The sequence below is a fragment of the Sceloporus occidentalis genome, unplaced genomic scaffold, assembly GCF_023333645.1.
Source record: "Sceloporus occidentalis isolate IW3139 unplaced genomic scaffold, rSceOcc1.0.p SCAF_5, whole genome shotgun sequence".
Classification (NCBI taxonomy): domain Eukaryota; kingdom Metazoa; phylum Chordata; class Lepidosauria; order Squamata; family Phrynosomatidae; genus Sceloporus; species Sceloporus occidentalis.
Genome location: NW_028316985.1, coordinates 35,676,616 through 35,800,790, shown reverse-complemented (window position 1 = coordinate 35,800,790; position 124,175 = coordinate 35,676,616). Strand labels below are relative to the sequence as shown.

The following is a 124,175-nucleotide window of genomic DNA, read 5'->3' as shown; positions in this document are numbered from 1 at the left end:
ATGGAATTCTGGGAGTTGGAGTTTGTTGTGGGGCCCAGAACTCAAGGCTTGACTCTTTTTCTGGCTCAAGGCTATGGAATTCTGGGAGTTACATTTTTTTGTAAGATGGCCAGATGTCCTCCTTTTCTAGGAAGTGTCCTATGTTTCAACCTTCTGGCCAGGAGGAATGTCAAAATGTCTTCCATTTTACCAGGGTGACCACCTGCCCTCCTTTATCCAGGACACATCCTACATTTCTGCCCAGGAGTTTCAAAACGTCCTGGTTTGTTCAGAGAGTGCCTTTGCCAGCCTTTCCTTGAGGCTGAGAGTGTGTGACTTACTTGCCTAGTGGGTTTCTTGCTTTGTTCAGAGAGTTTGCCTTTGGTGACTTGGGTGTGTGCGAGTGTGCGCCTTCAAGAGGTTTTCGTGGGAGGTTTGTTCAGAGAGGGTTTGACTTTGCCTTAAAATCTGAGGCTGAGAGAGTGTGACTAGGCTAGTGGGGTTTTTATGCATTTTGCCCCAAGGTGACCAGATGTCATAACCAGAAAAGAGGACAAGGCACCATAAAATGCAGGACATTTGAGACAAATGTAGGGTATTCCAAAAGAAAAACTAAAAACATTAATATTAGTATAAAGTCATGCTTCTTAGCCATGCTCAAAATGGAGGACATTTTGAAATTCCTCCTGGACAGAAGGTTGAAATGTAGGACATGTCCTGGAAAAGGAGGATGTCTGGTCATCCTGATCTTGCTTCCAAGAGAAAGAATGGCATTATTGTTATACAGAGGCAGCTGCTGATGTCTTCCTCCCTCTGCCCAACAGTTTTGGGGACCATAACCATCTGGGAGTATTTTGTACACTGATCTGAATATCTCCCTCTGCCTCCTTATTCCTATACCCTGCTTCCAAATGCTGATACAAGGCAGAAGTAGATTGCTTTTACTATTTTATTACATCTGCTTATAGCAGAAGCTGCTGCTTTCAGTTCAGATGAAAGTGGCATTGTTGTTATTACTACTTCTCAGAAGTGTTTATTTGTTAAGCACAATTAAGAACACGGTTAACATTGCTCCCTTTAATCCATCTCCCTCCTGGCAGTGCCTCTGGGAGAGTCTGTGGATGTATTTTCCACCATGATGAGATGCCTTTTAGTAGACATCCCTTCTGCTGGGAAATCAACATGAATCCTTTTGTTGTTCTGACTACAAATACATATGAATCCACAGTTGTTTGTAACAACAAGAGAAAAGAAAATGAAAGTCCTATTTTTTTTAATTTGTTGTTTTTGGATTCCACTATGCAGTTACCTTTAACTCATCCATGTGCGAAGGTGTTCAGGATGCAAGAATCTATGTTGATCAGAAATTTGATTACTATTGATTGATGAAATTTAAAATGTATAATAGTAATTTATGCAAAAGAACACAGTAATTTTAAGAGAGAAAGGATACTTATAAGATAGTTAAATGAGATATAATTAACATAAGGAAAAGATGAAAATAAAGGGTTACAAAAGAAAAAGAAAAGCTCACCTGTGAGATAGGAAGGATTTTTGTATATAGATGAGAAGAATGAATGAATGTTAAAAGGGGATGAAATTAGATAGTAGGATTAAGTAAAGGGTAGATAAAGAAAGGGAATAAAACTACTACCTTTGGATTCAAATGTAGAGTGGGAGAAATAGAAGTGAGAATCTAGTAAGTGAAAGAGGTTAGAGTAAGTGGAAAAGTAAAGAAGAGAAGAAGAGGAGGAGGAAGAGAAGAGAAATTAATAAAATGACAGGAAGATAGAGAAAGAAAGAAGGAAGGAAATAAGGAAAAGAAAGTAAGGAGAAAGAATGAAAGAATAGGGAAGATGTCAGAGATTGGAAGGAGGAAAAGTTTAGAGTAGGTAATTTTTTCCTTTTATATGTTTTGCACGTAGATTTGTTGAATTTTTGTTTTTCATGTGTAGCGAGTAGTTTGTGTTATGTTTATATGTATTGCTATGTATATGTGTATTAAATTTTAAAAAATTAAAAATCTAAAAAAAAGAATTTTAACTTTTATCTTTCCACTTGTACTTTTGTCACTGACAGACTACAGAGATCTTGATTGCAATTCAAGCCTCCTCTTTTTGCAGTCCAACTGTTTACTATCTTGTACCTTGTTCATAATATTTTAGCTTCTCTTTCCCCATACCCTAAGAAGCTTAAGGCAATGACTATGGAATTAATCCATTTCATTTTCAAAATAATCCTGTGAAATAAACTAGCTTCAGGATCATCCAGTAAAGCTCAAGGTTATATAGAACAAAAGTGGGCACATTTTAGGTTTGCACAATCAACTTACTTTTTACTATAACCAAGCCTAGATGCAAAATACTGCTGGAACCTGTATGCTAAGAATTAAGGAATAAGATCCTCTATTGACATCCCTGTGCAGGAATTGGTTATCAGAACTAGAATTAAATTTATATATTATTTCACATAATAAACTATTCCTTGATTTTCCCTAAGCATTCTTTTCAGCAACCTAATGCAGGTGAAGAAATCTGTTGTTGTTGTTGTTGTGTGCCTTCAAGTCATTTCTGACTTATGGCGATGCTAAGTCCTCTGAGGCTGAGAGAGTGTGACTTGCTCATGGTTAAGATAGAAGTGGGTTATCATGGCCAAGCCACAATTTGAACCCTGTTCTCCAGAGTCATACTCCAGTGCTCAAACCACTACACCATGCTGGTTAACAAGAAATCTTCTAGTCACTCCTTTTTTAAAACAACAGTACTGAGGTTGCATCCACACTACATAAATAATCGAGTTTGATACCACTTTAACTGCCATGGCTCAATGCTATGGGATCCTGGGATTTGTAGGTTGTTGTGGCTCCAGAGCTCTCTGGCAGAGAAGGCTAAATGTCTCACAAAACTACAGTTCCCAGAATTCCATAGCATTGAGACATGGCAGTTAAAGTGGTATTAAACTGGATTATTCTGCACTGTGGATGCAGCATGAGGTGCTTATCACATTTTTAAATAAGTGGACTTACCCTTACTGCATTGAAGTCTATTTCAGGATGCAGTCGGGTATTATCGTAGGTAAAATGCTGCCGATGCCACCACCCAACTGCATCCGCCTAAAACACAGCTACAAGCCATGCTGAGATGGCTGATTTGCAAAGGCAGTAGCTTTGTGACTTTGCAAATCAGCCAGCTGAGGACAGAAATAGGCCGTCTGAGGGCATATTCTAGCCAGGTTTGAGGTGGGATGCAGTCTGGCGGTGGCATCAACAGCATTTTCCCTGTGATAATACTTGACTGCATCCCGAAATAGACTTCAATGTGGCAAGGGTAAGTTGGCTTATTTAAAAATGTGATAAGCTCCTGAATGGAAAAAGCCTTTCCTGGCCTATTGCAAGTTGCCCATAGATGTTCTAGATGAGAATCTACCTTCTGCCCTCCCTGCTATAGGAAACAGGGCCTAATTTTCCCAATGCAATACATGTCCACATCATTGCTGTCTTTTACAACATTCCATCTGTCTCTTTAAGAATAAAAGAATACTGCTCCTGACAATCTTATCATGCTTGTTTTGGAATTGTAGCTATGATACATTTAGCAAGTCAGAGAATGTCAAGGTCATATAGTACCTGTGACAGTTACTGCCAGATATGATCACTTAATAGTAATTCACTTCTCACTCAGAATCTCTTTATGGATATTTGGACGAAGCCTCCTTGAATGGGCTAGTTATCATTACTCAACAGCAATTTCATCACCTGTTTCATGCTGGCAGCTGTGATATTGTTTATGCAATTATTTTAGAAGGCAGAGTCATGTTTTCCCCAAGGTGTACACCACACCTGCTTTCAAGCTTTCTAATCTTGTCATGCTATTAATAGCTTGAGTTAGAGACATGTAAGTCCTAAAAGCTTTAATGTTTCAAAATTCACAAGCTCATAAATCTTCAAAATCCTTTCCTGTCCTGCTCTAACAAACTGAGCTATTGCCTGGAGTGCAGCCCATGCAGCTGCATTACTAGGTAGAAATATTAAACCAATATATAAGGCGCCTATGTTTCCTTTCCTGTAATTCCTGCTCAGCTTCTGTTTCAAATGAACAAGATACAGTTTTACAAGGGTAGAGAAAGAGCAACTTCAAGAGGATGTTGAAAGAGGAACTTTCAGTGAGGGGGAAAATAAGCACTGGGTGAACACGTCAGCAGCACCTGTGCTTTTCGTTGACAGACTAGCAATTCCTTTCGCTTAAAAGGTCAAACCAGATTGTAATGACTGATACCAGTTAATAATTTTGAAACACACTCTGCAGAATACAATTGTGTTACAATTATGTAACAGGTCATATGGTTTACCAGAACATCAAATTAATGCATTTTGCCGAGAAACACATTCTTTCCTATTGTCATTTCTACAAATCTGAGTACATGAAGAGATTTGATAGTTCTGATACTATATTTGATAATCCTGATGCATAATCTATACACAAGACAAAAGACTGCCATCAGAACTGAGTACAGAGAAACAGAATGATTTCCAATTGGCAAAAGGGTCAGACAACGATGCATACTATCACCATATTTATTTAACCTATATGCAGAAAACATTGTATGCAAAGCAGGCTTAGACTCAGAGGCAGGAGGAGTGAAGATCAGAGGAAGGAACATTACCAACCGAAGATATGCAGACGACATAATACTACTAGCAGAAACCAGCAAAGACTTGGAGCAATTACTGAAGAGGGTCAAGGAGGAAAGTGCCAAGATAGGCACTTGAACAGCAAGGAAACAAAAATAATGACCATGGAGAATCTACAACAATTCATCTGAGATAAGGAGAAAAATGAAATAGTCAAGGAGACCCTCTACCTTGGATCAAACACTGAGCGGAATGGAGAATGCAGTCAAGAAATCAGAAGAAGATTAGGAATGAGAAGGGCAGCCATGAAAGAACTAGACAATATCCTTAAATGTGAAGACATAACTATAAACACTAAAGTTAGTATTGTCAAAGATACTGCATTCCCCATCACCATGTACAAATGTGAGAGCTGTGGGACGGTGAAAAAAGCCAACAGAAAGAAAATCAATTCATTTGAGATGTGTTGCTGGAGAAGAGTGCTGAGGGCCAAGAAAACAAACAAATGGTTTCTACAACTGGTCAAGCCCAAACTCCCCTTGGAAGCCAGAATGACTAAACTGAAATTAAAAAATATATATTGTGTATTTTGTTTGGTCGATTAAAGGTATTGCTGTTCTGTGGATTTTGGATGTTATTCTATTTTCCTATATGGCCAACATGGCTACCCGTGGATATGTTTTCTGGATGTGAAGATGCTGCATTTCAGGGAATCCTAAAGAGAGAGCTAATGGACTGGGACTTTACTGTTTGAGGATTCTATTTCCAACAAAGGTAAAACATTTTTTAAAAAGTAAAATTGGGACTGCATTGGCATGTTTTACCTTAACAACACCGAAACGTTTTCCTGATGCAAGTATGGAGGCTTCCTAAGAAACTCAATGTCCTCTGTCTAACAAAGGGGCTTGTAGCCTCACAAAGGATTCAAACCAAACCAAAGGCAGTAGCTTTTTGTCTCACTAATAGAATTTAAAGTTTATTTCCTGGACTTTAAAAATCTCCAAATAACCACATGGCCAAAAGGAGAAGGGGCTTGCCTGCATTAATAAATACCATCTGAACTAAGGACAAGACCCACAACATCTTGATAAAATACAGGCCTATGATTAACATTGTCATTTTTTTCTTTCTCTTTTATGATTTTTAACGCCTTTGCCTGATGAAGAAGCCAATGACGCTGCCCTTTCTTTAAGTAAAAATACAGAATTGACTGTAAAAGCTTAACCAATAGAAATCAGATGTAGCTCTTACATTCTGCCTGCAAAAGATAATAAATCTTCATGAAAGAGCTCATTGTTAACTTGAACAAAAGACACAAGTGAGATAATATGAACTGGCCTGTTCTTTGTTATAAGGCACTTGTCTGGTGAAAGATTTCTGCTAGAAAATCCAATCTCTGTGCTAAAATTATTATACCTTAGCTATCTTTTTAGTGTTATACCTTAGTTATCTTCTGTTTTAATAGGTGTGCAATGACATTATTTTCACTGTTCTCCTGCAAAGGAAACTACTGTCCTTCTTAATCAGTGTAGGTAACAATATGTCTCCAACCTATTCATCATCACAAAACCCCTCTGGGTTTAGATTTACTGCAGTTCTATAGATAGAAGACAGTGGCTTCTCTCAGGCAAATGAGGAATTTGAACACAAGACCAGCCCAGCAAATCAGTGCTGAATGTTAGCAGATCTATTTTATTTGAAAGGCAAAGAACAATGGCATAGATGCATGGTTCACTCTCACAAATGCTGTGCAACAACCTCAGAATTCATCAGTTGTCCCCAACCTGCTGCCTTCCAGAGCTGTTGTATACAACTGTTCTTACCACTGCAACTGTCATACCTAATGAGCATGCTGGCCAGGGATGTTGGGAATTGTAGTCTGACACAGCTGGGGAGAAGCCAGCAGGATGCTGAAGGCTGTTCTAATGTCACAAACCAAGTACCACATTGCTCCAGGCCAAAGCTGACATAAAGGAAACCCACGGGCAACCAAGCAGTAAGTGGCAAAGCCATTGTGACATGAGAAGAGAGAAACAGTCCAACAGTGGCACAGAGATAAAGAGCAGTCAAATACAGAGATTACAAGAGCACAGCGGAGGTTAAATGACCTATTATGGGTTGTTCTTGGCAAGAGTTGTTCAAGGGAGTTTTGCCATTGCCTTTGCCTGGGGCTGAGAGCATGTGACTTGCCCAAGGTCTCCCAGTGAGTTTAATGGCTGAGCTGGGAATCAAACCCTGGTCTCCAGAGTCACAGTCCAATGCTCAAATCACAACGCTACTAAGTTATATATTTAACTCCACTCCAGGCAACATTCACTGCAGCCTTAAAAGATGCACCTAGGTATCATATAGGTTTTTTAAAAAAATAAAATAACATTGACAATTCTAAGAGGTGTTATTTTACAAGACTCTTATTTCAAGAAAAGAACATTCTTCACTCTGCCAAAAAAACAACAACAACCTTCCTTCAGTCTTCAAACAGCTTTTCAAGTTATGAAAAATTCATAGCCACTTTATTTGAGCAGTATAAGTTGGCTCAAGAGGAATGTTTTCTTGCTCCTACTGTCAAACAATTAGAAATCAGAATTTCTGTCAATCTACTTTAAATCACCCAGAGACCTATCCAAAAATTCAAAACTACATTCTGCTCACCCCAACATAAATTTTGGCTAGGAGAAAGAGCAGCTTCTTCCTCTGACTGGTTTTTCTACCCATGCATCCAGTCAGACAGCTTAAAAGAAAGGAGAGAGAGAGGAAAACCTTTATTGGATAATAACCTAAATGTGTACAAGTTTCTGAGTTCTTCAGAACTCCTCATTAGGCTAAGTGCTACCAAGAAATTAAGGCCTAGTGTTGTACTTGGACCCAGTCTTGAGGACTGCTGGTTGACTTAATTGCCATTAGGTGTTCAAGTGGTGGGTTATACCTAATAAAGCATGTTTTTAATGCAGAAGCAGGGACATATCTCAGTTTCCAATAGCAAAATCCTAGTGATCTGTCTGTTACTCAGAGATCTCTCTCTCACCTTGGGTGAAGCACGTAACTGCGTTGGCACAAAGCAAAAGTACAGAGGAACATGTGTAAACAAAACTGGAGCTTAAGTTCTGGATGACACACTAGGTTTTTTGGGTTTTTTAAACAGTTGAAGCCAAATTGTGTGTATTATCTATTGGCTGGACCTCAGTGCAGCCCTCTTCAAATAATGGAGATTTTTTTTTCCTTGGGTGTTATGGTCTACCATAAATAGCAATAGCAGTAGGCTTTACATTTCTATATCACTTATCAGTGAATTCAGCACTCTCTAAGTGGTTTACAATCTGTAAGCCAATTGCCCCCAATAGGCTAGTTATTCATTTTACCAACCTACAAAAGGATGGAAAGCTGAGTCAACCTTGGAGCCCCTCAAACTCACAACCTTGTGGCTGCAGTACTGGCATTTAACTACTGCGCCACCAGGGCTCATTAAATGTAGTATTTACCAAGGATGTTAGAGAAATGAAAAATATCTTTTTAAATTAATTTTAATTATGAAGTCGAAGGCTTTTATGGCCGGCATCCATAGTTTTTTTTTTGTGGGTTTTTCAGGCTATGTGGCCATGTTCTAGAAGAGTTTCTTCCTGACTTTTCGCCAGCATTTGCCCAAGCATTTTTAGAAGAGTTAATATTGCTTCCTTTGAAAACAGTTGTAAGGCACCAGGGAGCACTTGTGGTGCCATGGTTAAATGCAGGTACTGCAGCCATTCACAGCCAGTCACAAAGTTGTGAGTTCGATCCCAGGGACTCCAAGGTCCACTCAGCCTTGCATCCTTCCATAGGTCGCTAAAAGGAGTACCCAGCTTGTGGGGGGCAATTAGCTTACACATTGTAAACCACTTAGGGAGTGCTGAAGTTTACTGATAAACAGTATAGAAATGTACTTGCCATTGCGATATTGCTTCTCCTAAGTTCAATGAGGCTCTTGATTCTCTTAAGTGTTGTTCTAGGGCAACCTACCCTGATAGTCCTGCTAACTGGAATCTGATATGAAACATAGCAATATAGAATCCAGTTCTTCTTAGTTCTGTCCCCAAACGTAACTGGGGTATATCAGCCCCTGCGGGAGGCAAAGAACAAAATAAAGAATAATATGCCAATACTTATAACCAGTGTGGTGTAGTAGTTTGAGTTCTGGGCTATGACTCTGGAGACCAGGGTTCAATTCCCTGCTCAGCCATGAAACCCACTGGGTGTGATCTTGGGCAAGTCACTTGCTCTCAGCCTCAGGGGAAGGCAATGGCAAGCCTCCTCTAAACAAATCTTGACAAGAAAATTGCATGATAGGTTTGCCTTAGGGCTGCCTGTAGCTATCGTCTACCCCCACCTATCAAACTGGAGGCTAACTTGGGCTCTAGGGCAGAAAGGAAGTATTACTACATCTGGGGAATTATACCAACATTTAGTGTTCTTCCCCCTTGATCTAAATAAGGGAACTATACAAATCCTGGTTGCATCTGGTTGTCACAATCTATTCTGCTTCTTATGTTAATTTCCTCTTGTCACGGCATAACAACTATAAAGCAAAAGTGAGTGCAAGAGGCAACAAAAGAATAGTTACTAGATCAATACATAAAGAGGCCAAGAAAAAAATTTCAGGCAAGGATGGTATGGCTAGGATTAATTCTGATGGGTTGCGATGGAACCCCTTCTACTCCTTCGACAGATAAAGATTGAGTAAGAATTCTACACGACGAAACAGGATTCCTAAAATATTGTACAACATTTCACTTCCCACTTGTTTGTGCTTCGTTTTTTATGTGAATCACCATGTAAGTACCATAATTATAGTGGTAGGCACAGTCTGGTGCTTCCTCATGTGAACTCAGTGGACGTACAGGCACCAAACACATGGGTATCCATTATTAGACTGAAATTAGTATATTGCTAGGTGGCCAACTCATCATCTTTTAGTGAGGACTACAGTGGGTTTTACAAACATACAATCCCTTGAAGTGATCAGTCGCATCCTTCATGAACAGCATAATTAAGAAGACCTCTAGAGTATTCTAATTGCTAGAAGGCCCATCAAGTATGGCCAATGGTGAGGTACTCTGGAACAGTAGTTCAACAACTGGTGACCTACAGTTGGGAACCACTGCTCTGAAGCCTTGTTAAGCTTCACAGATTCTCTGTTTAATGATCTGCTCTAGAATCTTTCCTGACATCAATACCAGGAAAGATTCTAGAGCAGATCATTAAACAGAGAATCTGTGAACATCTAGAAGGCAATGCCATAATCACAAAAAGTCAACATGGGTTTCAGAGAAACAAGTCATGCCAGACAAATCTAATCTCTTTCTTTGATAAAATTACCAGTTTGGTAGATGAAGGGAATGCTGTGGATATAGTATACCTTGATTTCAGTAAGGCCTTTGACAAGGTTTCCCATGACATTCTTGCAAACAAGCTTGTAAAATGTGGGCTAGACAAGGCAACTGTTACGTGGATTTGTAATTGGTTGACTGAACGAACCCAAAGGGTGCTCAACAATGGCACCTTTTCATCCTGGAGAGAAGTGACCAGTGGAGTCCCACAGGGCTCTGTCCTGGGCCCAGTACTGTTCAACATCTTTATCAATGACTTGGAGGAAAAAATTGGGGGAATACTTATCAAATTTGCAGATGACACCAAATTAGGAGGAATAGCTAATACTCCAGAGGACAGGATCAAAATTCAAAATGACCTGAATAGACTAGAAAGCTGGGCCACAGCTAAAAGAATGAACTTCAACAGGGAGAAATGTAAGGTACTGCCCTTAGGGCAAAAAAATGAAATGCACAGATATAGGATGGGTGACACCTGGCTTAAGGAGACAACATGTGAAAGGGATCTAGGAGTCCAAGTAGACCACAAGTTGAACATGAGTCAACAGTGCGATGCGGCAGCTAACAAGACCAATGCGATTTTAGGCTGCATCAATAGAAGTATAGTGTCTAGATCAAGGGAAGTAATAGTGCCACTCTATTCTGCTCTGGTCAGGCCCCACCTGGAATATTGTGTCCAGTTCGGGGCGCCACAATTCAAAAAAGACATTGAGAAACTGGAGCGTGTCCAAAGGAGGGCGACTAAAATGGTGAAAGGTCTGGAAACCATGCCCTATGAGGAACGCCTTAGGGAGCTGGGTATGTTTAGCCTGGAGAAAAGAAGGTTAAGAGGTGATATGATAGCCCTGTTTAAATATTTGAAGGGATGTCATATTGAGGAGGGAGCAAGCTTGTTTTCTGCTGCTCCAGAGATTAGGACTCGGAGCAATGGATGCAAGCTGCAGGAAAAGAGATTTCACCTCAACATTAGGAGGAATTTCCTGACAGTAAGGGCTGTTCGACAGTGGAACACACTCCTTCCTTGGAGTGTGGTGAAGTTTCCCTCCTTGGAGGTCTTCAAACGGAGGCTGGATGGCCATCTGTCGGGGATGCTTTGATCTGGATTTCCTGCATGGCAGGGGGTTGGTCTGGATGGCCCTTGCGGTCTCTTCCAACTCTATGATTCTATGATTTTAGCTGTACTGATAGTTTAATTTAAAAACAAAACGTCTGCAGTGATAGTTTTATTTTTAATTTGGGTAAGCCACCGAGTCCAAGGATTGGGGAAAGGGCAGGATACAAATAAAATAATAAATTTCTCTTTACTTTTTAAGACTAAAATTCCCAGAATTTCACAAATAGCATGACCCCGTGGCTAGACCAACCTTTTTTCTTCATCCCAGAAGTCCTAGGTGCTATCTCAAACTTGTTCATCACCTGGCAAAACATGTCACTACTATTTCAACTCATATTCTTTCTAAATGCAGACTCCATGGCTTTATTAGCCAAGTTTTTTCCCCCACCCTTTCCTCACTGAAGTATCTGTGCAAACAGTTGTCTTTCGTATTCCTTTACCTAAAAATGCAGGGGACATGGGTTGTGGTCAACTAGCTGCAAATTTGTAAGAGTTGGCACGAAATTCACATAGCTCTCAACATATGGTAAAGAGCAACTTGAACGTGTTCCAAAAGAATTCACCACCCTTACATTTTTAGCCCAGGGGAAAGTTTACCTCCAAACCCACTGATGTTGCCTACTCCTGGTCTAGTTAAAAAAATCTGTGTGGAAATCCGTGGCCATCCACTGTTGTCCACAGCAGGCATGATGGAGCTGTTTACTTTTTGATGAGCCTTAGCAATTGAAGACATCTACCTATCATTCCTGGGAGTAGAGACAGGTGTCTACATTCTAGCAAGTTACAGCAGGAACACTCTGCTTTGAGATCTTTGTATTACCATGCCATGTCCCCCTTTTTTCCTTATTCATTAGGTTCATCGGCAGTTGGCTCCTCTCTTAGAGGTGCTAAAAGGTATTTGCAAATCTTGCACCTTATATTGTGAAGCTGATTTTTTATTATTATTATTTTCCCCCTACTACAGCACCTAACATCTCTCCAGGGCCTTTTAGCCTCAGATCTTTTAACCAGAGCATGAACAGGTTTCAATGAGTTGAGTATGCCACAAGCTGTAACCAGGAAAGGAAGGAAAGCAGAGATATAGTATATACAACAGACATGAAAAACCCTCAGGCTAACCAGAAAACATGCAGAGAGAAATCCTTGATATCTGTGAAACCACACTTTGTATATATCTGAAAGAGGGTGGGCTCACGTTGGGGGTGGGGATAGATGCTATGTTCTAGCAAGGCACAATAGACTATCTGCATGAGGCAGTAGTGTTACTTGGTTAGGCCCCTCCTCGTTACTCATCAGGATAATTTTCAGTTGCTTGCTCCCCACCGCCTAAAAATGAAGTCCATTTGCAAAAAAGTTGAGATTAGATTTCTAGGAAAATACAAATTCAGTACTTAGGAATTCATTATGCATCATTCTTGTAACAACATTTGGTAAGTAGAACAGGAAGAAAGCACAGAATAAGGAGGTAGGAAGAGATTTTTATGGACCAGAAGGGCAGGAACACAGGAATCCATGGTAAGCATAAAAGAGTCCTGAAATCTCTTGTTCCATCAACCACACACCCAATCAGCTGTGCAAATACAACTATTAGGCTTCGGGTATCGAAAGTCACCAGGGTTAGGCAATGATGAGAGGCCCTGTGATATCAGGAGGTCATTGACAAAAGCTCCCTAAAACTTGCTCTTCTTGTTCACCATAGATTATTTGTTTGTTTCTCTACCTCTGGCTCTTGACCAGAGGAAATTAGCAAACAGCATTGCTATGCAGTAAGAGTTGCCACTGCCTGCTTGTCAGCTATGCAGATGATGATGATAGTGGCAGTGAGGGGCAGGCTAACTGAGGGTGACATTGAGGATACCATGCCAAGCCTTTCTCCTGAAACACCTGGGAATCAGCAGTTATAATACCTTTCAAATTAAGCAATGCAACCCACAAGAAGTATTTTCTGTGCCAGATTCTGCAGAAACTTAAAACTACAGTCTAAAGTAACATGGAAGCTCTACAAAGGACAAGTGCCATGGAGGGGGGGGGGGGGAGATCAACTTTGATCAGGCACAGGATGAAATGCTGACATACAGCTACAGCATAGCTTTCAAGCAAATAACCATACGAGGCAGCATGTTGAGTGAAGGGTACCAATTCCCTCTCACAAGATGAGAATTTTTTATTCACAAAGTAGCCAGTGCTATTTTAGAGTTGTACACCATTGCACATGGACCACAGCACTATCTAATTTCCAAGAGCAAGCCAATAAGGCACAGAAATTACAAGATGTTAATTTAACCGGCTCACAAGGCAATTGCCCCTTCACCCAACACAGAGGATGTGGAAAAACATGTAGCGTATTTTGCAAACATTTAAAAATTGCCACACAGTTGTGGAAAATTACTTTATTTCACAATTTCCACACACTGTTACAAGCCATGCACACCTTCTTTCAACCTCTTTACACAACCCCTTAAGAGTCTCTGGTATCACATTCCTTTTTCCTTCAATATCATGGACATACAAACATTGGAAGAGGTCTATTATCATTTACATAATTCTCAAGTGAAGAATTTCATTGGACTTGGAAGATCAATAGTCAAGTTTGACAGTAACAAAAATATGCTGTTGAGCTACCTGGTCCCCATTCTGTAGTTCAGGGGGAACGTCACATTGGTTGGCATGGCCCAAAGCTTTCTCAAGGCTCAAGTGGACAAGAGGAGACTTGGGCTTTTGATAAACATTTGATGCCAAGGGCTCCTCTTCCCTCACAATTTGGGAAAGCAGTTATGAGCTGCACTTCACACTACTTTCTGATTTTTGATGGAGGGGTTCACAAACGTTTAAGACTGAGCTTTCCTAACAATAACTACTAAACATACTCACATGCATTTTTTTGTGTGTGTGAATACTGACAGGTTTCAGCTTTAACAGTTTTTCAGAGTGAGTTTTCTAGTCACAAGTAGCATTAGTGCAACACAGTGCACAATGCATCATCCTAAAGACTAAGTAAGATGCATCACCCTTCACAGAAATGAGGAATAACCTAAGGCATTCTTCTCATTCACTACATCGCCAGACATTGTAAGGAGTGCCAAAGGCAAGACCTCTAAGTTGCTGCTTCCGGAATTATAATGCACCTGCCTCATTACATGTAGGTTCAAATATGTCTTCTTTTTAGGTACTTCAAGAAAAGAATGCTTAGTTTTTGGACAGGAACACCTAAGGCAATGGAAGTGACAAAAACAAAAGTGTCTGGCCTTATCCTACATGGCCTAAGCCTACATTCATTACACATGCAGATTCATGGCAACAAGAAATGGTTGAAATGTTTATTATGGTTCTAATAAATGAAAGACTTTTTAAAAAATGAACATATAATGATATGTATCTGACAAGCTAGAAGGCAGGAGACTTTAGATTCCTTCCCTTCTCCCCTACATAATTTTAGGATCTCTTGACCATGGTGAAACTCTGAAGCAAGCAGTATCATGACAGGAAAAATGAAGTATGTGAAGTGAATGGGCAATTTTATGTAACTCCTTAATTATATATTCATAGCAATGTTTCCGTCTTCCCCAGATCTGCATACTTGTTCATCAGCACAGATGACAGGAAGACTCATACTTGAAGGAGGCCTAAGAAGGGAGAGAGAGGGATTCAAAAGTACTGGGGGAAAACAGCACCAGTATTGCATTTTTAAAAAATCTGGTGTTTTTCCAGGCTACTGCCAGACACCCACGCACAGTTTTCCCAAGTCTTTGGCGAGAAGTCTGATGAGGCTTAAATAACTGCAACACTGTTCCATTGCTGTCTAACAGTAATGTGTAAATTGTGTAAATACCATCTCCTAGCAGATAAACTGATTTGAACAGACAAATGGGGAGGAGGGATACCCTACATGACTGGAGTATACAAATTAAAACTCCTCTCTAGAACTATAACAAAGCACAACCTTCAAAAGAAACAGGAAAGGGTGCTTGTTATTGACTCCCTATACTAACAAATTATCTCATTATATATGTTAGCTTTTAATGGGAAGGGTGGATATTTAGGATATAAAAACAGAGGAACCATATCTGCAGAATTAAATTTGTTGCCAGAGCAGTTCTTGTCATGCTTACTAGACAGTGTCATCACTTATAGTACACTCTCTTACTCTTTTGGTGATAGTTGTGGTAATAGAACCAAATTTACTCCTGAGAGATAACACATTCATAGTCAATGCTAATTTCTTGCTTTTAAAACAGGAAATCAAAGTGAACGCCTCCCAAGAGCAGTATCAACATCTTCAGAGTGGGAAAATATATAAAGAGAGATTGCATGACCTAATGACAGAAAGAATAGGAAGTGATTTCATTTTTTTAAAATTGCCTTCTCCCATAACTTTATCTTCCTATAGCTAGTAATTTTAGCTAACTTTCAGAAGGCACATAATAGTACCCATCAATCCTGTTTACCAATATACTGAAGATCAAGTCCTGATATTCTATCATCCTGTCAGATTCACTAACCCAATGTATTTTCATCAAGAGTTGGTGGAATCACACATGAATTATTAAAAAAGACAGTGCCTTAGTTTCAGACATCCTTGCTCTGCTTCACAATATTGATTAGTGGAAGGACTAGCAGGTTCTACTTCTTCAGGCAATTACCCATGGAAAAGAGATCTCAGTAGCAACAAACAGGAAATTACTTTCCCTATCTCCACCATATCAGAACCTATTACCTCTTTGTGAAATATAGGTTGTAATGAGAGCCATGTGTGTTACATGTGTGTAAGTTTGATAAATTATGCCAGGATGGCAAAATAATGTACCTTGGATAATATACACTAAACTTCCCAAATAGAAATTAAGTTAAGTCCATAATGGTGAAAAACAATGCAATGTGCAAACTCTCTTTCTAGAAATCTCTTCTCACATATGTTATAAATACAATCAAAGCACAGAGCTCCCACAAATACATTCCCTCTTATAAATACTTCAATTCAAATACTTATTTTAGGCTTATCATGTGTGAAGGGGACAAAAAGTAATATGCACACACAAACAGAACACAAAAACAGCAAGGGACAAACCTCTTGAAAACCACATCACCTCAATTAGGTCCTTTTAAAAATTGCCAGTGATTTACTGGCTCAATTCCACACTTTCCAAGGTGAGAATTAAAGAGATCACACTGTAGCAAGGTACAGAAGATTGAAAAGGAAGTGCATAGCATTGGCATAGGCAGCCGGGACATGAGAAACCAGCAAGGACTATATGACAGAATGGCAGTAGTTCCATGACACCTATTTCCCCATCAGACAGCAACTATGAATGTAGTGGAACTGGACCAGTAGCACCAAGAAATCTAATCCCACTCCTCTGCATAATACAAAAGAAAAACAGGAGGACTTGCCAAAACAATGGGGCAAGGTGTGCATATTTCATTCAGGAGGTATCAGAGAACCTATAGTGGGGTGGTTGCTCTAACAATATTCTCATGCATAAGGCCACTGTTATGTTTGAAGAAGCACTTCTGGTTCTGAAAGGGAAGAATACAGGGTATAGCCCAACTCATCCACTTCTTCAGGAGTAAGCTCTGAAAACAAGTTCACCTTGGGATTCAAAGCACTGAGAAGAATGCCTGCTTCCAAATAACCAATCAGTTCTCTCAGTGCCTGAAGAAAACGGTCAGCTAGCACATCTTGTGACCAGTCAGTCTCCTCCTGGGTCTGGTGTAGTATGACATTGGTAAGCTGGCTAGCAGAAAGATGACCCAATGCTGGGTTCAGCTTGCATATGGCCTTAAGGATCTTGAGGCACAAGGAACGGCAGCCAGAATCAGCCTGGTCTAAAGCCCGTAGGCGAGCTGTCTCTGCTGGACGAAGGCTGAGTCGCCACAGATTATCATATTGGGCCAGTCGATGTGGTTTGGCCACCAAGAAAGTGTCACCTATTGTGACAGATGGCAAGAAGTCTATTATAAGGCGGCGGTCTCTTTCATATTGGACCTCCAACATTAGAGATTCCAAAGGTGCTGCTGGACGGATCACATAGTCCAGAAGGGTCCCAATCGCTGGCCAGTTGATGGAGCCTGAAACTACTTTCTCAAAGGTGTCAGACACAGCCCTGGGTGAGAGGTAACCCCCCACCACACAGCGGTCCCAATAACTACTACCACGAGGAAAATATTCTGGGTTTTCCCGACGTACCAAGCAGAAGCCAGGGACATTCATGATGGTGTCTTCACCTGGAATGCACGACCACAAGTTCTGTTCCAGCACCAAAGGAACTATGAGCTGGATATGATCAGCTGTCACAACCTGCCATGAGGGGGAAAATGGAAGAGCTTAAACATCCAAGACCTCTAAAGGTCACACCAATCATCTGGCTAGAGAGAAGTCTAGATACAAAGAATCAGATGTGATTTCCATGATGATTAGTGCCCCATCCGTACATGCTGATACATTAGAGAGTATACTAAAACAGTTCTCCATGAATTGATGAAGAAATAAAAGTAGTGTTTATGCTTTAAAAGCCCAAGAGCATCTTCACTGTTCTATCCATTCCTTTACTCTGCATTCATAAGCACTCCTGTGGATATGTTTCTACCCTGCAATACACTGGAATTCTGATCAGGGTCAGAAAAATACCTCAGAATTAAAGCACTCAATGGGAAGTTTATGTTAGTTGCTTGATTGAGGACTAGCTGGAAAGCTGGAAAGAGCACCTCTGCATAGCTTCAGATACAGGGCTTTTCCTGTTGTACCTCAGGACAGCAGGAACTGAAACTGCAACCTTCTACACACAAGGACATCAGCTATGGTCCTTCCTCAAATTTTGCCTAGCGACAAAGACAATTGAAATTAATTCAAGAGGGAATTTGGCAGAAGTTATTACTCCATTTTTCTGAGGAAATCATCATTACAATTAAAAACTATACTAGTATTCTAAGATTATCTGAAATATATATTTTATCCAAGGGGGTGATATGCTGACAACACAAGAGTAATGCACCCATTCTGAACTGTTCAGTTAAGTGCAGTGCATTCATCAAATTAACATGCAGGGAAGCTTCCATTTCCATACTATAATGAAAAGAGCAGAAAAGACTAACTATTGATTTGGACTATGGAACAATGTTGAAGTGATAAGATGCAGGAAATTAAACTATGGATGTTAGTCAGAAAGCGAAAGCATGACAAAATTTGCAGAAAGGCAAGCAAGCAAAAAGGTGATTTTTAGACAGAACATGATGATGAGATACAAGTGCTGGAAAAGCTGAATTTCCCCATTATTTTTACAGGTGTTAAACATTTCCTCTTCCATCCATGTTACCTGCAAATCGTCACACAGACTACCACTCAAATACATTTCACGCAGAGGCATGTCCGGGAGCTTGGCACGGAGAAATCCACGCAGTTCAGCACAGATATCCACAGCAGCCTGCTTGGCTTTGGCCTGCTCTTCTGCTGGAATGGCCACTTTTCTCCGATAATAGGCAAACAACTTCTCTTGCAAGGACATTCTTAGCCGGGACTTCTTCAGCTCCACCTGGCTTTTCTTAGCAGGTGACTTATGCCTCATTGGTTTCATCGAGTCTGCCAAGGTACAGCGAATGACAGATAAAGAGAAAGCAACTGGCCCCAATATTTCATTGCAAATGAAAGTTATAAATCATCAGCTTTTAATTGCATTTGTTTTGAGTAGTGTATTTTGATGGATGTTTGCTACACTATGTGAGCACTAGACTTTATCAACTATACAAGTAATGAAAAATGTACTAAGCCTCAAAAACAACAATTTAATCAGGACATCTTACTTCCAGTGTCTAGAAACCAACAGCCTGGTAACACTTAGTCCTGAACATACTGATTAAGAAGCAAGTCTTCCTGGTTTTTCTTGAACCTGCTGTGCAATGCATAATCTCAGTCTTCCAAAAACCCATTTTGATTAAACAAACAATTTGTTTGTCCTCTAAAAGCAAAGTAAGTATCACCTGGGAATTACAGTCGCCCCTCCTAACTCGCAGATCTCAGATCCGTGACCTTGGAAATCTGCGGAGGGGCAACCTCCACTATTTTTAATGGGGCATGTGACCCATTCAAGTCTATGAGGCTTGAATATGTGCTACCCTCCATTTTCACCGGGGGGGGGGGGGGGAGGGGGTCTGGAATATATCCCCTGCGAAAATGGAGGGCCAACTGAAATCTCATTTTCAAATCAGACTAAGGATAAAATCTATATACAAAGATAGAACATGGCCACATAGCCTGAAAAACCCACAAAAAACTATAAATATAAATATAGTTTTCTGATAGTATTTGTGTTTGTCTGTTTTTCTTTAAAAACAGCATCAACTTTATGACTGTTCTCATTAGCAATATGAGGTTAACCCTCTTTCTCATCTCATTTTCTTAATAAAAAAATGCATCACCAATGCAACTGTTATTTTGGAATGAAAATACAGGTATTCAAGCATTTTCTTCCCAAGACTAAAAGCAGCTTCAGGGTCCAGTTCACCATAAAAAGAAAAATGTAACTCCCCATGAAGCAAGTCTGATCAAAGGCCTACTGAGATCACCAGTAGGTAAAAATCTTACAATTCTGCAGTCAGTTCAGAACAAGATGCTGTTCCTTACTAGAAATATTTTCTGAAAAGGCAAGAGAAATGCACTTGTCAGAAATAGTTTGGACAGATACTGCTTTTCTGCAGGCAACTGTACTCCACTACACCATCATTAAAATCTCCTCCCAAGTTAAAATCTTATTATCAACTAAATGCTTTTAGTCATCAACACCAAAAAAAAAACTCCTGGATTGTGTAAACAAACTGTACACACACACAAAAAAATTAAACAGAAATTACAGACAACCCTGACCTGTTTCAAAAGCTGAAGGATCAGTGGGAAGAGTCTGAAGAGAACGACTAAGATTAGTCTTCATATCTTGGTTTAGTAACCGCGACGATGATCCAAGCCAACTTGGTTCCTCCCAGCTTCTCTTTCCTGAGTGGCTCAAGCGAGTGGGGCTGGCAGGAGCGCCGATTGCCCGGTCATACATCTAAAGTGTATCCAGAAAACTAAATATGTAATCAATTCAAAAATTTCCATCCTGTCACTGCACCTTTGGAGCACCCATACATTTTGGCACCCCTTCACTCACTGTATTAACTCTTACCCGTTTGACAGCCAAGGTGGCAATCCCCAGCATGGCAGCACCTCCAACACCCAGTACGAGTCGGGCATTGGATAATACAAAATCAATGGCAGTGCCAATGCCATTATCATCCTTCTTTCCTTTGCGCTCTCCAGCGCCTGCCATTGTTCCTTCATAGAGAGAGAAAACCATCAATTGTTAATGCCTTTCATTTTGATAGTCTGCCACTCAGTACTTCCTGATCTGAGTTTGAACCTTACTCAGTCACAGAGGCTATAACTAAGACATTTATTAGTATTACGAATTATCTGTACTTCTACACGTCATAGCATGATATGTTTTATAATCCTCATGTCATTTGTTAGAACAACACTGGCATATCTTCAGCAGATGTTTCCCCAAGACAATTCACTGAATGCCATGGCCGAATGAAATGTCTGAATATAATTTCTCAACATCCATAGCCAAGGTTATGTCTTTTATGCTGTACTGCCATATCTACAAAATTCAACTAAATTCTCAAGACATACATACATAATTAATGAGATTAATAGCTAACTATTTGCTCTTTAAAAGGCAAATAGTATACAAATGACTCAATGGGAAGATATTTGTACTAAAGAGTTAAAATTTACTTGCTCATACAATTTAAAAGAAAACTTTTATAAAATGATGTTTAAGTGTATCTGACTCCAGACAAATTAGCAAATATGTATAAAGGTGTAAAGAATATCTTCTGGAATTGTAAAAAACCAACTGGATCCTTCTATCATATATGTTGGAAATGCAAAACGGCAAAGAGATATTGGCTTAAAAGAAGTAAATAGATGACTAAAATTTTGGGATGCAAATTAGCACTGAGACCAGAGTTATATCTATTAAATATGATAAATTTAAAGGATAAAAGAGTGTGCATACAGATTTAATACGTTATATGGTTACTGCAGCTAGATTAGTCTATACAAGATATTTGAAAGTTAAGAAAAAACCAAATTATATGGGATGGATAGAGAAGGTAATGGATTTGGCAGAACTGGATAAATTATGTAATTATATAAGAAGAAACTGCTGTCTTTTTAGAAAGACAGAAAACTTTTACAAAGTGAGGGACATTACTATTGCGAAATTTGGTATTAAGGGAGTAAAGTTAAAATTATGAGATTTAGGAATGATATATGATAATTAGTAGAGTAGATAATGAAGGAAGGAGAAACTAAACTATATGGTTAAGTGGTAGTTAGACAAAAGAGGTATGTCATTTTTACATGGGGGAGGAGGGGAGGAGATGTAGATGTAGTATATGACATTTGGGTTAACAGTTTTTTTTCTTTGTTTACATTTATGTCATAGTACAGTATATGTATGTATTCTGAAAACTATTAATATATACATATTTAAAAACACTAAAGGCAAAAATAACTGACATTTTTATTGGCACAAATTCATGTAGGTGAGTTCCAGGGAGTTATAAGAACAATTGAATAGTAAAAAGAATACCACATCATTGTAAATAACCTACCTGCTACTTAATGCATCTGTGAAGAAGGAAGGAGAATACTCCCAAGGATCTAGGTAAGACACTTTCAGGATTGTTTTCAGGCTTGTATCAGTCTGGCAAAATTAACCATCTAGTTCAGATGGCCAGAAGGTTTGAGGAAAAGAAAAAGTCAGAAAACTGAAAGGGGAAAAGAAAGAGGCCTCTACACCAACCCCCCAAGTTTGCTTTGCAAGAAAGCCTGGCCTTTCTCCAGTTGTCTCTCCTTATCTTCAAGACGGTCAAGCTTCTGGTTCTTGCGGAACTCTTGTCGGATTGAGTTGAAGTAAAAATCACGGTCGGTGTAGCGCAGGCCACGTCCCTGACGCAGCAGAGCACGATAAAGGGCCAACACTGCTTCGCGGGTCCACTTTGCCATGGAGGATGAATAACAGGGTGGTACTCTGAAGGTACACAGAAAAATCAAACAATTTCCTGATAAAGAATTGATTTTCTTAGCCAGATCCTGGCTTACCACTAATAAGGATCGATGGAGGAAGAATGAGTAGAAATTAGCAAATTACTAGATGAATGAGTTGATGGGACAAGAGTTTATGTGCATACTTTGTGTCTGTGGTGTGTATTTTAGGGTATGTCTACATGTGCATGCTGGCACTGTATAGTTATGCACAGATGTGCTGGCAGTGGAGATGATGAGTGCCTTGGGGGAGGTAGCGGTCTTACTAACTGGAGGAGAGGCATTTTGAGATTTTTTTAAAAAAGATGGCCATACATAGAGAGTGGTTTGAGTGTTGGACTAGGACTCTGGAGACCAGGTTTCAAATCCCTTGCCAGCCATGTCACACTCTCTCAGCCCCAGGGGAAGGCAATGGTAAACCTTCTGTGAACAAATCTTGCAAAGAAAACCCCACAATATGTTCATTTAGGGTCGCCATAAATTGGAAACAACTTGAAGGCACATGACAACAGCAATACCAAGTACATTTCTATACTGCTTATCAGTGCACTTAAGCACTCCCTAAGTGGTTTACAATTTGTAAGCTAATTGCCCTCAACAAGCTGGGTACTTATTTTAGTGACCTACAGAAGGAAGCATGGCTGAATGGACTTTACAATAACAACAACAAATTTAAAATTAATCTGGAGAAACTGGCTCGCATTTCTGTGAAAGGGGTGTTTTTGGAGTATAACACTGGGGTTCAATGCAGCACAGACTCACAGAGCTGGAAAAGACCACAAGGCCGTTCACTCCATGCAGGAACACTCAATCAAAGCATCCTCGACAGACAGCCATCTGGCATCTGTTTAAAAACCTCCAAGGAGGGAGACTCCACTACACTCCGAGGAAGGAGTGTGTTCCTCTGTCGAACAGCCCTTACTCTCAGGAGGTTCCTCCTAATGTTGAGCTGGAATCTCTTTTCTTGGTGCTTGCATCCATTGTTCTGGGTCCTGTTCTCTGGAGCAGCAGAAAACAAGCTTGCTCCCTCCTCAGTATGACACCCCTTCAAATATTTGAACAGGGCTATCATATCACCTCTGAACCTTCTCTTCTCCAGGCTAAACATCCCCAGCTCCCTAAGTCTTTCCCCATAAGGCACGGTTTCCAGGCCCTTCGTATTCCTCTTCTCCAACCCCCAGCCTGCTCTTCTGCCAAATGCGTGTGCTGATACAGCAGCACATGCTGGGGTTGCCCCCGTACCTCTCCAGGCTCTTTCTTTTCCACCTCACATCCCAACTCAAGGTAGCTATTATGTTACAATGCCCACAACACCATGCAAAACCAACCCACGGCTATGGGCTCAAAAAGTCTACCTATTGGAACTATAGAGGGGAGAAACTGACATTGTTGTTGTTGCTGTGTGTCTTCAAGTCATTCAACCCTATCCTGGGAATTTCGTGGCAAGATCTGCTCAGAGGAGGTTTGCCATTGCCTTCCCCTGAGGCTGAGAGAGTGTGACTTCTTGCCCAAGGGCAGCCAGTGGGTTTCATGGCTAAAAGGGGAATCAAACCCTGGTCTCCAGAGTCGCAGTCCAACGGTCAACCATATCGCCCCACTGGCTCTCTGCTGCTGGTCAAGAGATCTGAATCCTGATGCAAACACTGCTCTCAGTTGACATTTTATGATCTGCTCCAGTTACCAGCGGTGTCTTGGGGCTGACTTGGAGACATGGAGGGCATTTGGGGATCCCTCCTAGACAGAAAGCAAGGAAGGAAGGAGGGAGGGAGGACCCGGGGGTCCCGGGGGAAGCAGCAGGGTCCCTGGGGAGGACTGCGGCTCCAGGGCGGAAGGGAAGCCCGGCGGCCGCTTCCGTACCTTCAAGGAACGAAGAGGAAACCGTGCCTCCGTCGCCTTCAGGGGCTCCTAGCCGCCTCTTCCCGCCCGGGGTCACTCAGGAACATGGCCGCTCCACTTCCGGAGCATGACCTCTCTCGCTATGGAAACGCCGCCTCACTTCCGGCCCCGCCCACCCGCGAGCCCCGAGGGAGGCGGAGAGGGGGCGGGGCTAACGGAGCGCTCCGGTTGGAAGCCCCTCCCTCTCTCCTTGCCTGGTTTTTAAGCGGGAGTTCTTTCTGTGTCCTTTTGTCCGGCGAAGAAGGAGCTGCGCGGTCGGAGGGGGGACTGGAGAGAAGAGAAGGGGGCTTCGTCTAAGAAGGGAAAGGGACCCAGGAGTCCTAGAAGACCCCAAGTGGAACATGAGCCCACAGTGTGGTGCTGCAGCTAAAAGGACCAAGGCGATTCTAGAGGTATAGCGTCTAGATTGGACGTACTAAGACAAATGACAGCACTTGCCAATAGGGAAACATAGGGAATACTTGCCTATGGACAGGCATTCTCCTATGTTTCCCTATGGGCAAGTATTCCTCTATGTTTCCCTTTGGGCAATTGTCCCCCAATCTTTCCCTATGAGAAAGTATTCTCCTATGTTTCCCTATGGACAAGTGTTCCCCAATGATTCCCTATGGGTGAGTATGTTTCCCTATGGCAATTATCCTCCAGTCTTTCCCTATAAGCAAGTATTTCCCCATAGGCACGTACAGTCCATGGACTTGAAATCTGCAGATTTGGAAATCCAAGGCGGGGTGACTGCATTAACCTTAATGGGGCACACAGCCGTGGCACGCCCCCCGCATCTACATGCCCCATTCAAACCTATGGGCCTTGAATATGCGCAAGAGTTGGGACTTGCATGGGGTGGTGGTCCAGAACAGATCCCCCTCGTGTTCCAAGGGGCAACTGTAGTCCCCTATGTTTACCTATGTATGGGCAAGTATGGTTTTCCCTATTGGCAAGTACTGTCATTTGTTTTAGTGCATCCCATCTAGATTGAGGGAAGGAATAGTACCACTCTAAATGACTGGGTGGCCCTTGTGATTTCTTTCAACTGTAGGATTCTGTGAAAACTCCCTCACCTACACATATGTCAAGTGCTATTCAACATCTTTATCAATGACTTGGGTGAAGGATTAGGGACATGCAAATTTGCAGATGACACCAAATTAGGAGGAGCAGCTAATACCCCAGAGGACAGGATCAAAATTCAAAATGACCTGGATAGATTAGAAAGCTGGGCCAAAGCTAACAAAATGAGTTTCAACAGGGAGAAATGTAAGGCACTGCTCTTAGGGTGAAAAAATGAAATGCACAGATATAGGACGGGGGACACCTGGCTGAATGAAACTACGTGTGAAAGGGATCTAGGAGTCCAAGTAGAACTCAAGTTGAACATGAGTCAACAGTGTGATGCAGCAGCTAAAAAGGCCAATGCAATTCTAGGCTGCATCAATAGAAGTATAGTGTCTAGAGATCAAGGGAAGTAATAGTGCCACGCTAGGATATCTTGCAATCCAATATATATATATATATATATATATATATATTGGATTGCAAAATAGAGGTCCCTGTTGAGATGCAAATGGACTTTAAATTTTCCTCCTGTTTGGATTGTGACACCTTGCCTGGTGAAGAAGCCCATGGAGTTTTGAAACCTTGTAACAAGTATATTGTGCACTTCGGTTGGCCAATAAAGGTATCACTAATGGATTTTTGTTTGTATTTGTTAAATGGCCAACATGGTTACCCCAGCATGTTTTGAAGGAAAATAGTCATTCTTAAATAGTTTATTTTGTAAGCATAATTATTTTGAAGCATCAACGGAAGAGAGCCTCTAATTTTCTTTTATACCTTAGGTCTTTTCACTGGTTGTGCTCCAGATTTTAAGGACTGTCTAGCAGCAAGTGAAGCAAACCATTGTTTCAACGTAGAGAACTTCCATCATCTTTAGAGGACAGCTCTGTGAGCATAGAGATAGGAAAGCACAGGCTAAAAAGCCACTGGAAGGTCTTCTGGTACAGAGTACAAAGGAGCTTCATGCCCTCCTTAGCAATAACTGATCATGCTTGCTTTTGAGTTATATCAATGGCACCCTCTAGTGGACAATTTATGGAACGCTTACAATTGCCACATTATTAGCTTTCTGAACTAAAATTTTAGGAAAGGCAGAGGAACAATGTTTGGGAGTGTGTGCCTTAATGTCACCTGTTGACTTACTGCAACCTCATGAATGTAATAGGTTTTTCTTAGTCAAGAAATACTCAGAGGTAGTTTAGCAAGTTCCTTCCTCTCTTAAGCAAGGGATACTTGCAGGTAGTTTTTCAAGTTCCTTCTTCTAAAATATAGCTTACAGCACTTGGTATTTGGTGGTTTCCCCCTCCATGAACTAGCCAGGACTAGCTTTCAAGATCAGACAGGATCTGGGGCCACTAGGGTACAACTGAGATCAATAAATAGTCCTAACCCCCTCCCAAAAAATTCCTCTGTGTGTGTGTGTTTATATCTCTGGTCCAAAACATGCTGCAGAAATAATCCAGGACTTTATTAACTGCCCTAGCTCAGTGCTGAGGAATCCTGGGAATTGTATTGTGGCACCCAACCTCTCTAACCTTGGCGGGATACAGACCGCCGCTTTGCGACGGTCTCCCGCCGGCGCCATTTGCTCTGCGTGGGAGCTGCAGCAGCCAAACCGCGCGGCTCCCGCGCGGAGCAAAAAAGAAGCTCCATTTCGGAGCTTCTTTTTGCGGCGCGTTTATGACGTTGCGAGGCGCCGCTGGCGCATTCGCAACGTCATAGGCGCCGCGACACGTCTGGATGCTATGCGTCCAGTACGTAAACATGGCGGCCCCCATGTGGAAGGGGCGCCGCCATGTTGTACGTATTCTATACGTACTAGGGTTAGGGGGTGCGGAAGCACCGCCCCTTCCTAACCCTAGTACGTATAGAATACGTACTATATGGCAGTTTGTATCCCGCCAGAGAAGGCTAAATGTCTCACAAAATTACAGGTCCCAAAATTCCTTAGCATTGAGCCAGGGCAGTTAAAGTGGTCTCAAACTGGATTATTTCTACACTCTGTTTTGGACCTCTGTCTCAGGATAACACTTCATGCATATGAGGAAGCAAGCTATAGTCCACAAAAACATAGGGCATATTAAATTTCAGTATTTGAAGGTGCTTCATGACTTCTTGTGCTTCCTGCAACAGGCTAGCCAAATTACCCATAGATCTGTGAATGGGGAGGAAGGCAGAGGGGCTTGAGTCTTTCTGACTAGGCTGGGGGCACTGACAAAATTGGGCCACCAAGACTCCTATGTAGTTGAACCTCCTCTAGAAATATCAATCACATATGTACAAATCAAGGACTAATACTAAGACAGCGATTTTCATTGAACCTTCCCAGGAATAATAGCAGCTGCATGCAATTTATCCTATGCATACTTACCTGGGAATAAGCTACATGGAGGGGACTTTTAAGTACCCATCAATAACCTCTTTCCTAATAAATATTTAGAGAATTTAGATTTAGCAGAAACTTTCCTGTTACAGGAAAGCAGAAGATGCTGAGGAGAAATTCACATCCAGAGTAATTAAAATGAGCCAAAAGCTGGAGTCTTCACCTTCTGAAATGCCAGTTTCTCCCTGGAACTGACATTATAGCTTTCATTGGCTGTTACGTTGCTTCAGATTAAAGAGATGGTGGTTATTAGAGATAATCTGGAATTCAGTACTAAATAATTCCTGGACATACATGGGGCTTCCTTGGCAAGCTCTAATTGGGACCAAAATGCAGACACAACGGGATTCATGGATTTCACTATGTTAAGAGGAATTTATTTCCCATCCTATTCCTGATTCTTTCTTTCTCTTTTTTTTTCCTTCTTCTCCTTCTTCTTTGTTCTTCTTCTTTTTTGTTCTTATGAGTTTCTTCAGTGCATGGGAATGATTACTTTCTCTCTATAGAATAGGCCTGTGGAAATATCTGGAATCACCTGTCACATCTGTACATTCCACAAGGAGAACCTGAGATATCATAATATCACTGGGGAAAAAAATAGGGAATGTGTTATTGTATGCAGAGGGTGTACAGACATTGCTGAATGCACTTCGGCAAAAATAACAACGTTGTCTGTTTGTTTAAACACATACCATCCTCATAATCGTGCCCACCTGGGAAGCATTTTTTCTGAGTTTTTTCTAATTAGTTTGTTTAGGATTGAGGCATCAAACCCTTAACATTATTTCTGAATTTGCTAAGATAATTGCTATGTTTGACGAAATGATAGATGACAGGAGAGGAAATTTCCTATTTCTAATCTTTTTCTATATGGATTCATTTGCAAGGAAAACTTTGTATCAGCCTTCCCCAAGTGGGTGCCCTCCAGATGAGTTAGATTTTAAATACCATCATCCCCAACTGGGAATGCCTGCCTTATAAGAATTCTGGCATGTGTTCTGTGGTCGACTCAACTCCACAGAGGGCGATGGCAAAGTCATTTTTGCCAGTTGGTAGAAGCTTATTCTTTAATAAACAATTTATAACGGTTTCCCAAACACTTGAGTTCTATGAAACACCATTTGAAAACAAATAGGAAGGTAGACTGCTCTTTTGTTAGAAATGGGACTGAAATGTGTTGACTTCCCATGTTCTCCCAGCCACACATTCATCCATCCCTTTATTTACATCTTGCCTTTCTCCTGAAGACAGTGTTCAAAAGGCAGAAATGATAATAAAACGCATATAGTTAAAATTAAAATTAAGATTAAAACAGTATTAAATAACAACAGAGTTAAAACCATTTAAAGCCTTCCTTTAAAAACAAAGATTAAAAACTGTACAGCACCATAAAAAGCCATTTTCCAGTTAAACATCAGATTTCAATGGCTTGATGGAAAAGAATGTGCCACTGAAAGGCCAACAAAGGAATCATCCTAGTTCCTAAGGAAGCAGTTCCAAAGTTTAAGAGTAGCCACAGAGAAAGTCTTCTCCCGTGTTCCAACCAGCTGTGACTATTGGGCTAGTAGAATAAATAGAAGTACAGATATTAAAACTTACGCAGGCCCTTATAGGAAGATACAGTCCTTCAGATAACCAGGCCGTGAGCTGTATATGTCTTAATAGGTCATGACCAGCACTTTGAGTTGTGTCTAGAAACAGACTAGCAGCCATTGGGGCAATGGAAACAAGGGAGTTGCATGCTCCCTGTAACCAGCACCCGTTAGCAATCTGGCTGCACCTCTTTGGACCTGTTGAAGATTCCAAACATTCTTAAAGGTAGCACAAGTATAATGCATTACAGTAATCCAGTTGAGATGTAACTAAAGCGTAGAGTCATAGAATTGGAAGAGACCACAAGGGCCATCCAGACAACCCCCAGCCATGCAGGAATACACAATCGAAGCTTCTCCGACAGATGGCATGTGTCACTGTGGCCAAGCCAGATGTCCCAAGGAACAGAAGCTGACACATGTATACACCTCCCTTGAAAACAGACCATCTTAAAAAGAATTCTAAAGACTGAAAACTTAAACGTTAAAACATTTTTAAAATGACTTCCTGTCATTGTCATAGCTTTGGGAATTAAATGCCTCTTAATTACATGAAGTAGCAACATTTTGCTCTTGGCATTCTTTTCCTTAGGTATTTGCACAAACAAGACACTGAGTTACCTCAATACCAAGGTCTATACTCAGCAATAAGATGGATTTTCTTCATCACACGTTCCTGTGAGTCATAGATCATTTTTAGAATTTAGTATGGTATTTTTGTATCATTGGGGCTGGGTTGTCTGTCTGCTCCTTTGGCTGGCAGTAATGTTATTAAAGCCTTGGGTGCGATGACATGCTGGGATGCGTTATGTTTACATTTGGATTTACAGACTAGTTCTGCGGATTAGTGCCAACCAGGGTTTTTGACTGAAGCAGTTCTTCTAGCAGCTATGTAGTTAAAGAGGTGTTTGCTCCTTTGGTTTGGGTGCCTGCGTTCTCTTTTGGTATGTTGATTAGGAGACAAAAATGTACTAACTCTGTTTTTCAGCTTCTGTTGGAAGTGGTTTTAATGTGCTCATAACATTTGCTTGCTGTACTGGGAGCTTAAGGTTTCTATTGAAGATTTGTTTTGATTTGTATGCCTTGGCTGCTCAATTGCTGTTTGAAAGATGACCTGACAAATGGCAAGGTGTCATGTTTACTGCCTCCTACTGATCTGAGCATACAGTTTGGAAATTTACACACACACACACACATATATATATGAAACTTTCCTTCAGCTAATTGCATTGCAGCTACTCATTGATGCCACTCAAGCTTGCTTGGGGAGAATGGAAAGGGCCACATCAATTGTTAAAGTAGACTGACTTCCTCCAAGTTTTCAGTAATCTGGAAAGTGCTGCAGAATGAGTGCTTCTGAAAAGACAGATCCTACTGCTCACAAACAAAAGGCACTGTGAAGCTAGTCTGTCCTTTAGAAAAAAAGATGAAGGAAGCTGAAGGTTACCCTGTCATCTGGGTTCCCCATCATGTTGTGTGGCTAAAGTGAAGAAGTTGCATAATAAAAGCCTTGTCTGGAAGCATCCTTTATGCCTATTCAGAGAGACCACTGGCGAAGATAGAAAAGATGAGATAAAGATGAAATAGTAGACTGAATGGGATGAGAGAATTCAAGGTCGATTGATGCTTTCTCCCCCAAAAGAGAACTCCTATGCCAAGTGGCCAGTTTGGGAATAAGGCAGCTTCAAAAGCAGCCTGTGTTACTGAACATGGACTGCTAACTGAATGAATAAAATCAAAAAGTTTTACTACATTTTCGGGATCTGAGGAAGTCAACTTAAGTCTACAAAAGTTTATGCTACAAACATCTTTCTTTATCTCAGTTAGTCTCAAAGTCACTACAATATCCCTTTGCATACTGATCCAGACCAATATGGCTATGTCTGTGAATTCATTTTTAGGAATCATTATAAATTCTGAGTCTGAAGATGGATTTTCAGTTGTAGATTTTTACAGAACATAGAAATAAGTTAAACACAGAATTAAAGAGAATGTATACTACTTGAGAGAGGAAGCATGGCATAGTGGCTTGAGTGTTGGACTCTTGGATATCCAGGTTCGAATTTCCACTCAGCCATGGAAACCTGCTAGGTGACCTTGGGCGAGCTACACTCTCCCAGCCTTAGAGGAGGGCAATGGCAAACCTCTGAATAAATTTTGTCAAGAAAAACCCATGATAAGGTTGCCATAAGTTGGAGTCAACTTTAAGGCACATAACATTTTAAAAAGGGGTTACTTATGTCAGGGATAATGGGAGTTGTAGCTCTTCACCTCCGGCTCTAACTCACCACCTTGTTATGCAGCAGAGCTGACCAGCTTTGGTCAGTGGTTAATGCTTTTCTTCAAAGCAGCAGAGTTTCAGAGAATAGGCTGAAGACCCTGACAAACTCTCCAAGCCTTCTCACTCTTCTTCCTCAGATGTCTCCAAACTTCTCCAGGATTCTGCTGGCTCTTGCATCTTCACTCAAGACACCAGACAACTCAGTAGTCTTATAAAAAAGATCTACTTTATTCTACTATATACAAATACTATATGCCCTACAAATCACAATCTCTACAATCTCCAATACTCCACAATATCTCCAAACTACTCCAACTACCCAACAAAAAAACATTGGCGAACATTGCAATTATTATAGCCATTGTTAATCACCACCCACTAGTCAGTTTCCACCCAGTGGGTGTGTACACTCATTTTGATTGGTTCACATAGTTCAACCCACACTTAAGACCAACCCAAGTAGTTCATCATTTTACCTTGTACACTTAATGAATCTCAGGTGTTTCCAATTGTACATTCTATAATTCTGTCCTTGACTTTCAAGACTTCTAAATTACATTAGCTTTTTCACCTGTGTAGCTTCTTAATTGCTCTTGCTTAGTCATTGTGACTTTCACATACATATTTTATTTCTATTACTGTATGTCCCATGTTGCATTTTCCTTAACAACTTAGGGCCTGAACAGACAGGCCAAAATAAAGCTGCTTCGGGTCACTTTGGAGGCAAGCTGTTTAAATGACACACACATCTTAAGAGGCCAGAAGCTGCACCAAAGCTGCACCCCAGTCTAGGACTAGAGTGTGGCTTTGGCATGGCTTCTGGCCTCTTAGGGCACATGCATCATTTAAACAGCATATCTCCAAAGTGACCCAAAGCAGCTTTAACTGAAGAAATGTCCCACTGATTTCAGTAGTTATAGTATGAATCTGCTCAGGATATTATTTTTTCTTTCTATGATGTTACGCAAAATTATAATAAAATACAGTCGGCCCTTCTTATACACGGATTTTTTATACACGGATTTAAGCATACACAGTTTGAAAATGTTCCAAAAAAGTATAAATTTACTTTGATGTTCCATTTTTTATTAGGGACACCATTTTGCTATGTCATTATACTTAATGGGACTTGAGCATACACGGATTTTGTTATACACGGGGGATCTTGGAACCAAACCCCAGCGTATAACAAGGATCCACTGTACTTCCTTTCCTAATATAAAGCCTGCTTTTTTGGATATGTGGGGGGGCACAAGATGGAGTCAAATAACCTCTTTTATTCTTGTTTGGCTTCCAGGTCAACATCATTATGAGCCCTGTGTGGCTGTATAGTCATGCATGGATGGATGTTTATCATGTAGACATTTCCTCACATATATTTTGGTTTTGAAAATCCTAGCAGCAGCACTAGTTCCCATGTACAAGCACAAACTGTACAAGCACAAACTTTCTGTTCTAGAGAATGGAATAGGCCAACAATGCACTATTTGGAATGTTGCTTGCACCACTTCTGACTCAATCCAGCAAATATTGCAATATATGAACAATAGCAATAAAAGTTTCTATAAGTAGGGCATATAACCAAGCATGTCCTATAATTTAACTTCAGTTTTGTTTTCCCTTCATAGGAGTGGGATTGTGACTGGATACAGTTACATGATCTCTCATTGAAAAGACTCCCTGAATTCTCCAGCCACTATGCCCCCCAATAAGGGTGTCTTCTCCACCCCTCGCTTTTTTTTTCTACAGCAGCCATATCATTGTGTGTGTATGTGACTTTAAGTCACCTGCTGACTTTATGGTTATCCCATGAATTTCATAGGGTTTTCTTAGGCCAGGAATACTCAGAGGATTTTGTTCTATCTCAAGGCAAAACAGAAGTGTTTCTCATCCTTGGCTTATGTTCAGTTTGACTCCTGATTGCACGTTGCTCTTTGTGTATTGATGAATGGAAAGGGGGGACAACATGCTTTGCAACATTGAGAATTAAGAATGGCAAGACTCATTTCCAGGCTGCTTTTTCCTCCTCACTTCTGCAAAAGGCCCTGTATTGCCACTACTGTTCCATCCCCCAGAAATTCGAGCATATATAATTCATCCCTTTATCCTGCCCCAACAATCTTTCACCTGAGCTGCTGCTGTGTCACCTTTCACTAATCAGACAGACCACCTTTCCTTTTCTTCACTAGCCAAAATTATTATCTCCTTCTTGCATGGCTAGGAGAGGGAAGTGGAAGACAGAAGAGCTAAAATGCCCCTAATGCATATGTGCTCTTAATTATATCACATACCATGCTGTCCTATTTGGCAGTCTCATGACATTTCATTCCTACTATGTGTGCATACAATTTCATCTATGATTGTGTCTCAACCATCTGGGATCAACACTTAAGACTAGCTCAATAACCACCTGTTACTGATGAGCTGTGGTTTCATTTCTTAGAGTGAATTGCTTACACAAAAATATAGTGGTTAAGTAAAACAAACAATTGGAAAATTGCTTTCACCAGTAGTCCAATCTTGAACTCTTTTGCTGGGTTTTAAATTTTTAAGTAGTTGTTGCTGTTAATGGAAAGGGATGGGTGGAACGCCTAAACATAATTTCATGACCCAGGATTTTACTAAGAACATGGAAATCCCATAAATGTGGAGGTCTTTTCCTTATTGACACAATCTTTCCAGCTCTCTACATTCCTACATAAAGTTATATTTAGTGCTGTAGATCATAATGTTCCCGACAGTGTGTACAGCCCAAATTCAGCAAAGCCTTTTGGGCATGTGCTTAACTTGAAGCACTTGAGTGATCCCATTACTGGGCTACAAAATCCTTAAGCATGCCAGTGCATGGGTTTGTTTTCATTTTGCACTTTATTGACTGGCTCAGAGGTGAATCTTAATACTGCTTTGTGTATCTTTACAAGATTCTCTTTTGGCTTGCAGAATTACAAAGTATTTTTTAGCAAAAGTGCTGGGTTATTTTTATGGTGTTTAGTTCTATCTGAACACATCTCATCAATAGCACATATAATATTAGACCAATTTTTGGCAGAATGTATGTGGTGGGATATGGTAAGAGCTTTTAGTAACCAACCAGATGAAAACCAGACTCCCTCTGATTATTTGGAATCCAGAAGGAGGGAGCAAGTTCTTTCTCTCATCGGCTCTCCAATTTCTTTTTGTGTATGGTGTTGGAAATTTGTGCACATACTAATGGTACTTCCAGACTGCAGGCTTTGTCTGCAGAAGTGAGACCCTTCTGATAAACATCTGAAATTGTTCATTTCCAAAAAGGTTTGAATAAATAGAAGCCTGGGATAGAGGTCATAATCATCTAAATTCAGACTTATTAGAGATAGAGAGTTTAGAGGGAATTCATGTTTTCAAAATGGAGAATTCTTTTTGGAGGGGGGGACTTTGTTTTCTTGTCTTCATCAAGCTTAGTGGCTGCTCTAGAGCAGCGCTGCTTAGGCTATCTTTTGTGGAGCACTGATACTAATTTTTCCTAGTCTACCAGGGGCCAGCACTACATTTGTGTCCACTGGGTACATTTGTTTCTTTCCCTCCAGAAACTTGCTTGGGCCTGGCAGCCAATGGCTCAGGGCCACCACTTTTAAGTAATGCCACTCTAAGAGACACTAAATAACAACACCTTGTCTAATGAGCCCAGTGTCAGATTCTTTTCTTTCTTGATCCATTCAGAGCCAACATGACCTCTTAATGTCTTCTTCACACCCTTCTAATTTCCTTTTCACCCTTCTTCATTCTTGAAACATCCTGCCTGACCCAAAAAAAAAAAAAGTCTAATGATTTTGAAAGCTGGGACAGGTTTTTGTGCCTTTTGGTTTTAGACGTATAAAAGATCTATCTCAACATGGTTTTCTAATTTTTGTATGGGCGAAACATGCCTACTGGTTTATTTTTTTAACTAAACAGTACGAATACCTCTTGGCAGATATTTGTGAGACTCAGATGGATTAACTCTGCACAGCAGATGCCTGCAAATCATAAGACTATATGTCTATACATTTGTCCCTCCACATTTGCAGCTTTGGCTTTTGTGGCTTTGATTATACACAGATTTTATTAATATGTTCTCTCTAGGAATATCTAGGTCCTCCAGAACAACTCTGTGGTCAACTTTAACCAAAAGTTGCAATAAAAGACTTAGAGATTCTTAGAGAGAACACTCCACTAGGCATTTGCAGCTCCTCCAGCACAATTCTGCGGTTGCTGTCTGGCAGATGTTGACCACAGAGTTGCACTGGAAGACTTAGAGAGGTGTTCTCTCAGGTTTAAAACATAGTGTTTTTGTTATGTGTTTCTTCCACATTCACGGGGGTCCTATGCCCCTAACCCCAGCGAATGTGGAGGGACAAGTTAGTTGCACTAGCTGGTTCAGCAAGTTTAATGCAGGTGGGCACATCAATGTCTACTCTAAAATAGCAGACAGTAGCTCTAGATGCCCATGTCAGTTGGTTATTTTTGCCTGGGAGTACTTTCCCCCTTTGAGTTACACATGATAGACTATTGGGAAGCTCAGCAGGACACAGTGCTGCCACTCCTTGTGGAAAAGGCTTTAGGGGTGAGGTGGTTTCTTCTTTCTGCTTCTTAGATATAGTGGAGCTCAGTAGAGTTTCTATAATCAAGAGGCTATTTTCTTCGCATACCTTTTGGGTGTTTCCTCCACTTCATGCAGGACAACGCAATCAATAAATTCTAGTCACTATGAATACATAGTCCCTCCTGTACCAGAAGTCATATCCTTTTTCTATCAGTTACTAGAGCATGTGAGAAGGAGGCTGCAGGTGGACTCACATCTTGCTGGTGGACTTCTCATAAGCAACTGGTCGGCCACTCATGAGACAGAATGCTGGGCCAACAGGTCTGATCCCACAGGATTTTATGTTCTCCATAATCCCTCTCCCTAGAATGAATTCTAAACTGGCAAAATTGTAGTCATACCCCAGTGAACAAAACAGAATGTTGCAGGCAGTTCAGAAACCATCATATTCTATACATAACCTTTCAGTGTTCTCTACTGATCTCTCCATCTTTTTAAAAGTACGTGTAGATGACGATAATCTGTTAAATAGGGGGATATGGATCAGCTATACAGTGCTTTCTTATTGGCAGCACTCAGTGCAATTCACATGGTGCTATCTATATATAGTTTGGAGGTGGAGGAGTCCTCCCTCCCTTACATACATTCTGCTCTGAGAACTCTTTGTTGTTTCGTCTGGGAAGGCTCAAACTAAACTAAAGGCATTGGTGACTTCAATAGTAATCCAGTTCAAGATGTACTTGCTGTATCAGCTTCTAGAGTATTATCTTAAGTGAGGTAGTAATAATCACTTTGGCTGTTATCCAGCATAGACTGGAAACCTATGATTTCTTTAATAATTTCTCTAAATACTGAGCAATACTGAAATCCCCACCACCTTTTTATTGAGTAAAAAGCTTGATCTTATTTTATTTCACAAAGGAATAATTGCATAGCAAAATGTTTTAAATGCAATTAAATCCCCATCTTTCAAAGCTGCACCAGAGAAGGAGGCCCACCGGTATCAAAGGGAATATTTAGATGTTTAAGAATGCTATAGCAAATCCTTTTCGCTTTATTTTAAAGAGTGGTTATCTGCAGAGTGCAGACCTACAGCCAGACAGCAAGCCTATAATCCAAAGCTTTGCAAAGAAAGAAGAAAAAGAGAGGGGGTAATAAGAGAACATTTGAACAAGGGCTGATATCAGTCCAAACATCTGACTTCAGCTTGGGTTAAAGAAATGGTAAAAATAAACTGTAGCCAGTCCACATTTCCCTGTACTTTGAGTCCCCCCCTCCCCCCCAGCCGCTTTATTATTATTAACCTTTATTTTTAAAGCGCTGTAAATTTACCCAGCGCTGTTTGTCTCATTCTGGTTTGACAAAGCAGGCCATTAGCCCCAGGCTGGGATCAGGCTCAGATCCAGCAGACCAAATGTGGATCTATCCCAGTGATTCCCAAACTATGGTCCGCCAGCTGTTTTGGACTTCAGTTCCCAGAAGGTCCAGCCAGCTTGGCCAACAGTCAAGAGGTCTGGGACCTGGAGTCCAAAACCTCTGGAATACCAGAGTTTGGGAACCACTGATCTATCCTGATACCAGCGCAAAGGGTCCTTAACGCAGGTCAAAATGACCTGCCGTTTGCAGTGGAGTTTCTTTCAAACTCTATGGCAAACCCCAGAGACCAAATGGCCCATGTGCCGCTTACCTTACTCCTCGGTTGCCGCTAATGAGAAGCCTGTCACCACGTCTGACATGGAAATTGGGATCCTGGCCATCAGGTTGCAGCCCGGGGCCCCATTTCAACATCAGACACGTCAACAGTAGGCTTCTCACTAGTGGCAATGGAGGAATAAGGTAGGGGGTGTGCAGTGGTAGCAGGTCTGTAGCACAAGGATGGGCAGGTGTCGACATTGCCCAGGGAGCAATCCAGGTTGGGACATGGGGCATGATACAGTCCATCTGCTCAGGGCCTTAGATAAATCTTTTCCACAGCTGGGCTCTGTATAGATGGACCAGAGCTGTCCAGTTAATTGAAAAGTACTGTAATAACCTGCTTTCAGTATTTAGTATTCATTTCAATTTATGCCCTTTCTTTTTGTGGTTTTATACATCAAAGGTCATGCACAACATGTAATGAAATATTAATGAAATATTAGGGTAGAAAGGTGGGTTAACATATTTTAATCAGAGCTTGGAAAAGTTCCTTTTTTGACTCATACTCCTCAACTCCCAGAGCCATTGTCATTGTTAACTGTCATATATGGGTGTCCAAGTGCATGTATACTTCAGGTAATAGAGTAAGTGTGTTCCTGGGCATGACCTCTTCAATAGAAAATTTTGTACCAGAGGCAGAAATAACATGAAAAAATGGGAATAGGTTTTTACACCATGAAAAAAAAGTTTAGTATGTTTCAGCAAACTTTTTAACCAAAACTAATAATAAAAAGATGAGAAACAAAATAATCAGGTCAGGTAAGCATTGTGTAAGTAAACAGAGTTGTCTAGAGATTCACTGAACCACTTTTCAGTTCTGTATTACTGTGTTGTTCATTAGATAACTGTGTGCAATATCCCAGCATGAAGAAATATGGCTCCAGATGGCAATAATATGAATGATACAAAAGTCAATGTCATGTATTAGTCCCCCACTTATTTGACAGCTTAGGGACTAGAGCACTGTCCAAAAGTGGAAATCATTGAAATGCAAAACCCATATTACAGTATTGTATTACTGTATAAGCATACATATGAATACCTGTACAGTGCAATATTATAAGCACACAATTACCATCACAAATGATTTCTACAATGTACAGTACACAAACTGAATGAAAAGATGGCACTAAAATGGAGGGGAGCAGCATATAGTTGCAAAAGTGTTGTGTAAAGTGCCATCTTCTAGTTCACTCTGTATACTGTAGGAGTCATTTATAGTGTCATCATGTGCTTATAATACAGCACTGGATGGGTATTCATACTCCTATTTGTGCTTATATTTGTTGAAAGAGTGGACCATGTGTTGAATAAATGGGTTCTGGTAATAATTTAATAGTAGTGAACAAGCAGATTGTTGAAAAGCACTCTGTCAAAAAGTGAGGGATGTGTCTATTCTATTTTTCTATTATGGAAGGAACACAAACATTTCTTGACTGTGCATACGGTCCTTCAGTTGACTGGGCATTGCTCTGCCAGGCAAAAGTGAACGGGTCTACAAATGTACTCAGTTCCAAGCTAAAAGAGAGAAGGGAGCTTTCCCCAGCTCCATTCCAATGAATGCCATTCCATTTAGTCGGAAATAAAGAACGCCACAAGTGCCAGTTTCCCTTTCACGGTTTGTAATTTGTTTTATTTCTTCCTTTAAACATCCCTTTAAGGGTGAAATGAAATCCAACCATTTACAGAGAAAATGATTTCAGTATGTACATTTTGATTTATCCTTACAAAAGTTATTTATAAATTAGACTTTAAAGGGCTTCTTCTACTTATTTGGCAAGTCCCATATATTCCTTAGCCAACAGGGGGCACAAAAGCTATTACGGTTTGCTAGTACGAGAAAGCCCCTATCTAGCTTTTCCTTGAGAAATGGCGCTTTCATTTTTAAGACTCTTCCCTGCAGAATACTGCTCAGTTTTTGCCTCAGGAATTGCACTGGACAGTGGTTGTACACCCTTGTGGATCATTTTTCTTCATATCCCTTTTAGGTAGATAGACCAGCCCTGGTATTTTCAGTTAATGTGTAATACAGCCTCTCCCTTTCCATTGCCATTCATAAATGCAGAACTACATTTCCATCATCCCTACCAGTATTGGGTATGATGGGAAATACAGGATGATGCAGGCTAACACATGTGAAGGGCACCATGTTGGTGGAGGCTTGGTGTATCATTTTTTTTCATACTGTGCTTAAGGTCCTCAAATTTCCCTCTCAATTTCTGTCCCCACACCATCATTTGCTACCTCTGTATTTCCGCTTATTAAAGTTCATTCAGAAGGACACTAAAGCACTTTGAAGGCTGATATGAATACAAGTTTGTCGAGTCCCATTCTCTCTTTTCAAATGGCTTAGTTTAAGATCTGTATAGCATCTGGTTCCTTTGAAATCTAAAGAGTGTCCACTTCAGGTCTGATCTTCATTAGTAAAAGACAGAGAAGGTACACAAGACAAACAGAGAAACATGGTGGGATAGGAGCTGGCAGAAACCAAGAGCAAATGTTAGTTCCAATCTACGCTCTACCCAGTCATGATTTAAAAATAAAAATAAAAACCATGGTTTCCACTTAAATGACCCAGAGCATTTGTCTGTGCCTGCTACAGAAAATAAGTTATGAATCTCCCAGTTTTCTTGTTAAGCCACTGAACACCCAGGCTTAAGGCAGATATTGAGGAAGACAATACAGAGGAAAGGGAGAAGGAATAACAATGCCCCTAAAAGAACAGCCCTCAGTTCTGTACCAAATTCAGCTTTCAGTGCAGGACCAACTTTGTCTCATCAAACTAGATAAGGTGGCAAAGAGCTTCCAAGATCATAGAGTACCTATGAGCTTAAGTGAGAATTCATACAAATAGATTACTACCAGAGAATTGCTGGTGCCAGAAGTTATACATTTTGCTACCTTATATTGTTATAAGAAACTGAAAGTGAAAAAGTAGTCAAGAGAAGGTCAAAGGTGCTGTTCTCTAACGCCTAGTTCATATAAAGAAGGAAGAACTCTTACTATCCTGGACTACTTTCCTGTGCTGAAAAGAGACCACATGGACAATGTTTACATATATAAAATTACCATATCCTAGAATATCCTAGGCTAGTTCTTTGCCCAATGCAGGTGGAATTTTCTTCATCTTATGTTTCTATCTGGGGGGGGGGGGGGGGAGGTGGAATTGTTCTAAAATATAGAAGAGCAGTCTACTCTGCACCTGCAACTGAAAAGAGAGACAGTCCAGGAACAATTCTGCAACCTCCGTTTGCATCCATTTCAAAAAAGGGCAAACAAGTGGAACATGGCATTGTAAAGGAGAGGGCTTTTCTCAACAAATGAGAAGACAGCCTTTAGATGTTGGCTACAAGGCAAAGCTTCTAAACATACATTTTTGGACCACAACTCCCAGGATAAACTAGCCAGCATGGATAGTGGCTATGCTGGTGGATGGAGTCTGGAGCTGCAGTCAAAAAATAACTTTTCCAAGCTCTTCTACAAAGTAAGCTTTTAAGTGTCAGTTACTGGACATAGCTGATGTCCCCTGGCCATGATTCAAAGCTTAAACTGTCCTGGAGGTTTGCTAAGAAAGAGTGGGGTAGAAGTGGAAGGCAAAAAGAAAGACAAACTAGGTCTGTTATTGCTAGGCAACCACAAGAGGTACTTCTCACCCTCCTTCAGCTACTCATGGGGATGAGAAGGAAAGAGAAGAGAGCCAAGCCAGAAGTCTCCAGGTGGCAAGCCAGCACTGGAAAGAGTTAAAGGTAATGTCCATGACTGTAGGACTGTGGATACAGTACCACTGGTACTCTTATAAGTAGTCAGACACAACACGATAGTGAAACTTCTTCTGCTGAGTAGGGAAGGACCTCTACTAAATACTTCAGCCGACCTACTATTTTCCCATTAAAGTGACCAAAGAGGTTCTAAAAACAGTTTCCTTTCAAAAACCTATTGATGTGTTTCAAACCACAGGCCTGCATCAATCGATTAGTCTCAACACAGGCACTGAATCCATTGCTGAATTGTGGGTCAACATAAAAGTATATCCCGTTGATTCAGTGCATCAACTCTACTCAGGACTAACCATACAACTCAGGCTATCATTCACTGCAGCTTCAGTGAATGCCACCTGCATACCTTTACACTGCTAGTGAATGAAAACCAAGAACCAATAGTGTAGAGGCAGTAGCAAATATTTTTAAAATTACTTCAAGCATCAGCAAGAACTTGTATGTTGTGGGAAACCACTGCTCCACACCAAATAGGGGGCCACTTTGCTCATCACCGCCAGCCCACAGTGAGTCTGATCAGCAGTGATGGCCAGGAGATCAGAATCTCTGTATGGAACGAACATGGATACAACTGACTCACTATGAGGTGTCAGCCATGTGCCCTCTGAAGTTTACAGTATCTGCATCAATCCCTACTTGTGTAAGCCTCTTCAATTTGTGTGTGTGTGTGTGTGTGTGCATAGATGTGCCTTCAGGCTCTCAAATCATCAGAAGACTCTACTGTTTGCCTCTTCTACCTGTCACACACATACAAGATGACGTGACTCACTCATTTTCAGTACCTCCCCTTCAGGCTGAACGCTGTATTTATGATGCATACACAGCAAGTCAGCTCTATTTTCTTACTAAAAGTCAGGGGTCAGATTCCCAACTACAAAGGCATGACACTTTCCCAAAGTAGTTCCTCTTTTTCACTACCTGCTGCTACCCACCCACCCACCCAAAGTGTTGTTTTTTTAAAAAAAATAGTGCAAAGTTCCTCAATGTCAGTTCTGTGGGTCTATGTTCTAGCTACATAATAAATAATTAAATAGACAATCCTTAAATGGGAAGGGGTTCTTTTTAAAAAGAAGCCACCATATGCAAATAGTGACTTTAAAAGAAAAAAGAAGAAGCAAAGCCTTTACTGTAAAATTTTCCTTTTCCTCCCCAACAGAGGGTCAGTTTCAAGTTTCACTTTGGTGCAGCCAAAGAAGGAGAGCAGAACAAAGAGTCCTTTCAGAGTCCCAAAGGAATTCAGTGTTAACTTATCCAGTTACAATGGGATCTGTTCCTTGCACACAAGTGGAGGAGGGGAGAAAACGAAGGAAGTGGGGGGGAAAGAGAACGGGGAGGGGAGGGGAGGGGGGCTACAGAGTTGTAGAAAGAAGAAAGGCGAGGCTAGGAATTGCCTGTGTTGTGCTTCAGAGACAGATGGAGCCTAGAGACTGCACTGATGGAAGTATTAAGAATTCATGAGTGATAATTGTGAAAGCCAGTCCTAGAGGCACACACAAAGCACACCCTGTCAAGCAAGTGCAGGGACCAAAATGAACAGTCAGCTGAGCTGGTGCAAGGAAGAACGGAGTGCATTCTGGCAAAGAAACAGCCTAGTATGAGAGCATGGTGAAGCTGTGTCATTCCTTGACTGGGCACTTTTCTATGATTTGAATTCAGAGCCTCAAAAGTCTCAGCTCATGACTTAAGTTTGAGTTTGAGTGCTGCTTACACCTCTCTACATGCATACTAGAAATAAAGGAGCATACTCTAATCAAAGAAAGGGAATCAAGTGCAATTCCCAGCATCTCTAGCCAACATAGCCATTAATGAGGAATACTGGGGGTTCTAGACCAGTAATCTCTGGAGGATGGTACGAGTCCTATCTCTGTTACAACCAGCATGATAATAGTGGTAGAATGGTCCCCAAACTGGATGTTGGAGTTTTAGCTCTCATTTCCTCCCAAGAATGAAAGAAAATGCTTTCTCCCTATCCCATGTAGTAGTCTTGGGGACCATAATGTTTCACTAATGCCAGTTCATTCCCATTTACTTCTTTGCTAATACTAGGTAGTCACTTTAGCCCAGCAACTTGATGGCTGCTCTATAAGGCACCATCATTTTCTCAAACAATCTTTTCCAGGGCATGCTGTGTGCAAGTCACAATCCTTATCCCCTAACGGTGAAGCACAATCTGCAGGTCAGTTTGACATTTTGATAGAGCAAGGGGATAATGTATACAGAGTTGAAAGTATAGCACTGACCAAAAGTGCTTCATGTTGGAGGTACACAAGGCAAAAGGCAGCAAAGCAAGCGTAACGATTCACCATCTCAGCTAAGAAGGCAGAGCCTTCAAGCTGAATGCTGCTTTAAGCTGTGTGTTGTCAAAAAAAGAGCTTACTCCACTTTAAAGGTGTATAGATCAATCTACACATGCTGTTTTTACATAACAGAATGCTTGGATGGTAGAAGGAGCCATCCTGCAAGTTGGCTGAAGCATGAATGCTAACAGTACAACCCACCACCTTATGGTTCAAACTTCTATTCTAGAAAGCTTGTTGCTAGAAAAGAAGCTCTTACTTTACGTAAAAGATTGTCCACAAGACCAACTGGGGCACCAAAACTGAGTGTTAGGTCTTAATGTTCTGTCATATGGAAATGGCAGAGTGCCAACGTGCTACATGGAACCTATAGGTCAGGTAAGCTACAGTATGTCTGGGGACAATTGCAACTACAATACAAGACAGTGGGCTGGAGCATTCATGCTCCAGCAAATCTGCAGGATGGCTTTTTACACCATCCAAGCACATCTGGATGGCACTGGGTTGGGAAAAGCAGACATACATGCAGCACTTTCTGTGTCTTTTAGAAGAGTCAAGGGGCATATATGAGGGCAGAAAAGAATGTGAAAACTAAAGGAAGCTAGAATGGGGAAGAATTAAAAAGTTAACACATTGTTCCACTGGCAAAGAGCACTTTTTGGAATGATGGGTTCCTACTCTAACTGCACGTATTTCACCATTTCTTGCACTTAATGCAGTGGCTCACTGTTTCATATATTTCTTTAGCAGCAAACTCGACATGGAGTTTACAGTACCTTTCACCCTGATTGAAAAGACACTGACTCCACAAAGTGATGTGGGGGGTCACCCTGGAGCAATTTCACTGAAGGGGAAAGGATGCAAATATCCACTGAATATTAAGTGCTTGGCACCTGGGTGTAACCATAGGTTTTTAAATCAATCCCATTAAACATACAACCTCCTTCCTCAGTGGGTATGCAAAAGCTAGACTAACAATACAGCATTATCCTCAAAATGGCGGCATCATAGAGCCAAGTACCTTTACACTTCTCCTGTTCCAGAAGTAGTAGGATGGACATGAGAGCATTAGCATCCCAATGTCTCCTTTCCTTAGAAGCAATATGAAGCATTACATGCACCCCATTTCAGAAGAAAATGTAAACATCACATTTTGTTGTGGTGGTGGAAGAGGGAAATGTCTCTAAAATTAATCTGTCCCTTGTAAATTGCAGCCCTCTTACTTCCACATCAGAGGCTGGCAACCCAAAACTTCCATTTACTGAGCAAAATCACACCACTTTTCAGTGTTCATACCCTGCCAGTTTGTAGAATTTCCCTGAATGTCCATAAACATGAGAAGGAAAGCAGAGTTCTTTGGTGCTACCATGCTACCATTTTTTTTGTGCGCACCCATACTACACCAGTGGGTAATAAAACACACATGGCAAAAATATACATATCCGAGACGAGCACAACTCCTGTTGTCAACTACAAAAGTTCTCGCACACACACCCTTTTATTGAAATTGCCAATCCTCTGTTCCCAGCTACAAATAAGAACATTGTAACCTAGGTCAGTGTGCTCTTTGGCCAAGCTTCATCATTTGCTGTGAAACCACCAAGGCAAGAAGAGTTTACACCTGTATCCTTTCTGCAGTTTCTATGTTAAAGGACAACAGAGCCCATGGAAGAGTCACTGATTTCAAATGACTCAGAACCAAATTGGCTTTTAAAAGGGGGATTCAGTACCATCCTTATCTCAAGTGCCAAGACTTTATAGAGGCTCTGACACATTCACACCCTCATTCATTCAGCTGCATGTTCCTATCTATTCTCCTCTCACATAGAGAGGTGCTTTCTGCATAAGATTCTTTCTTCCAACCTACATGAGAGGCGAAGGAGCCATACCTCCTGCTAGTTCTTGGGCCTGGTTCCTACTTCCTCTGGTCCTCATTCACATGACTAGGAATTGCCCTTGCACATCCACACCCAAGTCTCTTTTCAGGAATGGGGAAGACAGAGACTGGAGAGGACATACACTTCCCCAGCAGGAATGGGTGGGGGAGGAAGGAAAAACAAAAGAAACATCTCGCTGTCCTGTTTTTCCATAAGGTCTCATTTGCTCATGCAAGCCCCGCTCCCTTCACCCAGCCCCCTCTGTTTTCTGGTAGGGGTTCTCCAATAGGTAACTAAACCGCTCATAGTTCTTCAATAGATATTTTGGGGCATACATTTGTTCTTTGGGGTCTGCAGGAGGGTACTCCTGGGTGGTGCCATCAAACCATCCCCCAGTCCGGATTAGCTCCCGGATGTAGTTAAGGTCACGCTTATCCTCATAGTCACCCCAGCGGGGGAAATCACCATTCTGGGCTGATACCAGTTTGAAGTAGATTCCTTCAGGAGTAAAACACCAAGAACAGTGCCAGCCAGCAAAGTGCAGCGGACTGCCCAGTGACCACTGCACCAGGATGTGACCAGTGCTATTTTCATACTGCCGAAAGCCTGGCATGGTATAGTACTCTCTCCGGCGTAGGCGAATTCCATCTGTGGCATAAACTGTTTGGAGCATGCCCACTGTGCAACCAGAAACTACCTCCAAGGTGCCAGGTTGCTTCCAAAAGAATCCGTAAAGAGACTTGCGCATGTGGAAAGCAAAAGGCTCTGTCCAACCATCGTAGAGTTTGAGAAAGAGCACGCCATCACGAGCTGGGATCTCATCTGCATCATCAATGATGAAGACATCATCAGGTCGCAAATTGCGGAGGCGAGAGATGCCATCTCGAGTAAGAAAAGTGCGCAGGTAGTCATCAGCAATCCAACCGTCTTGGCGCCCACCAGGGGGGAAGTGGTCCAGAAAGACGTAGAGCACCTTGTGGCGTATATAGTCATAGGAGCCATTGAGCAGCATCTCACGGAACTTGAGTGGCCGTGGCTCACCATATGCAGTGAAATTTGACTCACAGACCACAAAGGCATCCACCACATCACCCAGCTCATGGAAACGGACATCCAGGAGATCAAATTCATGATTTACATTGATGGCATTAATGACTCTCCGGGGTATTTCCCGTGGGGTCAGACGATCTTTAGTGGGGAGGTTTGAGTACTGCACCACAGTGGGCACACCACAGCTGGGCCCATGCCAACCCGGCAGACACACGCATTCCACCCATTTACGCCGCTTTGTCCCATTGGTGCTTAGAGGTTTCCGGCTTATGCGCCCTGAAGCAGCTCCCTCTATTTTCTCATCTGGCCTGCCCGCCATTGGCTTTTCCAACACTTTGGTGCCTGGCTTGAAGCAGACACCGCCGGCTTTAGTGTGTACAAAGTATTCTGCCGTATCTTCAGGCAGTACAAATTCAACTTTATGGAGCTCCTCACTGGCTCTGCTTGGAGACAGAGGCTGGAGTAGCGGGGAATGGGAATACAGTGGTGTTCGAAGGAACTCTGGACCCCCAGGTTCGGGGCTGACCTGAGGAGTGACCGGCGCATTGTTCCAGAAAAAGTTAGAGACCAGGTTGGGGCTAAGCGATGCCAGTTCCCTGGGGAATGTGACATAGGAGAGGGCCTTCAGGAAGTGAAGAAAGGAGATGAGGCAAAGACCAGCCATGCACAGAGTCAAAAAGAGCTTGTGGCGTCTCATCTTCATCCTATGATTGGGATAATGGAGGAGGGAATGGGTAAGGAGGAGAGAGAGGAAGAAAGAAAGGTTAAAACACTTACTAGCCTATAGGAATGGTTTAACTATTGGTTTAAAGGGGTTTGGGGGCGAGGTAATGAGGAAAACTAACTGGTGTTAGAAACCTGACTGAATTTGGATCCTAACTTTGGGGGAAAGGCAGGGTGTAAATCAAGCAATAAATATAAAATATAAAGCAATATGATTTTTATTTTATTTTTTGCCTCTCTTTCTCGCCACCAACTCTAGTGGTTTCCCAGATAAATCACAATCCAGGGAGCCTAATGTGATTCAGTGTCACCGTGTAAGTATTAGTGGTACATACTATTTCAAGGGCTCCAAACAAGTAGCAGCAATAATACATAAACTGTGCCCTTTCACAGATATGACTCCATCTGAGTGGTGCAGCTGGATAAATTCAGACTTGAGCCATAGAATGTGGGAAAGTTACCTTTTTAAGATTACAACTCCCAGAGTCTCCCAACCAGTATGGCCAGTGGCCATGCATGGCCAAGCTCATATGCATTCCCCACTCCTCTTTTGAGAGTCATATACAGTATATTACATTACTTACCAAATTCACTTACCACATTTTGATGTATGGCAGCCCTGCTGTGTTTGGGGGCCCTCCTGCTCATTCTGCTGAGTGGGACCCTGGACTTCTGCCCCAAAGACTTGCCTTGATGGCATCTCTGATCCATCTAAAGGCAGAAGGATACACTACCTCAGCAAATAGGTGCTCCCAAGGTTTGACTTCTTGAGGTAAAACAAATGAGGAGGCGGCACTCACAGGGGAGGTCCTCAAACCTTCTCAGACTTAATTACTCCTGCAAACATACCAAGGACACCCCAACCCCCTTTTATTGTGATGAAGGAAAGGGGCAATAGTCTAAAAATTGACAGGTAGTGGGAGATTTTCAAGAGAAGACCAGTGAATGAGAGAGTCTACGTTTCTGCTTATTGGATTTTTCACTGCAAATTCCCCCCCCCCCCTCAAGTCAACCTCATATTGGTGGTATGGGGTAAATATGGAATTAGAAATCCAATATCTGCCTCATGAGAGGACATGTAGACTATAGTCTATGAGGCTAAATCCTAAATTCCCTTCCTTTGCAGTATGTTCAGTGGAAACCAGTGGTATTCGCTTCATGAGTATTACATCATACATTCCTTCAGGAATAGACCTGAGCACCTTTGGACTCATTTGGCTTAGCACCAAGGCACTTCATACTGATCCTTATGCTTTCCTTTCACTATCTGTACAGAAAATCCGAGATATCATGGTAGATTGACAGAGGTATAACAATAGCCTTGGAGCTCTGAAGTAAAGCTAGCAGTAATTGGGTAACAGGAGTGTAAAAGAGGAACAGAAAGCGAAGACTGAGAATCAAACTACATGCTACATCAATTCCTTGGCAAGCAGCTCCTTCTTGTTTTCGTTTACTCAAAAGTTAATGCATTTGCCCCTAATCCAAATTGGGACTAGTGTGCATGGGGAAAGGAGGTTTAAACTTTTGCTCAAAAAAATCTCCCCCCTAATGTAGCAGGGTTTTAAAAATTAACCCTTTCCTCTTGTATGCAAAGAGATCTTTATGCTACCAACTTTTATCTTTCAGTTACCAGTAGTTTCAAAGGTGCTGCAAGATCCTATTGTGTATTGTGTCTTTGAATTCCTTTCCTCCTGAAATTTGTTTCCCCACTCCCCATAAGAGTTACCTGCTGAAGCTGGGGTAGGGGAGAAAGTTTAAACAGCACCTCTGTACACATGGTAGACCTGAACCATGGCAAAGGCCATATGTTTAATTTCCAGATAGTGAAACACAAGCATGTGAGTTACGCTATGGCCGTGTCAGGCAACAATCAAGTCCTTATACCTTGTTTTTACAGCCCTATGGCTCCCCTGCCGGTGCCACTACCAACTCATGGTGTTACCTCCTTTCTTCTCCTGTCACGTCTAGAAGGGAAAAAGACACTGCTTTGTTCTAGTTTTGCCCTGCACAACAGCTGTCACAACTGCCACCAAATATCAGCTGTAATTGAGGCAGCAAATTTGCTCGCAGTGGCAAAGGACAATTTAGTGTGCTCCTCTTTGACTGCAAGAGGTTTCCCACCTCTGCACTGTATTAAATGTAGTTTGAATAAGAGGTAGGCTTGCTAAGTTAGTACCATCCCAGGCCCTAAGATTTCAAAGCCAAAATCAGAGATCAAGAAGTGGCCTCTAGTGAGATCATTAAGTGTGATATATTAAGCATCAATCACAGCTGGTGAGAATATATAACTCTTTTTTTTTGTTTGTAAAAAAAGTCTAATAAAGGAGAATGTATATACCCATATTTTTCAAGGCATTGCTATCATCCTGAGATACTGTATGTTCCCTTCACCCTGAGAAACTATCTTAATGAAACCAGGGTTCTCCAACATGGTGGTACACAGAGGTGTTGAATTAAATTCCAACCACCCCAGTTAACATTGCTGGAAGATACTATGTTGGGATACGGGAAATAAACTATTTATGTTAAGTTCAGAATTACTTTATTTGGATATTATTAGTCCCACCCAGAACAGACCCATTGAATCAAAGGGATTCACAGAATTGTTGACCTAACATTCAACAACTGATTTTGTGAGTCAACGGATTTTGGGTTTGATTATCAGAAGAGTGTCAAAATGAAAGAAAGAAGGCCCGAGGCTATAAAGGGCATGTTTTTCACCAAACAGAATTATATACTTATATGCATAGATCAATAGAACAATAGGTGAGAATCTCAAATATCTGAAGTAGTCATAGCCATGTGGAGAGTGGCCAACATATAACAAGAACAGGTTAACAAAGTTAATATGTAGGCTAATCTAGACAGTTATTTAGAAAATACAGTTGTCCCTCCATATTCGCTAGGGTTAGGGGAAGAAGACCCCCGTGAATATGGAAAAAACACAAATAACAAAAACACTGTTTTTACCTGAGAGGACACCTCTCTAAGAATCTCTAGGTCCTCCAGTGCAACTCTGTGGTCAATGTCCAACATACACTGACCATAGAATGGCACTGGAGTAGCTACAAATGGTCTTTCAGTGCAACTTTTAGTTAAAGTTGACCACAGAGTTGCACTGGAGGACCTAGACAGTCCTAGAGAGAACATATTAATGAAATCCGTGAATAATCAAATCCACAAATATCAAAGCCGCAAATATGGAGGGATGACTGTATATCAAATGATGGGCATTCTTTACATGTTTAAATGGCTTTAGACTTTCTGCAGCAGGTGTGCATTGTTATGCCTGTATTCTTGTATTTGTTCTAATGGGCCAACAGAACAGTGCTATCAAAACTCAAGCTAAACATTACACCGGGCACATATACGTCCCATTTGTGATATGGTCAATTCACAGCACTGGGTTGCTAGCTCTTACTGATGCCATTTGAAGGGTTTCTCTATGCAGTCTCCTCCAGTGACAAGTTCCTTAGAGAGGGATCTGTCCTAACTGGGTTTCAAAAGTGCAGCAGTAGTAATCCATTGATATTTCACTAAAAGACAGCATGGATCAGATTTTTAAGATTAAAAGGGATTTTATAGCTCAAGATTAAAAAAAATAATCCTAAAATTAATCTTAAAAAAGATTTTAATGGAATGTGCTATATTTTATTATGCCTCGAAACTGTTTTAAATTGATGTTTTAACTGAATTGTGAAGTTGAAGGCTTTCATGGCCGGCATCCATGGTTTTTTGTGGGTTTTTTTGGGCTATGTGGCCATGTTCTAGAAAATTTTCTTCTGGTGATGCTGGCGAAAAGTCAGGAAGAAAAATTTCTAGAAAATGGCCACATAGCCCAAAAAACCCACAAGAAACACTTTTAATTGGATTGTTTATGTATTTTTATTTTAAAAAACCATATTATTGTTTTAGCTATGTTTTGTTTTTTGACATATTGTAAGCCACCTTGCATCTCATACTGAAAGAAAGACAGGATATGAAACAAACAGACAGACAAACAAATAGGTTTGCATACTGCATTTTGCACTTTCAAAAAAAGAGCAACATGATACAGCAAAATAGCAGCAAATTCTAGAATGATTAGTATATTCCCCCAACATTTGAAAACATGAGAACACATAACTCAGAGGCATACAGAGTTGTATTTCTTGTTGTTAGAAGGAATTTTAATTCTGCTGTACATGATGGTTGTTAAAGGGGATTTTCATCCTGCTGCACATAGATTAATCCTGCTGTACATGATTCTTTTCTAAATAGCATAATCGCCTGTGGTTGCCTTGCACCAAGAAGTGGCCTACAAGTACATATATTTACAAACAGCTGTATCTAGGAATAGTGTTGCTACCATGCTCATTAGCACAAGACTTGACTATTGTAACATGCTCAAAATGGAAATGCACTGAAAAGCATTTGGAAACCATAACCAGTTTGTTTGGCTGCTAGTTTATGGACTAGCACTAATGAAACAAAGCCTGTGACTCTAACTTTACACACTTTGTCTATCTGTTACTGGATTCCATCCAAGGTGCTGTTTCTTTCCTTCAAACCGCTGGACAACTTGGGGCCTAATACTGCAAGATCTACTCCTCCCCTGTGTGCTCTATTCAACATATGAGACCTTGTACCATGTGTCTGTGATGACTGAAGCTCAGCAAGAATCCATTATGAGCAGGACTTCTTCTGTTGTGCTGCCAGTTCTGTGAAAAGCTCCCCTAAGGAATCCCACAAGGCCCAAGCACTCTATCCCTTTACATAGCTAAATAAAAACATGATCTTCAGGAAGGCCTTTGGACCTAAGTGACCTACTACTAGCTTTTGCTTTTCTATAAGTGAATGTTTGGTTTTTCTGCTCAATTCAAGTCTAGGACAGACTCCCTGGATTGGCCCCTTCAGCATCATTCCCTAGCACCACTCACCAATGGTGCTGCAATAGTTATCTGCCTCTCCTTCTTCCTCTTGCTTAGCCAGGGATGGCAGTAATGGTAGAAAGAAGTTGGCAGCATGAACTTCCGTAATCTTCTGTCTACTTCCTCCGATGCTTTTACATGCTGCCAAATTCTTTCTTTCAGTTAAACTCAAAGGTGCTACAAGATCTCTCTACATACAGATTCACAGCTATACCTTTGAGTGCTGTAATGGCTCAGAGTGCCAAGTGAACAATAATTTTTCTAACTCATTACAGTATCATGGCCGCCATTTGGTAAACCAAATCAGTCAAGGCAGCTGCCAGCCTCTTCTGTGGGAAACAGACTTCCCTGGTAGTGGAGTCAAGTAGCCACTAGATTCTTGCCTTGACTCACTGCAGCATAGCTGCACAAGCCCACTCATGGGACACAGGACTGCCAGCTGCATTGGGTGACACAGGTAAGAGATCAGTCCCGGTGAGTACAGTGATAAGAAGCCTGCTTGACTACTAGCCATTATACAATGCCTGTTTTGACAACGCAGTGGGCCCTAGATATGCCAGGCCAATTGTACTTGGAATTTTGTTTTAGTTGCTGCGGTTGACCCATGTTTAATTGAATTTGAGTGCTGTTCAATTGTTTAATCTTTTACTGCTCTCCCCCCCACCCCCCGGCTGTGAAGTCCTTCGTTTTAGTTGGAGGAAATCAAGGGGGAAAACGGTATTGGGTTGATGATGGGAGCTTTTTGCTATTAATGACTAAGGAGTTTATCTGACAAGGGAAATTGGAAGTATAATCCAATGGCAATCCGAACGCAATCAGGGGTTTAATGTTATTGCATGATATACTACCACATGCAATTTCGGGCAATGGGAAGTCAGTCCAAATGCAATCATGGGGTTTCGCATTATTGCGTGATAGACTACCACACGCAATTTCGGGCAATGGCAAGCTATTTTCGGACAATGGGAAGTCAGTTCAAACACAATTTGAATTCACGTAAATTTGCTGAACTAGCGAATTCACATGAATGCGTTCTTCTTTTCATTTAAAATTAAGAGAAATTCCTCCTGTGTGATAAACTTCTAAGAGGCTGTCTACACTATAGTGGCCCTTTGTATCCACTGAGGTTTGGTTCCAGGATCCACCGTGGATACCAAAATACATGGATGCTGAAGTGCTATTAAATATGCCATAGTAAAATATTGTACCTTATATAAAATGGCAAAATCAAGGTTCACTTTTTGAAATTTATATATCTTTTAAATATTTCAAGCTATGGATGCTTGAATCTGTGAATTAAAAAAAATCCATGGATATGGAGGGCTGGCTGTATATTTTTTTAAAAAACTCATTTTGAACAGGTGGTGACTTGCCCACATGGTGTTTTGTCCTATTTACAGTGGGTTCAAGGTTTTAAGGCACCTGAGACCTTTAATCTGCAGAAAAAAATAATCTTTGTTTTCTCCAGATTTGCTAGGAAAAGTCAGATGAGTGGATTCACATTGGCAGAAGAGGGAGGAACTTGTGGAAGCTGGGGCAGAACAGACAGAGAATAGCAGTAACATGATAGTTCCTGCCAAGAAATAATAATTCTCAAGAGGTGGGAAGTTCGAGTGGCTCTGTTTGCCATTTTTTAAAGGGTGCTACATTTGGGTGCATAACTGGGTATCAGTATATCTGCTTGGTAGATATTTATACCTGTATCTGCACACCTCCAATTAACTGCTTGGCTTAGCTTTAGTGATATCTGAAGGCTAGTCTTCCCATGGTAAAAAAGGAGGCAGAGAAGTGACCTGGACCAGGGCAGAAATGCATATGTTCATATGTTTGATGGACAGATGGAAAAATAAATAAAGTGGAGCAGCCACAGGCATATGGCCAAAAATGATTCAGGGAAACTGAAAATTTGTTCATTTTACTATGAAGAAACCTCAGAATGGGGGACAGTGTGGTGGCACAAGCCAAATGTGCCATGATTTGCCTTGATGCCCTTAGTAATAGTGTAGGCAAGCCCAGAGTTAGGAGTTTATCAGACATGAGTTTTTGGCGATTTTTCCTGCCTATCGCTCAATGTTAGCGTCACCAACGTTGCGCAATAACGTGATAGCGCGATGTTCTTCCAGACGCCATTCATTTCTATGGGAGCCTGTTGCACAATGCTCCTGTAGTTTAAGCGTCATTCCTCCCCTTTTGGGGCATTGCGGGCAAAAGTGGAAGCCAGGCCATGGTCTCCCGTTATCTTGCGAAATGTGTTGCGAAATGGTTTGGTGTGGTAGGCAGCAGCACGACGCAACGCTAAAGTTACTGATTGCAAAGTTCCCATGATGCTGGGCTGCTTTTTGACCCCATTCCCTTCCGGTGGCCTTCCTTTCAGGACAACCCCCGGGGAGGGGGGGTGGCTCTGTCTTGCATGAACACCTAGGAGGCTTCCAATGTAAGGAACCCCCAGGGGTCATCCATTCCAGCCCCATTCCTCTTTCCAGCATGGACACCAAGGAGGCTGCCCCATTCCTCTGTCCTGCATGCACACCTAGTAGGCTGTAAATGAAAGGGACCCCTGGGGTCATCCATCCCAGCCCCATTCCTCTGTCCTGCATGGACACCTAGGAGGCTGCAAATGATAGGGGCCCCTAGGGGTCATCCATCCCAGCCCCATTCCTCTGACCTGCAAGGACACCTAGGAGGCTGCAAATGATAGGGTCCCCTAGGGGTCATCCATCCCAGCCCCATTCCTCTGTCCTGCATGGACTCCTAGAGGCTGCAAATGATAGGGGCCCCTGGGGGTCATCCATCCCAGCCCCATTCCTCTGTCCTGCATAGACTCACATGCACACACTGCAGGCGAAAACAGGAAACAGGAAACTGGAAGGGGCTTCTCCCCTTTCCCCTCTCCCCCCCGGGAAGCAAAAAGGTCAGGATGCCACCAAAACCTCCAAGGCGCATGCGCAAATATGTTGTTGCGAAATGCGAAAGACAAAAGGAAGGCACGGGTGTAGTAAATAGTTCCGCAATGCGTGATTTCGCATCACGGAAATCGCAACTATCGCGCAACTTTCACGCAATTGTAGCGCTAACATAACGTTATGGGGGAATGACGGAAAGGCAAGCAATGTGGTAAGACATCGCGCGAAACAGTCATTTCGCAACGTTCTTTACACTTCCTTAGCGCAACTGCAGGGTCCAAAACTTGAGTCTGATAAACTCCTTACAGTGAATCTAGAAAATCAGGAGCCCACTCGGATTTTATGGGGTAGACTTGCCCAGAGTCAGACTTTGAATCTTTAACTTCAAAAGAACAAGAACCAATCAAATGAAGGCAAGACAGTCTCGAAAGATGCCAAGTTTACAGAAGTAGATATTTACATGAATTGCAAGCCAGGTGCAAAGCAGCAAAGATGATTAATAATTTATCAAGGGGGATGTAAAGACATGAACTGGAGTTGGGGGACCTTTACCTTTCTTATGTGGATAAGGAGTGCAAATACAGCTGGCAATGGTATAAAACCCACAGAATTGTTTTGAGCCACTTGTGGACACTCCCAAATTCAAACCAGCTGAAGCCACACCTGAAATATTGGATTCTGACAATGTGGTTAAACTACAGTTTTATTCCTTAAAAGGGTGACATAGGTAGTCATCACTTCGGAACTTACCAGTGGAGTGATCATCTCATGATTGGGGTTAGAATTAAGGCTCATAGTTTTCAACGAGATTTACTAGTATGTGTTTTGAATACTGCAGCCTAAAACACACTTTACAGTAAGCTCCATGGAACACAGTGAGACTTATTTCTTTATAGACATAGCATCATAGAGAACCATAGAGTTGGAAGAGACCCCAAGGACCATCCAGTCTACCCACCTGCCATGCAGGAACTCACAATCAAAGCACCTCCCAACAGATGGTCATCCAGCCTCTGTTTAAAGACCTCCAAAGAAGGACACTCTGCTACACTCCGAGGGAGTGTGTCCTACTGTCAAACAGCTCTTATTGTCAGGAGGTTCCTAATAATGTTGAGGTGGAATCTCATTTCCTGTAGCTTGCATCCGTTGTTCTGGGTCCTATTCTCTGGAGCAGTAGAAAACAAGCTTGCTCCATCCTCAACATGACATCCCTTCAAATATTTAAACAGGGCTATCATATAACCTCTTAACCATCTCTTCTCCAGGCTAAACATACCCAGCTCCCTAAGTCTCTCCTCATAAGGCATGGTTTCCAGACCCTTCACCATTTTGGTTGCCTACCTGTGGACATGCTCCAGGTTCAAAATCCTTTTTGGCTGCCCAGAACTGGACATATACAGGTTGGGTCTCCCTTATCTGACATGCTTGGGACCAGAAGTGTTTTAGATATTTACTACATATATTTTTTGTATTTTGAAATATTTGAATATACATAAGATATCCTGGAGATGGGACCCAAGTCAAAACATAAAATTCATGTATGTTTCATATATACCTTATTCACATAGCATGAAGATAATTTTATATGCCATATTTTTATTCATTTTGTGAATGAAACCAAGTTTGTCTACACTGCACCATAAGAAATCCAAGGTATCACTATTTCAGCCACCCATGAACTAAGTTTTGGTTTTTGGCATCCCAGCTTTCAAAATTCCAGATAAGGGAGGCTCACCCTGTACAGGATTGGGCAACTGGTCTATAAATAATCTAGTTGGGCATCTATTGAGCATCACATTCTTCTTTGTTCTAGGTCCCAAATCATCATCCTAATGTCACTTAATTTTTTGGGGGGGGAGGGACTTCAGAGTGTGTGTGTGTGTGTGTGAGAGAGAGAGAGAGAGAGATTTAAAAAGTAACTTTTGTGTTCTGTCTAAGTGCAGAATCTTAACAAAGCTCTCTGTTGTTGAGTTCGAGTTTGTTTGCTAGAGAACAGTATTCTAGCCATGTCAAGGACAGTTTTAATTTCATCCCTTTGTCCCAAGGAGAGGAATGACATTGACAAGATCTTCCCTTCCCATCCTAGGAGCCCCACATATGGCTCTGTGAGCTTCCAAAAGGAAGGGCAGGCTATAAAAATATATAACATAGGAATCATTCATCTTGTTGTGTCTTCTTGGAATTTTCCCCACAATATCAGTCTGCTGACCGTACTAGATGAAACACTGCAGCAATGGTGTGACTGTCTTCTGGACAGTTCTTTTCCGTAATGCAATCTAAATTGGTACTTTTATTTGGCAACAGCTTCACATTACTGCTGACTCATGCTGAGATATTCATGCACCAGGGTCCCCCCCTTCTTGATTTAAACTGAAGGCACACTTCAAACTCTAAGACATATTTTCATATTTTCTAGATTAGCCCCCAGAACCATGGGGAAGAGTCCTCTTTGAAAATGCAGGATAATTCAGCATCCCCACTCCAACCAAAATGTTTGCCCAGTCCATGAGGATGAAGCCATCTTTTTCAGTTAAGTTTCTGAAATTCTCTCCTGCCTTTTAGTTGCAGAATCAGCATGAGTTTATATGGGGTATGCCTGCATGTCCTTACTTCTTCCTTCCAATTAAGGCCAAATAATGGCAAACAGGATGCAGGACATCAATGCTCCATAGAGTAGGTGAGGTTTCTCAGTATACATCCTTCTATCATGGTTGTACTGCAGTGGTGCCATAATACCCTCATCTAGCAACAGCAAGTGCATTTCTATACCGCTTATCAATGCACTTAAGCACTCCTTAAGCGGTTTACAATGTGTAAGATAACTGGCCCTAACAAGCTGGGTACTTATTTTAGCGACCTTGTTCACCTCTGTCTGGGAATCATGGTCCTGTGTCTCTTCTGGCACAGTCATAGTAGCACAGGTCTATTGCCACTTCTTTTCTCTTTCCCTTCATAATTTACAGTTCAGGATATAACATCATCATGTTGTGCTTTTCCATGTCTGAATCACTGTATGTCAGGGGCAGAAAAATGCACACCATTGCAACATAACAAGTTATCATCTGCATATTACCTGGAAGACAGAGAGGTTTGGTGGGACATGCAGTAACTGCAGCTACTGTCCCTTGTAAAACGAGTAGTTCTGTCCTGACTGAGGAATGCTTGTACCAACCTGCTGTGCTTATTTTTTCCATTTTGTAGTATGGTATTTTAATGTCAGTCTTTGTTAACCTTTGCTTATGTCATAATGGTATAACTCAGTGTTTCCTAAACTTTGGTCCTCCAGATGTTTTGGTCTTCAGCTCCCCAAATTCCTAATTGTTGGCTAAACTGGCTAGGGCTTCTGGGAGCTGAAGTGCAAAACACCTGGAAGACCAAATTTGTGAAACAATGGACCAACTGATCAAGGACATTTCAAATTTCAACCCTGCCCTCTGCCAAATCTGTAGTTCCTCTCATTTTGCTACCAGTGCCAAATTTGATAAGTATATCCTCTGCTGAGAAGCTTGCATTTTTCCTGTCCTTTTCTTCTTGAATGTTAGTGTCGGATGTGACCTTTGCAGAATCACAGAATTATACAGTAGGAAGGAATCTTAGATGTCACTTAATCCAATTCCCCTGCTCAATGCAGGATGCAGCTACAGCACCCGCAACAGATGGCTGTCCAGCCTCTGTTTTAAATACTTGATACTTCCCGCCATGGTTTGTGAATATTCCATTGCATTACTAATTCTTGGAAAAGTGCAGGTTGCACATAAAACTTATTGTTTTCATTTAATTTATATCCTCCCTTTCTGCTAAGATTAAGTCTGAACGTGATGTACAGCATGACTGGAAATGGAATATGACTAAAAGTGCAATAATATCATATTAAAATGTAGTTAATACAATTAAACATCATACTAAAACAACAACCAGGTTAAAAACATTTTAAAAGAACATCAACAGAAAAAGTAGCCTTGTTAAAAACTTCTTCAGCAATAAGTCAGTGATCAAAATTATGAGCGAAAAAGACTCTTTTTTTGCTTCTGGGAAGGAGAATGGCTAGAGGTCCATTCTCAGGCTAGCTGAAGGAGCAATCCACAACTAGCAGGTTATTCTCTCATGCCACCATATTGAGGCAGACCTGCTAACCTTCCAAAACCATTTAGTCCATTTACTTTTGCCTCTCCTTCAATTTTTAACTTCCTGCCTTGCCACCAGTCAGTTTCCTGCTCTCTTCGTTTTCACTAAAATCTTTCCAAAATTTTCTAAAGCTTCTTTTGGAAGAAAAATGTTCACTATGAGCATAAATTTATTAAAGAAAAAGCAAAAAATGCAGGAAATTGATAGTGAGAGAGAGGTGTCCCACTATCCTACAGTAGTAGTAAGTTAGAGGGCCATGATGCAGCTCAGCTGTGGAGCATGGAAAGACCCAAGGAGAACAACATAGATGAGGACAGTAAACATCATCAACATCATCATCATCATCATCATCATCATCATCATCATCATCATCTTCTAAACATCAATCAAAGCAGCTTTAATACAATGACTTTGAGTAATTTGGTTACTCAGCAGCCCTGGTGATGCAGGTTTGTGAGTTCAATACCAGCCAAAGGCTCAGGGTGCTGAACTAAGGCTGTGAAATCCTTGCTCAGCAATGGTAACCACTCATGTGACCATGGGCAAGTCACACTCTCTCAGCCTAAGAGGAAGGCAATGGTAACCCCCCCGCCCCCAAACAAATCTTGTCAAGAAAACCCCATGATAGAGTGACCCTAGGCAAAGAGATCTTGTATGGGATCTTGTTTGGCTTTTGCAATGCATATGGCTGTGCCTCTGCCTATGTTCAGCATGTCTGTTTATAGTGAACAAAAGCAAACGCTACAAAAGGCCAACAAGCCAACAACAACTTCTTTCCAAAGGAAAGCAAGGCAAACATTTATATACCCACAGGAGGAGAACAATCATATCACCTTTTCAGTCACATAGGACTTTATCACATGAGGGAAATAGGGCAAAATTGGGATTTAAACAGCCGATTATCCCATGCAAAATGTGATATTGCATTTAAGATTTTCACACAATGTCACTATTAAAGAGGCAATATATAGGCAATAAACAGCAACAAATCATTCACAGGGAAATCCCAAAAATGATTTGTTGCTGTTTATTGCCTATTTATTGCCTCTTTAATAGCAACGTATCTGAAAATCTTAAATGCGATATCGCATTTTGCATGGGATAATAAGCTGTTTAAACCCCCGATTTCCCCCCTGTGATAAAGTCCATACATTAGAACCAATACATTATTGGACAATTATCTGTACTCTGCCTTGGGCCCCTTTTTGGGATAAAGGCAGCATAGAAATGAAATGAAATGAAAATAAAAGGGAGAGGAGATAAACACCAGAAAGATGAAGTAGATGGAGTCTATGAAAACTTATGCTACAAACCTTTCTCTCAGTCTCAAAGATGCTACAAGATCCCTTTGTAACCAGAATGATAGAGAGTGATGACATCTTATTAGAGCTGCTATTTTATACGAGCAGGAAAAGTATTTTCATCTACTATTGAATACATATATGCAAAGATTGCAAAAGTTCATTTTTTTGAACTATTATTCTCAGAACCCCTTCCACCAGCTAGCATGGCTGTAAACTTGTTCTGCAACTGAAATATAAGTATGTGCCACTATGTCCGGAGAGCCAGTGTGGTTTAATGGTTTGAGCCTTGGACTATGAATCCCTGCTCAACCATGGAAACTCACTGGGTAATCCTGGGCAAATCACAATCTCTCAGCCTCAGTGGATGGCAATGGCAAACCCACTCTGAAGAAACTTGCCAAGGAAAAAAACCCATGATAGGTTCAGCTTAGGGTATCCATAGGTCAGAAACGGCTTGAAGCAACGCAACAACAACAACAATAAGCCATCATGTGTATTTACTCTTTACTGTGTTGTTATCCTTGACATAGGGAGATGATCAAGTCTTGCCTTCAAAATGATGAAACTTGTTCTGAAATGTTATGAACATTACTAACAGAAAACAACTCTTGTCCTTCAGAAACTACAATTAGGGGCAGAATAATGGAAAAGACAGTAACTCATCAATGAAGGATTTGTCGATATAGAAAGTAATTAGATCCAGAGAAGTTCAGATTACAAGGGGGAGAATCGAGTGATAATCATAGAAGCAACCACCTTCAGTAGTACACCACAGATTCAGATTTTACCATCTCAGCAAAAGCCTAAAGGTGAAATGTTTTTTGGACTACCTAACTTTATCAGCAGTAAATCATCTGCAAATCCACACACATCTAACACACTTTCCTTCCTTCCTTTTTCTTTCTTTCTCTGTCTTTTCTTCCTTCTTTCCATCTGTTATTCATTCATTCATTCATTAACGTGGGAGTGGCTCAGAACTATGGTGATTAAGCCTGTTAAAAACCAAAGGCCACTGATAAGAAGAAAAGTTATTTGATCTTGGTATGGATCATGACAACCATTCCATTTTGCATGTGCAAATTTTACAACAAATCTTGTGAGGCCCTCACATCCAACTTTACACACTAAAATAACACACACCACTTTTAAGTTACCAAGGACTTTATCACGCAAGCTGCCGTTGTGTTAGTAATAGGAAGCAGATACTAACCGGTTTAGGAGCTTTCCTTATTCCATGTCCCTTCACTAGTATGGTGGGGCTGTTTCTGCCATCCACGGTCTCTTGCATTCTCTTCTGCATTCCCCTTTAAACCCTCCTCCCTGCCCTATGCCCTATCTAGCATGCCTTTCTGGGTTTTTTACATTTTTATTTGTAATTCAATTTAGCAATTACGGTAATGCAGTTTAGTGAAATAAAGATGAAATAAAAGAAAGTGAGTGGCTGGGGGAGTGAGAGAGAAGAAGAGACTTACACCATGCGATTGTCCAATGCTGAAATTGCTGTGGGAGGAATTTATCACATCCGATGACTAATGGCACAACAGCATAATTGGGAGCTTATTGATGGGTTTTCCCAGTCAATGAAACAGTGCATTCTAACCACAATTCAGAGGTATAGGAGAAACAGGTAGGGGGTGACATTGTGCAATAGGTCTCGTTAAAGGCACTATTTTCAAACTTTAAAGTGTGGTTTAAAACCCATGTGTCTTAAGCTGGTGTTTGGTCTTGGAACTATAGGAAGTGCTACAACTTCATCTTACTTATTGTAGTAGTTTCATTCCTTTTTAACTGTCACTTTTGTAAGTTTGTAATTGTACTGTGTTTTTAAACTGTAAGCCGCTTTGAATCCCAATTTTGAAAAAAAAGTGGGATGCAAATAATAATAATAATAATAATAATAATAATAATCCTTACAGCTATCCTGGTTCACTGCCCAACAGCTTGTTTTAATTTGTGACCATCTTTGCATTCATACAATGCAGGCCAGTTCTTGTGCATGCTTTGTTTTAGGTGAACTGGAGAACTTTTGGAACACTTAGGCAGCATAGTTCCCTGAAAGACATTCAAAGGGCCAGATCAGAGCATTAGTTCCTGTGTGGCTGCTGTTTACTTTAATAAGATAGTGCCTACTGGCTCCAACTGAAGCTTTCCTCCTAGGGCAAACAGTAGGAAGGAATTGGGTTCAGTTTGATACTGGGAGTTGAAGGCTTAAACCCTTCCCATACCATGGTCCTGATCCAGTGCACACATATAATTTAAAAATTATATTACACAGCAGCCATGCAAGGGCTAATGACATGACTAACATGGCATCACTCACCCACAATAAGGTTTATTGTTGGAACAGACCCTCCAGCTAGAAGGAAGGCCTGAACTTTCATCCTAAAAGAGAGCGGAGGTTGTGCTGAAGGGACTATGAACAATTTAAAAGCCAGTATTTCTTGATATTTTTCTTCCAAAGGAAGCTCATCAATAATGGTTCACAATGGAGACACTCTACTTCAATTGAGAGCTTCCCACATTACCTTCTGATGGAAATGTCCCAACTTATACTGAAATTTCTAGGCTGCCAGGAATCTAACACTCCCATAAGATACTGATGGGATTTCACCACCATTATTAAAATGAGCAATAAACTCAATTGTAAACTCCAAGTTTGGAATAGATGTTTTAGGATGTGCTGACAAAGTTAAGTAATTTAGCAAAAATAAAAATAAAAATTAAGAAGCTAATATATAAGGTAGTTATATAGCTTGTTGTATACCTTAAAGTAATTTCCAACATACAGTGACCCTTAAGTATATTTATAATGGGGTTTTCTTGGCAAGATTTGTTCAGTGGATATTTGCCTTCCTCTAAGGCTAGGAGAATGCTACTGCTCCAAGGTCACTCAGTGGTTTTCCATGGCTAAATGTTGTGATGGTTGTTTTTTAAGATGTGAAATTTTTTAATGACTCTGTGAACCGCTTTGATCATTTCGGAAGAGCGGTATATAAATAAAGCATATTATTATTATTATTATTATTATTATTATTATTATTAAATAGGGATTCAAACCATGCTCTCTAGAGCTGTAGTCCAACGAACAAACCACTACATCACACAGTCTCTCAGATATGTAACTAGGGATATTTTAAATATATATATTTGTGTGCATTTCTTTTGAACTGCATTCCTCCCCCCCCCCCCCCTTACTAAGAAAAATTAAACTGGCAAATTATAGAATGTTTAGAATCAAGAGTGCAGCCAATCTTGAAGTCGGAGACAGGGATACAGAGATTTCAGTTGTAACTTGCACTCAATTAGTTTGACTAGCAGTTTTTTCAGAAGTCTCATTGAGTTCACTGTAGTTTACTACTATGTATGTGTGCACAGAATTGCAGCTTTATTCCTAAAACCAGAGGATTATCACCTTTATCACCAAGTCTTTTAGAGTGTTGAGATAATTGCTAATACAATAAAACATTTGGTGTGCACAACACCCAAATGGCTCTGAAATGCAATGGGTTAATACAACTATAATCAGTTGTAGCTCAGTATAGAATGATGCGATTAATTAAAGAGCCTCCTCACAATTATCTAATAACTACTCAACAAAATGCTGATACTCAAGAGACCGTTTAACCTGCTATCATGAACAAACAAAATTTATTTTAAATTGTATGTGGCAACTTTACTTGGTTCGAGATTTAAAATTCTTTCTCCTCTCTTATGTTAAAAGTTAAATCAATTAAAGATACATTTCTTTCTTCTAGGGGGAAAAAAAGATCCAAGACAGGTAAGTCACAAATGATATTAGGATTTAGAAAAATATAAGAAGTATTACTGGTAGATGTACTGTCTTATGATGATTGGAAAACATTATTGTGGTCTAGAAGTGAAGCTGGATAAAAATAACTAAAGGGAACCTGTTTCCAAATTGTTTTACTTATTTGGAAGGTGACCATTTTAAATGATTGCAACAGCATATAACAACAGGAAGCATCCATGGACAGTCGTATACATAGTCAGGAAACATAAATTCCCTTTGCAAACAACACTGCAGCCCATAACAACTTAATCAAATGAAAGACTATGAAAAACTACATAGAGGTTTGTCCTTTGAAAAGGAGAGAAATGATTATTTCTCCTTAAAACATTTGGATAATGAAGAGAACTTTGCATGACTGCTAATCAAATGTCAAACTACAGTATATGTGTAGTATTCTGTAGGGATATTAGTTGAGGCACAGTAAATTAGAAACAGATTAAATTCAGGAAGAGGAAACTTCCTACAATTAGTGGAACAGGAGATGAGTATTAAGTTATCCAAAAGTTTCTGTGGTTGTATTTTTATAGAGGAAAGTATTCTGAAACCTTTTTATCTAAGAATTTTTATTTTATAAAGCCCAAGAATAACTAAACTGGAAAAGTTTAGGCATGTCCCTACCTTTGGAGTCTGCTATTGACCATTTGCAGCCAACTACAATCCTTATCACACTACACTGTTATAGTGCTGTATTTCAATTTTAACAGCGATGGCAACACTCTGAGGAATTCTAGGGTTTTTCAGTTTAGTGAGGTGCAAGAACGATCTGGACAGAAATCTGAATGCCCTTCCCTAAACTGCGAATCTCAGGATTTCATAGGATGGTGTCATGGCATTTAAAGCATTAAAACAGTGTGGTGTGATAAGGATATAGTCTATTTGTGACTCAAACGACACTCCCACTGCCTTTTACCCAGATGTAAACCTCACAGAACTCAAATGGAAACAACTTCAGTATAAGCCTTGAAAGCACTGAAAATTAGCTACAACAAAATTGTTCCATTGAGTTCACTGAAACTTAAATTACAGTTAATTTCTGCTGGGTGAAACCTGATATGAGAAGGTGTTGTGGAAGAATGAGATGGACCAAGGAAAAGATGTTAAATATATTAGTGGGTCAATTTCATTTAGAATTCCAAAAATTTGACTTTGTTTTTCATTGAGACATGTACATGTCCTTTGAAGGTTTACAAAAAGATGAAGGAATTTCTTCCTAACCAGACATGGCCAATTACTTGTGCTTAAAGAAAACAAAAATAATCCTGTAAATTTGCAAGATACAAAACTATGAGGAACATTAAAAGGCATTCTGCTTCAAAACTTTCATCCAATAATTTGCCATTAAGAATTAAAGCAGTGGTTTGAGATATAGTTAGAAGTTATCAGATGAAGAATAAATTCTATTTGTTAACATGAAGGAGCCATCTAAAGACCTTTACAAAAGAATATTCACAAGTATCCTAGCATTACACACCTGGGCTAGAATGACTTTCCAAGCAAAGAACTGGGAAGGGGTGCAAATAAGGATAAGGCTCTTGCACTTCCAATTGCTCTGCAAGTAGGGTTGCCATAATTCTCTACTAAAAAACGGGACAAAATGTGGGACAAAATTTAGACCAAAATATAGGACAATTGTAGGATAAAATTTAGCCCAAAATGTCAGACATTTAAGGTCCTCCATTTAATAGGAATTTCTTAGGAGATTTAATGACACAAGCCCATAGTCTGATGCTACTGAAACTCAAATGTGAGATCCAAAAGCAGTTGAGCCAGGAAATTCAAGGAGCGGCAGAATGAACAGACCCCTTGCTGGGACACAGGCCTTAGTAAATGCCAGTGTTGGCCCTCCATCAGAAAATTAGGTCTACCTGCCTGAACAAAATGTATCCCCTCCACAGCTCCTCATGCCTTGTCTCCTGCTAGTTATGTGCCAACAGCATCACATAATCTCTACCAGTCTGACAGTCCCTAACTTCCATTATGATTACATACCACCGGTGCATTTTGTTCATTCATACAACCCAGCTTCAACAGGCCAGTGTTGAAGCTGGGTTGTATGAGTCAACAGTGTAATGTGGCAGCTAAAAAGGCCAACAGATCAAAGGAAGTAATAGTGCCACTCTATTCTGCTTTGGACAGGCCTCATCTAGAATACTGCGTCGTTCTGGGCACTACAATTCAAAAAGAATGTTGAGAAACAAGTGTGTCCAGAGCAGGGCGACCAAAATGGTGAAGGGTCTGGAAACCATGCCTTATGAGGAAAGATTCAGGAAGTATGTTTAGCCTGGAGAAGAGATGGTTAAGAGGTGACATGATAGCCCTGTTTAAGTATTTGAAGGGGTGTCATATTGAAGATGGAGCAAACTTGTTTTTGCAGCTCCAGAGAATAGGACCCAGAACAATGGATGCAAACTACAGGAAAAGAGATTCCGCCTAAACATTAGCAAGAACTTCCTGACAGTAAGAGCTGTTTAGCAGTGGAAGATGCTCCCTTGGAGAGTAGTGGAATCTCCTTCTTCGAAGGTTTTTTGGATGGCCATCTGTTGGAGGTGCTTTGATTGTGAGTTCCTGCATGGCAGAATGGGATTGCATTGGATGGCCCTAGTGGTCTCTTCCAACTCAATGATTCTATGATTCTAAGTCTTTTCAGAAGCAAAGACACATGGCTTCCAACAAAGCAACTCTTTGCTCAGCAAGTTGTTGGTGGTGCATGTGTGTGATTAAAGGTTAATCACTGGATAACTCACTGAAGAGGATGAAAGCTCACCTTGCTGAATCTCTCTCCCCTTGCCAATGATGGACAGCCATAAGAGAAAAGGTCCTGGTGGATCACACAAAGAGCAAATTGCAATTCACACCACGCTGAGAGGTTCTGGTGCAGGAAGTGAGCCTCTATTGGACTGGTAGTATCTAGGCCTCACTGTGTTGCCCCAGTTTCCTACTAGGTACTACTCTGTCTAGGCCAATATCTGCAAAATTGTGAAGCCTATCTAATACTTCTCTGCTTGCTGTCAGGCAAAGATCTTTTCATTTACCCAGGACTTTTGACAGTTAACTGGCCATTACAGAAAGACCTTTTAACTAGTGTGTGCTGCTTTGTCACAATTTAAGGTGAAGAGCACTCCTCCTCACCAACACGTGATGTATATCTAGGCTTGCCATATCCCGCCTGAGGGCGGGACTTTCCCGGGTTGGGGCGGGTCTGCACGGTCCCGCCCCAATTTGGCCCCGCCCCTGGGATTCCCCCCCCCAGCAAAGCCCTGGAAGGCTTCGCCTGGGGCTTGGGAGACACTTATGTTTATCACACTATACTCTTATAGTGCTACTATTCCACTTTGACTGCTCTAGCTGCCTCCTGTTGCATTCTGAGATTTGCAGTTTTAAGGAGGGGTATTTAGAATTCTCAGGCAGAGAAGTTCTCTGCCTGAGAATTCTAAATACCCCTCCTTAAAACTGCCAATCCCACAATGCAACAGGAGGCAGCTAGAGCAGTCAAAGTGGAATAGTAACACTATAAGAGTATAGTGTGATAAACATCACTGTCTCCCAGGCCCCAGCGAGGCCTCACTTTTTACTTTTAATTTAAAGCCCTCAAGGCTTTGAAATCTAGCTCTTCTCTCAACTCCCAGATGCACATGCAAGATGGCTGCAGTTACTCACTGCTAAGGGGAATAATTTGCACATCTTCAGATGCTGCCTTGTAAGTACTTCTGATGTTCTTACACACACAAAGGTTCTGGGCCAAGCCTTCACATGGACAAAGAGAAGTGTGGCCATTTCTATGTCTCTGTTCCACTCAAGCTTAGCTGGTGTGCTAACAGCTGTTCTTGGGCCCATTCACACTATACAGTAATAATATTATTATTCCACTTAAACTGTCATGGCTCCATCCTGGGATTTGTAGCACTAGAGCGCTCTGGATGAGAATTCTAAATGCTACTCCCTAAACTGCAGATCCCAGGATTCCATTAGATGCTGCCATGGCAGTTCAAGTGGAATAATGGCACTATAATTGTATCATTGAACTAGTCCGAGAGGGAATTTTGATGTAACACATGAACTTATGCTGAATGAATGAGGCTAGGCTTCAAATTGTCGATAAAAATCTGGTGCAAATTGGTTCATAAATGATGGACAACAGGGATGGACAATCTCCTAATCGTTGTTGTCCCTGTTCTCAGCCCCACCCCTGGGTTCCTGCTGCAATGACCAAATTTACAGTGGCAATAAGAAAAACTGCTGCTTTTCCTTTTAATTTGCCACTGTAATAGTATAATTTGGTTACACAGTGCCAAATGTTGCCCCCAGCCTTTAAAACAACCATTTCTGCTTTAAAGCAAGACAGTGCCACTATATTCTGGTCAGGTCCCATCTGGAATATTGTGTCCAGTTCTGGGCGCCACAATTCAAAAAGGACATTGAGAAACTGGAGCGTGTCCAAAGGAGGGTGACTAAAATGGTGAAGGGTCTGGAAACCATGCCCTATGAGGAACGACTCAGGGAACTGGGGATGTTTAGCCTGGAGAAGAGAAAGTTAAGAGGTGATATGATAGTCCTGTTTAAATATTTGAAGGGATGTCATATTGAGGAGGGAGCAAGCTTGTTTTCTGCTGCTCCAGAGACTAGGACCCACAGCAATGGATGCAAGCTCCAGGAAAAGAGATTCCACCTCAACATTAGGAGGAACTTCCTGACAGTAAGGGCTGTTCGACAGTGGAACAAACTCCCTTGGAGTGTAGTGGAGTCTCCTTCCTTGGAGGTCTTCAAATGGAGGCTGGATGGCCATCTGTCGGGGATACTTTGATTTGGATTTCCTGCATGGCAGGAGGTTGGACTGGATGGCCCTTGCGGTCTCTTCCAACTCTATTATTCTATGATTCTAGATGCATATCCCTTGTTTTGAAGCTGTGCCATTATGCTGCTGAAATATGATGGCAATTCTTGGGAGCTGGGTGAGACTCTGGACCACAGTGGGTAGGAAGGTGGCAAAGCAGCCCAGAAGTTGTTTACCTTGGAAAGGCAGATGTGGTGAGGAGGAAGAAAAAGTAGTAAGAACTAGATCACACACTGCTAATTGTGGCTCTCCCTTCAGGATGTCAAGACTCCCAAGTGGAAACTGGAGGAAACTAGAATTCTGACCAGGATGAGGCAAGAAAGGGGAATCAAGCAGCTAAGGCTGGGAACTGATTGTGCTACAGATGAAACTGGCAATATGAAAGAGCAAAGGTCAGTTTTGTTGTTGTTGTTGTTGTGTGCCTTCAAATTGTTTCCAACTTAAGGCAACCCTATTATTATTTGTTCACAGGAGGTTTGCCACTCCCATCCTCTGAGGTTGAGAGCATGAGACCTGCTGAAGTCACAGTGGGTTCCATGGCCGAGTGGGGAATCAAATCCTGGTCTCCAGAGTTGTAGTCCAAGACCACTATGCCATGCCTGGTGAGCTTACTTAAGGTGATTTCATTTGCTGTAAGTACTGTACTGCTTTTCAGAGACTGGAAAAGTGCAACCCCTAAAGTCCTAATTCGCACCATTTTTTTTTTAATTTATTGGTGATTTAGGACAAAATGTTTGCCCTCAAAATCCCATCCCACCTATCACATACCCCAAAGTCTTGTAAAAAAAAATTTTTTAAAGCAGCCAATAATAGGTCAAAAACAAAATCAGAAGTGACATGACATCATGTCCTGTTGTGCCAGGTATGCCGGTGTGACCCACTGAAAAGATATGGAGTTTAACATGCCCACCACTGATTGAACACATTTCATTTCAAAGCATTTTAATCATCCTTACAAAAATTCTGTAGTACAAACAAATATATTTCTCTGATACACACACATACATGTAACACACATGCTTTGCAAATGTTAGCTGAAGTTGAGAGACAGGAGCCTATGTAGGACCATTCAGGAGGTTCATGACTGAGATCTGAACCAAGAATTTTTAAGACCATAATGCAGGTTCTCACACAGATCTTGAATGGAGACAACGGATGGAGGGCAACTGTCCTGTTAGCATACCAGGAATGCCTTTTCTTAGAGAGGCACTCCACTTCTGGGTGGCCTTACATTCCAAAACTTTCTTATCCATTTTTCCATTCCCATTTCCTCACAACAAGATTGCAATGGAGTTTATCAGACAAGGGAAATTGGAAGTATAATCCAATGGCAATCCGAATGCAATCATGGGGTTTAACGTTACTGCGTGATAGACTACCACACACAATTTTGGAAATCAGTCCAAACGCAATCATGGGGTTTCACATTATTGCGTCAGACCACCACACACAATTGTGGGCAATGGCAAGCTATTTTCAGGCAATGGGGAGCCAGTTCGAACGCAATTCAAATTCACATAAATTCGATGAACTAGTGAATTCACGTGTTCTGGCCCCACTTTCTTTTCATTTGAAATTAAGAGAAAATCCTCCCATGTGATAAACTTCAACACAAGAAACACTGCTGAAGCACAGGTGCTTGAGGCCAGGGTTCATAAATTTTTTTGCTCCCTTTTCAATTAATAAACAGCCAAACAGACTCAATACACAGATGCAAACGGGAAAGGAAGGCAACACTTTCTGTGAAGATCAGAGACCTCCAAAAATCAATCTGAAAAGAAAATGACTAAAGAAATGAGAGGCAGTGAGACCCCATATAGCATATACACTCACACAGCTGAAGATTAATAGTGCAGAGGAAAGCTTCCCAAATCTTTTCTGATATTGACGTCAGCTTGAGGCCCTGGAAAAGGCACTGCAGTGCAAATAAAATCTTGGACCACCCTCAGAGCAGATGCAAACAAAGTTAAGGTTAATTGTTGTGTTGAAGTGGGAAATTCAGCTGGTGGAATTGGCATGGAAAGTTGAAGGGAACCCTTTCATTCTTTTGCATCTCTACACTCTAAGGAAACACTCCCTTCCTATGGATCAGCACAGCTGCCTTTGCTTTTCATTAACACTCCTCTCCTACATCTGTTGAGTTCAGCATTTCATAATGAATGGAGGCAATGTAGAGATGACAACTCAGTGGCATCTCTTAATACATACCTTGATGTTCTCTTCTTTATAAATGAATGATTTCTATTTCTTAGGGGAAGTGGCAACTTCTTTAGGTCTGGATCCTTCATCGCTATATCTTGTAGAAGGATGCTCTTTCTTTGCTTATACCTGGGCTTTCAAGTTTGCAAGGGCAGGTCTTATGCAGTAGTCAGATTAATATCTGTGTTCACTTTATGCAATTTTTAAGCACTGGATTACTAAGAAATTATTCAGAAGAATAAGTTGCATCTTTATACTATTGTCTGTTTCTCTTTAATAGCTTTGGTATACTTAGGTACACTTTCCTTAGATGTGCCTCTTACATAGCATCTAGGTACATTAGACATGCATATTTCAAGATACTGCAATGTATACAATGATTTCCACCTCTTTTAGTTATAAAAATCTAACAGAGAGCTACAACCCACATCCTAGAGTGTGTATCTAATTCTGGCTAGTGTTTGAGCATCAATTACAAAAATACATCAAGAAATTAAATACTGCTTATCATTCTGGTTCTGTGGGTTTCAGCTACTGCTTTGGGCAACTCCAGTGGTTGGACCAGCTTGCTAGAGAACAAATATGGTACCTGAGTGGCAGGCTAACATCCAGCCTACAACACTGGGTGCCACATTGCTGTGGGCCACACTTGACTACTGCTGAACTCATCATGATGGCAGAACCACCTTTATCTCCATTTCTTTTTCTCCAAAACAAAGCATTTTTGTAACTTGTTTTCCAGATGCCTAGGAGTCTCCTGGAAGCATGATCACCTTGTAAACACAATGTTCACAACCTGCATGCTTTGCTTCCGAAATGGTATCATCACTTGATGAAGGTTTTATGAATTGGCTGTAAGATTCTGTGACATAAATGTCCCACTAAGAACTGCTCTTGTAATATATGGGTTCTCTTTCTACTCAGAAAGACAAGTTTGCTGCTAGTTTCTATTCCCTAAGAACTATCCAATAGATAATATGTTCAAATTATCAGCTGGGTTGGACACATGCACATTAGTAATCTGTTATCATTCTTCACATTCTGCAATTGGGAACATTTATTTAATTGACATCTCTAATTGTTTAGAATATCAAGTGCTTTATATCATCTTGAATTCACATCCTGAACATAAAGAAACTTAAACAAATAGGTCCAGCAATTACTGGTTCTACCATTTTGCTATACTTTGGATAACCAGGGTATACAAAGCATAAAAAAGATTTAATGTTATTCTTTATTTTAGCACTGGTAACTGCTCTAATGTTACACCTTCCCAGTTACTATTTTATGCTTAGGGAAACCCTCAAGGACAAGATCAAAATTCAAAATTACCTCGATAGATTCGACAAACAGGGATAGATTTAAGATAATACAGGTAAGCAAGGAATGAAATCCACAAATATAGGATGGGTGACACCAGTCTTGGAAGACTTGAGGTATGTAAGGAGTCAGGATGTTTGGTTAGGAAAATGAAAGCTGAAATATAAAAAGAATGTGAGGTCTTAGCGAAGCACAAGCTAAATATAGGTCAATAGTACACGATGGTCAAAAAAGTCAATGTAATTCTAGGTTGCATCCACTGCAGTACAATGTCCAGACTGAGGGCAGTAGCACTGCCTCTGTATTCTGCGTTGGTCACATCTGATCTGGAATACTGTGTCCAGTTCTGGACATCATAGTTCAAGAAGGTTTTGGCAAAGTGCAGTGTGTCCAGAGAAGGATATCCAAGATGATGATAGGTCTGGAAACCAAGCCTTAATAGGGACAACTTATGAAGCTGAGTTTGTTGAGCTTGATGAAGAGAAAATTAAAAGGTGAGGTGATGTAGTCATCCTTAAATATCCAAAGGAATATTATGCAGAAGATGGTGCAAGCTTGTTTTCTCATTCTCCAGAGACTAGTTCATTAACAAATGGATTAAAATTAGAACAAAAGAGACTCCATCTAAATATTAGAAAGAACTTTATTGTAAGAACTGTTTGACAGTAGAATAGACTGTCCCAGAGAGTGGTAAAATCTCCTTTGGAGATCTTTAAACAAGGGTTGGATTATTAACTCAATAATTATTTTGCTATGGAAGAAGAAACCAAGGTGAAATGAGCACTAATGTGTGGAGGGATGCTCCGAGAGAAAAGAGAAACAAATCCTGAGAAGTGAGCTCCTAGATCTTTTAAAATTCTGTAATGTATTCATGAACTGTACTAAAAAGGCAGCCGTGCTCTCTTCTGAATTTAATTTAATACTGGACCAACTTGGGATACTCATATAAAAACATTTGCCAGCTAAATGTAAAGCTTTCGGCTCCTCACTTTAATGGTGATTATTGCCACTAATGGAAGTACAGAAAGCAGAAGGTGGGATGATGTGACCAACTTTATTTCATGATGCAGTCCTAGGATATGATACTTCTTCCTCCTTGCTCGGCTACATGGCAATATTGTACTATGGACAGGATGTAAGTTAAGTGATGCTTTGAGAAGACCCACTGAAATCAATTTAGTTCTGACTAAATTAAGGATGTGTCTAGACAAGGGGAGGGAACCCTTGGCCATGCAGATCTTCTGGAGTACAACTTCTGTGTCTCTTATCATGGGCCATGTTGAAAGGCACTGATGAGAATTGCAAGCCAAAACACCTGCAGTGTGAAAGACTTCCTATCTCTGTCCTAGATAAACAGCTCTTAGTACAGTACTACTGATCAGAAGACAAGCAGTTGTTTCATCTTTTCCTCTTTAATAGATGCCTCTTGTGCCAAGATAAAAAAAGATGGAAGCAGGAACAAAACAAAGTTACAAGTGGAGGATAACATCATCCAAACACCTTATAAAATTCAACAAGACAGGACAACTGCACAATACAAGCCTCACCTTGAAAGCACTGTAAGACTCACTGACTTCAATCTGTTTACTCTAAACATGACTAAACCTGGAATCAATCCTTGGTTTCTTCTTTCATAGCAAAAAATCATTTTTCCAGTTATACATGGGAGCCATGTTTGGTAGTGGTTTGAGCATTGGACTACAACTCTGGAAACCATGGTTTGAATCCCCACTCAGCCATGGAAACCCACTGGGTAACTTTGGGCAAGTCACACACTCTCAGCTTCAAAGGAAGGCAAGGCAAACCCTTTCTGAACAAATCTTACCAATAGGCTTGCCTTGGAGTTGCCATAAATTGGAAATGACTTTAAGGCACGCAACAACAACACAACATGGAAGAACAAGTGTTACTCCTTAGTCACTCCTGGATAAGGCAAGTTCCTTAATATAAGCTCTCTGAGTGCTAAACTACTCATTAGATGCCTAACAATCTGGTTATTCAAGCCCCTGGTGACTGCTTCATACAAAGAAAAATAGTTTTGGGAAGGAGCAGTTTGGTATGGTAGATAATGCTTAACCCTCCTACCATCAACCCCTTTTTTGGTAAAGTTCTCTCTACTCCACTTTTTTCTTCATGGATATTTCTGCAGACACATTTTTGGCATGGGACCAGGGGATGGAAAGAATATTTATTTGCTACTTGATTCCCAAATAAGCAAGGGAAGAAGTATAAGCAGCCCCAAGGCTGTTGTCAGGGTCTTTGCACTTCAGGAAGTATTGTGTACATGAGGTTTCTCTGTGCAGAAAGGTGTTTTGTGAATAGAAAAATATGTATTTTTGCAAAGTAAAAAAATAAATATGTATTTTCACACACAAACAAAATGTTTTCAGGAACAAATATTTCCTTACTTGAACAGGATCAAGAAATGCACAGAAACCTTCTCCTGTTCTCATCCAGTCATGAGAATACTGCAGGAATTATTCATTCTAGCCTGCATAGATGAAGAATACAAAGATTTGCCTCCCTAGTGGGGCTTCGTTTTGATCAAAGAGGAATTGCAGTCATTTCTATCACCCATCCATACACTTCCCTTTGTGTGACACATTACCGTTTAAACCAGTTCTCTCTTGCAAATTTCTCCTTTTCTCCATCTCCGGCTACACTAGACTGTATAGGCCTGACAGGTCAATTCAGGACAAGAACACCCCTTATTTTACTGCCTCTTTCTTTTCCAAAGAACTCCATGTATGCACTGTTTATTTTTACCCAGCATTTGATGGACTAGTCTATGGACTTAATGAGGCCATATATCTCTCAGTTGGTACAGAATGTTTAGTTGTGTTTTAAACACTGGCCCTCAGTGCCAGATTCAAAATAATAATTTAAAAAGGCTTTTCTTAAGACAAAGCAGTGAGCTAGCTGTCCTTGCTTTTTAAAGCCCTACTTATTAATGAATGCTCATACAGATACATTAGTACTTGTTTTTCAAAGGAGATCAAGTTGGCTTTAATGGATTATGTTGTGTATAACCACAAAAGGCCATTTCAGTTTTGCTGCAGGAGCAACTCTCTTCTGTATATAGCTGCCCAAAGGTCACATAGTAGGATTCTGACTGGGAGAAAAAGATATAAAGATATTTCTGTTCGACCAAATGAGTTCCTAACTCAGGCTTTTCCAACTAAGGGTTTATTCACACTGTGAAAATAACCCAGGATGAATCTGGGTTAAATTTCCATTGATTACATGCATCCCGAATGCACCCAATTAAATTTGGGTAGGGGCTGTGAAAAACCCACTTAATCCTGGATAATTTATATCTGTTTCCTCCCCGAGTTTTTTTTAAAGAGATTCACATCATTGGTAGTGTGAATAACCAATGTGAATTGACTGAAATAGACCCAGGATAAAACATTGCATGCCTTTACTGTGTTATTCACTATTCCATAGTGAGAATAACAAACCCGGAATGCATGAGTGAGATGATTTGCATCATCACCCCAAAAAACCCCAATGTCTGATCAGCTATATACTGGATTACAACTCCCATCACCCCAGCATAAATTGGATGGTGGGAAAAGTTGTTGTTGTTGTTGTGTGCCTTCATTTCTCATTTATGGTGACCTAAAGATGAACCTATCACAGGGTTTTCTTGGCAAGACTGGTTCAGAGAAGGCTTGCCTTTTTTCTTCCGCTGAGGCCAAGAGAGTGCGATTTGCCCAAGATTACCCAGTGGATTTCCATGACTGAGTAGGGGTTCAAATCCTGGTCTCCAGAGTCATAGTCCAGTGCTTAAACATATGAGATTTGTAACCCAACACAACTGGACAGCAGTGCTAGATCATGCAAAAGAAAAAAAAAGCAGTTTTCCTAATTGTTTTCTTTTCCTTCACTTATCTCTCTCTCTCAATTTGATCTGGATCATGTTTCTGGAAGCAGGGCTCAGAAAGAGGAAGGCAGTGGATATACAAAACATGAAGGGCAGGATTACTGCTAAAAAAAATAAGGTAGTAGAAGCTAAGTGGATGGCGAGACTGGAAGCACACAAACATACACACACACCCTGATCATCTCTTCATTTGAGATTTGGCAGCAGGCTCACTTTCCCACAGTAGCGGCTCTATTACCGTCTTGGAAGAGATCACTACCCCCCTCTTCTTATTCCTCCCTTTGGGTCTACAGGAGTCCCTATTTGGCAGCAGACTTCTCTTCCAATTCTTTAGTGGATGTTTGGTGATATGCCAATCCTACGCAAAAAAGCATTCCCTCTGTCTCCTGCTCCCCCATTTGTTACACAGAAAAAAGGAAAACTGACTCCACACTTTCATGTTTGTGTGTGTGTCTTATTTCCTTCGTTTTCCTCCAATCATTATCCAAATTCAGCAGGAGAGCAGAAGGCCCCTCTAGAAAGCTTAACTTTTGCTCAAGGGAGTTTCACTTGATCCAAGAAGTGCCTTATTTATTTTTCCAGGCTTCTTTTGTTCTCTATTTCCTCCCTCTTCAGCTCTGGTGAGACTGAGCAATCACCTCAGGCCCAACATTATATATAAGATTCTTTTGCACCACACCCAAATTTTAAAGAATCCTGCCAAGGTGCAGAAGAATGAAAGACCTCAGGCTGTTCCCTTATGTGATTAAGATGACTTGGACTTCTGTTGGCAAGAGGATGCTCAGCCGCTTAGTATTTCTGCTTGCGCACTGGGTTTACAGCTAGAGGCTGAGAGGTTTGTCTAGGAAAACTGATCCAGAGCTTGGAAAAGTGACCTTTCTTGGACTACAATCCTCAACTGACCACCCAGCATGAGGGATTAGAGGAGTTGTCACTAAAGCATCTGGAGGGACAAAGATTCCCTGATGCAAAAAGATTTGATCACGATGCATATTTGCCAATGATTATGCCAGATCTACATTCTCAACAGACCAAGTTTGGTCACAGCAGGGAGATGTGCTAGCTTGACTCCTGATATAACTCTTTAGTAATATGCAGTGAAAAGATAAAGAGGACTAGGTTTCATACAGGTCAGTTTGACTGCAAATTGGGCTTAAAGCTTTAACATAGCACAACAGTTTAGGAACTGAATTTAAATGCAATTCAAGGGAAGGAAAGGTGTGCATACAAATTTTCTCCAACACATGCCCTTGCCTTCTCCACAGCCTTTTTCACTGGTAAGGCAGAGCAAGGATTTCTAAAAAGGATACCGGATATGTGCATTGCACAAAACTGCTTCCTAGTGCAATTATTCTCAAAGTTGATGCCTCTAAAAGCTGTGAGTCCTAAAATGTCCGCAAATGCCCAGTGGAACATAGGAAGCTGCCATCACGGCTAAGAGCCATAGCTCAGAGGCACAACTTTGCAAACAAAAGATCTCAGGTTCAATCTAGAAATATTGGCAAAGACTTTTTTCAGAAATGTAGGACAGCCACTGCAAATCAGTGCAGATACTACTTGTTTAACTGTAATGTATTTTATTGGTATACTGTAATTTACTGTTGTTGTTTTTTTAAAAAGTGTATCTTTTTTAAAAAAAATCTGTCAGTTATCTAGAATCCTAGTTTTAGGGAAAAGGCAGGATATATCAATTAAATAAACTAAGTAAATAGAAAACGTAAGGATACCGCTACACATGAGTTCAGATTATGGCCAAGATCCTATTTTAATCTGGTGGAGCATGGAGTTAGCATACTGGCATGAACATCCTAAGGCTGAAGCCAGCTAGTGAGGAATGGTGATAGGGAGCACTGGTGCATATCTGCAGCCAGCAAGTGTCTCTTTGGATTGGGGAGGCACACCTGAGCCAAGTATCAATCAAGAGCCATTGCACCACCTGGCAAAACTGTTGTGCAAGTAGATATTGCATGCCTCCTTATGCAACATCACAAAAATGTAGTTATACTAGCATAAACCCCAGCTTTGCTACCATAAAGTACCCATCGTCCATAAAGCTTCATACCAGCTACTCTAACTGTAGAAATGTTTAATCAACATTTCTGGGAACCTTTGCTAAATGGAATGTAATTGTTAGCAAATTCAGGAGACCTTGATTATAGGGATGGACACTGCTAGATAATAGAGCCAGTGTAGTGGTTTGAGTGTTGGACTAGGACACTGGTAGACCAAGTTTTGAATCCCCCTTTACTCATGGAAATCCACTGAGTGACTTGGCCAGTCACACTCTCACAGCCTCAGAGGAAGGCAAAGGCAAATCCCCCCCCCTGAACAAATTCTGCAAGAAACCCCCGTGATAACATCGTCATAGATCCAAAATATCTTGAAGGCATACAATAGTAACAGTGGAGCTCTGTTAAGTGTTTGTGTAGATCTTCCATTTAAATTCCCAATTCCAGGCAACTGTGGAAAAGCAATGGACAATCAGTAACAGAGGGCTCTAATCTGGGAGAAGGTTTCTACTGCATGTTGAATTTTTGCAGAGGACCCACAAGCTACCATATACACCACAATAACTAAGAGAGCTGATGCACATTGCTGTGGCCAGCAAACAGGGCTTTCAGTGGTTAGGAGCACCTGTACTGTATGTCTGAAAATGCAAAGTCATATGTGCACCCAGCTAAATAATTGGAAAGACTTAAAGCTGACACTAATGGGAAGAATATCAGTGGTGAAAATGAACATTTTGCCAAGAATGCTCTTTTTATTTCAATCAATACCAATAATAAAAAATGACAGTGTTTTTTAGGACTGCAAACACAATTATCAGAGTATATATGGGCAGGGGAAAAAACCAGGAGTAAACAAAAATACATGTAAGATGTGGTAGAAAGAGGGGGTTTCGCTGTACCTAACTTAAAACTATATTTTGATGATGCTATCAACATCCACAACTTCTTTTGTCACTACATAATATTAGCAATAAAGTAAACCTGGAAAAAAATCAGGTTCATTCACAATGCTGAATTCTAAGATTAACAATAGCCAGTAAATGAATTCTCTAGGATAGGGATGAGAAACTTTCTGGAGTTAAATGAGTCCCTTTGGGTCCACTGAAAGTTGGAGGACACACGCACACACTTTGCCACCAAATTTGTTACAAACACTGAAATGTTTTAAGTACTGATTCTACCCTAGACATTCAGTGCACATTGCAGAGGCTCTCTATGGTGCATAGAGGACAGATCAGGAAGCAAAATAGGAAGGAATCAAGAGGAGGAAGGAGAGAAGGAAGAAGACAGGAACCAAGAAGCATCTCTAATAGGTTTTTGGCACTGAGGTGAATTGTTTTGGTGGTGGAAGATTGCTGCACTGCAAATTTTTATAGAACAGTTTTACCAGTGAAACCAGCAGGATAAAGCAACAACGATCACAAAGACATATTGTGAAATCCCAGATATACACTCCATTTCCCAAACTTCATGATCCCCCCGCCCCAGGAGAATACATTGGAAATACCCTATGGTTACTTGATTCTTACATGGGGCCCATTCACACTACCAAAAAAATCGGTTCTGAAACCGATTCAATCACGTGAAGTTCATACTCACCCCGAATCTCACACAAGCGAATCCGGGGCTTGCACACCCGTTCCGTGGTAAATGGCCCCTAGCGCGGTGTTTTTGAAATCGGCGCAAATACCGTTTCTTTTGGAAAACCCCGGGTCCTGGGAATGAGAACTTGGCCTCGATCACAATCGAGGCAAATTGAGGGAGGGATTTAGGTCAGAGGGTGGGCAAAGGGCAAGGTATTTCCTCCCCTCATCGGAGGGGAGGGGGAGGAGGAAAGAGCCCTGGGAAGAAGGGAGCAAGGGAAGGCATTCTTTAGGAGCCTCTTTTCCCTGCATCCCCTGCCCAAAGCCCTCTGTCGCTGGGCATTCCTTCCCTTGCAGGAGGAAAAAATTCAGGTCACGAACGGAGCTCACGTCAGGCAACCGCCCCCCCCTTTTCAAATTCAAACAATTTTTTTTGAGCAAATATGCGCATTGTTTGTATTCCAGAGGCAGATAGAGCCGGGCTTGCACTTTATATCCTTGGATCTCCTTGCTTTCTGCAGAGGGGGAAGCTACAAATGTTGCAAACAATCAATGTTACATTTTTAACAATTTTTTTGGAGCAAATATGCGCATGATTTGTCTTCTTGAGCAGATACAGCAAGGGAAGCAAAGGGAAAGCTAATGTTGCTTTTAAAAGCATAAAAAAATGCATGGCAATCCCATCCTTTGCCTGGGACAGGGGCAGATCTGACCCAAAAGCCCACAGGTTTATAAAAAGAGAGAGAGAGAGAGAGAGGCATCTCTCTCCCTGCTTCAGCCGCTGAAACCCCTGTGCCTGGCTCTTTAAAAAGGGAGGACACTTTCCCCGATGCCCTGCAAACGTCACCATGACGATAGCTTGATTGGCAGCGGCCACCTCGCCAGCAGACACAGAATGCATTCGATTTCTAATTTGCAGGTCAAAATGCATTCGATTTCAAATTTGTAGTGGGCACTTGCTAACGGAGCGATTCGGGGGAGGGGCATCCGGATCAGCCCAGTTCCTTCCAGGTCTTTTAGACCAGTCTGAATGGGGCCATGGTTTATCCAGCTTGGGAATTCTTTGAAGAACATCTACTGCCATCAAGACAGGCAGGAGGTGAGGGAACAAAGTGCAGACAGACTGAAAAACCTACCATGATTTCACCTTCTGAGATATAAATCACCAACACTAAACAACACTATCTTCAGTATTTAGAGGAAATTAGAAGATGCTGTTCCACTGCACAAATAGCCAATAAATAATGCAAAGCCTTCTTAAATTATGCAAAAGCCATCCTATAGTTCTCCAGGCCTTGCCAAGTGCAACTGTGGACACAAACGAACTGCAGCAACTGGGAGAGATGAGTTATTTGGATTTCAGAATACATCACCCATGCAACAAGCACATTACATAATAATAATTGTTGTTGTTATTTTAGAGGGGCAGGCAGCAATGAAAAATCCAGAGCTTGGAAAAGGTACCTTTCTGGACTACAACTCCCCAACTCCTCCCCCTAAAGTACTCTTCCAACCTATGAAGAATGTAGGGTTGCCAGATTAATACTGAGATTTTGGAGACCAAACATGAGACCTAGAGATGACCCCTTGATAAAGGCAAGAGAGGAGATTTGAACTGTTAATGTGTTACTCAGTGTACACTGGTTATGTGCAAAGGGCAAGGGTTGTAATGGTGGTGTCCCCAAGGTGCTAGGTGACTGCAGTGAGCCTGTGCAGGATTTCAGCCAATTCAGCATTGCCAGCTTGGGACTGGAGAGGCAATCCGATAGTGACACCATGTTAGCCAGGAGCTTTAAATATAAAGTAACTGAAACATGTACTTGCTTTGCGAATGATCACCAGGTACCAAAATGTGAACAAAAGGTTGTTGAACCCTCCATCCTTGTGTGCTTCATTGGCCTAAGCACACTGGACTCAAGGCTGGGCCCCAGGATCTGGGAACCTTAAACCCAAGGCAGGGTAAAAACACCCATCACATCAGAATTGACAGGCACCTCCAATGTGCAAAGACACATGGCTTTTCACAAGCACACTGTTCAAAAACATGCTTAAAATCACATCCAAAGATATAGCAAACATCTAACCATCTTCATTTCATCCTGCAGGACTTCAGTGCAGCACTGCCAGTGATAGCTGCTTGCCTATACTAGTGGGTTTTGCTGGAAGCCCTAGTTCCTTTAGCTTCAAAGGGTTTGTGTGTGTCCCAAACATCAGAAATCTGCACCTACTAGACAGCATAATATGATAACTCTTCAGGCCTACCTTGTCCATTATAAAAGAGAACACTCCCCACACCCCAAAAAAACCTGACTGCACCTTTTCTGCAGTGCTTTAAAGACATCTGCAAACTCAGGAAATGTCCTGGTTCATTGGTTCCTTGGCTAGAGGTAATTCCTAGGGATATATTTATTTTACCTTTTAGATCTTGAAACTTTTCTGACAGCTGTAGGCTTATTCCACTGTTTCATTTGGACTCCATCCTTTGTGATGAGAGAACAAGCCAAGATTCATGTACCTGCAGCCAGGAAGAAATCTAATTAAGCAGCCATATCTGCTCTTTTGTCTAAACCATTTGGGACATGAAAACTGTTTTCATTCTGTGCCTGCCTATTCTGATTGCAAAAGAAGTCTGTAAAAACCCAAAAGACTTGTGTGTCCTAAATTATGGGTTGTGGTGTTAAGAGGTGCAGATGTTATTTCTGCAAGACCTAACCAAGCAGCAACCAATATTTGGATCCACAAATAGAAAATGAGATTACTATGCATGGGTATATGACTGTTTCTTACATTCTTTGGCTACCCAAGCTGGTTATACAAATCTTGTAGCTGAATCACAAGCTTCTAGACGTCCTTGAATTTCCAAGTCGGGTTTCTAGGTTCATTATGGACTAGGACTTCTGTGGCTTTCTGACAGTTACAAATGTGGAAGGATTTCTACTTGTGTGAAGTTTGTTTACCAGCAATAGCTGATGGGCTACAGTTTTTCTCTGTCATGCAATTGTTTATAAAGGCACCAGAAGATGAAGACCTAGATATGTTGGTTAAAGAAGAAGGAAAGAGGAATATCTAACAAGATTAGTAATTAGCAACTGTGTGCCACTAGATTATACTGTATTGCCTAGTCATAAAAGATAGACTCTATCCCACATTCCTTGACACTACATCATGAGGCTCCTTTATGATGTTGGCTACATCACTCTACATTTTGCTTTTCTTCAAAAGGCTGTCTCTTCAGAAGCTCTCTAAAATGTCTGATATTACTTCAGCTAGAATATGCTTCGTCTTCTGGATAAACATCTTACTAGTTGATTTATACCAGCAGTATGGCATGTTAACCATGAGGATTGCTTGTGTTTTCATAGCTTTCACCTCCCTTTCAGGCTGAGGAGCCAGAACAAGGATATCTTGACATTCTGCTTAGTTTGATGACCGGGTTTTTTGTTTGTTTGTTTGTTTTTTGCTATGGCTACATGTGCACTGCAGAATTAATGCCTTGCCTTAATGCTAGAATTATGGGAACTGTAGTTTGTTGTGGCACCAGAACTCTCTTGAAAGAGAAGACTAAATGTCTCACAAAATTACAGTTCCCAGAATTACACAGCACTGAGCCATGGCCATTAAAGTAGTGTCAAACTGGGTTATCCCTGCAGTGTGGATGCTGCTCATGAGCTCTACATCAAGCTTCCTCTCTCAAGCTGCCAGGCTTTGCTTCTACATAACACATTCACCTTCACACACCATATCTTAGGCTGTGGAGGAGTCATTCTCCTGTAGGTATTTTGGACTTCCACTCCCAGAAGTTCCAGACAACATGGCCAATAGCCAGAAATTCTCAAACCTGAAATCCAAAAACACGTGTAAGACCAAAAATTGAGAATTAGTCTCCTCTAGAGTGATTTTCTCTAATTCAACATCCTCTGTACTGTTTCCATCACCATCAACCAACACGCCCATTCCCATGCTGGGGGTAATAGTGGTTGAAGGTCAAGCCATCTAGAAGACTGCTCTAAGGACCTGACGATTACATTTAGTGCTCCAACACAAAGCCAAAAAAAGGGATGAGATCAAGAGAGGGGGTACCAAGCAATTCAGAGAAGTTTCAGATGTCCAGCTACTTTTTATTAATATTATGCCACACTTCCTGATTCTGCAAGTGTCAATTATCTTCCATTTGTATTATTAAGGATCATCACAGTTCCCACATGACTTCCAGGTGTCTGCCACACTAATGTATCTCATTGCACTTACCTTCTTCAACCATAATGCAAACTAAGAATTTCACCCTTTGTTGCTCTCAATAATCCTATCCAGGCCACTCCTGAACACCTCAATGGAGGATTTATAATAATAAATCGGTTTAGGTAACATATTTCCAGCCTCAGCATTATTTTTCTACCAGGACTGCAAGAGATCTCTAACAATTTGGCGGCATTAACAATGGATATTGGAAAAATAGATATTCTTAGAGCTCAAATGGGGAAAATCCAAATATTTCCCACCAAAATTGAACTAGTAATATGAGATTCAACTGGCTTTTCAAGGCACCAGTATGTGTATGCAAGAGTGTTGTCTTCACATAGCCCTGTTTACAGTTCCTAATTACTCTTAATGGTATAATAAGTATCCTAATGTCACTAAAACCAACATAGCAATTACACAAAGAAGATTGCAGACTAGCAAGTGATTTTGTGAAGTGTGGCCATTTTAAAGGGTGTCTCTTTCACTAAGAAATGCATCCTGGCAAACTAGCTCTCAAAGGCAGTAACCTTTTGTCTTGCTAATGGAATTTAAAGTTTATTTCCAGGACTTTAACAATTTCCCAGTACCCCTATGGCCAGAAGGAGAAGGGTCCTGCCTGTAAGAATACCCTTCCATACCATCTGAACTGAGGACAGCAGCCACACCATCTTGACAAAATGCAGGCCTACAACATTCACCCCCTCCTTTCTGATTTTTAATATCTTGGCCTGATGAAGAAGCCGGTAAAGCATCAAAAGCTTGCAACATGTATAGTGTGCACTTTTGTTGGCCATTTTGCATGATATTGTACTTTGCTACATATAGCCAATACGACTACCCCAAGATATGTTAAATGCATTTCAAGTAAGCTTTCTTTAGTCCCAAGCACACTTAGAGGCAGGCCAGTTACAACAGAATTTACTTGCAAGAGCCTGAACATATGCAGGTGGTTAGGTTGTGGGTAGAGTCAGCATCGTACTGAACTGAGGTGCTTCTAATTCTGTACAGGTGCTGACTGCAAGTGTGTGTTCTTGGCTGTGAGCCTAATCCTGTTTGATGGAAGCCAGCAGAACTGGCTTACATGTAAATGAACAAAGGTATGAACAAAATAATGAATTCAGGTTTCAAAAGAGTCTTTAGAGTCTAAAGTTCAGACCTATTTACAAACATGCAAACACAGACAGTAGAGAGTGAAAAGCAAAACAAAATTAAACATCCATAGCTATTTTTTTTTCTGCAAGAGCTTCTGTATTTCCTAACACCCTTAGGCGCTTCTACACTGTAGAAATAATGCAGTTTGACACCTTAAGAGATGTAGCTCCATCCTATGGAACCCTGAGATTTGTATGTAGGGAGATCTTGTAGCACCTTTGAGACTAACTAAAGAAAGCAGTTGGCAGCATGAGCTTTGGTAGACTTCAGTCTACTTCCTCAGATGCATTCGGACTTTCTCAGATGCATCCGAATGCATCTGAGGAAGTGGACTTAAGTTTACGAAAGCTTCAGCTGCCAACTTCTTTCTTTAGTTAGTCTCAAAGGTGCTACAAGATTTCCCTACATACTGATTCTACAGACTAACATGGCTGTATCTTTGAATTCTACCACTTGGAATTTGTTGTTTGTTTTACAAGGTATTTAGACTTCTCTGCCAAGGAGTGCTGGTGCCTCACAAAACTCCAAAACCCAGGATTCTGTAGGATGGGGCCATGGTAGTTAAAGTGGTGTCAAACTGCATTATTTCTACAGTGCAGATGTACCCTTAGTCTACAAAATGGATTCACTGCATCAATAGAAGGTTGGGCTAGGTCAGTGGTTCTTAGTCTTTGGCTTTCCATGTCTTTGAAACTTCAACACAGAGACATATCCTTGACAATTGACTATGGTGGCCAGGGCTTCTGGAAGCTGAAAGCCAAAACATCTAGAGGGTCAAAGGCAAGGGGCCACCTCTGAGATATCAGATTAGGTAGCAACAGTCCTGCTAAATCCTTTGTCATTCCACCTTTTAAGCTATTTTTAAAATCTCAGTTCCTCTCTCCTCTACCCACCTTCCCCGCTTTCTTCTCAACTTTCTTCAGTTGCAGCAAACTGACTTCAAAGTGCAAAAGTAGTTTGCACTCAATTAACTCAAAAGCGGGGAGAAGAGGGGGCAAAATCTTCACTTTCTCAGTAGTCTTAGGCAAAAGCAAACTGCTGCAGCTCCACCTAGTTTGTATATTCTTTCTCATGAATAAATTTTGCCATCTAGAACACACTTATGTTACTTGGCCACATGCGTCAATTTTCACCTGTGAAATGTTGGAGGGTATGCAACTTTAGGATTCTGTACTAGCAGAACTAACTACAGTGAACCCTTGCTAAACACTGGGGTTTGGTTCCAAGATCCCCGTGTATAACAAAATCCGTGGATGCTCAAGTCCCATTAAATATAATGATATAGCAAAATGGTGTCACTTATAAAAAATGGAAAATCAAGGTTTGATATTTGAAATTTATACCTTTTTTGAAAAAAACGTGGATGCTTGAATCCGTGTATAAAAAAATCTGTGTATAAGAAGGACCAATTGTACTTCTTGTTTCTGCTTATTCTGTTCCTCTTAAACACACTGGAGCTCTTCCAGAAGAGAGTTTATATCCTTGCAAGTAGTTTAAAGATCAGGTTTCTTCAAAAACAAAACATTCCAGACAACTCCACCGATTTGCAAAGTACTGCTCCTTCTTAGTAAAAATTTATATAGTATATGCAGGAGTGAGGCCTTTCAGTTTATTCCTTTGTAGGTTTATTGGGAAATAAATCTTAATAAGTGCAACAGCATCTATTCTCAAATTAATGCACAGGATTGCATTCTAAAGTGCTTAAAGAATTCACAGCTTCAGCTTGTGATTCAGTAGGGACCCCTGTGGAGCAAATGGCATGCCTCACCTTTATTCTCATAGAGGCAGAGCTTGAAAAAGTTACTTTTTGAACTACAGCTCCCAGAATCCTCTGCCAACATAGTTCCCCACCATGTGATCCTGGAAGCTGCATTTAAACAAACAAAAAACTTTCCCAGCTGCTGCATGGATGATATTGCTGAACACATTTCTTCTCATATGCTTAAAAAAGGAAAGGATTTACAATGAATGAAAAATAAAAACTAAAAGTTCTTACCAATTTCGTGTTGAATCCAACTACTATATAACATGGCCCTAAGTTTCACCACAACCATCTTATGCTTGTTTACAAGTCCCTGGTATGATCCCGTAAGGGATCAGGAACACAACTGTTTCTAATAGGCAGAGGAATGATTAAAATAGTCAGAAGATTAAAGTGGACCGATGCCCATTTCTTACTCTCATACTCACCCCCACAGATATTTCTCTGTTTCTCTGATGAATCCATTACCCAGAATCTTAATAGCCTGTCAGATTTTGTCCTCTGATATTCTTCAGAAAAGTACAGCAGTTTGATTTCCCAGAGCCTCTATTTCCCATTCTGTGAAATGGCAGTACAGTACTGCTACTTTCTTCCCCTAGGAACAGCTGATACAAATTGGCTGCAAACATGAGATTGCTTAATTATCCTTCTTTGGGGAATGTTTATTAATTCCCCACAGAGAAGAAGGGCTTACTCACAGGTATTTACAAAGAACACTCAAGTTCCTCTCACTTTCCTTGCCTTATCTTGGTTATTAATTGCTGGGTCTCTAGTGATATAGATTCTGAGATTCTAAAAACAGATTTGCTCCTATGTAAGTTCAAACCAGATCAGAAGCACTTAATTCCAAAGGGAAATGAAAAGCATCTATCAATGCCTGATAGGAGTAAACTGGTTTTCAAGTTATGCTCATTGAAGATGTTTATACACTGTACTCTGCCTATTTACCCTGCTGACTCCATGAGGCAACTGATGACAAATTTTAAAAACAATAAAAACCATAATAATTTTTTAAAGGTAGCAGCTCACAGAAGAACTTATAATCAGCAGAATACTAGACTCAACAATGAGTTTATGTAAAGCACTTAAAGTATTTTTAATTACTCTTTTAGATTTATGATCTCACATAGTTATCATACAAAACCAAAGAAGTATTAACATAACAGCATGTATTTTAGAGAGCATGTGCAGTGGGCCCTTGGTATCCATTGGGTTTTGATTTCAGGACCCCGTGGGGATGCCAAAATCCATGGATACTCAAGTCCCATCATATACAATGGTGTAGTAAAATGTTACCCCCCTATATCAAATAGCTAAATCAAGGTTTGCTTTCTGAAATGTATATTTTTTTTTAATATTTTCAAGCCATGGATGGTTGAATCCTTGGATAAAGAATCTGTGGGTACAGAGAACCAACTGTAACTCGCTTGTTAAAACATTTTCACTGGCTGCCAGTTCGTTTCTGGGTACAATTCAAAGTGTTGATCATGATCCATAAAAGCCTTATATGGCTTAGGTCCAGACTATCTGAAAAACAGTACCTCCCCATACGAACCTGCTAGAATACTAAAATCTACAGGGGAAGGCTTCCACAGCAAGTTTGCAGGTTTTTTTCAGTTTGTAGTAACTGAAGTAAACCAGATTAAGAAGGAAGGGAAGAGATAGAAACAGACCTGTTAAAAGCAGCTGAAAAAATGGGACAGAAGATAAATTGGGGCTTGCTGCCAAAGGGGATAGTTGGAGGGTACGAACTTTCACCTGCTGTCTAAAGGCTAACAAATGAAACTACTATGTAAGATAGCCAGGGCAAGGTTCCCGCCCCTGCATTAATTTAGAAGAGAGAATTTCACCTGGTGCAATTTGTATGACAAATCTAGATTCTAAAATCCAGATTGTTTTAAAAATTTGTCATAAACTGCTCTGTGGAGTCATCTCGGTAAATATCAGAGTATAAACATCTTCAATGAGCAGGACTTGAAAGTCATTTTACCCTTCAGTCATAGATAGATGCTTTTCATTTCCCTTTGGAATTAAGTGCTTCAGATCTAGTTAAACTTGCATACAAGGAAATCTGTTTTTAGAATCTTTGACCAAACCTGATTAAATCCTTTCCATTACATGACTGTTAATGCAATGGCTTTTTCGCATGTGACCACCCTACCACCAATGAGAAGAACCTGTTCTACCTTCTCTCTTGCTTCACCTTTAGTTACAAGTGAACAGATCCCCTGTAGTGTATTTGGATGCATTCCTCTAAGATAGGGGTAAACAAACTGAGACCCATGGGCTGCATGCAGCCTGCCAGATCTGTAGTTCACTTCTTCACCTCCCAAGAACTAACATTTTCAGAACTCTGCTTGTAAATCTACAATTTCCCCACTCCTCCCATTTTTTTTTTGTTTCCATAAAAAATATGTTGAACTGAAGAAGAGAGAACAGCTGCATCATATCTTTTGACTGGTGGTTCCAGGAGTTCACCTCCTTCATTTTAGATTTTAAAACAAGATTGGATAGCCATTTCTCAGAGATCTTTTGATTGTGGCTTCTCATACTAGCAGGAGGTTGGATTTGATGGCCCTTGGCATCCCTTCCAACTCTACAGTTCTATGAATCAATTAGTCTTATATCTGGAAGCCCCTTGAGAATCAGTTCCATTTATTCCTGAGATTTATTGAATAATTCTATACTTTCTTTCTTTATTGTTGGTTTTAATCAATATTCCATCTTTCTCTAAAGCACTGCAACTTTTTCATGCCTAAGTATGGTTGTCAATGTTTAATTTGTTTGGCTCATGTGCTTTCAACAGCCATCCAGCAAGAAGCCATCAAATGTGAACCATTGCAGACAGTTTGTTTACCATATCTGCTCAGTTTCTGAGTGGCAAGCTGAAGATATTTAGAAGCGAAACCAGTTTAAAAGATCCAGAAAAGGTAGTCCCAAGTGTAAACCCCACTAAAGTATAAACCATAGGATGGCCAGGTCAGGTCTATGCCAGACCTTGAGATATCAGAGGCAAAACTGGGGATATGATTCTTTGTTATGTCCCAGGATTCCCTGGTGATGTCATTAAGCATCAGTTACAGACACACAGTATGGCATTCAAATAAAAAGCACCAAGTATAAAAATAGATATACAGCACACTTCTTTCAAGATAGTGCTCTTGGCCTGAGATTCCTCCCCCTCAACCTGGCAATTAGAGAAAAGGAAGCAGGCCCTGGAACCAGGATGACCAGATGTCCTCTTTTTCCAGGTCATGTCCTACATTTCAACTAAGAGGATTTTAAAAATTTCCTCAATTTTGAGTATGACCAAGAAGCATGAATTTATACCTATACTGGAGTTTTTAGCTTTTTCTTTTGTAATGTCCTACGTTCTTCTTGAATATCTTATATTTTGCAGTGCATTGTTCTCCTCTGCGGTTAGAACATCTGATCACCTGCTGGAACTCAGGGTCATGCCTGGAGATATGATAATCCTAATAAACCATAAAGTTAAACAAAGTCCATGTTGATAGTGCAGGGAGAGCCAAGTACACTAATGTCTCTAGAAAGTACAATTATGGCCCTCCAGATGTTTTTGGCCTACAATGGCCATCAGCCATCAGCCCTCACTAATACGTACATGCCCAGGGAAGCAAAACGTTTTGGACTGGCCCTGCAATGTTCTGAAAATGGGTTTGAAGTCAAACTTTTGTTGCAGGAGTAGGGGAAATTTTCCATCTCTGATCTAGAAACAGGTTTACTTTCTCATTTGTGAGAAGTGCATAACCTGAACAATCCCTCCAGCCAACAAACTACTAATGTTTGTGGCCTTTTTCACAGTATGAAATATTAACCCAAATTCCCAAGAACATTTGGATTCCTAATTTATTAGAATCACTTGAAAGTCATACTAGCTGTTGATTTACTATTTGCTGTGCAGATTTCACAGACACAGCAAGAAGCCTCTACTACAGTCAAACAGTCTAAAATGCCTATCTCGCATAAACCCCACAGCTTTTTATGGGTAACTGCTGTGTTCAGCTAAGCTAGCAGGACACTTAACACATAATTGGAAATGAACTTCATTAAAGGAAGATGGCTGGATCCTAAAAGCAGAGGCCACACTGGTCCAAAACACACTGCAGAAATAATCCAGTTTGAGACTGCTTTAACTATCCAGGCTCAGTGCTAGGGAATCCTGGGAATTGTAGTTTGTTGTGGCACCAGAGTTCTGAGAAAGAAAGCTAAATGTTTCACAAAATTACAGTTCCCAGAATTCCCTAGCATTCAGCCAGGTCAGTTAACTGGATTATTTCTGCAGTGTGTTTTGGACCATTGTTAGGCTACAGACTATCCCTGGGCAATTTTTCTCTGCCTTACATTTAAGTGCATTTTTGTAACAGTTAAGAATGATGGAAATCAATGCAGAGAACTTTCATTGGCGGTGGAGGGGTGGAGTATATGTGGTTGCTACAGGTGGCAGATGACAGTGGTATAGTCATCATCATCATCATCTGTCGGGTATGCTTTGATTGAGAGTTCCTGCATGGCAGAGGGTTGGACTGGATGGTCCTTGTGGTCTCTTCCAACTCTATGATTCTATGATCATCACCATCATCATCACACCCTTTCCAAGACTTAGAGCTGCTGCCACACTGCAGTATTAATGCAACTTGACACTACTTTAACTATCGTGGCTCCATCCTATAGAGTCCTGGGATTTGTAGTTTGTTGTGGCACCAGACCTCTCTAACAGAGAAGGCTAAATATCTCACAAAACTACAGATCCCAGAATTTCATAGCTTTGAGGCTTGACAACTAAAGTGGTGTCAAACTGCATTAATTCTGCAATGCAGAGGCAACCCTAGGATTCAAGACATCTTACAAAGTTTAACACAGATACAGCTTTAAAATTCATATCACACAATAAGCAAAAATATAATTAAACTAACAACTTGTTTTAACTTGTTTTCTTATGATGTTTTTAATTTGTTGTTTTAACTTCTAGATTGTACGCCATAGGCAGGCTTTTTATATATTCTTGATTTTACTTGGTTTTGTACAGTGCCGTGTACATTTACAGCACTTTATAAATAAAGCTAATAATAATAATAATAACAACAACAACTGGATGAAAGCAGTTTAAAAGCAAGACCATGAAAAAGAAAACAACAAATAACCATTATCATACATTCTGAAAGATCACCCCCTCAAACCACAAAAATGATCTTCACCTGCCTACAAAAGGATGGCCTAAGGCGCTGGCATCACTAGAGGGTCCGGTGTGTTTGTGTGTGAACTACCAGGTGACATCCTAAGGGGCTCCTCAAACATCTGCATTTTGGCAGAAATGGGCTGTCGCATTCATCTGCTTCTCTTTTAAATGCTTTAAGAAATGATGGGAGTTGGGTGAAGCTCAGTAGAAAGAGAAAGGAGAGACCCCCCCCCCCAAATTTTTAACATTAAAATTTAAAATTTCAAAATTTTAGATTTATTTTTAATTAATTAATTTTTTATTCTTTTAAAATATTCTTTAAAAACATCACATTTTAACCAAATCTTCACTATGTCATGCATATGATATTGTAATCTGAAAGTACAGTGCGCCCATGCCATATGCGGGTGGACTATACACAACTTAAAGCTTATGCTGAAGCTGCGCAACAATTAAAGAAATGGTGCGTGTGCTGCCCCATGCCACGAGCACATGCCCCATTGTTTGCATGAGTGCAAAAAAGCATTACTAAGGATTGTGTATGGTGTGGAATGGGAGAAGGCCGATGGGAGGGAGTGGCACCATGAGTTATCACACCGGGTGACACCAAGCCTACTGGTGTAAGGAGGATAGTCTATTAGTGAAGAGAGCTGGCTATTCCACATGGCCTGGCCTACACTTCCTGAACTAACCTGCTGTCTTCAGGTGAGGAATCTCATCACCAGTGTTGGCGACTGCCATCTTGTCCTTTGCCTCCTGTAGCAAAATGACCTTAGCTGCTCCATCCAATGTTCAACCTTGCCTTGTACTGTCTGATCTAACAGACAGCAGTTCTCCAAGGGCGCAGACACCTGAGCTGGGCTAGCCCACACATTATGGGTCCTAATGCAAAGAAGAAGACAGCACATGCACTCCATTTCATGTGTAGTGTAATGGTTTGAGTGCTGGACTATATGGAGATACACTGGCAGATTGGAATGTCCAGAACAGCCAATCAGGGACAGGCTGGCAAAAAGGTTGTTAAGAGCATATGAGTGTGTCCTAGAACTGCCAAGAGTGCATTGGGAATGAGGGTTCAGCCTGAATGGGATTCAGACTCCCATATCAGAGAATAGATTTTAAAGGGACAAAAGAAGTCCAGTGCCACTGATGAGTGTGTCAAGCCTTCTGAGGCAGGAGTGTATCCTAGAATTGCCAAGAGTGCAGTTGGAAGTAATGGTTCAGCCTGACTGAGATTCAGACTCCCATATAAGGAGAAAGGCTCATACAGGGACAAAAGAAGTTCAGTGCCACTGGTGAGTGTGTCTTAGAACTGCAATGAGGGGTTCAGCCTGAATGGGATTCAGACTCCCATATTAGGAGAAAGGCTTTTAGAGGGACAAAAGAAGTCCAGTGCCACTGATGAGTGTGTATAGCCTGCTGAGTCAGGAGCGTGTCTCAGAACTGCCAAGAGTGCAGTTGGAACTAAGGGTTTAGCCTTGAGAGGGATTCAGAATCCCATATAGGGACGAGGGATTTCAGAAGGACAGAAGAAGTCCTGTGAAATCAGTCTAAATTGATAAGTTCTTTGAGCAGTGAAGAGCCAGTCAAGGGAAGGCTCAAATTCACATTATTCTGTGGAATTGTAATTTATGAATAAAGCTAGAGATTCATAGGATTTATACTCCTACTGAATAAGCTTTAGTGGAAGGTGTGTGGAAAGAACTAAAAGAAGTCCTTGAGTGAACTGAAACAAAGTCAATTTGTAACCAGTAAAGTAATATACATTCTATAACCATAAGCTTTAAGAACCAACTACCAAAAGAGATACCATCATAAGCTCTTTCTATAAATAAAAGTTATTTTCTTTTTGTTCCCAAGGGAGTGGCCTGAAGTGATTTATGTATAACATCAAAACATGCTACCAAGAAAAGTAAAAACACTTAATAATAAAGAGACTTAAGTCAGTGGGAGGACCAAGGGTTAGAGACATAGTTCTGAGATAGAAGAAACCTCAAACTATTTGTCATAAGACAAGAGAAGAATCCTGTGTAATCCTGTGGTGGTCACATAATTTGGTGCCAATTGGTGGGATCCAAGAGACCCAGTGCGAGGAAATTTGAAAGATCTAGTATGAGAGATCTAAGAAAGCCAGCCGCCACACAATATGACTCTGGAGACCAAGGTTCACATCTCATCTTGGTCATGGAAACCCACTGGGTGACCTTAGCCAAGTCACACACTCTCAGCCTCAGAGGATGGCAATGGCAAACCCCTCTGAAGAAACTTGCCAAGAAAACCTCATGATAGGGTCACCATAAGTCGGAAATGACTTGAAGGCACACAACAACAAACAATGGATGAGAGTCCTCCATAATTTTTAAGAGGTTAAAAGTAGCCTCTTGACAGCAGGCTAGTTTAGGGGATACAGAATGCCCTGCATGACTCACACAGCAGTGTCCCCCAAGACAAGGAAACAGCTAGGAGTCTTGTTACGTATACTCAGAGGGCTCTTGCTACTCCCCCCCTGTATTTGGAGCCCTGAGGCAGTTGCCTCACTCTGTTTAATGGAGTAGAGCCTGCATCTGAGGTATATCAGCTGAAATCTGTATCTGAACCTACAACCTTTGACACAGCACAAGCCCCAGTTAGATCTCTTTTGCCTTGCCTTAGCTCTAATGGCAGTTATCACAGAATCTGTTTCCAGGATCAACAAACTGCATCCTGAAATACGTGAAATAAAAAAAGATAGGCACCCCTGAGCATAGGAAGAGTGACTTCCCTCTCATCAGTGAGGAACTATAAACTCTGCTCTAGCAATAATGCAATGATGGGGGGGGGGGGGGGAATCCCCATGTGTGATTATAGAAAGATGCCAAATAGTTGGGTATCAAATGATGAATGCTATAAATTATGCAAAACAACATAGCCTGGTGCTGGATGCTGCCCAGCTCCTTAAGCTGCCAAAGACAGTGATTGTTCCCTCATCCTTCCTCAAAGAGGAGAAAGGGGTATCTTTGTACACAGAAGCTCTTGACTGATGTAAGCCTTCCCATCTGGAATCTCTGAGTCATTAGTCAAGGTCACGGGCAGTTAAGGGCAAGCTAAATAAGATTCTTTTGTGGAGTGGTAGCAATATTGATGGAATACTACATATCCCCACCCACACCCACCCTCCCCCCACTAAGACTTCTGGCCTCATTTCTGAGAAATGTTCCGTGCTCATAAGGCTCAGGGACTTTGATGCCCATTTCTTTAATGCTTTAGTCTTTGCTTATCCTGTTTGTACCTCTCATTCTTGACCCCAAGGAACTCTGAGTAATCAAGACAGCATTTTCTTTGCTTTATCCTTACAACAGCCCTATGTTAAGCAGAGAGAAAATGGACTCATTCACACTAGACAGTTATAGTGCTATGATTCCACTTTGTCATAGCTCTGTCCTACAGAATCCTGGGGCTGAAAGTTTATGGGGGCACACTTAATAGTTCTTCATCAGATTGCTCTAGTGCCACCCCAGAATGCCAGTCCCATAGATGGAACCAAGGCACTTAAAGAGGGATCACAGCTTCACAATGGTGTAAATATGAATGGGCCCAGTGACTGCTAATAAATCATCAAGTGCTAAACAATTGTTTGAACTGTGGCCTTGTTGTTGATACTGCTGTTGGGTCCCTTCAAATCGTTACCAATCATGGTGGTTTCTTGGCAAGATTTGTTCAGAGGAGTTTTGTCATTGCCTTCCCCTGAGGCTGAGAGCATGTGATTTGCCCAAAGTCACCCAGTAGGTTTCATGGCCACGCAAAGAATCAAACTCCTGGTCTCCAGAGTTGCAATACTCAACCACTATGCCACACTGGCTCTCCAACCTATTCCATATTTAAGACTGGGCCTTGTTTCCAATGTACCAGTGCTACTCTAACTGGTGGCTCATGGCCCAGTGCCAGTCCACAAATATGGTCCTGGTCCTTTGCACATAATGCCACTTACCCACATCAGACAGCTTGAGAAGCACTGCACTGCACCACAAGCAGAGATTCTACAGCTAAAATAATTTTCCTAGCAGGGAAATGGGAAACACTGCACTTGTTGAACTATTGGTCTGCCACACAGTTATTAAAGCATGTGGCCGTCTAAATGTTGAAGGACTATAATTCTGCATACCTAGTAGTGAGGGAGGCAGAGCACTATCTGGAGGACCACACCCTCCTCACTTCCCCTTTAAAGGATCAAACCAGTACTTTAAATTGATCCATTACTTTATTGTTTTTTTTTTGTTGTTGTTGTTGTTCACTCCCCCTTCCCACAAAAAGCCTATTATACTAGTCCTGGAAATTTCTTCTCTCTTTCCAAGAGCTGCTAAACCTTACTAAGACTGAAAACAAAGTCTTGGTGACTTAAAAGACTAAGACATTTGTTGTGTGCTTGTTTCCTTTTAATAAGGTGAACCTTAGTACACTAAATTCATTACTCTTTAAGGTGCTATGTGAATCTTTGTTGTGTTTCCCTGTGATTAAAAAAATCTACTTCTCTCCTTATTTATTTCTAAGGTTTAAACCAGGTGTAGAATCAGACAGCCCTGCAGATATTGTTGGATTGTGAGTCCCATCAGTCCCATCTAGCAAAGTCAATGGGAAAGAATTCTGGGAATTGCAGTTCAACATCTGGAAGGCCACAGGATTCCCACCTGTTTCAATGCCTATAATTTTATAAAACAACAAACAACAATAACCAAGCATTACAGTGCAGTATAAGACTCGCGTTAAAAAAAAGAAAACCACAGCAGCTTAAAACAATTTTTTATAAAACTTGAAATGTTATCAGTATTTAAAATCCTGGAAGAATTTTTTTTGTAAGGAGACTAGAGAATGCTTACAACAGGGATGGGCAACTGAGGTCTTCCAGATTTTTTTGACTGCAGTTCCCATAACCCATCACGATTATCAGCTGGTGCTGATGAGAGCTGTAGTCCAAAAATATCTAGAAGGCCACAGTTGCCCACCATTAACTTCAAATCTTGCAACTCTGAACAGTATAACCACCCCAGGACATGGCTCTCCTAGTACAAAGCAGCTGGCCAGTTATAACTTAGATGAAAGCAAAAATGCACCTGGTTCGCTTCATCAGGATCGTCGTCTGGGGAGACTACCATACTGATATCCATGAGTTATTAACTGCGCTGTGCCTAACTAAAATGTTCAAAGTACACCTTACCTGTTCTTCTCATTATGTCCTTAAAGGGAAGGTAGATAAAGCTGGCATTCGTAGCGCACGCACCCACATGAAGATAACTGCTCCCCTGCACTTGCTCACTAAACTGAAACCGAAGATATTTCTATGCTTGTTGTTCACTGCCCTCAATCGACTTTAGCTCCTGGTGACCCTGTAGAGGAGACATCTCCAAGGACACCTCGCTGTCCTCAGCCTCTCTGCTCAGGTCCTGCAGGCCCAGTCCTGTGTCCTCTGTGATAGAGTCGATGCTACATGATTATATCAGTTTGCTACCTCTTTAACTGTCATGATTTCATCCATAGGGATAATGTGATTTGTATTTTAAGGTAGTTAGAATCCTCTAATAGAGAGTTCTGGTTTAGTTGCTTTCAATCTTTAGTCTTCTAGATTCTTGGACTTTAGAATCCCTGCCTATTGATCAAGATGGCTGGGACAACTGGGATTTGAAGTCCAGAGTTAGAGAACCACTGCTCTAATGCACTCCAAAGGCACCCTATAAAGAACTCGAGGTATTCTCAGGGTACTCTCAGTTTGCCTTGGAAATTGTTGAATTTAAAGATATAGAAGTGTTAGTCTGTAGAATAGTATGCAGACAGATCTTGTAGCACATTTGAGACTAACTAAAGAAGTTAGCAGAATGAGCTTTCATAGACTTAAGTCTACTTCCTCAGATGCTTTCAGTCACAATTGGAAATTGTAGTTTAGTTTCTTCAGCGATTAATTCTAAGCACCTCACTAAACTACAAATCCCAGGATTTTATGGAGGGAGCCATAACCATTAAAGTAGCACCAAACTGATATGTGTGTGTAATGTAAGTACACCTCAGTTTTCCTTTGGTTGGTTTTGTGCTCAGCATTAGCAAGATGCAGAGAGAAAAGAACTGGAAATGGGCAATTACAGGCAATATATTATGAATGTAAACCGGCATATGTTCCAAACCACAGCTATAAGCCAAGCCTAATTGCCAGACAATATCCCTTGCTCTTTATCATCATACCACACACACCCTGGCATTACTGCAAGGCTGTACCAGTCTATCAGCAGCACCACCACCATCACCACCTCATCCTTTTCAAATCCACTGCCCACTCTGACTGGTTCAACACTTTCAACAATGTACAAAGAGTTTATTTCAGAGCAAACCATCCCATTTCAAGCCTTGGAAAACATTAGTCATGCAGTCCTCCCAGAACGCTTGGCCCACTGCTCCTATTCATTTGAGTGAGATCCTTATACAGAAGCATGTTCCTAGTAGATGCTCCCCTCTGGCATTTCCCCTGCTTCCTCCCCACTTTTCCCTCCATGCCTTCTGCTTTCATTTGTTTTACCTGTCATCCAGTGTGAAGCTGTGAAGAAAGAAAGGCAAGTTCCTTTCACCTGCTGAACACTATTCTAAGGAATGCTTTTAAGAAGAAACCCAGTAAGCAGTAGTAGCCCAAAGAAAATTCTGACCCAGTGCAGAATTTCATCTTTTGGCTGACAATCAATACACAACTGTGTGGATGAGAGGATGTCAACTCCTATCATATTATGTGAGCACTTGTCTGTTCATATCTTGAATATGTGTGTTTATGTACCTTCAAATCACCTGTTGACTTAGGGTGACCCCATGGATTTTGCAGTTTTCTTAGACAAGGAATACTCAAGAGGTGGTTTTGCCAGTCCCTTCCCCTGAAATATAGGCTACAACATCTGGTATTAGTTGATGGTCTTCCATCCAAGTACTAACCAGGGCTCACCTGCTTAGTTTCCAAGATCAGATGGGATCTGGTGTATACAAATATTTAATCATCTTTGTCACTACACCTACTTTCTTTAAGGCCAACAATATATTGGAAGATGCACAACTGTGGCACAGTGACAGCCCAGATGGTATACCAGAAGTGGAGGATGTGTGGCCTTTTAGGTATTGTTTGACCATAACTCCTATCAATCCTGAGCAGCATCGCTAACAGTAAGAAAGGACTGCAGCTGCAGACCAACACAACTGGAGAGCTGTAAATTTCCCATTTCTGGTATAGGTAATGTAATTTGCAACAAACTGGCCAGGCAAGGAACAATACTTGGAAATGATGTTTTTATACAGAATTATCCTGCTCTATGACCAAAATAAATCTATTCTATCCTGCTCCTAGAATGCCCTAGCCAGTGTGGACAGTTGGCAGTTCCTTACCAGAGCATGTTTAAAAATATTACTTTCCCAAGTTCTGGCAAGGGAAAGAGTAATGCCTTTGACTGCCACATGATGGGATAGCAGAGTCAGATGGCATAGGAAATAAGCTTTACTTGGTCTTGTGGCTCCTACAACAGTGCCTACCAATAGAAACATATATGGTACAACTAAGGGTGATATACATGTTGTAACATTCTTCCTTTGAATATACCTCTACACACCAACTTTTGCTTTCTGTCCAGCCTCTGCTTTTAAAGAGCATTCCTGAAACACCTTCTTTGTCACTGCTGTTTTGAGGGTTGTCTATCCCCCCCCCCCCCACTCAAGATTTCTGTCTTTTATTATCTGCATAACAAACAGAAATTCAACAGGTAAAAGTTTTTCCAGGACACAGATGCAGAAATTGGTGGTGGTGCTGAACCACTGGCCAACCCTGCAGTTGTTTTGTAGCCATAAGAGAGGCAAAAGTCCTGTTGCAAAAAGGCAAAAAAGGGAAGGGGAAAAAAGTTGATGACTCCAATTCAATAGCTAAATTGTCTTCTGATCCCAGGCTCTGTTTTGTATGTTATACAAGAAGAAAATGGGCATTATATAATGGCACACAGAGAGCCAGCATGGTGTAGTGGTTTGATTGTTGGACTAAGGCCTAGGTTTGATTCCCTGCTCGGCCACGTAAACCCACTGGGTGCCCTTAGGCCATAGCAAGTCTCCTCTGAACATATCTTTCAAAGAAAACCCCATGATAGGGTCACCTTAGGGTGATCATAAGTCAGAAGCAACTTAAAGGTGCACAACAACAACAGTAATGGCACACCATATAAACAAAAGTGGGTGAAAGCTAACATGTGCAATTATCACATAAACTTTAGGTGAAGAAAGATTATTAATCTCCTAGGAGAACCCAATTCCTGACTAATTGGGAAAGGGTTTCTAACTTTTGAAATGTAGTTAACACCATAGCTACCTGGCTAAATGCTCGAAAGGCACCAGATCCTGTCTGATCTTGGAAGCTAATCAGGGTCAGCCCTGATTAGTACTTGGATGGAAGACCACCAATGAAGACTAGTTGCTGTAGGAGAAGGAACTGGCAAAGAAAATAACTTCTGAGTGTTCCTTGCCTAAGAAACCCATATGAAATTAATGGGGTCACCATAAGTCAACAGGAGACTTGAAGGCATACGTACATATAAGCCCATCTTCTTCTTACTATTAATATTATTATTGTTAATACATACATTCTAATTATTGTATCAACTGTTCCATGCTTCCACAATCCCACCTCCCCCCCAAAAAAAAACCCAGGGTAATCTAGTTATTTTTATTTTATTTATTTTTTAAAATCATCTTTCTGACATTTTCCATGAAGAAGAGGGACATAGCATATCGAGAAAGCAGCTAAAAGTGCTCAGGGGATACCATGGCATTTCACGCTGGCATCACAGTCCAAAGAAACATGATTGTATTACAAACAGCTGGTTGAACAACACCAATCTGGAAAAGGATGACCCTCTCAGGGCTAGCAGAGCAATCACTCAAAAACAGGCAAGTTCCCTTACTGCAGCTGACCATGTATGTTCCACATCCATTTGGATGTTCTCTATATTCTACACCAAAAGATGAAGCTATAGGATGGGCAGCATCCAGAAAAGTATGGCACACCCGTATCTGATACCCCAAACCCAACTTGAGCAAACAGGTCCTGAAACTAGCTTTGGAGCTTTGCCTTGGCCTGTGATAGTTTCAGGCTTCCTTCCAAGCTTAATATTTACAAGACTTCACTGAAGTGACTCGAGGAGTCTCAAAGGGCAATGCAGGCAAGACCTGGTATTTTCTCAGAGGGTGGACTTCTTACTTTCTGAGATCACAGCTCCCAGAATCTCCCAGCCAGTCAGGATTCATGAAGTTGCAACCCAAAATGTAACATTTCCCAGTTTTGGCCTTCCCATCCTCAAAAGAGTCACTGTGGGGTGTCATTTCTCTAGATCTAGTTTGAAACAGATGCCTTTGCCTTTATTGTCTCATCCAGTGAATGTGAGGCAGATTGTCCAACTGTTATTTTTGTACTAAGAATGGAAATTACTTTGGAGATGTTGCATTGTTATGCCCTCCCTCCCTCTATTCAGAGGAGAACAAACTATAGCCCTTCTGAGATTTGTTCCCATTCTTAATGGATTTTGGATCAAAGAAGTCTTGCAGACTGTTGCTGTTGTTGTGTCCCTTCAAGTCAACTTATGGCAGATTTAGTAAACAATTAAAAACAAACCTGTTTGACCAAAAACCAGTGGGACAGAAAAAATGGGCGCATGTTTATCTTGTAGGCAGATGGTGGTTTGGTATCATACAGAAGCCAACTGACTTCCATCCTATCAAGGATTTTACTTTAATCATCTGTTTCAATAAGAGCTTCTGCATCTTTTCAGACTGCATATGTTCCCCTTCCTTAAAGACTTTGGTTCTTCATTATAGAATTTAATGGCTTATGTATTTTTCCAGTGATTGTATCAAATTGTATAATTGTAGCAAACTAATTTCCTTTTTAAACACACACACACATATATATATAATACATCCTAACTTCAGTTATTCACTTTTCTGTTGGTGTTATTTAAGTATAGTTTTCTCCTTTTTCAATTCTTATCTGTAGGCAATGACAGTCCTCTGATATCACTTTCAGGTTTCTGGAGAAACTAAGATCCAGGAACAGGAAAATATTAACTAGGCAAATTTCTGCTTGTTCAGGTGCCTTGCTGGAAAAAAGGTGGCCACCCTAGTTGGCCAGCAGTTACTAGATTTCAGATCTGCTCTTAAATTTTCAAACCGATATGATTTATGCCCTATATGAGGGATAGAGGTTAGAAATGTTTTTTTAGACTACAATTCCTTTAATCTCCTTGCCAATATGGCCATTAGGGTAGAGGAGTGCAAGCGGAAGGGGGATGGTCTGGGATTTGTTTTGCACAAGATAGGAAAGGTTAACAACAGCAGCAACAACAACTATCTTGTAAATAAGTGCCAGACGACATGAGCTCTTATCTTGGGTTGAGTGTTGAAGGAAAGGGATGGAAGTTTAATGGAATGAGGATGCACACTGAATGCATTGTTCCCCCCCTTTGTTTTGGTATTTCAGGTTCCTGATGCTCAAAGTTTTATTGTACAACATGGTGCAGAGTTTTATGGATGACTCAGTTTCTACTTCTAAGCATGCATGTGGGTGACTTTGCTGGGATTTAATAGATGACTCCCTTCTCTCCAGTGGGTGGGAATGGGGGTATATAAGGCTACTCAGCCTCTGGGGGACAAAATTTCCTGGCACACCATGTACTGTTCTATGAAGATTAAAGTTTGGTTCACACATGCGTTTAATCACTCATATGTCATAAAAGATAACTGCACCATCAAATGAAGACAGGCTTGAGCAAATGAGTCAGTTCAAATCAAATGCATTTGTGTGTTGTGTGCCATCGTTTCTGACTTATGGCAACCCTAAGATGACTCTATCTTTGGGTTGTTTTGGCAAGATTTGTTCAGAGGTTTGCCACTACTATTCCCTGAGGCTGAGAGAGTGTGAATGGCCCAAGGGCACCCGCTGGGTTTTCATGGCCAAGCCAGGATTCAAACCCTGATCTCCAAGAGTCACAATCCAGCACTCAAACCACTATGCCATGCTGGCTCTTGAATATCACTAATAAAATCTTACGTTCTCAGTTCAAGTTCCCAAGGCATCAAGCGCTGATTTCTGTGAGATGTTTATATATGTAAACTAGCCCAGAGGTACTGCCAAGCGAGTCATTTTCAAATCTACCCCCCAAAACTTTGGCTTCTCCTCCACAATGCAGAAATAATAGTAAGCCTGGCCTACCTTCTAAAACCATTGCAAAGATTACCGACAGGGCATATGTGATGTGATGCGGCCGTTCAAAACCTCTATAGCCTTGTGGCTGCTGGTGCAAAGAGCTTTGCCAATAATTCAAGTTGGGGAGCTCTCCTTAAGGGGGTGAGGGCTGCATCAGTGTAACTAGAGTATCTCATGGGGATCACCCCAAAACCTGGATGGAACCAATTGGCGGAAGCAGCCCTGTCTTTTTTTGCTCTTCCCATCCTTCCTGCTTGCTCTCAGCTCTCTCATTCTGTCTCTACAGTGCTGCCAAAAAGCAGGTCTGCAGCTGCAGCACCAGCTCCCTGACTCGCCAACACAACACCTTTACGGTCCTCATGCAGACAATCACATCTCCAGGGATGAAGCTGGAGGACTACAGCCACCCCTGCAATAGATGGATGGCTCCATTGAGCTGACCAGTCTTCAGGCATGCCCAGTGGTGCTACATTCAACCCCTCCGAAAATAAAGCAGCACAACCCTGGGTCTGAAAAACCGATTGTATACATTTTTAAACTCTGAATATTAAAAAAAAAGGGGGGGGGGATGGAGAGCAGAAGGGCCCATCTTTATGCTTGTATTTGTGGTAGATCGAGGCTGGGATTCCCCAAAAAGCTCCCCACCCACCCCCCTTTTGCTGCCTATAGAATGCTGCAGGCTTGGCACCAATGCACCAAGCATCTCCTCCTGGCATTGAGGCTGGGTAGCAGATGGGCTGGGGCTGCGGTGCTTCTGCTTGGAGGTAGGCAGCCTTGGCAGGAGAGAGATGGGTGCCTCTACCTTTTGGGGGGGAAAGCATATATATATATAGAGAGGGGGGGGGCTTACAACCTCTCCTTTTTGGCTTTGAAATTCAGGGGGTTCCCCCGAGATGATGGAGCTGATAGATAAGGCCTTCCCTTGGGAAGGAGAATGGGGAGCATCTTTGGCTCCATTCTGGTGGACGCCATCCCTGCAGATACAGGTGGGTGGCTTCTCTTCTTGTCTGGGTGCCACTGGGAGGAGTGCCTTCTTCTGCTTCTCCCTGAGCTCCTGAACTACATAAGCAGCTGCTGTTGCGGCTGTAGGCAGGGTCCTTGGCATTGCCTTTCCTCACCACAAACACACACACAGCCCTGTGATGCTCAAGTCTCCGGGGCATGTCAGGGAGTGAGCAAGCGGGTGCATCTGGAGATGGTCCTCCTGGCTGAAGGGCTGTCCTCCAGAGGTCCTGAGGGGCCAGGGCACGGCCAGGGGAGGGAGAGGGGGATGGCAGCTCTCTCCTCCTCTGCCCCAGGGGCCCTACAACCCACACACACACATATATATACACACACATAACAGCATCAGTCTTAAAATAATGGGCTCTTCTGCCCTGTGTGCCAAGGGAATCCTCTTTCTGAAGCAAACACAAAGAAGGTTTGGGGGCAAGAGGGGGACCCGATGGATAGAAAGGGAAGGGAAGGGAAGGGATGGGATGGGAAGGGGGTACCCAGAGGAGGAGGAAGAAAGGGGCTGAGAAGGATGGAGGGGAGGAAGGGAAAGGGGGCTAAGGAGATGAGGAGGTGGCTGGAGGGAATGGCCCTGGGAGACAAAAGGGAAGATGGAGGGATGGGGGGTGGTGGCAGGGACCAGGGATGGGGGCAGGAGGGCCGCTGGGGAGAAGAGGGAGCAGGGCGCCAGGGCCAGAGATCCCTTCCTCCAAGGGCTGGGGGTCCTCATCCTTAGGGCTGCCCCACTCACCCATCGCCCGGGGCTCCTCAGCAGCAGCAGCAGCAGCAGCAGCAGCTCGGGAGTCTTCTCCTGGGCGCGGGGCTCCTCTGCCTCCTGCGGGGCCCCCTCCAGGGAGGCGAGGCTGGGATCCGCAGCAGTGCCTCCGCCGCCGCCTCCGCCTCCGCCTCCTCGGCTGCCTGCCCCCATCCCTGATGCCGACCCCCGCCGCCCAGCCCCGGCATGGCGCAGCCGGGGACAAGGCACCCCCAGCGCCCCAAGGAAGCCCCCGCACCCAGCACCACCCCCAGCACCCCCTGCCCCTCTGCTGGCTCTGCCCCTCTGCCAAGGGGCGACGACGCAGCGGAGGAGGAGGAGGAGGAGGGAGGCGAGGCCAGGAAGACCCCGGCGGAGCCGAGAGAGAAGCAGGGACTGGCCCAAGCGGAGCGGGAGCGGGAGGGCAGCCCAATCGCCTCCCGCCCAAAGAAGAAAAGCCCAGGGCTCCGAATCAGAAGGGGACCCAGGCTCCGCCCCTCCCTCCCCTCCCCTCCCCTCCCCCTCCCTCAGAGGAAGAGACAGGGTCCCTGGTATCTTCCTCTTCTTCCCCCCCTCAGTCCTCCTCTTCCTCTCCCAGTCTTCCTCTTCTTCCACCCTCCTCTTTCTGTTCTTCTTCCTCCCCCCTCAATCTTCTTCCCCCCTCCCTCTTCCTCTTCTTCCCCTCCTGTTCATCTTCTTCTTCCTTTTCTTCCTCCTCTTCTTCCTCCCCCCTCAGTCCTCCTCTTCCTCCCTCATTCTTCCTCTTCTTCTACTCTCCTTTTCTCTTCTTCTTCTTCTTCCTCCCTTCCCCCTCTTTCTCCTCTTCTTCCTCCCCCCAATCTTCCACCTCCTTCCTTCCCTCCCTCCCTCCCTCCACCTCTTGCCCCCCAAAAGCCCTGGTCCAGCAGCCCAAATGCAGGGCCCAGATGCTAAGAGTGGGAGGATGGAGCCCTCAGGTTGAAGGAGGGGGGCCTGGGCCTGGGCCTGGGCCTGGGCCTGCCTGCCTGCCTTCTCTCTCCCGCTGCTCCCACTCGAGGCTGGCAGAGCCACCCAGCCTTAGTCCCAGGTGGGGGTCCCTGGGTTCTCCCTCCGGCCCTTCGAGCCCTGCCCTTCGCTTCCCTTCCTTCCCCAGAGCCGGCATTGAGTCCCCCCTCCTCCTCTTCGGGGTTCAAAATAGCCCTCCCAGCCCCAGAATCATCGTCAGCAGCAGCAACCACAACAAAAGGGTGTGTAGGGGGACTGCAGGCCTGGCAGGGGCTGGGAGAGGCAGGGGGCGGCAGGGCTGTGTGTGTGTGTTGTGTTGTGTTGTGTTGAGCCTTGGAGGGGGAAGTCCTGACAGCCGCAGCCTCCCTCCAGGAATAGGATGCTCCTCCATCTCCAGCATCCTTCTCTGCTTCCCCCTTTTGCTTCCTCCGGGTCTAAAGCAAAGCCTGCCCCAATCGGATTAAGAATACCAAAATGCCCGGGGAGGGAGGGCCTTGGGAGGGAGGCCAGCAGCGAGACCCCTTTAGCTGCCAAAGGACAGAGATCCTTTCCATGGGTCTCTCTTTCTCTCTCTCTCTCTAAGTCGATGGGCATCTGCGCCCAGAAAAGGAGAGAGAGGGCAAGAGACAGGTCTCTGAGATTTCAAGCTGCCCAGAGATTTAAACCTATTCGGATAGTCTAACAATTTAACTGTGTTTGAAAGTATCACTTTTCTATGCTTTGAACTGTGTTGTTCTGAATATTGTGAAGCCGCTCTGAGTCCCAGTTCTGGGGAAAGAGCAAGATACAAAGAGATATAATAATAGTGATACTGATGATAATAAACCCCAGAGATTGAAAGCGGCCCATAGAGTTAAAGCAGTGCCCAGAGAGAGAAGAAGAGAGCCATGGAAAGAAACAGGACCTCTGTTAGTTTGCAGCTAAGGCTGCCCATCGACTTCAAGCTGCCCAGAGATTTAAAACCCAGGGATTTAAAGCTGCCCATAAAGAGAAAGGGAGGGAGATGGAAAGACAGAGGATCTCTGTTATTTTGTAGCTAAAGCTGCCCATAGACTTTAAGCCCATAGATTTAAAGCTGCACCCATGGAGAGAAAAGGAAAGAGACAGGGTTGTTATTTTGCAGCAAAAACTTCCCATAGATTTGAAGCTGCCCTCAGAGAGAGAAAGAGAGAGAGATGGAACAAGAAGGATCTATTATTTTGCAGCTGAAGCTGTCCAGAGAGAGAGAGAGAGAGAGAGAGATGGAAAGAGACAGGATCTCTGTTATTTGGCAGCTAAAACTGCCCATAGATTTAAATCCCATAGAGTAAACGCTGTGCTCAGTAGAGAAAGAGAGAAATGGAAAGAGACAGGATCTCTGTTATTTCACAGCTGAAACTGCCCATAGATGGAAAGCTGCACCCCCAAACAGAGAGAGGAGCTGGAAAGAGACCGGATCTCTGTTATTTAGCAGCTACATCACTCCCTCTTCATAAGCACACCTCCATGGGCATTTCTTTTTAAAATGTCTCCTACCTCTATCATGGGAAGGGAATACAAAGGGGGGCCTTGTGTTGTAGACCCAGGATTGAGGAGAAGAGGGCTGGGTGGGCTTCCAGAGCATCTGAATGGGGCAAGCATTTGAAGGAGGGAAAGAAGAAGGAAAAGTCACACCAAGCTCAGCCTTTTGCTCCCATGGAAGAGGCAAATATAAGCCTGAAAAAGGAGCCAGAGTGGTGCAGGGGAGACCTGGCTGAAGAAAGCCCAGAGTCAAATTTCTGCAGATCCCTCAACTCCTCAGTTATCATATTGCCATCTATGAAATGGGTATAATGGGGACCTGGTCCCAGCAGGTTGTTGGGGTGAAAATGCAGCCTTAAGGGAGAATGCTTTGTGGACCCCCTCCACTCTAATGCTCAGGTACCAGGCAACAACTCTGTTATGAAAATATTTGTAGGGATTTTTCCAGCAGATCACCTATGTCTCCAGGCAAGCAAAGAGTAGCAGTTGCTTTTTCATTTATCCAAATAGGTTACCTGGCTCCTCCTGAAAGGGAAGGCTTTTGCAGTGAGAATATACCATTAAAAAAAAATCCTCTAATGCACTAGAAGTGCATTATTTGTCTACTAGGAATATACAACATATTGTAAGCTGCCTTGGGTCCCTCTTTGAGAGAAAGGCGGGATTAAAAATAAATATAATAAATAAACGTCTGGGGAAGTTTTTAATTTTTTAAATTGCAAGTGCAGTTAGCAGTGCTATGTACTGCACAGGTTTCATGGCTGGGCACACTCTGGGCAATAGTTGTGTGACTTCACAAATAATGAAGACACAATTCTTTCACCAGGATCTTCCCATTAGCACCAGGAAGGTTAACTGATGTATTGATTGCTTTTAAGTAACTGGGAATTTCCTAGTTATACTGTTCAAAACTGTTTATGTTCCTCTTTGATTTTTTTCCTTAAAGAACGATCACTCCACCCAACTCTGCAGCAAATTTCTGCCTAGTTTTTATCTTTAATTATTTAGTTACACTGAGTGACCTTAGGCAAGTCACACATTCTCAGCCTCAAGGGAAGGCAGTGGTAAACCTCCGCTGAACAAATCTTACCAGGAAAAACCCATTATTTATGGTAAAGTGGAACAATGATGGCCTAAATATTCTAAAGGTACTAGATCCTATCTGATCTTGGGAACTACTTAAGGTCAGCCCTGGTTAATACATGGCTGGGAGAACACCAAGGAATACTAGGTACTGTAGGCTCTATTTCAAAGGAAGGAACTGGCAAAACCACCTCGGGGCATTCCTTACCTAAGAAAACTCTATGAAATTCATGGAATTGCCATAAGTCAACAAGTGACTTGATGGCAGACATGCACACACAGTGGAAAGAAAATGAACTGGATTGCATGTTGGAAACATCATTTTGGGAGGACTGCGCTGGTCATGGACACCAGCCATGCTGCCTGGAAGATCCTGGGATTATTTTTTTCCCCAAATAACTTTTCTAAGCTCTTAACTGGATGGTCTGGAGTGGGGTGTGGGTGTGTATGAGGAGCAGTCCCTCAATAGCGTTTTTTCATTCATTTCTCACATAGATCAGTCTTAATAAGAAGAGCCCTACTGGATCAGAACCAAGGCCTATCTGGTCAGCATTCTTTTTCTCACAGTAAACTGGAAGACTATGGGAAGCCTGCAAGCAAGACCCTAAGACATAATAGCTCTCTTTTCCTGTTGTTCCCAAAAAACTAGTTTTCAGAGGTATATCCTGGAGGTGACAGACAGTTCTCACATCTGACCTAAATGTTGCTGTACCTCTTGGCCCCTTACGTCTTGTACTGCTTTAATCTCATTTGCAGAAGAAAGGGGCCGAAATATAATAAATAGACAGGAGGGCTCTCGGATGGAAATCTGCAGCACAATCTCAGGCTTGTTGTTATGTGCCTTCCAACTGATTTAGAGCAACTCTATTATAAGGTTTTCTTTAAAACATTTGTTCAGAGCAGATTTGCCATTGTTTTCCTCTGAGGATGAGAGAATGTGTCTTGCTCGAGGTCACCCACTGAGTTTCCATGGCTGAGTATGAATTTGAACTTTGATCTCCTGTAGTCTGAATATTCAAACCACTACATATCATGATGACTCTCAGCAAGCAGATTCACGGAAATCATTATCCCTGGAAAATTAAGCTTTGAGACTACAAATCCCAGACTCTCCCAGCTGTCATGGCCATATTAAATTCTTGAATTTAATTGGATTTTTAAATCAGAATCATATAGGTGTGTTGTAGCACAAGCAAGAGAGAGATTTCATAGAGTCATAGAGTTAGAAGAGACCACAAGGAGCATGCATTCCAACCCCCTGCCATGCAGGAACACAGAATCAAAGCAGCCCTGACAGATGGCTATCCAGTCTTTTTTTTTTTTAAACCTCAAAAGGAGACTCCACCAGACTTCAAGGCACTGTATCCACAAAGTTCTTCCTAATGTTCAGGTGGAATCTCTTTTCTTGTAATTTGAAAATTATTTGAAAGGGCAACAGATGTATTGTGGCATGGTTTCTGCAACATATAAATGTATATATGTTAATCTTTAAGATTAGTCCAGACTGTATTGCTTTTACATACATATGTATCTGTGGTTATTAACCAAATGTGGTGGCAGTGGCATCACAGGGGAGAAAAGATGGTAGGCTTAAATCATCCAGGTCCTCCCTAAGCTTACCTCGAGTATATGGGTGAATCTGTGGATGAATATCCTCTTGCACACTGGGAATGCAGCTGTGGTGAGATCTGGAGGGGAAAGAACCAGAAAGGAGCCAAATTACTTGCAACTCCAAAGGGAACAACAGTCTACTTATAGTGCTTCCGGTATGCAATTGTGGACATTCACTCCCATGTGAATTGCCTGCCATAAATGGCACACCAATTACAGACTGAAAAGAAAGTGCAGCTGCAGAAGGCTTTGAGGGATCACTTGGGAAAGTGTATCGATGAGGATGGATTAAAATACTTTTTAAAAAAAGATTAAGAGCTGATGCCATCTAGCTGATGTTTATTTTCCCATCCTATTCATTGAAATGGGAGAGAATAAGGCATATGCTTTCCTCTCCCCTTAAGATCAGTCGGATTGGAAAGTGGTTAATTTTAGTTTGGGTGTCTAAACGGAATAGCAGTCTTGTGATGAAATGAAGTGGGCAGTGGTGTTATGGCCTGCTAAAACAAATGAGCTCTATTCTCTCAGTGGAGGTAGGATCATGTTTTAGGGCCCTTTCTCACTATACAGTTCTATCACTATGATTGTCCTTTAATTTCTATGACTGCATGCTATGGAATCCTGGGCTGTGTAGTTTAGCGACGCACTAGAACTCCAACTGAGAATTCTGCATGTTATTGTTGCATACTTTTAAGTTGTTTCTGAGTTTTGGCGACCCTAAGGTCCTATCATGGGAGTTTTCTGGGGCTGAGGGTGTGTGACTCACTCAAGGTCCCCCAGTGGATTTCCATGGCTAGGTGGAGAATCAAACCTTGATCTGAGTGGTATTCAGACAGTGAAAATAATCCAAATAGAATCTGGGTTGAATCCATGCTGTTCACATGCATTTTGAATGCATCCAATTAAGTTTTGGGAGAGGGTGCAAAACAAAAAACAAAAAAAAACCCCAAACCCCACTTAACCCAGGATAACTGATGTCAGTGTTTTTTCTCGGATGTATGAATAGCCAATGCAAATGGACCCACGATCAAACTCTGCATGCCTTGAATGTGCTTCGAATACATTCACATCATCAACTCCATTGTTATTCGAGTGCTGACACATGTGAGCAACAGAACTTGCAGAGATGTGCATAGGTTCGGTTCCATAGTCTGAACAACAAATCTGGAATGAGTGAGTGAGATTATTCACATAGTTGTGCTAAAAAAAACCCAATGTATGAACGGCCCCCTTAACCGCTACACCACTCTGGCTCAGATGCCTCTCCCAAAACTGCATATCCAAAGAATCCATACGATGTTGGCGTTGCAGGTAAAGTAGAATCATACCACCCAAACTATGTACTGTGAAGGGGCCCCTGTTGATAGTAATGGAAACTTATTCAAAAATTAGTCAAGGCAAGAGCCAACCACATACATGTCTTTAAGGATAGTATCTAGCCAAAAACTGAGCAGTTATTTAGTTAAATGAAACTTGTTTTACACTATTTGTTATAGTGTTTTAAAACCAATTAGTTGCCATTATTGGTTATAATATTTTTAAAATAGCACATTGCATTATTGGGTTTTGTTGCCTGTCATTATTTTAAATGCATACGCTCGCCCCAAGATGGATAAAAGAATAGCATAAAATGTCTAACATTCCTGTCCAAAAAAGCCCTTAAAGAGGAACAAGAAAATGTAACACACTCCACTAATAAAGTAACTTTTTTCACATTTATTGCATTGCTTTTGCAAGGGGGCTGCTTCTCTCCTTCCTTCCCTCACATAGCTGTGCTGTTTGTGAAGTGTTCCTTCCAAGCTCTGTCTCTCAACAAGCCTCAGTCCACTGCCAGTATCTTACTGCAAAGTGATGAACAGAGAGACAGCATTTCTGTAAAGAATCTGGTATTTGCTGCTTTTCTAAAAAAATCACTGCAAAGGAAGAGAAGAGACACGTTCTCCTGTATTAGACAGTGGAGTACTTTCAATAAATAAACATGTATAAATTTTTGTTGTTGCTGTGTGCCTTCAAGTCATTTTTGTCTTATGGTGACCCTAAGGCTAACCTATCATGGGGTTTTTGTGGCAAGATTTGTTCAGAGGGGCTTTGCTATTGCCTTCCCTTGAGGCTAAGAGTGTGTGATTTGCCCAAGGTCATCCAGTGGGTTTTATGGCCAAATGGGAATTGAACCCTGGTCTCCAGAGTCGTAGTCCAACACTCAAACCACTACACCATACTTGCTCACGTGTATTCCTCTGTGTTCGTATTTATGCCCAGAGACCAGTCCCATTTGACCCATGCCTTTCTCTGCTTTGGAAAGGTCTACATAAAGCATATGCTTTGTGTACAGAAGGTCCTGGATTCAAGTCCTTGTACAGGGTAAGTCAAACAGAATGGTGCAAATAAGAACAGCTTCACTTTAACACACAATTTTTTTAAAAAATCACCCTGTATTTCCAAGTCGGGATGGAAAGTAAAATATTTCTGAAAACCAGGAGAGCCCATGTCAAGCAGTATAGACATTAGATAGATGGGCAGTGGCAGGATTAGGGTTGCCAGAGTGAAAACTGGAGAAGTTCCCAATGGTTGTGCAGAAGTGGAAATTTCAGTAGGTGTTGCTTGTCATGCAACCAGGTAACAAAGAGCACCTGCTGAAAATTTCCTCATCTAAATAACCATTAAAAGTCCAAGTCAGTTTTCACTCAAAGAAGCCCTAGGTGGGAGGCAATATAAAGCAGCTTTCCACATAAACAACAAGTTCACAAAAGAATGGGTTATTACAGTAAAGGGCAGCCAAATCTTTGTAGACAAGGATATAAAAATAGCTAGATCAACCATCTAGTCAGGCAGTCTGTTCACACAGTGGCCAACCAGTAACCGTGAGAATCTGACAAGCAGACTGTGTGCGATAGCACTCCCACTTACCTTTCACAGCACCTGGTATTGAGAAGCATAACAATAGGTAACATGATAAAGGTCCTATGATCATCATGATAATGGAGATAATACTCAATGTATCTAGTGTCCAATGGCAGCTTTATCCACTGTGAACTTTTAAAACTCATCCAGTCAGACATCCTGACATCTTGTGGTGGGGAATAACACAGTCAACTCTGCTCTGTGCAAGGAAAGATTTTCTCTCCATTTTTCTAAGTCAAACAGTCCCCAAGATTGCCATTTTTTCATCATGGGAGGCCTGGGATGGAGTGGAGGACATATTGAAAGCATTGCCCCTAGGAGTTCTGTCCCCTGTGATATATTCCTTTAGTTCTCACATTTCTAACACTACAGTGACTTAAAATGTTAGGTCAGCATTTGGAAATACAGTTTAGGAATTCAAACAAAAGGGGCAGGCAAAGGTACCAAGGCAATATGAACACAGCAGATAGAAGAGTTTGAGAGGTGAATGGTTTTCAGTGTCTCAGGTTTAATCTGCATTGTAGAAATAATGCCATTTGACACCTCTTGAACTGCCAGGGCTCAGTGCTATGGAATCCTGAGATTTCTAGTTTGTTGTGGCACCAGAGCTCTCTGACAATGGTGTTGTGTGCTTTCAAGTTGTTTCCCACTTATGGTGACCCTAAGGCAATCCTAGCATGGGGTTTTATTGGCAAATTTCTTCAGAGGAGTTGCCATTGCCTTCCCCTGAGGCTGAGAGCATGTGACTTGTCCAAGGTCATCCCAGTGAGTTTCATGGCCAAGCTAGGAATTGAACCCTGGTCGCCATAGTCATAGTCCAATGCTCAAACCATTATACCACAAAGGCTAAATATCTCATAAACCTACAAATCCCCAAAATCCATTGTGTTGAGCCATGGCAGTTAAAGTGGTGTCAAACTACATTCTTTCTGCAGTGTAGATTAGAACTCAAAGCTCTGCAATGCTAGAAATTTAGGAGCTGAAGGAAAATTTCTTAGGGGGCAGAATTTGTATTTGAAGGGCAATGTCATAATTTCTCTGCTGCTCAACTACATTCCTGTTTCAAGTGGGTTGCTTTTTCCTATGCCTTCCACTGCAGCAGCTTAGTAAGCAGCTGCAGGTGCTCTTATACTGGGAAAAGAACTTTTTTGGTCTCCAACATAAAAGAAGTAACATATATAGAAGAGAACATGGGAAAGAGTTCTGAAATGTCTTGAACAAATGGCAGCAGAGGGGCAAGCGGAGCAGTGAGTATACTTGGCACTCAAGGTGCCATAGACGTTTACAGTGTTAAAGCAGCCACATCTCAGAGAACATCCCAGTCCCAATGGAAACATCAGTTGTGGGGAACATGGTACTTTTCAAGCAACAGAATATAATGATTTCAGGAAGATGAAATATTCTCATAACAGAAATACTTTCTCAAGGAATGGGGTAAAGGTTATACATGGGGCTAAGGAGAGCCAGCATGATGTAGTGGTTTACGTATTGAACTACGACTCTGGAATCTAGGATTTGAAACATGGCTGAGCGATGGAAACCCACTAGGTGACCCTGGGCAAGTCACACTTTCTTAGCTTCAGAGGATGGCAATGGTAAACCTCTTCCGAAGGAATTTGCAAGAAAACCCCATGATAAGTTTATTTTAGGGTCACCATAGGTCAGAAATCAAACAGAATTTAGTTTAGGGGGAAATGTGAATAAAGTCTCTTCCAGACTGGTCCAAAGAAGCATTAATTCTTGCAATATAGCTCCTTGAGTTTTGAAGTCAGTTAAGACCACTGTACCCATTCATTCTGTTTTTCTTGGTGGCTGTTTGTTATAGGGATGCCAGAGTGAAAAGGAGAGGGCTCCTGCAACAACTTTAATAGTTGTGTAGAAAAGGTAATTTCCGCAGGTGTTGCTTGTTACCTGGTTGCATGATAAGCAACAGCTACTGAAATTCCCACTTCTATACAACCATAAAGGAGCCCTCTCCAGTTTTCACTCAGGCAACCTTAGTTTGTAGAGGTTTCTTGAATCTGCACTAGGGATCTTACAGTTGTTTTAAGGGGTTAACAGTTTTTGAGGTGGTCCTGAAACTGGGAGACGATTGTTTCCTCTCTGAATTTTTAATATTTAAAAGAGTAATAGATTTATTTTGCAAATGTGCAATTTCACAGATGTACTATAGTGCCACAACTCAAAAATTAACTGGGAATGCAGTTGGTGTGTTTTACTTAAACTGCATCTAAAAGTTTTCCAAATGCAACAGAACAGAGATGTCTTGAGAAATTCAATGATCTCTAGTGACTTTGACTGCCAACTTAAATACCTCTCTAAAAGGACAAGACAGATTTACGGAGGATAAGACCATCAATGGCTGCTACGCATCACACCTGTATGAAGTGTATATTATTTCAAGGATCAGAGACAGTATCTCGCTTGATATCAGGTGTGCCACCATACAGAGACGGTTATTGTCCTCATGTCATGCCTTTGTGTTTCATATAGCAATCCAATTGGGCGCTGTGAAAAACAAGCTTGTGGGATACAGAAACAGAGAACACTCTGTTATAGACAGACCGCTAGCTCAGTATTGTCAGTTCTGACTGGCAGCATAGAATCATAGAATTGGAAGAGACTGCAAGGGCCATCCAGTCCAACCTCATTCTGCCATGCGGGAAATCTAAATCAAAGCATCCCCGACAGATGGCCATCCAGCTTCTGCTTAAAGACCTCCAAAGAAGGAGACTCCACTACACTCCGAGGGAGTGTGTTCCACTGTCAAACAGCCCTTACTGTCAGGAAGTTGTTGAGGTGGAATCTCTTTTCCTGGAGCTTGCATCCATTGCTCCGGGTCCTATTCTCTGGAGCAGCAGAAAACAAGCTAGCTCCCTCCTCAATATGACATCAAGTATTTAAACAGGGCTATCATATCACCCTTCTCTTCTCCAGGCTAAACATCCCCAGTTCCCTAAGTCGTTCTTCATAGAACATGGTTTCCAGAACCTTCACCATTTTAGTTGCCCTCCTTTGGAAATGCTCCAGTTTCTCAACATCCTTTTTAAATTGTGGTGCCCAGAACCGGACACAGTATTCCAGGTGGGGCCTGACCAGAACAGAATAGAGTGGCACTTTTACTTCCCTTGATCTAGACACTATACTTCTATTGACGCAGCCTAAAAATGCATTGGCCTTGTTAGCTGCCTCTCTCTGCACTGTTGACTCATGTTCAATTTGTGGTCCACTTGGACTCCCAGATCCCTTTCACTTGTAGTTTCATTCAGCCAGGTATCACCAACCCATCCTATATCTGTTCATTTCATTTTTCCGCCCTAAGTGCAGTACCTTACATTTCAGCTCTCCAGTGTTTAAGAAGGAATTTTTTTAGCCCCTGGACCTCCCTGGTATTCCCCACACACTAATGATGTCCAAATCTACTTTTTGCTGTGAGTCTTCACATTGTTGTCGACTTAGGCGACCCTATCATGGGATTTCATGGCAAGGTTCATTCAGAGGGGAGTTGCCATTGCCTTCTTCTGAGGCTGAGAGAATGTGACTTGCCCAAAGACAGCCACAGGGTTTCAAGGGCCAAGCAGGAACTTGAATTCTGGTCTTCCAGAGACCTGCTCCAACACTCAGATCACTAAACCACATTGGCTCAAACCTGCTTACCTTTTGAAAATTTCCAGATGTGCCCAGAATGATATGGATTTACTTTATTTTATTGGTTAGACAATAATGTTACTTATCAAGGTTCCTTTTGAAGGTTTTGTTAAATAGGCATTTTGACTTATCAAGGTTTGATATCATTCTCTTATCCTTCCTAAGGCTTTTTTTTAAATGTTTGTTTAAAAAAACCTAGCAAGCCATGCAATGAATAACAAGTAATGACAATGAATTATCTTTTAAAGTGCACTACCTCTTGAATGTTTTAGTGCACTAAAGGAATGCCACTTTCCAAGGCCTGTTCAGAACAGATAACCTGTGGCTCCTTGGTTCATCCTGTTGTGCAACCACAGTCTTGCATCCCCTCATGGACATTGTGCCTGAAAGGGGTTGACCTTTGCCTGTAATGAAAGGTGCTTCACTTTTCCCCCCTAATTCATCCTATTCCATATATTTATAATGTGGAATTTATTCCCTCCCCCAAAAGACTTCTTCTGATTAAAAAAAAAAAAAAAGGGGGGGGGGGTTTCCCCTAGCTGCTTTGTTGTTGTTACATGCCTTCAAGTCATTTCCAACTTATTGCTTATAATGGGTTTTCTCTGCAGGATTTGTTCAGAGAGAGATTGCCTTTGCCTTCTTGCCTTTGAGGCTGAGAGAATGTGGCTTGCCCAATGTCATCCCCGCTAAATGGGGATGTGAACCCTGGTCTCCAGAGTTTTAGTCCAATGATACCCAACACCATACTTTCTTTCCTTCTAGCTGCTACTCTTCTTCATTTCTTCTCCAGTCTGTCATAACCACTGGACTTCAGCAGCCATATGTTGTGAGAGAGTCTCGCATTTGCTTTCTGAGAGAACAAAGAGCTATTCTAATGATTCAGAACTTATTTTGGGCTCTGGCAATGCAAATCTCCCTGCCCTTTAACTTATAAACTTAAACAATGTGTTTACCAGCATGCTATTCTTGTGTTTATTTTCTGATATGGCTGGTCTTACATCCTCTTATGGTTTTCCTAAATGAAACTAAGTCAGTACTTTTGACGTTTTGCCTTTTATGATTCAAAGCCTCTTGTCCAAGTCTCTTAATGGCTTAGTTCTTGTTCTGACTTGATATTATTCATTGCAAGGGCAGAGGATATGTTTAGAAAACAGTATATATTGAAATACAAAGCTCTCCATAAATTTCATGTACTTTCTATTGGTGTTCCCTAGTGTACTGTACTTAACAATGTGTACTAAGATTGTGGCAGCCAGATATGAAAAGGTTGTTTTCACACCCCCATTGGGAAGGTCCTGTTTCTTTCAGACTAAGAAACAATGGCAGGGATTGACTGCAGCAAGGCTGGGGTGGGAACTGTGGATATATGTCCCTCCCATAGTGTGGGAGTTGGAATAGATGGTCCCCCCCTTTTTTTCTTTTTTCGGCTTTCCTCCCTTTCAGTTCTGTGATCTCAGGAAAATGAAACCCTAGCCATGGAGGCATTTGCTCATCTGTACCTGTCAGGGAAACACTGAAATATCGGAAAATAAAAAGAGCCAGGTTGGGCCAAATCAAAGGCCTTTCTAATCCAGTGCTTTTCCAAACAGTGGCTGACCAACTGCATATAGGAAACTCACCTGGATGTGAGTGAAGCCGTTGCACCCTCCATTTCACATTTCTCAGCAATGGAGATAGGGGTTATTCAGATGGTGAAAAAATCCTGCATGAACATGGGATTAATCTCTGTTGTTCACATGCAAGTTTTTTGGGGGGCTATCTATAAACCCTCACATCCTGGGTTTAATTGATCTCAGTATTTTTTTTCTTCTTGAAAGATTCATATTGTCAGCTGTGTGAATAACCAAATGCAAATAGACCCAAGATAAAACCTTGAACGTGTTTCGAATCACACCTGCATCATCGACTCTATTCTCAGTGCTGACATGTGTGAGCAGCAGAACTTGCAGAGATGTGCATAAATGCAGTTCCAATTAAAAAAAATAGTGTGAACAACAAAACCAGAATGCATGGGTTATTCACATAATAATAAAAGTTTATTTATATTGCCCCGCCTCTCCCTTTGGATCGAGGCAGGGTTACAACCTGATAAAAAGCCATAAATACAATCATAAGATACAACACAGTAAAATACAATACTTAAAATACAGTCACAATCCAGGAACAGTAAAAATTCAAAACATGCTACAATGGTCAATTACAGGGAATCAATCTGGCAGATAACATGGTGTCTTAATCAGGATTAGGAGGGTATGCCCGCCAGAAGAGCTCCATCTTGACAGCCTTCTTGAAGGTGTCGAAGATGGTAGTTAGAAGGATCTCCTCCGGCAGGCTATTCTACAATTTAGGGGCAACAGCAGTGAAAGATCTTTGAGAGGTTATACATAATCTGGTGGCTTGTATTTCCAGAAAGTTTTTTCCTGAAACTCTCAAAGTGCAGGGCGGATTGTGTAGGGAGAGGCGTTCCCGCAAGTAACTTGGGCCCAAGCCATATAGGGCTTTAAAGGTAATAACCAACACCTTGTAGTGTGACATAGTCACACTAACAAAAACAACCAAATAACCCAAGTTGTTTTGCTTCTGAAGAGAGCCTTCCCTCGTCCTACCATTGGGGCAATACATTGGGAGAGGACATGAGAGAAGGTCTTCTCTGCTGTGGCACTTTTTGTGGAGTGTGTGTGTGTGCCTTCAAGTTGTCCATCATCATATAGAGACCATATGAATTTATAAGAGCCAATGTGACATAGTGGTTTGAGTGTTGGCGTGTGACTCTGGAGAGCAGGATTTGAATCCCTGCTCAGCTGTGGAAACCACCTGGGTGACCTTAGGCAAGTTATATGCTCTCAGCCTCAGGGGAAGGTAATGGCAAACTTCCTCTGAATAAATCTTGCCAAGAAAACCCCATGATAGGTTTGCCTTAGAGTCACCATAAGTCAGAAATGACTTGAAGGTACACAACGACAACATGAGTTTTGTAGGGTTTTCTTAGGCTTTTGCCAGCTCCTTGCTGCAGAGGCTCAACTGTCACCAATAATGGTGTAATTCTTGCACCAAGTAAAACTGAGTTTCTTACTCTTCACCTGCCCTAGTTTGGCAGAGACAGTCATGATTAATCATGCTTTTGTGCAACTTTTTAATTGCTTTTAGAATATCTAGGTTTCTTGGTCCTCTCCAGCTGTGTTCTTAGCTTATTTCAGTTGATGCAAAATAGATTTAAAGTACAAAAATAGTTTACACCCAGTTAGTTAACTCAGCAGGAGAGAGAGGAGGGGAAGGGGTGAAATATTGCCCTTTCTAGTAGGTTCAGGCAGAAGCAAACTGCTGCAGCCCCTTCTAGCTTGTGTGTGTTTCCTCATTAATAGCTTTTGCCACCTTGACCATACCCAGTTGTTGGTTGGGCACACATATCCCAGTTTTCATTTGTGAAATGTTGGCAGGTATGGACTTATTACTAAAACTTTTGGGACCTAATTGATTTAATCAAACTCTACACGTGTGCTTACTTTTAAGTTGTCTTAACTGTTTTAGCTGATTTTGAACACTATTATTTTAGCTTGCTAAATTGTTTGATATGTTTTTTAGTCTGCTTAAAATATTCTTACAGTTGTAGATTGTTTTAAATAAGATGGCAGGTGAAATAGGAAATGTTTCATAAATAAATAAATGGTTCACATTCATTTAATTGTATGCTGCCCTGAGATCCTTGGATATAGCATGGGATATTAAAGAGAAGGCAGAAGAGGAGGAGGAAGAAGAAGAAGAGGCAGAGAAGGAACCAGCTGCAACTATGAGGATACATGGTATCTTGACTAATAGACATTGATGGTCCTGACCTCCATGAATCCATTCAGGACCCTTTTAAAACTGTCCAAGTTGGCAGCCATTACAACATTTTATACCAGTGAATTCTACAATTTAACCATGTACTGTGTAAAGAAATATTTCCCTTTCTGTGTCCTGAATCTCCCATCAATCAGTTTTTCAGTGTATGATCTAGAATTCTAGTTCTAGCATTACCACACACCTCAACATTTGACAGATAAAAATCATGATATGTGTGGCCAAGCAACAACAGAATACGATCACTATGGCAAAAGTTATTAATAAGGAAGCTCTTCCAGGCTACAAGAGGCTGCAGCGGTTTGCTGTTGCCTGATCCTACTGAGAAGGACAAGATTTTGCTCTCTCCCCTCTGCTGGGCTAATTGAATGCAAACTGCTTTTGTACTTTGAACTCAGTTTGCACAGATGGAAGTAAGATGAAGACAAAGGAGGAAAGTGGAAGGAGGAGAGAGAAACTAGGATGTTTCAAAAGCATCTGAAAAAATGAGATGAAGAGAGTCATCAGGATTGTCCCTGCCAAATCAGGGCAGCTGGAGTGCATGCACTAGGAAGGAAAGAACATGAAGGTCAACTAGTCCAACCCTCTGCTCCAGATTTCCGTAACCTGATGCTCTCCAAGACTCCAACACATGTGGAGGATACCATATTGGGAAAGGCTATTGTGCTCAATACAATATGCGCAGTCCAAATGCTACAAAAATACAGCATTTCTGACAAGTGACCATGCAGCTTCTGCTTAAATGCCTCCAGCGTGGAAGAGACCATCACCACCTCAGACAGACTGTTCTACTGGGAAACAACTCTTGTTGTTGTTGTTATGCCTGAATTGCTAAGGGCAAAGCGTTTAACCTGAGAGCGTGTAATGAAAATTTCACTTTCTGTGGACTTACCCAAGTAGGGCTGACACAGACACTTGAGACACCAAATTTGGTTTTAGCCACTATGCATGTAACATTTACTGAATCACAAAAGTAATACAAACATTAAGTATCAAGAGCTCTTTCATTCACTCACACATTCATACAATACGCACACACATTTTCCTTCTGCTGAACAGTGATCAGGTGTTCACGAAGGCTTGGGGTGACATCGGTGCTGCGGTTGATGCCAACAAAATGAGGCTGGAAGGACCCTTGTCTTTATACTTTTCTTCTCTTTGGCTTTTTGGCTGCTGCAGTTTGACAATATTGCAGCCCATTACTCAACTTCTTCGTTTTGAGGAAGAAAACATGTTCTTGTTCAAAACAGTCCATTGTCCTGTCAGCTCCTCATCTCATTCCTCCTCGCTGCAGCTCAGGGCATAGGACACACCTGGCCATGTTCTTTGTTTTGGTCACACTCAGGCAGTGCCTTGCTTCAGTTTCCAAGTTCCTCAGCATTTCTCACTTTGGCTCCCAAGTCCCTCCTTTACATTTTTTTATTTATTTATATCTCAATCTATTCTTCCAAGTTATTTCCCATTGTTCAAAATCTATATTACGTCCTATATTTCTAGACCATTGTACTATATTATCCTTAACCACATCCTTTTCCATCTCATATTTTAACAAGATTTTGTATAGTTTGGATAACAAAAACCCAGTACCTGTACTTAATAAAGAACTTAATTCTGAATCTTTCCCATCTATCCCAATTGTTCTGTTGTCCAAATGATATCTATGTTTTATCTGCCAATACAAAAAACAACTACATTGTCTACCTTCTTCTCTGATCTCCTCTAGCATTTTTAAATTAGTTTGATTTCCTTCATATTTCAACAAGTTTTTGTATAACAACCAAGTCTCATTTAGCCATGGATCATTTTTATACAAGGCTTCATGGGGAGATACCCAAGTAGGTATACCTTCACTTATATATCTTTTATATTTATTCCAGTTTTGTATTAAAGGTTTTCTAATACAGTGATTGTTTACAGCTTTGTTAGCTTTTTCTTTTCCATAAAATAGGAAAGTATGAAAACCAAATTTTAGATCAGCCCTTTCTATTCTCAGTAAATCTTTGTCTTTAATTGAATCCAGTTTTTAACAAAATTTAAACATGATGCTTCATAGTATAATTTCAAGTTTGGAACTGACATTCTGCCTCTTTCTTGAGCATCTTGCAAGTATCTAAGTTTGATCCTAGGTTTTTTATCATTCCAGATAAAATTTGCTAAGGCTTTGTTCCAGTCTTTGAAAGGCTTATTATGAAAGTGGGCAGCCTTGCCTAGTACCTTTTGAGATATTTATCTGATCAGTTTTTTCTCCGTTAATGATTATCTGGGCTGATTGATTATGATATATTTCTTTTAACCATTTTTGAAAATTTGTCCCCATCTGAAGGTAATTTAATATAGCCAACAAAAATTCCCAACTGACAGTATCAAAAGCTTTTCCGATATCAACACAGATTAAGGCTAATTTTTTATCAGTATATTTCTCATGGTATTCAAGTAAATTTATGATATGCCTTGCATTAGAACCCATTAATCTTTGAAGTAAGAAACCACATTGGTGTTTATGTATTTTTTCCAATAAGATGTTCTTCAGCCTGTCTGCTAAAATCATTGCAAGTAATTTGTAATCTGTATTCAGAAGAGCTATTGGTCTGTAGTTTTTAGGATCTGTGTGGTCTTTATTCTCTTTAGGTATCAACACAATGTTTGTTTGTTCCCAAGATTTAGGTACTGCTGCCTCCAGTATCTCATTCATAGTCTGGATCAGTGGGTCTAGAATTTCTTCTTGACATGTTTTGTAGTAAGACGATGGAAAGCCGTCCAGACCAGGTGTCTCTCCTGTTTTAGCTTTCTTTATTACCTTAATCAGTTCTTCTTTTGTTATAAGTTGGTTCAAGCTATCTCTGGTGGGTTACAGACCGCCGAAAAGCGGCGGCCTGCACCCGCCCCTTTCCCAGCTGGATCAGGGCCTCGGTGGCCAGAGCAGCAGCCGCTGAGGCCTTGATCTGCCGCTTTCCAGGCTGCGGGGAAGCGGCAAAAGGCCCCTTCCCCGCATCCTGGAAAGGGGTGTCCTTGGGGCTCCAAGGACACCCCGCGGCGGCAGGGAG

General features: G+C 41.5%; 3 protein-coding genes across 5 annotated transcripts; all 3 read right to left on the bottom strand.

Annotated features, from left to right (window-relative positions):
• Positions 1 to 13,458: 13,458 nt before the first annotated feature.
• MIEF1 (mitochondrial elongation factor 1) lies at positions 13,459 to 21,821 on the bottom strand. The gene is made up of 5 exons (XM_089528230.1): positions 21,734 to 21,821; positions 20,236 to 20,384; positions 19,938 to 20,118; positions 18,394 to 18,656; positions 13,459 to 17,378 (listed from the first exon to the last, which is right to left on the bottom strand). The coding sequence occupies exons 2-5, from the start codon at positions 20,377 to 20,379 to the stop codon at positions 16,572 to 16,574; spliced, it is 1,395 nt and encodes a 464-aa protein (XP_089384356.1). The 5' UTR covers positions 20,380 to 20,384; positions 21,734 to 21,821; the 3' UTR covers positions 13,459 to 16,571.
• Positions 21,822 to 21,911: 90 nt separating this feature from the next.
• Positions 21,912 to 24,175, bottom strand: MIURF (mitochondrial elongation factor 1 upstream open reading frame). The gene is made up of 2 exons (XM_089528231.1): positions 24,024 to 24,175; positions 21,912 to 22,152 (listed from the first exon to the last, which is right to left on the bottom strand). Exon 2 carries the CDS (start codon positions 22,125 to 22,127, stop codon positions 21,915 to 21,917), a length of 213 nt encoding a protein of 70 aa, XP_089384357.1. The 5' UTR covers positions 22,128 to 22,152; positions 24,024 to 24,175; the 3' UTR covers positions 21,912 to 21,914.
• Positions 24,176 to 42,349: 18,174 nt separating this feature from the next.
• MGAT3 (beta-1,4-mannosyl-glycoprotein 4-beta-N-acetylglucosaminyltransferase) lies at positions 42,350 to 105,727 on the bottom strand. Of its 3 annotated transcripts, none has more exons than XM_089528227.1 (3): positions 105,562 to 105,727; positions 47,935 to 48,061; positions 42,350 to 47,331 (listed from the first exon to the last, which is right to left on the bottom strand). In XM_089528227.1, the coding sequence occupies exon 3, from the start codon at positions 47,328 to 47,330 to the stop codon at positions 45,825 to 45,827; it is 1,506 nt and encodes a 501-aa protein (XP_089384353.1). In that variant the 5' UTR covers position 47,331; positions 47,935 to 48,061; positions 105,562 to 105,727; the 3' UTR covers positions 42,350 to 45,824. The 3 variants fall into 3 exon arrangements, with proteins under 3 accessions (XP_089384353.1, XP_089384352.1, XP_089384354.1); XM_089528226.1 differs by having other exon boundaries at positions 47,948 to 48,061; XM_089528228.1 differs by lacking the exon at positions 47,935 to 48,061.
• Positions 105,728 to 124,175: the final 18,448 nt, after the last annotated feature.

What these genes read in the sequence shown, in the direction of transcription:
- MIEF1 (XM_089528230.1), bottom strand. Translation starts at nt 20,379, where the DNA reads ATGGCAGGCGCTGGAGAGCGCAAAGGAAAGAAGGATGATAATGGCATT. An exon ending in CCACCTTGGCTGTCAAACGG is followed by an intron (nt 20,119 to 20,235) that starts GTAAGAGTTAAT and finishes GATACACTTTAG; the next exon opens with ATGTATGACCGGGCAATCGG. An exon ending in GTCTGTGTGACGATTTGCAG is followed by an intron (nt 17,379 to 18,393) that starts GTAACATGGATG and finishes CCCTCATGGCAG; the next exon opens with GTTGTGACAGCTGATCATAT.
- MIURF (XM_089528231.1), bottom strand. Translation starts at nt 22,127, where the DNA reads ATGGCAAAGTGGACCCGCGAAGCAGTGTTGGCCCTTTATCGTGCTCTG.